The sequence below is a fragment of the Macaca thibetana genome, chromosome 4, assembly GCF_024542745.1.
Source record: "Macaca thibetana thibetana isolate TM-01 chromosome 4, ASM2454274v1, whole genome shotgun sequence".
In the NCBI taxonomy this organism is placed as follows: domain Eukaryota; kingdom Metazoa; phylum Chordata; class Mammalia; order Primates; family Cercopithecidae; genus Macaca; species Macaca thibetana.
The window spans coordinates 111,320,336-111,446,777 of NC_065581.1; the positions used below are offsets into that span (position 1 = coordinate 111,320,336).

Here is a 126,442-nt window from a genome sequence, read left to right on the forward strand (position 1 = left end):
TCATATACAGATTATTTCATCATCCAGGTATTCAGCATGGTACCCAACAGGTAGATTTTTCAAAACTCACCCTCCTGCAACCCTCCACCCTCAAGTAGGCCCCAGTGTCTCTTGTTCCCTTCTTTAATATCCATGTGTTCTCAATGTTTAGCTCTCACTTATAAATGAGAACATGCAGTACTTAGTTTTCTGTTCCTGCATTAGTTCACTTAGGATAACAGCCTTCGACTCCATTGATGTTGCTGCAAAGGACATAATCTCATTCCTTTTTATAGCTGTATAGTATTCCATGGTGTATATGTATCACATTTGCTTTATCCAGTCTACCATTGCTGGGCAATTAGGTTGGTCCTATGTCTTTGCTATTGTGAATACTACTGTGATGAACATATGCGTGCGTCTGTCTTTATGGCAGAATAATTTATATTCCTTTCTGTATACACCTAATAATGGGATTGATGGATCAGAAAGTAGTTCTATATCATGTTGTTTGAGAAATCACCAAACTGCTTTCCACAGTAGGTGAATTAATTTACCTTCCCACAAGTAGTGTATAAACATTCCCTTTTCTCTGCAACCTCACTGACATCTCTTCTTTTTTTGACCTTTTAGTTATAATCATTCTGACTGGTGTGAGATGATATCTCATTGTGGTTTTGATTCGCCTTTCTCTAATGATTAGTGATGTTGAGCATTTTTTTCATAGGCTTGTTGGATACGTGTATGTCTTCTTTTGAAAAATGACTATTCATGTCCTTTGCCCACTTTTAAATGCTATTGTTTGTTTTTTGCTTATTAATTTGTTCAAGTTCCTTGTAGATTCTGCATATTAGACCTTTGTCAGATGCATAGTTTGCAAATATTTTTTCTCATTCTGTAAGTTGTCTGTCTACCCTACTGATGGTATCTATTGCTGTGCAGAATCTTGTTAGTTTAATTAGGTTCCACTTGTCAATTTTTGTTTTGTTGTGATTCCTTTTGGTGTCTTCCTCATGAAATGTTTGCTAGAGCCTATGTCCACAATGGTATTGCCTAGGTTTCCTTCAAGGATTTTTATAGTTTTAGGTTTTACATTTAAGTCTTAATCCATCTTGAATTGATTTTTTGGGCATGGTGTAAGGAAGGGGTCCAGTTTTAACCCTCTGTCTATGGCTAACCAAGTTATTCCAGCACCATTTATTGAATAGAGAGTCCTTTCCTCATTGCTTGTTTTTGTTGATTTTGTTGAAGATCAGATGGTTGTAGGTGTATGGCTTTATTTCTGGGCTCTCTATTCTGTTTCACTGGTCTGTGTGTCTGTTTTTGTACCAGTACAATGCTGTTTGGGTTAGCGTAGCTTTGTAGTATAGTTTGAAGTCAGGTAATGTGATGCCTCCAGCTTTGTTCTTTTTGTTTAGGATTGCTTTGGCTATTTGGGCTCTTTTTTATTTCCATATGAATTTTAGAAGTTTTTTTTTTTTTTTCTGATTCTCTGAAGAATGTCATTGGTAGTTTGATAGAAATAACATTGAATATGCAAATTGCTTTGGGCAGTATGGCCATTTTAATATTGATTCTTCCTGTCCATGAGCATGGAATGTTTTTCTGTTGGTTTGTGTCATCTCTGATTTCTCCTCCTTAATTCATTCCATGAGATGAACATCATTCTGATACCAAAATCTGGCCAAGACACAACCAAAAAAGAAAACTTCAGTCCAATATCGTTGATGAACATAGATGCAAAAATCCTCCAGAAAATACTAGCAAACTGAATCCAGCAGCATATCAAAAAACCTAATTAACCACAATCAAGTAGGCATTATCCCTGGGTTGCAAGATTGGTTCAACATATGCAAATCAATAAATGTGATTTATAACATAAACAGAACTAAAAACAAAAACCACATGATCATCTCAATTGATGAAGAAAAGGCTTTTGATAAAATTTAACATCCCTTCATGTATTAAAACCTTCAACAAACTAGGCATTTAAGGAACATACTTCAAAATAATAAGAGCCATCTGTAACAAACCCACAGCCAACATTATACTGAACAGGCAAAAGCTGGAAGCATTCCTTTTGAAACTGGAATAAGACAAGGATGCCTATTCTCACCACTCTTATTCAATGTAGTATTGGAAGGCCTAGTCAGAGCAATTTGACAAAAGAAAGAAATAAAAAGCATCCAAATAGAAAGAGAGGAAGTCAAACTATCTCTGCAGACAGCATGATTTTATACCTAGAAAACCCCTAATGAGTCTCTGCACATAAACTCTTACATCTAATAAATAACTTCAGCAAAGTTTCGGGATACAAAAAGCCAAAGTACAGAAAACAGTAGCATTTCCATGCACCAACAACATTCAGGATGAGTGCCAAATCAAGAATGCAATCTTATTAACAATAGCCACACATTCAAAATAATTTACATAGGAATACAGCTAACTAGGCAGGTTAAAGATCTCTATTTTGATTTTTTTAAAATATTGATCACCTACTATATCCAGGTCCTACACTATTACGTTTGAAGTGGTAAGAACTTTCACCCTCAAGGATTTAGGATTTTCAGTGTTTTAGGATATTGACATATTTTCCAAATTTACCCATTCTACAAACTAAATGCAATCAAATTGATTGAGATGCATCCCAGAGGCTCAGGAGAGAAAGCCCCCTGAAAATGCCGAGGATGTTTTGAAATTGCAAAGCTTCACAGGGATGAATGATTAACTGTTTTTTGTTTGTTTGTTCGTTTGTTTGTTTTTGAGATAGAGGTTTGCTCTTGTTGCCCAGGCTAGAGTATAGTGACATGATCTCTGCTCACTGCAACCTGCACCTCTTGGGTTCAAGAGATTCTCCTGCTTCAGCCTCCCAAGTAGCTGGGACTACAGGCATGCACCACCATGCCTGGCTAATTTTTTTGTATTTTTAGTAGAGAAGGGGTTTCACCATGTTGACTAAGCTGGTCTTGAACTCATGACCTCAGGTAATCCGCCTGCCTTGGACTCCCAAAGTGCTGGGATCACAGGTGTGAGTCACTGTGCCGGGCCAACAGAAATGAATTTGAGATGGTTCTTGGGAGATGCACTTTCTTTTCACTATGAAAATGCTTTTAATGGTGGTGTCTGTACAGTGTGTGATATAAAGTCAGGAAGAACTCCAAGTGCACACACAGAGAGACCTGGTTATCAGAGAAAAGATTGTGAGTAAATAGAGTTCCCACTGCTTCCCCACTTTACCCAGTGTCCATGTCTGAAGGCTCTAGGCCACCTTCCTCTTGGCCTCTTTCTCAACCTTTCTCTCCTCCATGGCTGAGATGTCCTGGTATTACTGATATTGGGACACCAAGTTGTTCATGTTGCTCTCGGCCTTGGTGAACTTCATCTAGTCCATGCTCTTGCCCATGTGCCAGTGCAGAAAGGCTTTGCACTGAAACATGGCCGTGAACTACTCAGAGATGTGCTTGAACAGCTCCTGGATGGCCTTGCTGTTGCTGATGAAGGTGGCAGACATTTATAGCCCCAAAAGTGGGATGTCACAGACAAATGTTTTTACATGGTTGGGGATTCACTCAACAAAGTAGCTGCCGTTCTTGTTTTGGGCATTAAGCATTTGCTCATCCAACTTCTTCATGGACATGTAGTCCGTGAACACCGTGGCCACCTTTAGGCAGGGGTCTCAGGGAGCCATCATGTTCTTGGCATCAAACATCTGCTGGGTAAGCTCAGGCACTGTCAGGGCCTGGTACTGCTGGCTGCCGTGGATGGTCAGCAGGGTGAAGCCAGGCATAAAGAAGTGCAGGTAGGGAATGGGACCATGTACTTAGCTGGTTTCTGCAGGTCAGCATTGAGCTGAGTGGGGAAGCTTAGGCAGGTAGTGACCCCACTTATGGTGGCAGACATCAGGTAGTTCGGGTCACCATAGGTGAGTGTGGTTAGCTTTAGGGTTCAGAAGCAGATGTTATGGAGAGTTTCATTATCAATGCAATAGGTCATAGCTGTGTTTTCTACCAGTTGGTGGACTAAGAAGGTGATGTTTTAGGGCTCCACCCCCATATCTGACACCTTGCGCAAGGGCGCCACACTGAACATGTTCAAGATCCTGTCTGGATACTTCTCTGGGATCTTGCTGATGAGAAGGGTACCCCTCTCAGGCCCAGTCCCTGCTCCCAGGGAGTGGGTCAGCTGGAAACCCTGCAGGCAGTCACAGCTCTCAGCCTCCCTCCTCACAATGTCCAGCACCGAATCCACCAGCTCCGCACCTTCTGTGTAGTGACCATTGGCCCAGTTGTTTCCGGCACCACTGTGATGGAAGATGAAGTTGTCCAGCCGTAAGATCTGCCTGAAGGAGCCTGAGCACACGAGAGTCCACGGTGCTGGGCTCCAGATCCGTGAGCTCAGCGTGGGGCACATACTTGCCACTGGTGGTCTCATTGTAGTAAACACTGATGCACTCCAGCTGCAGGTTGCTATCCCCACGCTAAGTGCCAGTAGGATTGATGGCATGATCATCACTGATCACCCCGTAGAACTAGTTGCCAAACTGACCGGTTTGCAGGTGCACGATCTCTCTCAAGGTGGCAGCAGTGGGGATAGAGGCGGTAGGATAGTCACAGGAGCAGAGGCTCAGGCGTGCAGAGTGCTGGAATCCACTTTGTATCCGGAGAGAACTATATACGATTTATAAACTGACCCTTTAAATTCAGATCTGATATCCTATATCTGTTGATGTGTTAATATTAGGTTGGTGCAAAAAGTAATTGCAGTTTTACCATCAACTGCAATTACTTTTTGCACCAACCTATAACTTGGGAAAACCTTTAGATCACTCCTTTTTGTTTATGAACAAATAATATTATTTTGCTATTTTATATGGGGATAAAATATACCTTAGTAATAAGAGACTTTTTTCCCCAAAATATATCATCTTCATCTCCCTAAAGCCAAACTGTTTTACCAACTTCATTATGATTTGCATTGAGCAGTTTATTTTTCTTGCAAGGTCAGGCAATTCCTGTCTTCACTTGCTGATGGACAGATGCATATAGGAAAAAGCATTATGGTTATTAATGAAGTGAAAGTAGTAATTACAGAAAGATTATCCTGAAGTAGTCTTCTGTAAGGGAGTCCAATATGTCACACGAGTCTTCACTTAGAGTGACAAAATTATAATAGATTTTGGAAACTTTAATTTTCTTGTGCAGGCAATTTCGAATTAGCTGTTCTCTTTGTCTTTATTAGCTACATAGAGTTTCAAAAAACATCATGTATTTACTATAACTTTTGAATCACAGGAAAGTTTTACTTGACCTGAAAAATGACATGGATCTATATATACCTTCACTGCTTATGTATGAAACAAAATGAACTTAATTCTCTGCGAAATGAACTTCCCAGTGGCTTTGGCTCAATTTTCCTTTAATGATGATTCATGTAGTTTCAGAACTGCAAAGGTCACTAAAGGTTGTGTCTGTGCACATTTGAGAAGTCTGCCAGCTCAGAAGATAACTTGAGGCAGTTCTGTCATCCTCTTGTGTTACCAAAGGATCTGCAAATCTGTAAACATGAAGCTTCATATTCCCCAAAATAATTTCTTCAAGGAGCAACAAGAAAACCGTAGTTGGAAAGATAAAATACAAAATAATGTTGACAATTACAAAAAAGATATATAGATGATTTCAGTAAATTAAAACAAAAGGGGAGTAAGCTCTTCATTAAACTTTTGGTATTTTTTTCTGATATAGAGTATTAACATTCAACTTATTTTTACTTTGATGAAATAGGACCTCTACGTCTGTGTGTGTGCATATGCATGCGTGTGTGCACACTTGCTCACGTGTGTGTCCCTGTGTGGTGTGGTTTTGTAAAATCACCCAGATGATTCTAAGGCATTTCTCTCTTTCCACCACCTCCCCATAATCATTGATATAATGTCTCATTTTCCTTTAAAGACAAGGTTGGAATATTGCAGAGGGTAAAAACATAAGCCCACAATATAGGCATGCTAGAATGAAAAAGCTCCTTTAGTTTATTATATTTGTAAGTAACAATTTAACCCTATTATCAGGGTTAAACTATAGGCAGTTTCTAACTAAAAATAACCAAACTCAAATAAAAAATAGTAACATTTATTTGTAATAAATAATACCTAGTTCAATTATAAAATTTCTAGTTGTAGAACTCTACTATAAAGTAATATACATACTACTTTCTACAGCAATAAAGAAAACAGATTGCATATTTTAGTGTCTCATAAGTACATGATATTAAAAGTTTACCTTATAACTCTGTTCTATCTTTTTTTCCTGATTGTGTGTTTTGTTGAATTAAAAAAATGTATCATTTCTATAATTTGGGGGCTGTTTTTACCCTTCACAAAATAATCATACTGGATTTGTTTTGGAGGGTTGTTTGTGCTTTCCTTTTAAATTGGCTCTAGATGATTTTCAGTGAGGCGAGTACCAGGGTACCCTACTCTTCCGTTGGTGGTAGTTGATTCTCTTGCTTTAACTGTTATTGTTAATGTATTTCACAAGGCATCTCCTTTTGCCTTAGTTCTTCTGCTACTTGCACTCTGATTTTTTAAACAACTCTATCATCTCCAGCACATCTGAGGGATAAGACATATTCCCCCAATGATAGTTGTTCATCATGGCCCTGGTTCTGAATCATGAGATCATGCCACTGTTGTAAGCACATTAGATCCTACAGGGATGTGTGTGTGTGTGTGTGTGTTTATGCACGTGTGTAATGTATGGTGTGGTTTTATAAAACCCTCCAGATAATTCTGAGGCATTTCTCTCTTTCCCCCATCTCCTCATAATCATTGACGTAATGTCTCATTTTTCTTTAAAGGTGAGAATTTCCTTGGCTTATCCTTAAGTCTTCTTTTAACATTTGAGGACATGACTCTCCTCTTTTACAATTCTTTATGGTGCTGCCTTTTTAGGGACTCTCTTTTTTCCCCAGTTTTGGAAATCCTTTCTCTAATCTACAGTACTTCTATACAAGTAAGAGGAATTAGAAGCATGTATCTCAATTAATGTCCTTTGTTGGGAAGAGGCCCCCCAAAATCTAGCCATAAACTGGCCCCAAAACTGGCCATAAGCAAAATGTCTGCAGCACTGTGACATGTTCATGATGGCCATAATGCCCACCCTGGAAGGTTGTGAGTTTATCAGAATGAGAGCAAGGAACACCTGGCCGGCGCGGGCGGGGAAAACTCGCTTAAAGGCATTCTTAAGCCACAAACAAGCATGAGCGATTTGTGCCCTAAGGACATGCTCCTGCTGCACTTAACTAGCCCAACCTAATCCTTTATTTCAACTGTCTGTTCATTTCCCATTGGGATACTTTAGTTAATCCCGTTTCCCATAAGGGACACTTTTAATTAATCAAGTATCTATAGAAACAATGCTAATGACTGGCTTGCTGTTAATAAATACGTGGGTAAATCTCTGTTCAGGTCTCTCAGCTCTGAAGGCTGTGAGACCCCTGATTTCCCACTTCACACCTCTATATTTCTGTGTGTGTGTCATTAATTCCTCTAGCGCCGCTGGGTTAGGGTCTCCCTGACTGAGCTGGTCTCGGCAGTCCTTAGCATTAATATTGACAAACAGACAAAACACAGGAAACCATAAAATAACTCTGTAATTACCCCATTGGCACTGAGTTTGCTATTCTAGAGGGTCATAGGAAAGGTTTTCCTCACTGGAAACAGAGTTCTCATTGGCATGTTGTGGTAACAACACAGAGCTACTAAACAGAAATTTGGTTACAGGAACAGCTTTATCGCCTTTGCCTTACATTTAAAAAGAGATGTTTAAATCATTTATTTTCTCCTTTTTGTTTTTGGGCTTTTTAAACTTTTTGAAATATCCTTCTAGAATTCTCATTGGTCTAATGTTCTACTTTACATGTTCATTTACAATCTCTTGGAAGTATTTCTGTTTTTGTTGTTGTTGTTTGTTTGTTTGTTTGTTTGAGACAGAGTCTCCCTCTGTCGCTCAGGCTAGAGTGCAGTGGTGCAATCTCGGATCACTGCAATCTCTGCCTCCCAGATTCAAGTGATTCTTGAACTCTAGCTGGGACTACAGGCATGGGCCATTACACCTGGTTAATTTTTGTATTTTTAGTAGAGACGGGGTTTCACCATGTTAGCCAGGCTGGTCTTGAACTCTTTGCCTCAAGTAATCTGCCTGCCTCGGCCTCCCAAAGTTCTGGGATTACAGGCGTGAACCACTGCACCCACCCTGTAAGTCTTTTCTAATTCTTCCACTAGTGTGAGGCATTGCTTAACACATTTTTATCTTCTCTACTAAACTGTAAGCATATATAGAAGTCAACAAAATGTTACACATTCTTAACCTCTAACACTTAGCACTGTCTGGCATATTAATAAATGACTGAAGAAACTATATTCCCATTTTTCTTAGATTATTTGTTCTCTTGACTTGTATTCTAACTTTTGTATTAGTTTTTTTTTTTTTTTTTTTTTTACATATTTTAAAAGCCTCTACCCTTGTTCTTGGCAGTATGTTATTATATGTCATATGAGATACAGATATATAGATATATATACACGCATGTCAATAAATGGATCTATACATAGCTATGTATGTCACATGCCATATGCTTGGGTTTAGACTGTATTGCAAAGTATCTTTGTCATTGTCACTCATCATGTCTCATATATTTGATGTTCTTAAGATTAGAACCATGGTGGGAAAATAACATAAGGGGTATGTAGTCAGCCTTGGTTTACTTATATTTATTTCTTTAGTAGCACATTAAGCGTGAGGATGCCGCTTCCATGTTTCACATCAACATCTTTAGTTATCTTTGCAGTGTTTCTGGTAGCCACTAACTTTCTATGGTCTTAAAGAGAAAATGATGGCCTTAGCAAAAGCTTTTTTTTAAAAAAAGATCTAAACATAATGAACATTCTTTCCATTTTTTTCTTTTAGTGTGTTTTACAATTTCTCTTAAGTTTATCAAACATGCATTGTGTGCCTAGTCGGACTCCATCTGGTGTCTCATGTCATCTGCTATTATTTCTATGTGGTTTAAGCCTCTATATTTCTTAACAATTAATTTTAAGAAATGTTATTGCTACTTCAGCTTCCTTGTATTAGTCATTTCACCTTTCTCTAGAGTCATAAAAAACTCCATCAGGGTTGGTTCAAGAAAAATAAATCACAATCAAAGTCGAAGTTCCCAAGTACGACCAAAAATAATGGAAAACAAAAATGTATGAGACGGTGGAGGCCATCAAATTCAGGTGGGGAGTCAGAGAACCCATGTCTGAATCTTGGCCCTAGGATGTATCAACGTGTGCAAGTTACTGAACTGATGAACCTCCCTTTTCTCATCTTCTTTTAATAATGGGGACGTCTTTTTCCATTATGCAATAACCTTGTAAAGCTGCTTCCACTGGCTTGGCACTTACAAAATGCTTCAGTACAACTCAACACACAATTGTGTCATCACCGGGCCTGACCCTGGCAAGATAAAGGGGAAAAGGAATGCCCCTGGCCTCGGAGTTCAGTCTCATCTGGCTCCCACCCCACCTTTGACCCTTTCCTTCAAATCATGGTGCCTTCCCAATACATCCCAAAGAATGCTGATGAGTGATGTTCTTCGGGTCTCATGTTGGAGAAAGTCTTGATGTGAGGTTGCAGATGAAGGTCTATGATTTGGAGAACATTCTATTAATAGAACTGTAAGCACAGATGGCCCAGAGTTCTTTTCAGGGACAGCTTTCTGAACCACATCCATGGCAGCTGGTTCACATGAGATGGTCTTTACCAGTGGAAGAAGGAATCAGGTGGCCTGGCACAATTTCAATTGGGTGGCACTCTGTGAAATTAGACACTATTTAGCATATATTTGCTGGTTTGTGATACAGATTGTCTTGTGATTCTACAGCTCTTTCCTTACAAAAAAGCTTCACTTGCTTGCAGCTTAGCTAGATTACTGTCCCGCTAGCGCCTACTTTCCTTCTATTTGATTAATGGCATTTATGTTTCAGAGAAAGGTAAATTAAAACTAAAGATTAAAAGCAGAATTTGATTTAAAAACAGCGTGATGTGACATGAGACTATGGAATGAGCAAATACTCTACATGCTACCAATGTTGTTTGGTTGAAATTAACATCATATTCAACACTGCTCTTTGCCAATAGTCACTAGGTGAAAAAAACATTCAGACAGGGAGAAGGGTCAGTGATGTCTTTAAATGAGATTCTTTTGTTGAGCTGGAGTAAGACAATGGGACTGCTTTGGTCTGTATGTGTCCCCTCAAAGTTCTGATGCTCAAATCCTAACCTCCAGGGTGATGGTATTAGGAGATGGGCCTTTGTTAGCTGATTAGGTTTTCCCAATGTGGGTTGGGTGTCTGGAGACACCAAATCTACTGGCACTTTGATCTTGGACTTCTTAGCTTCCAGAACTGTTAAAAATACCTTTCTGTTCTTTATAAACCACTCAGTTTATGATATCTTGTTGAAGCAACTGGAACACACTAAGACAGGGCCAATAGGATTTTTACTATTTTAAGTGGTGATATGATGAAGAACTATTTTAAATACTGTAATAAAACAAAACCACAGCAACAACAAACTTTACTGATGTTCTGTACTGGAAATGTCTTGTTTGCTGCAAGACTCACAGAACTTGCAAACTGACATTTCTTCTTGCTGTGAAATTTTTATGTTAACTGCTTGGTCCACAGGCTTGTTTTCTTCCAGTATCTGTCACAGGATTCCTATTGCAGGCTCCGTTTGTGACCTGTGATTGGTGGGGGCTGTGGTGATTGTGGATGGAGAAAAGGAGTCCTTGTTTATTGCTTTTTAAACCTGAATAATTTCCAGAATTACCTAGACCTTATAAAAATTCACATTTCTCGCTTCACAATTCTGGTTTTCTAAGTCCAGTGGGAAGCTTAGGAGTACATATTTTTATAAACCTTCTTAGGTGAATCTATTTAGGTTGGTGCAAAAGTAATTGCGGTTTTTACCTTTACTTTCTATAGCAAAGCCTACAATTACTTTTGCACCAAACTAATAATAAAGAACCAGAATTAAAACCAGAAGAAGATGTGCTTCTGGTCTTGCTTCTAGTAACTAGATTCTGGCATTTTTATCTTGTCCCCCATTCCTAGGAACTAAATCATGGGTAAGTTAGTTTAGTGCCCATGTCCTTTTTTTGACACACTGCCTAGAAAACTTTAAAACTGTGCTATTGCTGGGCATAGTGGCACATGCCTGTAATCCCAGCACTCTGAGAGGCCAAGGTGGGCAGATCGCTTGAGGCCAGGAATTTGAGACCAGCCTGGCCAACATGGCAAAATCTTGTCATGTTGTATCTACTAAAAATACAAAAATTAGCCAGGCATGGCAGTGCACACCTGTAATCCTAGCTATTCGGGAGGCTGAGGTAGGAGAATCGGGAGAGTCGCTTGAACGGAGGAAATGGAGTTTGCAGTGAGCTGAGAGTGCGCCACTGCACTCCAGCCTGGGTGACAGAGTGAGACTCTGTCTCAAACACACACACACACACACACACACACTCTCTCACCACAAAACTGTGTGATTTACTTTGTTATCTCCAGTTGGCTTTCTTTCCAGTTATTTTCACCTGGAACAAAGTCTTAAACTTGAACTCCCAATACCCAGGGCCATATGGAGGGGACAGGATGCCTTGCTGTAGATCTCTTTGGATATGCAATCTTGCCTCCTCCTGGGTTCGCTGACACTGTCCTTGCTCTGCCTCCACCTGTCAGAACATCTACTTTTGTTATATTGGATGTCCCTTACTTGAGCTTTCTGCACTACCACCAGTTGCCTTACAAATCCTTGCAAATTTAGACAGGATAGTGATCACCTGCAGCATGAGTTAAATAGATTTTTTGCATTCACTCACTCCAGTCAATAAATCAGAAATCCTGGGAACTGGTCATAGGAATCTACATTTTTAACAAGTAGCCAAGTCTTTCTGATACAATTACTCCTGGACCACACTCTAAGAAAGGGAACCTAGAACTAGATTCATTTCCCTAAGTTCAGTTTCTATCTCGTGGGTAGATCTTATTTTAAGTCTTAACTTAGGTAAGTCTCATCCATCCTGTTACAGTTAACACACCACCCATGTGTCTGTGTGATGAAATACACTAGCATTAAGTTAATCCAAATGTCACCTCTTCCAATTCTGATCTTCCCCACTTGAGATGTATCTTGCCCTCTCCTGGACTTTCATAACTATTTGTTCATCTCTTTAGGTAGTCTTCATATCTCATTGTCTTTTATAGCCTTTTATCCAACTTAACAGGCTTTGAGCTTCTTGAGGCAGGTCTAGGTCTGGGTTTTCTCTGTTTTCAGCACTTGGCGCAGTGACACAGGCCTGGTACATAGCAGGTGACCAAAAATGCTTATTGAATAAAAGAGATATAGTGCTGGATGCTGCATTTGGAACTGGAGGTATAAGAAAGTCCTGTGATTTTCAGAGGTTTATTCTTTTCTTAGAAAGTAGTGATTTGAAAGCATTTTAAGACTTTCCTTGAAAACGTTAGTTACAGAAAATTTTTCTAAAAAGAAGAATAATTGGTTGTAATGGTGAAAAGAGGGAATATTCCAAGAAGGACCATAAAAATGATAATGCTTAGTCTTTCTGTCTAGTCACAACTTTGGTAGATTGTTTATAGATGGCACTTGGCAGACTGTTTATAGATAGGAATTATTTGGCCAACATGAGTTAGGCCACAACAAAACTGTGTTTTTGAAAACAGTGTGTGCAATACCTTACTCCCCATAGTATTTGCCTGTTTTTAGGTCAAAACAAACTAAATCAGCTAGCTTCAGAAATTGACCCCTCAGAAACATTTTTTCAGAATGTTTGAAACACTTTCTTTCAAGAGAGACCTCGATGTTGGACACTATTTTTCCATTTCAATGCACAGAGAACTGAGTTTTTTCCGAAGCGCTCCATAAAACTCCCTAAGAAGCAAAAGACCAATTCACCTGACCATTTCTTCTACAATGCAGCTGATAACCAGGTTTGGACTCTTGGTTTTATGTATTTCTTTTCCTTTTCATCAAGGAAAGGGACTAAAGGAAATAAGTTTGTGTTAGTTTCTTCACGTATTTCTCTTTCTCCTCTTGGCCATAAGAACAAAAAAGCTTTACAGTGTTACTCACAAAATGAGGTGGTAAAACTAAAGCTGCAGGCATCTGTTTTCAAAAAAATTAGCCAGTATCAGCAAATGTATAATAATTACTAGAAGCCCTAAAGTGTTCACCAGTTGAAGAAGTGGGATATGCGAGTTGATGTAACTCAATAGCAAGTTTCCAGTGGAAAAGTCTATTAAAAAAAATCATACAAGTTAGTTTAACAGACTTTAATATGAAGAATTACCAATCACTTTTTAGGGAACTGAACATTTAAATACGTAAAAGTAGTGATTCAAAGAGTGTTTTAGTGCTGTTATAACAAAATACATGAGACTGGATAATTTATGAAAAACAGAAATGTATTCCTCACACTTCTGACGGCTAGGAAATCTAAGATCAAGGCATTGTCAGGTTGGGGTTTCTGGTGAGGGCTGCTCTCTGCTTCCAAGATGGAGCCTTGCTCAGCATCCTCAGGAGAAGAGGAACATAGTGTCCTCACATGGAGGAAGGTAGAAGGGCAAATGAACCGGAACAATGCATGAAGTCCTTTTATAAGGGTCTTAATACCACTCATGAGGGAGGAGCCCTCAAGATCTAATCACCTCTTCAATGTTCCACCTCTTACTGTCATCACATTGGGCATTAAGTTTCAATACCTGAATTTTGGAGAGGACACATTCAAACCATAGGGCAAAGGTGGTAACTGCAGGAAGTAGGTTTGCCCCTAGGGCTTGGCGAAAAGAAAAAAGACTGGGATTATTAAATTTAGAAGTCAATAGAAGAGCTTGTAAAATTGGGATCTGGACTTTGAGGAGGAATGTTTTGGGTTACCAAGTAGCACCTCAGGAACTTGCAAGAGGGTACCCATGGAACCCGAGAAGCTTAAGGCTATAATATAGATGAACAGAAATCTCTGTTCCTAAGATGCTCACAGTGTAGTGAGGAAGGTAATAACATATGCAAAGGTAATTTGCAAATTGCAAGATATTGTATAAAAATAAATTTATACTACAATTATTTATAATAAATTTCAAATGTATGTATCATGAACATTCAAATGAGACATTCTGGGAGCAATCTAGATGTGATATCTTCTGCCCATTGTCAAACTGGTGTTAGACTATGGGACCTAAATTTTGCTTTGTAATATACAATAATCAGTTATAAACCTATACACCACAATCGGTTTCTAAATTTATTTAATTAGGACCTAGACTTATTAAAAGTAACATAAATTTCACAGTATGTGCCTCATTGATATTCATAATTTGTTTCTTATAGCCTAGTTTTCCTGGGTCAACTTCAGAAGGTTCTAGTGACTATTGAGCTTCTTGAGGGGGTTGGATAGGGTGGAGCCAAGAGAGGTGGGAAAGTGTTGCTGTTGTCATATTTTTTGAGAAATTGTTAAACACACAGAAACAGAGATTGAGTCATTAAATACAGGGAAGATAATGTAAACTAAGTGTTTTCCTCATTTAGTGATTCTAATTTACTGTCTCAGGGGCAAAAAATTATTTATCACAAACTTCAAGAGTTAGAAAATAGTTCCTTAACAGTCCACAGATTACACATACTTTCAGGTGAAAAATGATTTCAGATAAGTCTTTCTCAGCCGTACTTAAAAACACAGGTGGCAAAATCAATGTTTATATTTTGGTTGATTACAAGAGAACATGAAATTTAATTATGAAATAATAGGCACAGAGAATACTTCCTTTTGGTTAGGATAACAATCTTTCCCTGTACAATTTCATCCCAGAAATCAACTGATTTATGTAAATGCCACAGATATTCTGCATTTTGTCAAAAAGAAAATATGCTACAAATATCTGCATAGAGGATCTCTCCCTGTAATTAGCTTCTCATTATGCAGCTCATCCCTCAATCCACTCAAATAGTCCTCTATGCTAATTGCACAATATTTCATTGTTAGCAGAAAGTGCAAATAGCATCCTCATCATTTAACAGAAGTTGGTTCCTTAATACAGACCTTTTGTAAAATGAAGCACATTTTCTGGCACATCTATGTTAAAGAAAAATAGTATTCATGACACTTGAAAAAGATAGTAGAGAAGACTTCTCTACTACAAAGGGGTTTTGTGGTAGGAGTGAGAAATCTGTCTCAACTCCAAATACAATAAGGACAAGTGGAGATTTTTAGCCAAGGAGTAGGGTTAAGGGGTGAGGTGGTCAAGTGGATAGAAAATTACTAAGAGGAAACATCAGGGATGAGGATAATTCTTGCTAAGTCTACTTGCCAGGATGATTGCTGAAGGCAGGCCAGAGTGATAAGATATTGAGGGTGGGAGAAGTGGGAAATTGATATTAAGGGTGGTAGATTTTTGCTAACCTGATACAGCAGGATTCTTTCTAGAAGTGGACTAAACCAGATGAACCCAAAAGCCCAAAAGTCAGACCTCAGTTTAGAAGACTTCAGAAAAGACTGACTTAGAGTTAGGTCAAGGAAGAGTCTTTGTCAATAGCACTTAAAATAGTTATTGACTGATTTATTAAATTTCTTATAATTAAAACATAGGTAGGTATATTTTAAGTCACACTTTATATTAGTGTGATCTGTTACGCAACAGTTTGTCTTCTGAATACCTCAGTATTTCTTTGGCTTTCTCATTTTTACCTTTAAAACTTTAAACGAATGGCATTAAAATTACTTGTGGCATTTAATGACATGACTTTTTAGGAATTATGAATTATAAAGATAGTCTATACTTAGAATATTTAGGGTCTTTTTGCAATTATTCTCATCTGCCCAAGAGCAATTCTTATTAATAAACTAATAACAGTAATTCTTAGAGTAAACCTTTGAGTCTTTCCTATGTGACAGATAATGGGTTAAAATCTTTACATTATTATTATTATTATCATCATTATTATTATATAACAGTTTATTTCAGCCATCACCCATCAGACAAGTATGCTATTGTAGAGGACTACGTGCTTGCAAACAGGGTGTTCCTGATAAATCCTGCTCTCGCAAACGAAGCAGGGTGTTCCCGATAAGTCCTGCTCTCGCAAACGAAGCAGGGCGTTCCAGATAAGTCCTGCTCTTGCAAACGAAGCAGGGCGTTCCTTCCCTGTTTACAGGGAGGACAAAGGAGCCAGCTGCCAACAGCAGACACTGGGGGCTTGTTTATGTGTAAACATCTTGAAAATCCAGAAAGTCAGGGAAAGGTCAGAAAAACAACAATGTGTCTTGTGACTTGGCAACATTCCACAAACGACTGTATAAAATAAAGCAGAGTGCGCCATTCGAGGCGGCCGCCATGTTTGTCTTGTCTTGTGTTGTCTTGTGTGTTCATTCCTTTGTTTAGGAAACACGCAGACCCCAACATGCTATTGCCATTTTTCTCCATTACACATAGTACTGTGAGTAAGAGCAGTCGTGGCAGAATTGCTAGGAGAGAAGGCATGAACTTTTTTTTTTTTTTTTTTTTTTTTGAGTCTCGCTCTGTCTCTGGGCTGGAGTGCAGTGGTTAGGCTCACTACAACCTCAGCCTCCTGGGTGGTATGAGCTTTTTCTTTCTTTCTTTTTTTTTTTTTTAATTATACTTTAAGTTCTGGGATACATGTGCACAACGTGCAGGTTTGTTACATAGGTATACATGTGCCATGTTGGTTTGCTGCACCCATTAACTCATCATTTACATTAGGTATTTCTCCTAATGCTATCCCTCCCCCTGCCCCCCACCCCAAGACAGGCCCCCATGTGTGATGTTCCACCCTGCCGTGTCCAAGTGTTCTCATCATTCAATTCCCACCTATGAGTGAGAACATGTGGTGTTTGGTTTTCTGTCCTTGTGATAGTTTGCTGAGAATGATGGTTTCCAGCTTCATCCATGTCCCTGCGAAGGACATGAACTCATCTTTTTTTATGGCTGCATAGTATTCCATGGTGTATACATGCCACATTTTCTTAATCCATTCTATCATTGATGGGCATTTGGGTTGGTTCCAAGTCTTTGCTATTGTGAATAGTGCCACAATAAACATATGTGTGCATATGACTGTGAATCGATTTGGTCCTGGAATTTTTTTAGATGGAAGGCTGTTAATTATTGCCTCAATTTTAGAGTCTGTTATTGGTCTATTCAGAGATTCAACTTCCTCCTGATTTAGTCTTGGGAGGGTGTTTGTGTCCAGGGATTTATCCATTACTTCTAGATTTTCTAGTTTATTTGCATAGAGGTGTTTATAGTATTCTCTGATGGTAGTTTGTATTTCTGGGGTATTGGTGGTGATATCCCCTTTATCATTTTTTATTGCGTCTATTTGATTCTTCTCTCTTTTCTTCTTTATTAGTCTTGCTAGTGGTCTATCAAATCTGTTGATCTTTTCAAAAAACCAGCTCCTGAATTCATTGATTTTTTGAAGGGTTTTTTATGTCTCTATCTCCTTCAGTTCTGCTCTGATCTTAGTTATTTCTTGCCTTCTTCTTGCCTACTTTTGAATTTGTTTGCTCTCGTTTCTCTCGTTCTTTTAGTTGTCATGTTAGGGTGTCAATTTTAGGTCTTCCTGCTTTCTCTTGTGGGCATTTAGTGCTATAAATTTCCCTCTACATGTGCTGCTTTAAATGTGCCTGAGATTCTGGTACGTTGTGTCTTTGTTCTCATTGGTTTCAAAGAACATCTTTATTTCTGCCTTCATTTTGTTATTTACTCACTAGTCATTCAGGAGCAGGTTGTTCAGTTCCCATGTAGTTGTGTGGTTTTGAGTGAGTTTCTTATTCCTGAGTTCTAATTTTATTGCACTGTGGTGTGAGAGACAGTTTGTTGTGATTTCTGTTCTTTTACATTTGCTGAGGAGTGCTTTACGTCCAACTGTGTGGTCAATTTTGGAATGAGTGTGATGTGGTGCTGAGAAGAATGTATATTCTGTTGATTTGGGGTGGAGAGTTCCATAGATGTCTATTAGGTCCACTTGGTGCAGACCTGAGTTCAAGTCCTGGATATCCTCATTAACCTTCTGTCTTGTTGATCTGTCTAATATTGACAGTGGGGTGTTAAAGTCTCCCATTATTATTGTGTGTGAGTCTAAGTCTCTTTGTAGGTCTCTAAGGATTTGCTTTATGAATCTGGGTGCTCCTGTATTGGGTGCATATATATTTAGGATAGTTAGTCTTCTTGTTGAATTGATCCCTTTACCATTATGTAATGGCCTTGACTCTTTTGGTTTAAAGTCTGTTTTATCAGAGACTCTTTATTGGTTTAAATTCTGTTTTATCAGAGACTAGGATTTCATTCCTTGCTTTTTTTTTTTTTTTTTTTTTTTGCTTTCCATTTGCTTGGTAGATCTTCCTCCACCCCTTTATTTTGAGCCTATGTGTGCCTCTGCACGTGAGATGGGTCTCCTGGATACAGCACACTGATGGGTCTTGACTCTTTATCCCATTTGCCAGTCTGTGTCTTTTAATTGGGACCTTTAGCCCATTTACACTTACAGTTAATATTGTTATGTGTGAATTTGATCCTGTCAGTATGATGTTAGCTGGTTATTTTGCCCATTAGTTGATGCAGTTTCTTCCTAGCATCGATGGTCTTTACAATTTGGCATGTGTTTGCAGTGGCTGGTGCTGGTTGTTCCTTTCCATGTTTAGTGCTTCCTTCAAGAACTCTTTTAAGGCAGGCCTGGTGGTGACAAAATCTCTCAGCATTTGCTTCTCTGTAAAGGATTTTTATTTCTCCTTCACTTATGAAGCTTAGTTTGGCTGGATATGAAATTCTGGGTTGAAAATTCTTTCCTTTAAGAATGTTGAATATTGGCCCCCACTCTCTTCTGGCTTGTAGAGTTTCTGCCGAGAGATCCGCTGTTAGTCTGATGGGCTTCCCTTTGTGGGTAACCCGACCTTTCTCTCTGGCTGCCCTTAACATTTTTTTCCTTCATTTCAACCTTGGTGAATCTGACACTTACGTGTTTTGGGATTGTTCTTCTGAAGGAGTATCTTTGTGGTGTTCTCTGTATTTCCTGAATTTGAATGTTGGCCTGCCTTGCTAAGTTGTGGAAGTTCTCCTGGATAATATCCTGATGAGTATTTTCCATCTTGGTTCCATTCTCCCCATCACTTTCCAGTACACCAATCAAACGTATATTTGGTCTTTTCACATAGTCCCATATTTCTTGGAGGCTGTGTTCATTTCTTTTTACTCTTTTTTCTCTAAACTTCTCTCATTTTATTTCATTAATTTGATCTTCAATCACTGATACTCTTTCTTCCACTTGATCGAATCGGCTACTGAAGCTTTTGTATGCATCACATAGTTCTCATGCCACGGTTTTCAGCTCCATCAGGTCATTTAAGGTCTTCTCTACACCGTTTATTCTAGTTAGCCATTTGTCTAATCTTTTTTCGAGGTTTTTAGCTTCCTTGCGATGAGTTCAAACATCCTTCTTTAGCTCAGAGAAGTTTGTTATTACTGGCCTTCTGAAGCCTACTTCTGTCAGCTTGTCAAAGTCATTCTCTGTCCAGCTTTGTTCCTTTGCTGGCGAGGAGCTGTGATCCTTTGGAGGAGAAGAGGTGCTCTAGTTTTTAGGATTTTCAGCTTTTCTGCTCTGGTTTCTCCCGATCTTTGTGGTTTTATCTACCTTTGGTCTTTGATGTTGGTGACCTACAGATGGGGTTTTGGTGTGGACGTCCTTTTTGTTGATGTTGATGCTACTCCTTTCTGTTTGTTAGTTTTCCTTCTAAAAATCAGGTCCCTCAGCTGCAGGTCTTTCGGAGTTTGCTGGAGGTCCACTCCAGACCCTGTTTTCCTGGGTATCACCAGCGGAGGCTGCAGAACAGCAAATATTGCTGCCTGATCCTTCCTCAGGAAGCTTTCTCCCAGAGAGGCATCTGCCTGTATGAGGTGTCAGTTGGCCCCTACTGGGAGGTGTCTCCCAGTTAGGCTACACGGGGGTCATGGACCCACTTGAGGAGGCAGTCTATCTGTTCTCAGAGTTCAAACACCATGCTGGGAGAACCACTGCTCTCTTCAGAGCTGTCAGACAGGGACATTTAAGTCTGCAAAACTTTCTGCTGTCTTTTGTTCAACTGTGCCCTGCCCTAGAGGTGGGGTCCACAGAGACAGTAGGCCTTGCAGAGCTGTGGTGGGCTTCACCCAGTTCGAGTTTCCCCAGTCACTTTGTTTGCCTACTCAAGCCTCAGCCATGGTGGACGCTCCTCCCCCTGCCAGGCTGCTGCCTCGCAGGTTGATCTCAGACTGCTGTGCTAGCAGTGAGCAAGGCTCCGAGGGTGTGGGACCCACTGAGCTGGGTGCAGGATATAATCTCCTGGTGTGCGGTTTGCTATGACCGTTGGAAAAGCACAGTATTTGGGTGGGAGTGTCCTGATTTTCCAGGTACAGTCTGTCATGGCTTCACTTGGCTAGGAAAGGGAAATCCCCTGACCCCTTGTGCTTCCCAGGTGAGGCAATGCCCTGCCCTGCTTCAGCCTACCCTCCATGGGCTGCACCCACATCCAACCAGTCCCAATGAGATGAACCAGGTACCTCAGTTGGAAATGCAGAAATCACCATATAAAAGAGTTCCTATTTCTCCACAGCCTCACCAGCATCTGTTGTTTCTTGACTTTTTAATAATTGCCATTCTGACTGGCGTGAGATGGTATCTCATTGTGGTTTTGATTTGCATTTCTCTGATAATCAAAGATGTTGAGCTTTTCTTCACGTTTGTTGTCCACATAAATGTCTTCTTTTGAGAAGTGTCTGTTCATGTCCTTTGCTCACTTTGTAACTTTTTTTTTCTTGTAAATGTGTTTAAGTTCCTTGTAGATTCTGGATATTAGACCTTTGTCAGATGGGTAGATTGCAAAAATTTTCTCCCATTCTGTAGGCTATCTGTTCACTCTGATGATAGTTTCTTTTGGTGGGCAGAAGATCTTTAGTTTAATTATATCCCATTTGTCAATTTTTGCTTTGGTTGCAATTGCTTTTGACCTTTTCTTCATGAAATCTTTACCTGTGCCTATGTCCTGAATGGTATTGCCTAGATTGTCTTCTAGGGTTTTTATAATTTTAGGTTTTACATTTAAGTCTTTAATCCATCTTGAGTTAATTTTTGTATAAGGTGTAAGGAAGGGATCCAGTTTCAATTTTCTGCATATGGCTGTCCAGTTCTTCCAGCACTGAATAGGGAATCCTTTTGTCATTGCTTGTTTTTGTCAGGTTTGTTGAAGATCAGATGGTATAGCTGTGTCATCTTATTTCTGAGATCTCTATTCTGTTCCATTGGTCCATGTATCTCTTTTTGTACCAATAACATGCTGTTTTGGTTACTGTAGACTTGTCGTATAATTTGAAGTCAGGTAGTGTGATGCCTCCAGCTTTGTTCTTTTTGCTTAGGATTATCTTGGCTATATGGGCTCTTTTTTGGTTCCATGTAAAATTTAAGGTATTTTTTTTTTTCTAATTCTGTAGAGAATGTCAATGGTAATTTAATGGGAATAGCATTGAATCTATAAATTGCCTTGGGCAGTATGGCCATATTCACAATATTGATTCTTCCTATCCATGGGCATGGAATATTTTTCCATTCATTTGTGTCCTCTCTGATTTCCTTGAGCAGAGGTTTGTAGCTCTCTGTGAAGAGGTCCTTCACTTCCCTTGTTAGCTGTATTCCTAGGTATTTTATTCTCTTTGTGGCAATTGTGAATGGGAGTTAATTTATGATTTGGCTCTTTGCTTGTCTATTGTTGGTGTATAGGAATGCTTGTGATTTTTGCACATTAATTTTGTATCCTGAGACTGTTGAAGTTGCTTATCACCTTAAGAAGCTTTTGGGCTGAGATGATGAGATTTTCTAGATATAGGATTGTGTCATTTACAAACAGTGACAGTTTGACTTCCTCTCTTCCTATTTGAATATGCTTTATTTCTTCCTCCTGTCTGATTGCCCTTGCCAGTACTCCTATTATTATGTTAAATAGGAGTGGTGAGAGAGTTCATCCTTGTCTTATGCCAGTTTTCAAGGAGAATGCTTCCAGCTTTTGCCCATGCAGTATATTAACTGTGGGTTTGCCATAAATGGCTCTTATTATTTTGAGGCATGTTCCATCAATACTTAGTTTATTGACAGTTTTTAACATGAAGGGATGTTTAATTTTATTGAAAGTGTTTTCTGTATCTATTGCAATAATTATGTGGTTTTTGTCTTTAGTTCTCTTTATGTGATGAATTGCATTTATTGATTTGCATATGTTGAACCAGCCTTGCATCCTGGGGATGAAGCCGACTTGATTGTGGTGGATAAAGTTTTGATATGCTGTTTCTGGATTCAGTTTGCCAGTATATTATTGACGACTTTTGCACCAATGTTCATCAGGTATATTGGCCTGAACTTTTCTTTTTTTGCTCTCTCTCTGCCAGGTTTTGGTATCAAGATGATGCTGGCCTCATAAAGTGAGTTAGGGATGAGTCCCTCCTTTTCAATTGTTTGGAAAAGTTTCAAAAGAAATGGTATCAACTCCTCTTTGTACCTCTGGTAGAATTCAGCTGTAAATCCCATCTGATTCTGGGCTTTTTTATGGTTGGTAGGTTACTCATTACTACCTCAATTTCAGACCTTGTTATTGGCCTATTCAGAGATTCAACTTCTTCCTGGTTCAGTCTTGGAAGGGTGTATGTGTCCAGGAATTTATCCATTTCTTCTTGATTTTTTAGTTTATTTACATAGAGATGTTTATACTGTTCTCTGATGGTTGGTTGTATTTCTGTGGAGTCAGTGGTGATATTCCCTTTATCATTTTTTGTTGTATCTACTTGATTTTTCTCTCTTTTCTTCTTTATTAGTCTAGCTAGTGGTTTATTTTATTCTATTTTTTCAAAAAACCAGCTCCTGGATTTGCTGATTTTTTGAAGAGGTTTTCATGTCCCTATCTCCTTCAGTTCCTCTCTGCCTTTGATTATTTCTTGGCCTCTGCTATCTTTGGGGTATGTTTGCTCGTGGCTCTCTAGTTCTTTCAGTTGTGATGTTAGGGTATCACTTTGAGATTTTTCTAGCTTTTTGATGTGGACATTTAGTGCTATCCATTTCCCTTTTAACACTGCTTTAGCTGTATCCCAGAGATGCTGGTATATTGTCTCTTTGTTCTCACTGGTTTCAGACAACTTCTTGATTTCTGCCTTAATTTCATTGTTTACCCAGGAGTCATTCAGAAGTATGCTGTTCAATTTCCATGTGGTTGTGTGGATTTGAGTGCGTTTCTTAATCTTGAGTTCTAACTTGTTTGAGCTGTGGCCTAAGAGACTGTTTGCTACGATTGCAGTTCTTTTGCATTTGCTACTTCCTCATACTTCTGGTTCAACCAGCCCTCATTTCTTCCAGCCACCATGACCCTCTATAACCCTTAGACAGGTCAATCATGCTTCCCTTTAGGGTATTTTTGTTATGTTTTCCACTCCTTTGGATTATCTTGCCTCAGATAACTGCTTGGCTCCCTCTCTACCTCAAGTCTTTGCTTAAATTTCACCTTTGCAAAGTGGCCTCTTCTGACTGTATTAATACTAAACCTTTACCATTTCCCCTTCCACCATCTTGCTGTCCTCTACTTTCAACCTTCCTTTCCATGGTAGGTCATGCTTTACTTCTTCTTTATTACCAGCACTAATTACCTTCTACAACATATAATTTACTTATTATTGTGTTGTTTGTTGAATCTCAGCCTGCTCCCTCCACAACGCAATCTCCTGGGGTCTAGGATTTACATTTATTTTGTTCCTTGATATATCCCAAGTATCTAGAATAAAGCCTAGACAATCATACACGCTCAGTAAATATTTGTGGAATGCATTAAAATTCATCATCAAATTGAATTTTTAAGGGACTTATTGTTAGGAAATGCCAAAGTCTAAAAAGAGAGCCTTGAGTGCTTATGATCAAAGGCAATTATCAGCTCTTCCAAGTATGCCAAAAGGAAGAAAGGTACTAAAGCCATGCAGCCCCAGGAAGGGAATCATCTCCCATCCCCTGCCCCTGACTTCCCCCTCCCCTACCCCCAGGCTCCCTTCAGGTGTGTCAAGAAAGTCTTCAGAACAAGAACAACTGTAACCACCCAGATTGCCTCTGGGGGCCTCATTCTACTGTAGCGCAAGGAATCGTTACCCTTCCTCCCGACAGGGATTAGTAGCACAGACCACTCACAACTCTGTGGCTCTTCCTTTTCTCTATTTTTTCAAAGAAAGCTCTTATTATTATGAGGATATTGCTATCTTTGACGGTGGTACTTTGAGTGTGTTGGGATGATAAGATTTCTCATTAATTGGGACCACTGACTACTTGTTGGGCCACGAGGAACCACAATTGGAACTTACCAAGAAGAATTTGCAGCCCTTAGAGCTCTGAAACTCAGCACAGTACCCAGAAACTGGACATGACTGTTGGTGTTTCCTTGAAAAGAGGATGGTGTATTATTTATTTTCAATTGAGCATAGAATATTTGTGTGGGACTATATGCGTCATGTTTGGAATTGGATGTATGCAGAAAAAGAGAAAGTGTGTGGTCCTGGCCATTGATGAGGATGGTTTGTAAGGAACAATAATTATTAGTTTGAATTTTTAAAATGGAAACAAAACACAATCAGAAACATGTACAAATTATAATAGATTGATGGCATATTACAAAGTAAATAAACTCAAGTAACCAACACTTAGATCAGGAATGAATATGGGCAGCATTTCAGAAGCCCCTCTGCCTTAGGCCAATTACGTGCCCTTCCTTCTCCCCAGAGGTGACCACTCTAACATTGGCCTCTAACATCATAGATTACTTCTGCTTGTGTTTGGCTTCAATAAACGGAATCATGCAGTTTGTATTGTTTGTGTATCTTGTTATTTTGAATAATATGTTTGTAAGATTATTATGCTTTTTTTTTTTTTCAAATACCAGGGCTTTTTTTTCTTCCTTTTCATGCTGTGTAGTTTTCAATTACCATGCATACCACAATTTAACCATTCTACTGCTTATGGGCATTTGTTCTTTTATATACATTTTTAAATACGTGTATACATTTCTACTGGTTATCTAGGAGTGGGCTGTGGATTTGCTGGGTCATAGGGTAAATATTCTTGTATATATTCAGATTTGGTAGATGCTGATAAACATTTCTTAAAGGTGATTGTACCAACTTGCAGTCCCACCAGCAGTCTTTGAGAATGTCATCTATTCTGCAATTATCATCAGTTGTTTTAATTTTAGCTACTCTAGTGAAGGTGTAATGGCATTTACTGTGATTCTATTTGCATTTTTCTGCTGACAAATGAGAAGTGAGCACATTTTCATCATTTGCTTTATTTTGTTTTTGTTTTTTGACCATCTGACTGTTCTCTTTTACTATTAAATTTTCTTTCTTATTGATTTACAAGAGTTCTTATATATTACAGCTACAGATCAACCTTTTGATAATATATGAATTGAAGATATATATATATATACACACACACACACACACACACACACCCCCAACCTATGGATCAATTTTTCACTTCCTTAATATTATCATTTGGTAAACAGAATTATTAAATTTTAATGAAGCTTAATTTCTGTATTTTATTTTATGACTTTTGCATTATTGTGTTTTCATTATGAAGTGTTTGCTAACTACAAGGTCATAGAGATAGTCCTCTACAGTGTCTTCCAGAAGCTTTATTATATACCCTTTTACATTTAGCTCTATAGCAAATGTGGAATTGATTTTTATAAAAAGTACAATGTTAGGAGTCAAGTTTCTATTTTTTTCTATTTTAATGTAAATTTAAATAGCACTATCTATTGAAAAAATACCATTTCCCTATAGCTTTGCAGTGTTACTTTTCACAAAAATCAAATGTTCATATATGTGCAGGTCTATTTTCAGACTCTCTGTTTTGTTTCATAGTCTATTTTTGTAGCTTTGCACCAATCTTATGCTATTTTAGTATTGCCAGTTAATATTGCCAGTCAACTATTGATTTATCATAACACAACTCTTCTAACTTTATTCTTTTTCCACAAGACAATTTTGGTTGTTTCCTGGACTTTTGCATTTTCATACATATTTAAGATCATTTTGACATATTCCATAAAAAATTCTTGCTAGGATTTTGATTGACAGTTTACTGAATCTATAGATAAATTTGCAGAGAATAAATATGGTAACATTATTGAGTTTTCCAATTCACATACATAGTACATTCTTTAATTTTGATGTTTTAAATTTCCCTGTCAATGTTTTATAGTTTTTTTGTAGTGATCTTACATGACTTTTGTTAGATTTATGCCAACTATTTGTAATTGTTTGATGCTATTGTAAGTGATGCGTTTTAAATTTTACATTTCTATTTTGTGTTACATAGAAATTCATTTTTTTAATTAAAAATGATTAATCAATTTAAAACTTGACTTTTAAAATTATTTTTAATTTTTTTTTATTTCTATAGGTTTTTGAGGAACACGTGGGATTTGGTTACATGAGTAAGTTCTTTAGTGGTGATTTGTGAGATTTTGGTGCACCTATCACCTGAGTAGTATACGCTGAACCCAGTTTGTAGTCTTTTATCCCTCTCCCCATAATTGATTTTTATGTAATAAATTTGTAAATAGAAACATTACTTATTCATTTACTTATTAACTGTACTTATTAATTATAATCCTTATAGATTCTTTTGGATTTTCTATGTTAATACTTATATCATTCACAAATAAGGACTGTTTCATTCTTTTCTTTTAACTCTTACACATTTCATTGTCATTATTCATGGTAGTTCTATTCTATAAGGTGCTATAAGTTATATTCTATAAGGTAGTGACAAACATTGGATTAGTGAATGCTGCATCATTGCTCCAAGGAGAAATACAGGGTTAAGTTGCTGTGCACCTCTGATCACAACTTTTTAAATCAATATATCCACATAACCTTAATATATATTGTTGATTCATTAACACTGAACTCATGGCATTCAATACTGTAATGATGCCTGAATAAAGTTTACGTAGCACATATTTTTCTGCATAAGGCATGTCACAGCCTTCTGACTAAGGAACAGTAGATAGCACTTCAGCACTATGCTTGGGGGCTGTTTTAAACAGTATAATCGCCAGTAAAAATACAATAATGTGGAACTAAATAGACCAAGGAAAGGACACTTGTTTAAGGTATGAGCGCTGAAACAAAAAGGCGAAGCAAGACCTGTTCACCCTTAGCTGGAAACGTGAGGATTGGTGAGTCAAACTTTGCACTGCTCTATAGGTGCCTGTCAGTGTCTGCAAAAGTGCGGAACTGATTTTGAGTGACAAATTTCTGCCAGTAGGTAAATTTGCAAAAACTGAATTCTTGTAGAATTCAGAACTCTTTCGCAGTTAACTTTTTATCAAATTAAGGAACTTTTCCTTTATTAGCAGTTACCACAGTTTTTAAAACTATTAATATGTATTTTATTTAGTTATAATTAAGTGAAAACCTCTGCCATTTTCCTGAATGAGAAGACAATTTTCTTAAGTCAATTAATTTATGAATTTAATTTAGTTCCAATTCCAAATCTAAGAGGGGTGTGTGTGTGTGTGTGTGTGTATTGTGGATGTGTGTTTGTGTGTGTATAAGGGGTGATGGGGAAGGAAACTAAAAAATCATCTTTACAAAAAATTTTTAAAAATCTTAAGAGTGCCCTATACTTTGGGTGGAAAATACAGAGAGTTACATTTTAGATTAAAATATTGGCTTTTACTTTTATTGTCACACTTCTTAGGAATGTATAGTGGACTTTGTTATGTGTACCTAGCTCCCCCTTCAGGCGTGGAGGACTGTCACTCCAGCTGCTGGCTGTGCTGCCATCTGATAGCTCTCAGCTGTCAGCTCTCTTCAGCATTGTCTCTGTTCACAAGAGTCTCTCCTTGTCCAAGAGCCCACCCTATTCCCAGAGCAGCCCACAACCAATAACTGATGTGGGGGTATCGTGGCCCAATACTCTGTCCATACTGGAAGGCTCCTCACTTCAGAGTGTCCCATGGGATCATCTGAGGACTTCATGGAGACTAAATTCCCTCTCTGCCCAAGCTTACTTTCTTTCCTTCCCTTCCCCTGGTGTTGAAACCAAGAGCACTTTTTAATAAAGTCCTGCATGTTAATCTCCACCTCAGAGTTGGCTCCAACCTACCTTCGGGTACTTTTGGTATATAGTGCGTAGGGGCCAGGTATGCCCAACATCCTGCAATGAGGACTGTCTTGCCCAGCAAAGAATAGTCTTGATTTTGTACAGTTTTTAAAAATACACCACCAGACACTTATGTACTTAGAAAACTTTATAATTTTCAGAGCCTAGAACTGAGTTATTTTAAATACACAAATGCAGAGTATATTTTGCAAGATTTTATGTTTTACTGATTTTTATCAGCAATGCAACTACAATGTAAAAAGAAAGAAGTTTGTGTTGTGTTTTGTTTGGAATTTTCCCAATCATTATTCACTGTTGCGAAAACTAAAGGCAGTAACATTAGTGTTATTCATGGCGTTTGTTTTAACACAGCACACTAATAGTAAACTCTACATATAGCCGTCTCACCCATGATGAGTCTACATTCAGGTACAAACATCTGTCTTATCATGTATTCAAATTCAAATATATTTGTATGTTCATGATAAAATATTGACTTATATGTTATTTTATATTAAATTACTTTTATTTTCTCTCCCTTATAATTAAGACTGTATATTGATTCTTTTGCAATCACAAGTGTTTCAATTCAATAATTTTGTTAAAGCTCCTATTCCAATTTCCCACAAAATGTCCTTTTCAGTTTATTTTTTTAAATTGTGGATCTAGAAGTCAATCAAATACTCGGTTTTGTTCCAATGTCTCTTTAGACTCCTTTATTCTAGAATGGCTCTTCCACATATGCCCTTTGTGACACTGATTTTGTGCAGTGGTTTTGTGTATTGTCTCACAATTACATATGTCTATGATTAGGATTTCTCTGATTGTTTACTCATTATCAGATTCTTTTTGAATCATTTTTTGGCAAGGATACTCATAAATGAGGCCAGGTGTGGTGGCTCACGCCTGTGATCCCAGCACTTTGGGAAGCCCAGGCGGGCAGATCCACGAGGTCAGGAGCTCGAGACCATCTTGGCTAACACGGTGAAACCCCATCTCTACTAAAAATACAAAAAATTAGCCGGGCGTGGTGGCGGGCGCCTGTAGTCCCAGCTACTCGGGAGGCTGAGGCAGGAGAATGGCGTGAACTCGGGAGGCGGAGCTTGTAGTGAGCTGAGATGGCGCCACTGCACTCCAGCCTGGGCAACAGAGCAAGACTCCATCTCAAAATAAAATAAAATAAGATAAAGATTACTCATAGATGAAATGGTGTTCTTACCAATGCGTTACATTAAGAAGCAAATAATATCAGCTTGTCCTATTACTGTTACATTTGATCACTTGGTATTGGTATTCTTCTGGAAAAACAACTTTCTACACTGTGTAATTAGTTCAACGTTTTTGGGGTAACACTTTTAAACGATATGAATATCCTATTTTACAAGAAAATTTTACCCAATGGTTTTAGCATACATTGATGATTGTTGCCTGAATCAATGATTCCACTGGGAATTCCAAAACAGTAACTTTCTAATTCCAGAATTTCTTCTGGATGTATTAGCTGTCATTCTTTTGTCAAGAGGAGTGTGCTTTTCTTCATTTCCCTTTCTTTTTTGAATATCATTCAGAGCTTTATTTATTTATTTATTTGAGACGAAGTTTTGCTCTTGTTGCCCAGGCTGGAGTGCAATGCTGCGATCTCCGCTCACTGCAACAATCTCTGCTCACTGCAACCTCCGCCTCCCGGGTTCAAGCGATTCTCCTATCTCAGCCTCCTGAGTAGCTGGGATTATAGGCGTGCATCACCACATCCAGCTAATTTTGTATTTTTAGTCGAAACAGGGTTTCGTCATGTTGGTCAGGTTGGTCTTGAACTCCTGACCTCAAGTGATCCACGTGCCTCGGCCTCCCAAACTGCTGGAATTATAGGTGTGGGCCACTGCGCCCAGCTCAGAACTCTATTTATTTTAAAATTTTATGCCTTATAATATATTGTTTTGATTATTATTTTTACTCAAGTTCACCCACATTTTGCTAATGGTAACCCTTGGATCTTGTTTTGGGGCACTTTCTTACTTTGTGGCGAAACGAAATATTCTATTCTCTCATTGTACTTTTCTCCTTCTGACTGATGTGCTTATAGCTACTGCAGGTGTCACTGCTTCTAGACTATATATAAATCTATTTATAAATCTATAATATAAATCTACCTATCCATCTACTGAGAGTGAGTAGTTCAGACTGATATCTAGAATTTCAATATACAGAATTCTTCCTCTCCATTTCCATATCTTGTTCAACAATATCAACGTACATACTCATTGACTCTTTTCTACAATACAAAAAATATTTTCAGAATTTCTCCGCTGATACCACATCAACAGCAAACTGATCAAGTAAAGTTCACAATTTCTTGGCAGTCCTTTTTGTCTTTAGAATATATGCCCTTTTTGTGTTTAGAATATATCCCTCTTAGGGTATAATCAAGTTACTTGACTAAATATTTTTCTATATGATTATTTTATTAATTTGATATAGATATATAGGCTCATTTTTTTTTCTGACTGGTGTCCTATTTTAGATTTTTTCCTCCAATTCTTGTGAATGTTGTTTTATTTTTGGACTATGAAAGTAGTAACATGTTCAAAAGTAAAGTTTATATAAAAAGATGTGCTCAGAGAAATCTTATTCTCCTCTTGATTTCTTTTCTCATTTCCCCTACCCTTTTGTGGTAATCCATGACATTAATTTTGGATTTACCCTTCCTTCCTACCTTCCTAGGTTTTTTTCTGTACAAAGAAGCAAATACACATATATCTCTCCTCTTTTTAAAATAAAAGTTGCATACTTTTTTGCTTTCATCATTTAAGAAGTATGTTAAAAATCACGCCATATCAAAAATTACGGACTTAACTATTCTTTCCAGTTGTAGAGTATTTTGTTGTGTGGATGTAATGTAGTTTATTCAACTCTTCTCCTATTTATGAGCAATGAGGTTTTTTCCAGTATTTTGCAGCTAAACACAGTGCCACAGTGAAACCGTAATTCATATGTTTTTGTATTGTTGGAGATATATGTTTAGCATTAATTTCTAGAAAAATGAGATTGCTGCAGCAAAAGGTCAATGCATATGTTGTTTTGTGAGTTATTGCTAAATTCTGTTCCATGTAGATTTCACCATTTTGCATGTGTGTATGCAATTACGTAAGACAGAACCAGTAATGTACCATAGAACCTGTTTCCCACAGTCTTGTTGACAGTGTGTAATGATATTTGAGAATGTGATAGATGCCATACATGATGTCTGTTTATTTTTGTTTCTCTTGTGTTGAACATCTTTCCATGTGTTTAAGTGAGTTTGAACACCTTTTCCTAAGTTTGAGTATCATTTATTTACATGTCTTTGTGAAAGAAAGAGAGACAGTGTGAGAGAGAGAAGAGAAAGAGAGAGAGAGTTGGAGAGTGAGGAGGTTGGGGAGTTATTTGTGCCCTTTGCCTAATTTCTTTATCTGGTTTTTATATTTTTATATTTGCCCTCATATTTTAAGAGTTATTTATATATTATTTTTTTGCCATGTACTTTTTAGTTTCAATTTTGGTCCTCAGAATCTTCCAAGCCTTATTTCATAAGAAAAATACATAACATGACAAAAAGAGACACGGCATCAAGGCATGTCATGTAGTTTATTTTTCCTTGCATGTTACTTGTATGGAGTCTTCATCTGTAGATTTCAGCTGGTTTAGCAGTCGTTGTCCAATGTGTCTGGAATGCTGTCCACACCTTAGAGGAGCATTTGAGAAATCTGCACAGAGGATACACCATATGGGTAAACAGCTGTGGAGAACTAAAGCAATTTCCATCGACTACTTAGTTAATTCACTCAAGTAGATAAATACTTTATGAAGATTATTAAATTGTTTTATTGAATTTTTGTAGCAAACATAGCTGTGTTCTACTATTACCTAATTTACCTCTATTAAGGAAGTACTTAAAAGAATATGATTGGGTCCTTTAAAACTATACGATGCATTGGACAGTCTTAATGCAAAGTATTAAGATAGAAATACAACGTTCATTGCCATTAGAACAAGGGGTTTTTCACTGTATGTTTTAGATGTTGGTTTAATGAACCTGGTTTATTTTCCTCTGTCATTCCTTTGACAATTTTTATGTATGTCATTTCTTCATCTAATTAATTTAATGCATTCTTTCCGGTGCATTTTTCATTGCCAACTAGTTATCGAAATACAAATAAATGCCATAAAAACTCAATTAATTTATTAGATGTATACACTTGCATTTGTGGATTTCTTCTTAAACTCTTTAATCTGTGAGAGCATCAGCATGTGCAGGCCAGTTGCTTTGAACAGATTGCAGAAGATTCAGGAGCAAGGTGAACCTAGAAAGATTATTTAGAGCTTTGTTTTCAAATGTATACATTCAAATTTGTTTATAGAAGGTTACCCTCAATATAGACATTTTGGTAAAACAGGAAAAGATGAAAAACCCTACCTAGTTCCAACATACTTAAACATACAGTGTGTGGTTATTTCAGCATGGTTTCCTATCTATTAGTCCATACATAATTTTTTAAAATATGTATCTGGCTTTGTGTGTCTCAATTTATAATACTCTATAATATTTTATTTCATCAGATATAAAATAATTTATATGACATTTCAATAGTATTGTATTTTTTTCCATATTTTAAAATGAATTTACTGTTTAATTGAATGTATTCTTTTCATTTGACTCTTTAAATACTTGTAGCAATAGCTATAGAAGAGAAGAAAGTACAATTAAAACCTTGAATACCAGGTGAATTGATTTTAAAAACTGCTGTATTTATTGGCTTAGTCTCATGTGATACAGCTAAGAATAAAAAAAATGATGTAGACCTGAACAGTTGATAGAATTACACATTCTTCTTCAGAAGTCAATGGTAACGTCTTTCAGGATGCATATATTTATATATTGGTACTCATGTATGAATCATTTTTGTTTAGTTCAAATACTAACTACTTTCTAATTGCATGGGATATTTAAGGATGTGTGGAGAATAAAATAAGTACTTTCTGATTCTAAGGTATTTTAATCCCAGTAGATGGTAAAAATTCATAATTTTTTCATGAAGTACATAACATGTATAAATTTTTGATATAACTTAAAAGTTTAAGATTGGAGTTGGAGAGATTTACCTTTTATTCACTAAGAGAGAGAACAATGTACATTTACAAATTGATAAGTACTTAGAATTACTTTTCAAAAAAAATTAGCCGGGACAGAAAAATAACAGCAAATATTGCTAAAAGACCACAAACTGAAAAACTGTAGTCTAAAGAAACAAAGTTGTAAGCCCCTTACTGGTATACCAATGCTTTTTTAAACTATTGACAGTTTTTGCCTTTTTGAGACAGGGTCTCTCGCTGTCTCACCCAGGCTTGAGTGCAGTGGCGTGATCATGGCTGACTTCAGCCTCGATCTCCCGGGCTCAAGTGATCCTCCCACCTCAGCCTCCCAAGTAGCTGGGACCACACTTGCAGGAGCCACCACAGCCGGCTAATTTTTGATAGTTTTTGTAGTGGCAAGGTCTCACTACGTTGCCCAGGCTGGTCATAAACTCTCAGCCTCAAACAATCCTTCCACCTTGGCCTCCCAAAGTACTGGGATTATAGGCATGAGCCACTGTGCTCAGCCTTCCCCTCCCATCCCCTCCGTTCCTTCTTTTCTCCCAGGCTGGAGTGCAATGGCATGATCTCAGCTCACGCCAATCTCTGACTCCCAGGTTCAGGGGATTATCCTGCCTCAGCCACCCAGAGTAGCTGGGATTGCAGTTGCCTGCCACCATACTCGGCTAATTTTTGTATTTTTAGTAGAGACAGGGTTTCACCATGTTGGCCAGGCTGGTCTTGAACTCCTGACCTCGGATAATTCACCCGCCTAGGCCTCACAAAGTGCTGGGATTACAGGCATGAGCCATCGCGCCTGGCTCATTTTTTTCTTTTTTACAACACTTTTTTTTTTCCTGGTTGGACTGCCACAGCACAACATTTTTCTGGGTCTCTTACTTTTCTTATTTCCCTTCCTCTTTTAGTTCCTGAAGTGTGTGCATTCTTCCTCTTTTACTTCCTGAACTGTGTGCATTTTTGAAGACTACTTCCTGAGTCATTTTTCTTGACCCCTTCCTTATTCCTCATATAACTCATGGGCTCATAAAACTTCAACGCTTCAGCTCCCTGTGCACTATTGTACAGAAATCTCCTCCACAGACCAGCCACGGTGGTTCATGTCTGAAATCCCAGCACTTTGGGAGGCCGAGGTGGGTGGATCACCTGAGGTCAGGAGTTCAAGACCAGCCTGGCCAACATAACGAAATCCCATCTCTACTAAAAATACAAAATTAGCCAGGCGTGGTAGTGCATGCCTGTAATTTCAGCTGCTCAGGAGGCTGAGGCAGGAGAATCACTTCTACCCAGAAGGCGGAGGTTGCAGTGAGCCAAGAACGGGCCTTTGCACTCGAGCTTGAGCGACAGAGAGAGACTCCTTCACATTCGTGATTAGCCATGGTTTTTCTTCAAATTTGATTTCTTAATTTGGTAGGAAGGGAAATAAAGATAAATAATTATAATATTTCGTTAGCGAGGATACAAGGACAATTGGGATCATTGTAAACCAATCCCTTCTTACCACATGAAAAACAGAACACATTTTAATTCCTCCCTCTCTTTATATTCAGCCAAGCCCCGATGAGACTTCCTTTGTGGTGCTCACATTCATTTCATTCACTTCAGTTCCAGCTGTCATAATGCAGACCCTTATCACCTGACCCTGATTTAGGGTAACATTCTTCTAACTTTTTCTTCACTATCTGCTGAGTCACCAGATGAATCTTCCTTTAAAAAAAAATTAGAAGAATATCACTCTAATATGAAAATTCCTAAAATATGTCTTTCATAATAACTTTCCTGTTTTCGAGTCTTAGAAGTTCTGCACTACCAACTGGCTAATGTCCACTTCCAGCTTTCTGCTCCTGACCTCAATCGAACTTTCCAGATTTTACTTTCCTCATTCTTCTCATATCTGTGCTCTGTTTTGGTTTGTTACATAGCTGCTTGAAGTGTCCTTTCTCTGTTGCTTTCTGCCTTTAAATGTTTAATACCAGTTAAAGTCTCAATTCTCCTGCGAAGTCTTCTTTATGAACTTGAAGCATTTGCAAACACATATTTGTTCCAACTTTAATCATGTATGGCAATGGGATAGCAAATTCAATCCATAATTGTTTATGTGCTGGGTATGGTGGACAACAAAAATGTTACGTTCAACCCATAATCTTGGGGAATGCACAGCCTACACCTGCACTGTTCAAATTCAATCCATAATTGCACACAACAAAAATGTTACACCCATAATCTTGCACAGCCTACACCTGCACTGTTCAAATTCAATCCATAATTGTTTATGTGCTGGGTATGGTGGACAACAAAAATGTTACGTTCAACCCATAATCTTGGGGAATGCACAGCCTACACCTGCACTGTTCAAATTCAATCCATAATTGTTTATGTGCTGGGTATGGTGGACACAGTGCAGCCTACACCTGCACTGTGCAGTTGGGAAGCTGCTTACCACCTGAGGCTACTGAGCACTTAAAATATGGTTCCTGTGACGGATACATGGAGTTTGTTATTTTATTTAGTTTTAATTAATTTATATTCGAATTTAGAATCTGAAGCAATGCAAATAACATTTTTTATTAAACAGCAACTCTTTCTTTTGGTAGGACAATATTTTATTTTTTTGTTGTACCACATAAAACAGTATTGTATTGCAATATATGTGAATAATATAAATTTGAGGCTCCAATAGAAAGAAAAAGCATATTTGTGATTAGGTAGACATGCATGAGAACTTCTGTTGAAATTAAACCTTTTTATACTTCTAAACAATAATAAATATTTTACAAATATTTATAAATCAGTATTCAGAAGATTGTAATTGTAATTGACAGTTTTATATAAATTGGCTGCACAAACTACATGAATGGAGTGGATGGGGGTATGGACTTCATTTCTAGATAAATGCATCATCCATCCAGTCAATATCACTGGACTGACTCAAGTCCAAATATGTTTTCTAAGCACTGATAAAACAATGTAATGTATTCGAGTTGTTAAGACAGACAGCCAAAGTCACAGTAACTAATTGTAAGGTAGGTATAATTATGGTACTATATTGGGGATTTCTATTATATCTTAATTGTAATATAATTAAATTATTTTTCTGTTAAAAATACAAGCATGGACATAAATTTTTAGATTCAAAATGAAGGCATGCTGCTGATTTAAAAATCAAGAGTTGCAGAAGCTAGCACTATGCCCAGAAGACTGGAAGAGAGAGAAAGAGTGAGAGACAGAAATTGGAAGAAGATATGTGCCAACGATGAATGGCAATTGCAATTTGCTGTGGCAGAGCAAAACCTAAAAAGCTTTTAAAACTGTTGTGAAAAAAGATTTTATGTTAATAAGGTGGATAATATTTAGATGCATTTTCAGGAAATACACAGTGAATTTAATAATAATGTTCCTCTCAGCAGTTACAAATTAAAAAGGAATCAACAAAATTAGTTGCCAAAAATAAGAACGAACAGTTCAATCACCACAATGAAAACATTATGTTTAAGTAAATCTGAACTTGTAACTAGGGCCAGCTATTAAATGGCTTATATATTTGTATAAAAAAGAAAGCCACTTTTAGATGGAGGAATGTAAAAGGAGTCACTATGTCAGCTATGGAACTTCTGTCTTCAAATATTGAAGAAAAGCCTTAAAAAGGTATTTTATGAAAAGTGAAATACGTACAATTAATTCACCAAACAGTTGTTTCATAATACAAGACCCTTATAACAGTATCAATGATCTAATGAATCCAAACTGGAAAAATTGAAAGCATTTTCTTTTCACTTTAGTTGAGTCTTGCAGTAGAAGAGACACTGTTCAATTAGCCACGTGGGTGCCTTTTGTATCAAAGGATTTACTTCCAAAGATATGAAGAAGTATAGTTTCACAACTGCACAGCATAGATATTTTTGAGTCTTTCATTTCTCCAAAGAAGAATTTAAGCTGATTACGAAAAAGTTAATTTCTATTGTGATGACACTGCTCTAGTATATTGGAGTTTTAAAACGAGAGTTTTTCTTTATTCTTTCATTCTGTGCTATGATACGTACAGTCTATATGCAGTTTTTTCAGACAGACTCTTCAAAATATTCAATGGGTATGCTTGTTCGGTATATATGGGTGTATGCTAGGAATCACTGCAGGTTTGGAGGACTGCTGAAAGAAACACAAGACTAGGACTCTAATGATCTTAAGTTCTTTGACCAAAGCTCATGCATTAAGTCATGGAAGACTTTTTACAAAATTTACTGTGTTGTTAATTCCAATTCAAGATTTTCTTGAAATTAATAAATGTTTATCATATATTAATAATTAAAGACAAAAGAAATGACAATGTGGTTTATATTCTGTCGCTGATACCACACTACATGTGAATAACAAAAATTTGAAGCTCCAATAGAAAGAAAAAGCATATTTGTGATTAGGTAGACATGCACGAGAACTTCTGTTGAAATTAAACCTTTTTATACTTCTAAACAATAATAAAAATTTTACAAATATTTATAAATCAGTATTCAGAAGATTTTAATTGTAATTGACAGTTTTATATAAATTGGCTGCACAAACTACATGAAAAACATGAAGAATGCTTTGTTGATGTTGATTAGGAGTTGATTTTTAATTTACACGATAGTCTTTGAATTCAATATTAACAATAACAGTTTGACTTAAGAGTTAGTGAGTTTACTTAACTTGGGGAGCTATTGTTTTAAAGGTATATGATTTTGCTTCAAAATCTAAACAGTTCTTTTTTAAAAATGAACCAGTTTTGTCAATGTGCATATGAATATTAAACAAAAATAATTTTTTGGTACTCAAACTATTGGAAATGTTTTAAATGTATTTGGAACAACTTGAGTATGTGAATCTACTTTTCAATTGTAAATTGTAAATTGTTAGTAATCTCAGTACAGATCAAGTGTTTCTGATGAAAATATTGTGTCTGAATTGAGTTGTCCTTTAAGTGTAAAATATACACTGTATTTCAGGCTGTGTGCAGTGGCTCATGCCTGTAATCCTAGCACTTTGGGAGGCCACGGAGGGCAGATCACTTGAGCTCAGGAGTCTGAGACCAGCCTGGCCAACATGGTGAAACCCTATCTCTACTGAAAATACAAAAATTAGCTGGGCATGGTGGCAGGCATCTGTATTCCCAGTTACTTGGGAGGCTGAGGTAGAAGAATTGTTTGAACCTGGAAGACGGAAGTTACAGTGAGTTGAGATCATGCCTCTGCACTCCAGCCTGGGTGACAGAGGAAGACTCCATCTCAAAACAAACAAACAAACAAACAAAAAACAAAAAAAAACCCTATCTATCCATCATCTATCTATCTATCTATCTATCTATCTATCTATCTATCTATCTACTTATCTATCTTTCTGTCTATCCAGATATACATACTGAATTTCAAAGACAAAAAATGTAAAATCTATCATAATAAATGTTTTATATCAGTCAAATGTTGAAATGATAATATTTTGGATATATTTGATTAAATAAATATACTACCAAAATTATTTTTACTTGTTATCTTTTACCTTTTTAATGTAGCTACTAGAAAACTTTCAGTTGCCAATGTGCCTCTCATGTTTCTGTTGGACAACACCACTGTAGACAGCTCATATTTTGACATTGTATTAACTTCTTTAATATTATTCAACTTTTCAAGGTGCCTGACTCACGTTTCCTATTAGACTAAATTCTACTTGAGATCAGGAATCATGTTCTTCTTTTCCCACTTAGGCAACTATTATTGAGAGCTTACACAGAAGACAGAAAGGTACATTTAAGGCCCATTTCTTGCACTCAAAGAACTCATAGTCTAGTGGGAAAAGATATGTAAGTAAATAATCAAAATATGGAGACATAAGAGCTTAAAGATCATAAAGACATAAAGAGCATAAAGACATAAGAGCTTAAAGCTTCAAAGCACCATGGCCTTAGAAAAGAAGGGAAGACTAAAGTATCCACCATAGCATTCTAGCAAGCAGACTGCTATGTCATTACTTAAATGGCTTTGAGACTAGTTTTACAAATGGAATTTAAATCCTTGATTGTACAATGGAGTCAGAGTAGCAGAAGAATGCTAGTGGGAAAGAAATAGTCATGAAACAATTGAAGGTGAAGTAAGAATTTTGAAAGAAAATGAATTAAATTATGTCCAATGTGTTTGGATGGAAGTCTTGGTTCCATGTGAAGTTCATGCTGAGAATAAAGGAATGTGTTTCCACGTGATAGCACAAACTCTTAGCTTTGTTGCACAATTTGGAAGTAACCAAAGGCAGGAATGACAAAATATTCATCTTATCATATCTGCCAGTTTTAAAGATACTCTTTACCTTGCAGTGGTGTTTGAGGCAAGACCATCTATAAACAGAAATGTAGAGCAAGCAAGCAGTTCTCTGAAGGGCTAAGAGGACTAAGGACTCTTATTGCTTCTGCTTTGGCGCCCTCAAGTGGCCATTTGAAATGAGTAATTCAAGGTATTGTATAATATTGTATTGAACTTATTTGCAGTTATGCACCATCCTTGCATTAATTGGTTTCTCCCAACTATGTCACTAATAGATGGCCCTATTGAAGATGAAGGCTTTGGTAAGTTGTTTCAGAGAATTTTCCTTTCCAAGTAAAGGAAGAAACCACCATTTTGTAAGTGGATGCTTATTTTAGGCAATACAAGGCCTAGACATAGTGATGAAGTACTGGCCCTGGGGTGTTTTGAGAGAAAGACAGAAACAAATCATCCGTCTTTCAAAACTTCTGTACAAATATTTCTATACTATCAGAGACGACTTGGAATCTTCCAATGTCCAGAGTGTCCCTTAGATGGTAAGGCTAACTGATGAGAGAAGGGGCCACCTTCTATATCTTTATTTAGTTCTTTAAATGTCCTCTGGGCTGTAGAGATGAGCATCATGAGTCGCTGATGAAGCCTGTCCAGTAGCCAAGCTAAAATATGCTCCATCTAGTCACTGCGCCAAGAATGGACCTATTATGACACATACTAGTATACTATGTGACCCAATAAAAAGTCTCTGTTATTAAAGGTCATAGTAAATGGATATACCTCAGTACAAGGAATGAAAGCAACAGTCATTCTTTTAGGAGCAATCAACTGATTTCAAGGAAAGTTTTTATGCCATATTTTTAATGTTTGACAAAGCATAAATGATGACACTTTCGTGTGATGAGTAAAACTTTGCATTTACTGTCATACCTTTCTTATGAAAGTCATGAACTATTAATGAACTTAATAGTTGATTATTTCATTAACTTTGACACAATTCCTGTAAGGTAAGGTTTTCAGATTCTTCAATTTAATAGGAAAGGAACTGTCAGGACTTAGAAATAAAAATAAAGACGTGGTAGTTGATATTTGGCAGGAGAAACAATTCTGAGTAATCCACTGGGAATTAACAGATGCAGAATCTTAGCACATTAAAAATAAAAATTCTAAAAGATTCACTGCAGAGCCAGATGATATTTTTATCTATTCTCTGATATATTTTCAATGTTCTAAAACATAACATTATGATATAAAAGGTCTTCTCGTTAAAGATGACGAAGGAGAAAGAAGAAACAACGACATGCCGGGATTCTGCTATCTGATAGTTCTGAAGAGCACTTTCCATAATATTAATGTACTTTTGTTACTGTGAGATGAATCTAATATTGATTTTTGAAATGACACATTTCTTTATTGTGGAATTTAAACTGCAGTTTAAAGATTTTTCCCCATGAAAAGAAACCCTTCATTGCACTTGATTTGAGGTTTTTAAAAATTATTATTATTATGGATGAAAAACCTTTCAAATAGGCAGACCTCATGTAAGCATATTGGATTTAAATTAAATTGTAGCACCAAGTATCAGAAATTTGTTATTAAGAATAATAATTTTTGTAATAATTATTATTAATAAAAATTCTTAATATTATTTATTGAACTTATATTTATTAAATGTCTTTAATGTATAACTGCCAACTCCCATATAATGTCTTGAAATAAAAAACCAACTGGGAATAAGCTGTCCTGGAGGCTTATATTGACACACTTCTTCAAACAATAATCTTGGCTTCTGTGGGCGGCTGGTGTCTTACTAGTAAGGTAGGTAGGAAAGGTCTGTTTTCTTCAATGTTTAGGATTTGTGATGCATAAATAAAATAATGTATGTAAAAGGCATTTTGAAATTCTAGAATTCTGACTTCTAGTTGTAGTTCATTTTTTAATTGTATGTAACTAGACTAGCCAAACCAGCAAATTCAGACAATGGTATCTGTTTGATTATAACATGTTTCCATGTAACAATAAACAACTAATCATTTGTTGGTCTATATCAGAGGGAAAAACGATGATCAAGTTGATAATCTCTGGTTAGCTCACACTGTTATTTAAGGAAAGACCTTTCATCCTAGTGTGTTGTATCCTCTCTGGGGTGAATTTTTGTGTCTTTTTTATTTGTACAAATTTATGGGGTACTTGTGAAATGTTGTTACATGTATATAAGACATAGTGATCAAGTCAAAGTACAATACATTTTTGTTAACTATAGTTACCCTACTCCGCAATCAAACACTGTATTTAATCCTTCTATTTAACTGTAGGTTTGCACTTTTAAACCACTTCTCTTCATCCTCCTCCCCATTTTTACCAGTCTCTGTTATGTTTTCACTCTCTACCTCCATGTAATCAAATTTATTAGCTCCCACATATAAGTGAGAGCATGTGATATTTGTCTTTCTGTGCATGGATTATTTCATTTAAGATAATAGCCTCCAGTTCCATCCATGTTGCTGCAAATGGCATGATTTCACTCTTTTTTATGCCCATATAATATTCTGTTGTGTTCTGTTGTGTATGTATACCACATTTTCTTTATCCATTCATCCATTGATGGATGCTTAGGTTGTTTTCATATCTCTGCTATTGTGAATAATACTGCAGTAAATATGCAAGTGCAGGTATCCCTTTCATATATTTACTTCTTTTTGCTTGGGTAGGTACCAAGTAGTGGGATTGCTGGATCACATGGTAATTCTATTTTTAGATTTTGAGAAATCTCCATACTGCTTTCCATAGGGGATGTACTGGTTTACATTCCTACCAACAGTGTATAGGGGTTTCCTTTTCTCCACATCCTCACCAGCAGCTATTATTTTGTCTTTTTATAAATAGCCATTTTGACTTGATAAAATGATTATTGCATTGTGGTTTTGATTTGCATTTCTCTTATGATTAGTAATGTTGACTATCTTTTCATACACCTGTGGACCATTTGTATGTCTTCTTTTGAGCAATGTCTATTCATGTCTTTGTTCACTTTTTAGTGGGATTATTTAGTTGTTGTTATTGAGTTGTTTGAGTTCTTTGTATATCCTGGATGTTAGTTCCTGTTGGATGAATAGTTTTCAAATACCTTCTCCTATTCAACAGGTTGTCTCTTCACTCTTGATTATTTCTTTTGTTGTGCAGAAGTTTTTTAGTTTAATTAAGTCCCATTGGCTATTTTTGTTTTTATTGCCTGTGCTTTTGATATCTTAGTCACAAATTCTTTGCCTAGACCAAGGTCCAGGAGAGTTTTCCCTAGGTTTTTTTGTTTGTTTGTTTGTTTGTTTTTTGTTGTTTTGTTTTTTTTTTTTTAGCATTTTGTATAGTTTTGGGTCTTACATTTAAGTCTGTAATGTATTTTGAGTTGATTTTTGTGCATGATAAGAGACATGGGTCCAGTTTCATTCTACTTCATGTGGCTATCCAATTTTCCCAGCACAATTTATTGAAGAGGGTGTTTTTCCCCAGCAAAAGTTCTTGTTGGCTTTGTTGAGAATCACTTGGCTGTAAATGTGTGCCTTTAATTCTGGGTTTTCTATTCTGTTCATTGGTGTAAGTGTCTATTTTTATATTAATACCACGCTGTTTTAGTTATGATAGCTTTGTAATATCTTTTGAAGTCAGGTTATATGATGCCTCTGGCTTTATTCTGACTTGGTTTTGAATTCCCCTGGGTCTAGCCAAATATCTGGTACAAGTAGGTGCTCAATAAATCACTTTAAGTTTGTTAGTATATTAACAAATTCTTATCAGGTGAAATACATTCTTAACAATAAACCAAAGTTCTAGTAAAGGCTAAATTGACTATAATAGTAGTTACAGCAGAACACTTAATTGGTATTATATGGAAGTTACTAGAGAGACAAAGAAAGCCCAATAGTAAAATTACTGACAATGCATACGCCTGAAAAATGATAGCCCATCATTGATAATGCAATGCAGAGCTCCACTGAGATGAGACTATGTAGTAGAAACCAAGATAAAGGCACTCTGAAAATGAATTTATATATAAACCTATAAAGTGAAAAACAGTCTTCGATGAATAAACAAATGATACATTGAAAAGGCAGAATTTTACATAACTCCATATGAATTTTACATAAAATTCCAATAAAATGAAATTCTGAGGTATTCAGCAGCTTTGGCAACTGAAGCTCTGAATATTCTAGGCTACCCACAGTTTATTTGTGAACTCTGTGATAAAGAAGAAGAGCTGCACATAGAGAAATAAGTTAGTAAACTATGTTTTGTGATAGATAAATATTTTGGAAATCAGAAGTTTTGTGTTATTGTTATGTCTTAAAAATGTATTCTGAGATTTAATTTTCCTAAATAGTGTATTTGTTTGATTCCAATTTCTCCGAGGAAAATGATGGCATTTCAAAGAAAAATACACTTTTGTATGTGAAAATAAGAATTACCATGAAACATTTTATATAACCACTGACTTATATTTTTATTACATAATTTATACTGAAATAAGTTCAATTCTCTAACATGCTAGTCAATATCAGCTACAGCCCACCCTAAACGGGTATTTCCAGCTCATTTTTGAACATTTATTCCTGCTTTATCATATTTTTCTGTCACTGTCATTGAGAAGTAGCTTACAATCAAACAGCTTTCACCAAAGTTCCCTCTTCTTCCCCCAGACTAAGAAAAAAAAAAAATCAAACAACGACAATAAAGAAGTCAGACACACAGCACATGCTATGTGAGTTCCTTGACATTGACACTTGACATTTTGACTTGCGGTTGCACTTGTTTTGGCTCCATTTACATCTGGTTTCAATTTGAGTTATAACCAGCCACGTTCAGGAGAAGTAACAGAGTTGGAGTTGACAAGACATTAAGAACTTTCCTTTAAGGTAATTGTCTGTGAAATGAAAATTAAAGTTGACATCCAGGAATCGATTCCTTGGTAGCAGAGGTCCAGTGAAATAAGATGTCTCATGATGAGAGAGTTACATACAGGAATTTGATTCAGATGATGTGGAGAACTTGTGGTGGTAGAAATGATAGGAATTGAACATTTACTAGACATGGCTATCAAATTTCCATGTCTGAGTGACAGGATAGATTTTTGACAGGGTAGATTTTTGTTGCCATTAATAGATACAAGAAAACGAGGAAGAGGAGACTGGTGGAAAAGATTTGATTTGTCACGACACACAGGGGAAAATGTATAATAGAATTCTAGAAGTATGGAGCTGAAGTTTGGGAAAGATGACCCAATGATGTATTCCTAAATCAAAAAGGCTAACCTCCTAAAGGAGGGGGAGTTAGTCAAGATCTAAAATCTGGAACAGTGCTTTGGGTAAAAGCAACAGCAAGCAAACAAGAATGACCTGAGGAGGATCCATATTATAAAATGCTTCCATTTGTGTTTTTAATTGAGAATAGAAGAAAACAAAAAAAAAATAATCAACTTATTTCTACCAGATTATTAAGAGCACAGTTTATTACTTCCCTATGTAAGACAACTGAAATGCATTTGACAAATGTTTACTGATTACCTACTAAGTGCCTTTTGTTTTTCTAGGCACTAGAGCTCTGAGATGAGGTGATTTGAAAGTAGTCCGTTGTAGAGGTTAACAGTGTAAGCTTCAGCGTTGGAATTATGCTGGGGTTTGATCAGAGGCTCTGCTTTGCCATCTCCTGCTATTGGGGAGCAGGCTAAGCCTCCTTGAGTCTCTGGTTTCTCATTTGTAAAGTGGAGATATTTAATGTCTCTAGAGTTATGAGTTAGTAAGGAACAAATGTTGAAAACTGTTTATTTAACACAGTGCCTGATGCATAGTAAGAATTAAATAAACGTTTCCATTTTTGGACCAAGGGTTTAGGCCATCTGTTCATTTGGGAAGGTTTCAAAATATCATTTCAGCTTTCCAAAGGGAAGTGACCTAAACTGCAGTCTCTTTTTTTTCACATTTTGGTTCATATATATCTCAGGAGTTCTTTTCTTCATTCCATTCCTAGTCATTCACATTTGCAGCATGAGATTTTTCTTCTGCACAAAGAGTATCTCATGCTTAAGGAAAACTTTCAAACTGTCTCAAGCATAATTTGTCTCTACCATTAGGCTCTAATGTTTTGGCAACAACAAAAATTTTAACCACAATAGTAAACTTGTAGTGAAAACATTTGGATATACTTTTAAAAACAGATTTATTGAGGTCTAGTCTACATAAAACAAAATTCACCCTTTGTAAGTGTATAGTTCAATGATTTTCCTAAACTTATAGTTGTACAACCATCACTACACCCATTTTTAAACATTTCCATCACCTCAAATGTCCACTAGTGCTCTTCTGCAGTTATTCCTGGCCTCTACCACCAGTCCTCAGCAACTGTGAATCTGTTTCCTGACTCTGTAAATTTGCTTTTCCAGCTATTTCATATAAGGGGAATTATACACTGTGTGGACTGTTGCATCTGGATGCTGCTTCAACTTAACACACTGTTTTTGAGTTTCATCCATGTTGTCACAGTAGAGGTGTATCTTTTATTTTTATTGCTATATAGACTTCACTGTGTGACTATGATTCATGCACTGGTCATTTATTCAGGAACCATTTGGATAATTTCATATTTTGGCTATTATAAATAATGTTGCTATGAAAGTTAGTGTTCATGTTTTTCTGTGAGTGTATGGTTTTATTTCTCTTAGATAGATTCCTAGAAGTAGAATTGCCGGGTCAGATGGTAATTTATGTTTAATTTTGTGAGAAACTGCCAAACTGTTTTCCAAAGCGGCTATGCCATTTTAATTCCTAATGGCTGTGCAATAGAATTCCAGTTCTCCGATCTTTGCCAATGCATGATATTGTCTGTCTCTTTTAATTATAATCATTCTAATAAATGAAAATTTATTGGTAATTTCTAGGCATGTTATTGTGATTTTATTTTGCATTTTCCTAACAATTAATAATGTTCAACATTTTCTTCTGTGTTTATTAGCCATTTACATTTCTTTTCCTTCTCCTCTTCGTCCTTTTTCTTCTCCTTAGTGAAATGTGTATTCAAATCTTTAGGTTCAAATATTTTATTTGGATACTTTGTCTTATAATTGAGTTTTAACTGAATATATTTTAAAATAATAAACTTTATAAAAATTATTTTCTGTTTAGCCACCACTCAAAGAAAATAGTGACACATAGCCATGTGGAGGATTTGAGAAGAATTACATTAAAACAGGTTTACATTGCTCATATAAGGGGATGGATGGGAGCACTCTGTGATGGCTAGTTCAAGGACAGACATCATCAAGGATCAGGCCTCACTGTCCTCATGGTTTGGCTTCCTTCCTCAAGCTTGCACACTGGCCAATGCACCTCTGGGAATCAGGTCCACGTTCTAGACAGAAAGAAGGATGTTGCAGAACAAAAGGCATGGGACACCCCGATTTAGATTATTTTAATCCGGAAGTTATATTGGGTTGGTGCAAAAGTAATTGCGGTTTTTAAAAGTAATGACCGAAAACCACAATTGCTTTTGCACCAACCTAATAGCTAGTACACTTCTGCTTATATTTCATTAGCCAGCACTGGGCCAAATGACCCTTCCAAGCTGCTACAGAGCATGGGGTTGGGGCTGGGATATTGTCAATGTTCAGGGTGCTGCTCCGGGTTCTTTCATTAAGGAAGAAGGGGATAGTGGATATTGGACAGGCAACCAATAGTTTGACAGTGCTACATTTATGCGGACATATATTTATAAGATGTCCACCACAGAGTAATTTGTACTTAAAAAAAATAAGAAAAATTAATTAGAAAATGGAACTAGCTAATAATGGGATACCTGTCACAGCGGGGACTTTATGATTTTATTAAAACTAGACTTAAAAGGCTATCTAGTGATGAGAGAAAATATTCTTCTTATATTAGGTGAAAAAGCATTATAAAAAACATTATATAAAATAATCACATTATTGGCCAGGTATGGTGGCTCATGCCTGTAATCCTAGCACTTTAGGAGACCGAGGTGGGTGGATTGCTTGAGGCCAGAAGTTCAAGACCAGCTTGGCCAACACAGCAAAATCCTATCTCTACTAAAAATACAAAAATTTAGCCAGGCGTGGTGGTGTGCTCCTGTCATCCCAGCTACTTGGGAGGCTGAGGCAGGAGAATCGCTTGAACCTGGGAGGCGGAGATTGCAGTGACCCGAGATCGTGGCACTCCACTCCAGCCTGGGTGACAGAGCAAGACTCTGTCTTGAAGAACAATAAACAAAAGACTAAGATGCACAAAGGGTCTGTTTTGTAAGAGAAAGTAACGCCACTGCACTCCAGCTTGGGTGACAGAGCAAGACTCTTTCTCAAAGAAAGAAAACAAAATACTATTTAGGATACAGGAAGGGCCTGTTTTGTAAGAGAAAGAGTGAAAGATTTGGGAAAGGAATCACCTAGCTGTGGCACAGTAGGTCTGATGGCAGGAGATTGTCAAAAAAGGTAAGGTCATCCAAGATGTTTGGGTCATTTTTTTTCCCCTTCCATTGGTGCTAGTAGATGCCTGTTCATCTTTCTATTATAACAAACAGCCTAGTGTCTGACACATATTAAGCACTGTCAGTGTCAGTGTTGACTGAATGAGTCAATAAATGAATTAATGAATGGGAGAGGTCCCCTTTAGTAAATGAGACAGGAGCCCCAGGCACACGCTTAAGTATAGGCATACCAAACTGTGGGATTGTCTATGGAATCCAAGGTCAGGTGGGAACTAGCAGTTACTGTGCTGGGATGTTACCCATCCTGACATGCAGCTCCTGAAGCCTGCCCACCCCCATCCTCACTGCTCTCCCTCACCCTCCCCCACTTTAGGGTCCATCTTGGTTTTGGAAACAGGAGTAGGAGGAGGGTTGAGCCTTTATGTACCTCAGGTGTTAGATAGTAAACATGTAAAAGACCAGAACTGAGCAGATTCTGGTGTTGGCCTTTAGACTTGCTTTGAAGTAAATAAATATTTAAGATAAATGTAACGATATGTCAACTCCTGAAGCATGTTTGGTTTTTTAAAATGTTCTTTCAGTAAAGTTAATTTCTGTGTAGGTTGTACTATATATTATTCCTGAGGTAGATTATAGTCTTGAACATCTAAAGATATAGGTGGATCTTTTCAGGCACTTTTTTTTTTTTTTTTTTTTTTGAACAGAGTCTCACTCCATCGCCCAGGCTAGAATGCAGTGGTGCGATCTCGACTCACTGTAACCTCCGCCTCCCAGGTTCAAGCCATTCTCCTGTCTCAGCCTCCCAAGTAGCGGAGATCGTAGGCACGCACCAAGATGCCAGGCTAATTTTCATATTTTCAGTAGAGTCAGGTTTTACCATGTTGGCCAGACTTTTCTCAGACTCCTGACCTCAGTTGATCTGCTCACATCAGCATCCCAAAGTGCTGGGATTATAGGCATGTGCCACTGCACCTGGCCACTTTTTAAGAAATCAGAATGGCAAAGAACTATCAGATGTTTGTAAATCTGTTTTTCAAACAAGTTTGTTAAAAGGCCAAAGGAAACAGAGACCAGATGCCCTGAGAGCAAGGAGGATGGACCTTCCTTGAGGGCCAGATTCTAAACTTGTGAGAGCCTTTTTATGATCCTCTTTTCTAAGACAGTCTTCAGCATAAGTACTCATACTTTCACTTACAAGTCAGGGACATCTGGACAAAAGCCTCTCAGCTACAGACTTTAGTTTATAACCACAAGATTTCATGTGCAGGCAGAGGTTACATTTACAAGTATCGTAGGATGGGCTGGTACTGTAGGACACAAACATCATGATGTTTTTATTTCCAGAGACCTTCACAGGGAGAGTCTTATTATGGAGAGTGATCTATTTTTCAAAGATCGATATCTCTGGACTTGATAAACTAAGGAGATATAATAAAACATGCATAACCTAACTAAGGAGAGAGAAAGAGAAGACCACATTGTTCTTACGACAGACGGGGCCAAAGGGTCCCTTTATAGGATGCAGGGAGACTTTGGTATAACAGTGATGTTAACCTTTGCTTCAAAGGCAACTGTGTAATGTGAGAACAACCAACTCTGCCTCGGGATAGTGAGACCGACTTTTCCTATGATCTAGTGGCTATATACTCTACTTACTCACTAATACAGATTCAACGAGGTTTTGAAATAAAGCTTATTTTGCCTGTAGGAGCAAGCTTAAAAGAGATCTGGTTTATCTTATCAATTTTGCTTGACTCCAAACCACTTATTATATCTTAAATCAAATTTCTCTCTTACTTTTTCTTTAGGTTAATTTTCACACATCTATAAATTAAGAAGAGGCCCACTAATTATTTTATTTGCATATTAGCAAAAACAAATTTAGCTTGGAATCTATTTACTACAAGCTTTTTCTTATGGTAATTCTTATTAAATCCTTTCTTTTCCCATGGATTTAAATTTTTGTGTTGAGTAATCCTTTCGCTTCTCAGCAATTTTCATTTTTTTAGTTATATTCACTAGCCTTAAGGCACTCAGTTTATCTCTGTGTACACACACACACACACACACACACACACACTCACTCACACACAGACATTAGAACAGTGTATAATTCAGTTTAATGAAATTTTAAAATATTTGATTTTAGATATGCACAATCAACTCATACAGATACTCGCTTCTCATACTAACCATTACTGGGGACAGATAGAAGGTATTATTAGTAAACCCAGCTGGGAAGATTCGAATTCAAGTTCCAAAATTTGTATGATACTTTACTTGGTTGCCAGAAACAAACAAGCACAACATTAACGAACTAAGCATAAACAGAATGAAATAGAAGTTAAAATGGGAGCTGGTAGAGAAGACATAAATAAGGACAGTGAGGGAGGGGTCAGAGAGCCTGGAAGATGAACTGACAGGGCAAATGTCATGGTATGTTGAAGAATGTTGAGGAAAAGAAAGACAGATTAAAGACCACTAGGTAAGTTTAGGCTCCTGGGCCTACTAGGAGGTTTCTGGTAGCCTTGAGTGCAGTTTAAGTTGAAAGGAGACAAGAGAAATTTAACTAAAGAAGTTAAAGAGCAGTTGGGGTGATAAGACAATGAGATAAATCAGTGTATGTGTTAAGAAAAACACTTAGAACAATGCTTGGAGAGCATAGCAAAGTCAACAAAGGGTTTTGGGTTGGTTACTTGTGGATGGGAAGACCTGAGATGGTTAGGCGAAGAGTCAGATTTCAGAAATTGAAAGATCCAAGAGCAGAAAGAAAAGGAGCATTGAGGACAAACAATAGAGGCTGTGGAATCAAGAGTGCGTGTTTATACTTGAAAAGAAAGAGGGAAGCAGCATCACTCGCAGACAGAGTCAGGAAGAAGCATCGTGGAGCAGGCGTACATGGATTTACAGCAGGAGGGAAAGGAGTGAGTGAAATTTATGAATTGAGGAAAGTTTAAATGGTGAAGTATCAGCCACTAAAGCAATATTGCAATATTCTCACAGAAGAGCCAATGATACTGGAAAATGCTTTGACAGAAAAGGTAAGGTACAAAATGTGTGTACAATGTGATCTTAATATGATAGAAAAATGGAGAGAAAAGGAGGAAGAAAGGGAGGGAGGGAGAAGGGAAGGAGGGAGGGAAGAGAACTTAGGCTTCTGCACAAACAGAAAGCTGGAATGGGAAATGATGCCTGAGTGACAGAGCATTGCAGGCAGCCTGGGCAGCAAGAGCAACAGAGATGAGAGAGAAGTGAGCTATTTTAGGAAACTGAATCAAAGAAGCTCCACTTCTCAGCTACCAGGGCCATTTTGAACACACTGAGTTTAAAATGGCCATAGCTATAGGGACTCTTCACTTCTGTCACTGACATTTACAAGGACTGTGAGTTCTAATTCTGCTAGCACAGGTGAAGCTTGGTAGTATTCCCTTTAGAATCGGGCCAAGTCCCATTGGAAAGTTAGCATCCTGGCAAGGTGATGGGCGCTAAGGATTGAGCAAGGTGACGGCCAATAAGGATTAATAGTTTGACTTAAGACTGACAAAACAAAGGCTACTAAACAAAGATCTAGAAAGGAGTTGGCGAAAGATGTGTTTCCTTGTAAGAGACTGTCACTTAAAACGATCACCACTCTAGTATCCAGCAACAAGTGTATAAACTAGAAAGAAGTCAATAGGAATGTTTCACAGAGGTAGGATTCAGAGATAAATAAATTTTCAAAGGAGTTGAATTTTTTTTTTGTTTTTGTTTTTTGATATGGAGTCTCACTCTGTCACCCAGGCTGGACTGCAGTGGTGCGACGTTGGCTCACTGCAACCTCTGCCTCCCAGGTTCAAGCAATCTTCCTGCCTAGCTTCCCCAGTAGCTGGGATTACAGGCATGTGCCACCATGCCTGCTTAATTTTTATGTATTTAGTAGAGATGGGGTTTCATCATGTTGGCCAGGCTGATATTGAACTCCAGACCTCAAGTGATCTGCCCGCCTTGGTCTCCCAAAGTGCTGGGATTACAGGCGTGTGCCACCACGCCTGGCTAATTTTTGTATGTTTAGTAGAGATGGGGTTTCACCATGTTGACCGGGCTGGTCTTGAACTCCTGATCTCAAGCGATCTGCCCGCCTTGGCCTCCCAAAGTGCTGAGATTACAGGTGTGAGCCACTGTGCCTGGCCAGGAGTTGAAAAATCTTAACATGAAAGTAGAAGTCATTTATAAACCTTGCATTCAACAGGAATCTAAAGTTCACTTAAAAACATGCTTTTATTTCCACATAGATACAGTAAAATTTGAACTCTAGGAAGATCCTTCGTCCTCAAATTCCTCCCTTTGTTGTCAAGCTGCTCAGAATTTATGCATTTAAAACAGATTTCTTTGTTCAAATGTTTTCTGGTAAGAGTTAGCAGAATGTCTAGCTAACGTTGGTAGATTGAAGGGACATATATTTATAAGGGCTTTAATCCACAAGAACAAAGAGAACACAGGAGAAGATGACAGCAACAAAATTCTGGAAACTGGAAAGAAGAGGAACGTGTAATAATCAACTTCTCAGGCTGAAGGAAGCTCAAAGCTAAGCTGGAAGTGAGTCTTAGAAGTAAGCTGATTTGCACTGCAAAACCTCAGAAATCTCAGAAGCTAGATACATCTATTATCTTGAATAGTGAGATTCATGGGAGGCTGGAACAGAAGGATTGGTTGGTTGTCTACATAAAAATAATTCAGACTTCTATAGCTGAGAATACACTGAGATCCCATGCATGCACACAGAAAGATTTAGGAATAAAGGAAAGTCATCTAAGATAGTTTCTAAGTTCCTGCATGCTGGATTTCCAAAGAAGTTTTGACTTTTGACTATATTAAAAAAAAAAAAAAAAAAGCTGTTCCTTCAGATTTTTGGAAGATTGCATGTGTATCCATTACACATTCAAATCCAGCACTATCTTATTTCCCAAATGAAGGTTTATATATCGGCAATCTTTCATTATAAAATAGGAGCTAGAATTTTTAGCTTGAGTCATCCTTCTTAATGGGCAGCTGGTCTCTTTTACCAACTGATATTTCATATTAAATTGTCCCCCAGATATTTCATCAAAAGGGCTTGCAGCACACACCCTACATTTACCTCATGTCTCTTTTGTGGTTCATTGTAAATCTGCACAATGAGGGCGTCTGTGCGGCAGCTGCAAATTTTCTGGTTTTCAATACACATAGCATATTTGTCAGCAATTACGTCTCAGCTTCTCTTTCTGCACTTGTATTCTCCGTACCGAGCAGTGATGCAAATTAATTATTACAAAGATCTGGATTGGGCACTCCCGTCCCTACAATGCAAACTGAAGTCCTTCCAATTTATGGATCATTCTAACCACTCAGGAGCAGAGATCAAGAAAATACAATCTCCATATGTTTTAGAATTATTTGAGTGTCTCAAAGTTTTCTTCCTAAAGGTAGCGTTATGTTATCTTTAATTCCTAGATAAATGTGCCACATCTTCTTACTGCCCTTGAACAATGATTTTCAAAAACTTTCCTAGTACACGTTTAAAGGTAGAAGAAAGTGAGTACCAAGAAGGGTAGTTACATAGTCTAAGATCATGGAAAAGTGAACATTAAGTCCCAGGTTTTAGTTTAAAAAGTGTACTAGCTTTATATTCCAATTAAAAAGATAATTTTTGTGTATTATCATAATACTCAAATTACTGGCCTAAGGGAAAATTATGTGTAAAACCTTTTGTGTAGTTTATACCATTTATTTGAGTATACCTTGCCACACCCTCTCATATGCCTGGGATTTGTGCTTTCCAAATCTGAAGTACAAGGGAAGATTCCTTGTAAAAAATTATGACTTAAGTTGCCTCAAATTTCATTTATTTAGGGCAGGGCACAGTGGGCAGTGGCTCATACCTGTAATCCCAGCACTTTGGGAGGCCGAGGCGGGTGGATCATTTGAGGTCAGGAGTTGGAGACCAGCCTGGCCAACATGGTGAAATCCCGTATCTACTAAAAATTACAAAAATTAGCTGGGCATGGTGATGTGCACTGGTAGTCCCAGTTACACGGGAGGCTGAGGCAGGAGAATAACTTAAGCACAGGAGGGAGAGGTTGCAGTGAGCTGAGATCATGCCACTGTACTCCAGCCTGGGCAACAGAGTGAGACTCTATCTCGAAAAAGAAAAAAATTTTTTTAAAGCTTTTTTTTTTCTTTTTTTCTCTTGAAAAGTTACTCTTTTCTGAATTTGGCAGATATTGAAAACTTTCTTATAAGTTCTTCCTGATGACCATCTATAGTTTTGTTCTCTAATAGTCTTAAAATTCAAAATTCCAAATTAATTAAAGTATATAACTATAAATATATTTAGCACAGTTCCTAGGCCTACAGGCCCATCTCTCTTTGCATTCTAGGTTCAAAACCCAGCTCCTTCATTTTCTTGATGTGAAATGGAGCTACTTTATTCCTCAGTTTTCTCATCTAAACAATGGACTTGAATATAGTGCCTATGTTTTAGGACTATTATAAAAATTAAATGAAATCAAGTATGTAAAATGGTTTAGTGCTGGGCAATAGTCCAATGATCAATATTCTTACCTCTCATACTTAGACAAGAAAATTGAGCCCAGAAAGAGAGAAGTTCTAAACGCAATAAATCTTTTAGTAATTTTCAAAAATTGTAACCACCATACCTGTTTCCAGAATTCTCTCATTAAGAAATAGTGACTATTTCTCCTCAGATGGTCACAGATTTTGCAAAATGTTGGCACATCTTTCTACATAGCTATTCTCAACAAAAAGTCAAATGATAGACTGTAGTAGACACCTGGATAATGAACACTGAGAGGGAAGGAAATGTCCATACATTTATTCATTCGTTCTTCACCGATGCAACACACGTGCACCAAGTCCCTACAGTGGGTGTTCACATGTGTTGAAGACCGCTGAAAGCTCATGTCTTTGTCCATTCTATTGTAAGCATCAAATTAGTCCCTAACCTAGCATTAGAGTCTCTGTTTATGCTTTAGATGTATTTATAAGTGCTGATGGTTCAAATCACAACAGCAGAGTAAGTGATTCAAGTCATTCTTTGCAAGCTCAGCTGTACCTTTACTATTGCTAGATTTTTTTTTTTACAGTAGCATGTCTGTTCCACCACCTAGAGTAGCTTTTCTAAATCTTCCTTTTGTTCACACCCCTCTACTCCACCACTATCCCTCTGGTCTTTGCCCGTGACCTATAGACATTTTATGAAGTTTGAGATTATTTACTGCAAATTGCCTCAACTGGCTCCCCTCCTTCTCCAAAGGAGTGGATGTGAACCCATCTTCCCTTTCTTCTTCTCAGAGAAGTAGACATCTCTCTTTGCAAAGGCTAATTCCTTGGCGAAGTTCCTGATCCTGTTCAAGTTCTTTGTTTTATCAGCTAATGTTTCTCATCCCCTCACCTGACTCCTTTCCTAATCAGAATCAAAGCAGCACCTCCTTCCCACATCACACTGCTCACTAAACTTCATTGTTAGTATGTCAGTGGGAGCTGCCTGTTAAAACATAACCATGTGTTTCCACCAAGAGATCTAACAGCTGCAAGTAAAAGAAATTAGTATGATTTTCAAAACATATTTGACTAATAACTTAGTCACATATTATGAGTAAAATAACATGTTCTGACTATAAAAATATTTTTTAAAAATCACACAATCTTCAAGAGAGGTGTTCTACATAGAAAATAAAGCTATAAAGTTTCGTGATAATATGTTCACTATGTGACCTTCTAAAATTTGCACATGCTAGAAATATTAAGTAGACCATTTATATTCTTTAAGTGTATGTGTGTGTGTGTGTATATATATTTTTTTTGTTTGTTTGTTTTTTGAGACAGAGTTTTGCTCTGTCACCCAGGTTGGGGTGCAGTGGCGCAATCTCAGCTCACTGCAACTTCTGATTCCCGGGCTCAAGCAATTCTCCTGCCTCAGCCTCCCAAGTAACTAGGATCATAGGCAGGTGCCACCACACCCGGCTAATTTTTGTATTTTTTGTAGAGACAAGGTTTCACCATCTTGGCCAGGCTTGTCTTGAACTCCTGACCTCAAGTGATCTGCCTGCCTTGGCCTCCCAAAGTGCTGAGATTACAGGCCCTACATGTTCATATTCTAGAGGAAATTTTAGTTCCTCAACAGGCTAATGAACTATTACAAAAGTTTTACAGGAAATTAGATTGTATCATAGACTTATGCTACAATCTTTCAATACTTTAGGCAGAAAAAGAACAAGTTAAATTCTTTCAATACTTTGGGCTGGAACAAAACTGTTGTAGAGTTGCTTAAGTCACCTGCTTTTAAATATTTATATACTGAAATCTTGAGGGGACGTTGAAGGACTCATTAAGATGTATTTCTTTCACTTCAGTTGTGATGATTAGATTTCTGAGTCTCTGAACACCAACTACAGATCCATATTTCTCTCTATTTCATTACTCACTGATAATTTTATTTTATGCTGCTTTGGAATTCATCTTATAAAATGCTATGTATTCTCACATCATGTTATGCTCCTGTTTCTTGATTCTCAATGACATAGCATACACTTAAAACAATAGTCTGCTTTTTCTTTAGGAACATTTTAAAATCAACTAATATTTGAGAATGAGACAAAGGGAAAAATTATCATATTTTAATCAAGCTACATGTTGAAAAATTTATTCTTAAATTACAAAATCCTTTATAACAAAAAGGTATAGAAAATAACTTTTCACTGCCTAAAATATTTACAACGAACAAATTCGAAATTCAAGTAAAAGCAAGTTTTGTATTCAAAACCTTTTAAATATATAAAACCAAGAAACAAATGGCTTTTTTTTTTTCCTGTATGCAAACATGAGAAGGTTCCCAAACCTGGCGTGGGTCTGTTTTTGGGTAGCAGGAAGCACTCTGCTGTAAGGGAAATGGCTGTGCTTTAGTCAAGAGTAGGCCGAGGTGGCCTTCCCGTGCAGCATGACTCAGAGGGTTTGGAGCGCAGGCGCACAACCCTGCACACTATGTAACCATGCCACGTGAGGTGCATTAGGTGAACACTCACGTGAGCTCATGCTTGGCTCGGAACCACTGTTATCTGTAAAAGGTATAACTGCCCTGCTGATGCTGTACATATGGCTTGCACCCAGAAAGAGAATAAAGCCATGTCATAGTTGCCTATGATTTCTCAAGTGTTTTTCCAGCTACCCACCACTCACCCACCCACTCCCCTCAGACCTCAGCTTGGGCTAAAACCTGACACTTGGCGTGACATCTGCCTACCATTGTAAACCTCTTCTGTTAGTTAAATCACTGGGAACAGTAGCCTACAGTAAAAGTGCCCTCTGTAATATACCCCATACTCACCTTAATCCATTGCAATTTGCCTTCTACCCAAAAATGTCTGTATAAGCTTTTTCTAAGGTCAAGAATGACTTCCATGTTGCTCATTTCAGTGAACACTGTCATGATTTTATTTGATTCTGAGCATCATTGACCCCACTCTCCACTTTTGTCTTTTGTGGTTCATACACAGACTGATTTAAAATAGTAAAATTGGGGCAGTAGAGAACTAGCTAAAGATAGTATGGCACAGCTATAAAATAGACCACATCATCTTTTTAATTTTTTTGATTTGCTTCAGACTTATTATATTTTATTTTTTGACACATTTTAACCACGTATAATTATATGTCACACAGTGACGTTATGATACATGCATATAGCATGGGACGATTGAATCAAGCTAATTAACATATCCATCCCCTTAAATACCTATCATTTACTCCTCCCGTCTAACCACAGCTTTCTAGTCTTGGATCACCTCCCCATGCCTCCCACTTCCAGCCTCTGCAACCACCATTCTACTGGCTGCTACTATGAGTTTGTTTCAAATTCCACATATAAGTGAAAACATGGCTTTTTTCTTTCTGTGCTTCGCTAATTTCACTTATCAAAATGTCCTCCAGGTTCAGCCATTCAGTCATGTTGTCAAAAATGGCAGGATTTTCTTCTTTTTTTTTCAGGTTTTATTTTAGAATTAGGGGTACATATACAGGCTTGTTACAAAGGTATATTGCATAGAGCTGGGGCTTGGAGTATGAATTCTGTTTTCAGGCTAAATAGCGTTCCATTGTGTCCTTCAGTTCCATGATGCAACTGACAGGATTTCACTCTTTCTTATGGCTGAATAGTATTTCATTATGTATATAGACCATATTTCCTTCATTCATTCGTCTATGGATAGACACTTAGGTTGATTCGACATCTGGGTTATTGTGAATAATGCTGCAATGAATATGGCAGTGCAGATGCTTCTTCCCCACGTACTGATTTCAAGTATTTAGGATATCTACCCAGATGCCCTTCTGTTCTTTGAAGCTCACTCTCTCTCAGCTTTTGAGGTTCTGGGCACTCCTGCTTTTCTTCATTCCTTTCTTGCTGATTCTTCTTAGTCACCTTGGCTCCTTTTCTTCCATTTGGTTCTTAGAATACCTGGACTCCAGAATGAACATACTTAGAGATGGCTTGGGATTACAGCTGTGAATTAAGAAGTGAACAAATAAATAAACTATCCACTAATTCTTTTGATTTCAGAGTACTAAGACCCTCTACACCTATACAATGACTCCTCCTCACCAACCTGCTGATACATGAAATACCCTAAGTAGGAAACTCTCAAAAGTCTTACTATCGAACACCATCACCTTGGGAATTAGGATTTTGTGGGGACACCGGCATATAGACTGTAACAAGAATGTAAAATTTAGAAAAGCTGGGTGATATGTCCCTAGCACCTAAACAATGCATCACAGATACTCAATGAATAATTGGTGACTGAATAAATGAACACATACATACAACTGAACTATGTAGCAGGGAGCAAGTGAACTAGAGCTACATGCTTTTATATGCATGAATATCTCCAACATAGGGTAGAATAATAGTTGCCAAAAATATGTATGATATAAAATATTTATATCCATTTAAAAACATGAAAACAACTTAAATATTAAAGACGTAGGAATGAAAAACAATGAATTCAGGATAGTTGTTGCCTTTGGTGACAGAATGATTCATAGTAGGAATAGGTGCATAGCAGGCTTCATAGCAGGAGTGTTAATAAAAGGCTTTATTTTTTAAGTTGAGGGAATCATGGGTATATATTTTATTGTCATTTATGCATCTTTCTGAATGCCTCAGATGCTGAGTAACGTTTTTTAAAAACTTGAATTGTCCTAATTCAAGAAAAATCACTTACTTACTCACTCTCTTTGCCCCATCATGGTATTCAGGCTACATTTTCTTAGTACATGTAAGCATTGATTTTAGGTAAATATCCTCTAAATGATAAAGTTTATATGAGGTTTAATCCTTTATTAAAATTATACTCTAGTAGGGTGCAGTGGTTCATTTGTGTAATCCCAGCATTTAGAGAGGCTGAGGCAGGAGGACTGCTTGAAGTCAGGAGTTTAAGACCAGCCTGGGCAACATAGTGAGACCCCTTTTCTATCAAAAAATACAAAAATCAGCCCAGGTATGGTGGCATGCGTCTATAGTCCCAGCAACTTGGAGGCTGAGGCAGGAGGCCCTCTTGAGCTGGGAGGTCAAGGCTGTAGTAAGCCAAGGTTGCACCATTGCATTCCAGCCTGGGCAACAGAGTGGGAATCCATCTCAAAAAAAATTATAATGTAATCTTATGGTAGTTATTTACTTATAGATATCTTTTACACTTGCGTTGAGTGCCCTGAGGGGCATTCTCATTTTTGGTGAGGACAGAATCATAACTATGTATTTAGTAAAAAATTATTGAAATGTTTTATGAAAATTTTAAGCTCCCAAATTAGGTACTCAAATTTCTATCTTTATAATAAAAAATATTTGATAACAGCCATCTGAAAGAGCCACTATTTGCTTTAATTCCCCTAAAAGGATTTAGTACAGAGATATGCATACTAGTGAGATAGATTAAAGAGTCTTTGGAGTAGAATTGATTTTAGCTTAATTCTAAAGCAGGCAAAGTTTGTCTTCATTGTCTCATCTTTTTTTTTTTTTTTAATGTGGTAGGAAACTACACCTTCTTAAAATTTTAAGTGTATAATACGTAATTGTTGACTATAGGTACAATGTTGTTCAGTAGATCTCTAGAGTTTATTTATTTGGCTTGACTGAAATTTTAACTCACCATTTCCTCTCCCCCACCCCCAGCTCCCAATAACCACCATTGCACTCTGATACTATGAATTTCACTATTTTAGATACTTCATATAAATGGAATCAAGCAGCATTTGTCTTTCTGTGACTGGCTTATTTAACTTAGCATCATATTCTCAGGATTCATCCGTGTTGTGCATATTGAAGAATTTCCATTTTTTTTAAGGTTGACTAGTATTCCATTGTGTATATTGTCCCACATTTTTTTTATCCAGTCATGTGTTGATGGGCATAATAGGTTGTTTCCACATCTTGGTTTCCACATCTTGGCTATTGTGAATAGAACCACAATAAACATGAGTACTAACATCTCTTCAAGACTTAAATTTCAATCTTTTAGATAAGTATGCAGAAATGGGATTGCTGGATTATATAATCATTCTGTTTTTGATGTTTTGAGGAATATCCGTACTGTGTTTTTCATAGCAACTGGACTATTTTGCATTCCCACCAACAGTGTGCAAGGGTTCCAGTTTCTCCACATTTTCACCAACACTTGTCTTTTGACTGTTCCATCTCTTTCTGTTCTGCATACTTTCTTCCCACCTGGAAAATCCCCTTCTAAACTTTCTGCTGATCCTGAACTTCAGGATCCATTAGAATCTTTATTAATCTCTTAAACTTCAAGAGAGAGTAACAGGGCTTCTCCTTGGTAGAAAACAGAAATGAAGAATCAAAATGTAAAATTTCATCTGACTCAGAACCTTGTCTTTTTTCATATTTCAGCAACATCATCACTCATCTTTTTACTTTCTCTGTTTTTAGTTAGTTCTACTATTCTGGCATGCGTGCATATTACTTGAGCCTCTAATTAATTCCAATTGTTTGAAGTCATTGCCCTATTTTTTCCAGTTTTACCCTATCAGAGTTAAGGCAAATGGATGGGGGGGAAAAAGTTCAAAGTGATTTCTGAACTGAAGACTCAAGGACGAGGCAAAGAATCCTCACCAAGATGATGGCAGTTGTGGAACTCAGAGAAATATAAGCTAATGGCAGCCTACCTTTCTCCCTTCCTGCGCTTTGCGCTTTGATTATGTAATCTCACTGCCTTCTGGCCTCCATGTTTTCTGCTGGGAAATCAGCTACTGATCTTATGGATCCCTTGTACCTGATGGATTGCTTCTCTCTCACAGCTTTCACGGTCTCATTTAGATTATGATGTATAGATCTCTGCGAGTTTATCCTATGTGGAATTTATGAAGCTTTTTACACATATAAATGAATCTTTTCATAAATCTTGGGCAGCTTTTGGCCATTATTTCTTCAAATACGTTATTTGTTCTTTCTCTCTTTCCTCTCTCTCTGGGACCTCCATTATTTGTATATTGATACATTTGATGATGTCCCACAGGTCTCTGAGGCTATATTCATTTCCCTTTCTTGAGTTTTTCTTTCTGTTTCTAAGATTAGATAATTTGAACTGACCTATATTTGAATTTACCAATGGTTTATTCTGCCAGTTCAAATAGGCTGTTGAGACTACCTGGTGAAATTTTCATTTTAGTTATTTTACTTTTTAACTCCAAAATTTTTATTTGGTTCTTTTTTATAGTTTCTGACTCTGTACTGGTGTTCTCTATTTGGTGAGATATCACTCTCATGCTTTCTTTAGTTATTACGACATGGTTTACTTTACTTTTTTGAACATGTCTGCAATCGCTGATTCAAAGACTTCATCTAGGAAATCATTGTCTGGACTTCCTTAGAGACAGTTTCTAATGGCCACTTTTTTTTTCCTGTGTATGAACCATAGTTTCTAGTTTCTTTACATACTGAGGAGAGCCAAGATCACTTAGTGGCCATCAAGCAGACCATCCAGAGGCAAAACTCCTTATCTGAGAAATTTAGAAGTAATTAGACTTCCAGGATCTGCTACTGGGCTTCTTTCCTAAAATGTATAAATAACTAGAATGTCTATACATCTCTGGAATGCATTCATATTGAAACTCATTCTGCAACCCTTGTTAATATTAAGGCACCAAAATGTCTATAAATGTAATAATTTATCATGACCTACATGGCCAATATGGTTCAGATTATCCTTAAGCTCCTGCTTTAAGGTCCGTAAATACCCATAAAGGAAAATCCACCATGGCATGCTCAGTCAGTCCTCTCTTGCTGAGGCTTCCCAGTGCACTCTTCTGCAGCATTCTTTCTATCTAATAATAGACTTCAATCCTATCTAATAAAAGGATTTCAAACCTACACTATTGTCGGTAAATTCTTCTTATTACCTGTAAGCTGATCACTTCACATTGCTGCGACTCTGACTCCTCATCCAGCACATGCCTCATACATTGTTTGGTATAATTGGATATTTAAAATAATACATGATAACTTTGAAAATCAGATTCCCCCCTTTCGAGACTGACATAAAAAAATCTGCTAAATCCCAAAACCCTTAGGTTCCTGAGGCCAGAATGGAAGGGTTGGTCTTCAGAGCCATAAGAGCTGAGAGAGTGAAGATTTCTGCAGGAAGGGCTAAGTACTCTTAGAGCTGATCTGCTCTCTGGATGTATTCTCTCTGCTTTTAAAAAACTGGACGAGAAAAATATTTCCTATGTATAGCAGAAAGGCATTCTTATAATAGTCTTCTTTTTATTTTTCTACTCTCAGAAGTTCTTTTGTTTGCTAAACATTTAGTTTACTCTGCCCTCTTAAACTGACTTTGGCATTACATGGTGAACATGTTCCTTTATGCAATTCTTTGAAGCAAAATCAAAACCAAACTAAACTAAACTAAAATAAAATGAGTTGACATTTCCATAGTTATCTATTTACTTTCTTTATATTTTCAGGTTCTATGTGATCTACACCAATTTTATTTTTGGAGAAAAGATCACACTTGTTAGGCATATATTATCATTACAGGTAAAATATTCCTTTAAGTCTTTAGTTCTAAGGAAGAAAAATAGTGAGAACTGTCCCTCCTCATAGTGATTCTATAAGTTATCAGAACAAGGTGAAAAAATTAGTTATAAATTTTCAGCTTTGCTTTTTTTATACGTCCTACAAATAAACTAGAAGTGATTTTAATTTTTTTAAAACATAAAGTTGCATACATGTCTCCAAATGTTTTGTAACTCAGAAGGCAGCTGGAGCCCTCTTTAATCTCTGAGACTTAGATATCTCCAGATCTCCCTTGGAAGTTCAACACCTTTCTATCATATCTGCTTATATCTTGGTGTTCTCCCACTCTTTTGTGCCAGGTTCCTTAACTCATATATGTGAGTCTTCAAAGATTCATGGAAAATGTTTATTAAGAAAAAAACTATGCATGGATTTCAAAACTTTTTTTGCATCAATATAAACTCATACTAACTTGTTATAACATATCTGAACAGGATATAGTTTGAGATACTAAGAAGAATAAGACATTAGTTTACAAAAGTCTGTATCAGAGCAACATGAGTTCTGCTAAAATGAAGAACAAATATCTATTGACAGTAAAGCTTGGGTGGAAGAAGAGTGAAATCATTGATGCTTTTTGAAAAGTTTATGGGGACAAAGCCCCAAAGAAACCAGCAGTTTACAAATAGATAGCTTGTTTTAAGAAGGGAATAGACGATGTTGAAGATGCAGCCTGCAGCAGCAGACCACCCACGACAATTTGCAAGGAAAAAAAATTTGTGCCCTAATTGAAGAGGACCAATTGTTAACAATAGAGACAATAGCCAACACTCTAGACATCTTAATTGGTTCAGCTTATGCAATTCTGGCTGAAAAATTAAAAGTGAGCACATTTTTCAGTCAGTGAGTATCAAAACCATTGTGCCCAGATCAGCTGCAGACAAAAGCAGAGCTTTCACTGGAATTTTGAAACAAGCAGATCAGGATCTTGAAGCATTTCTTTGAATTTTAACAGGAGATGAAACATGGCCTTACCAGTATGATCCTAAATACAAAGCACAATCAAAGCAATGGCTACTGAGAGGTGGAAAGGGCCCAATCAAAGCAAAAGTGGACTGGTCAAGAGCAAAGGTCATGGTGTTTTGGGATACTCAAGGCATTTTGCTTGTGAATATTCTGGAGGGCCAAAGAACAGTAATGTATGTTCATTATGAGAGTGTTTTGAGAAAGCCAAAGCTTTAGCAGAAAAATGCCTGGGAAACTTCATGAGAGAGTCCTCTACAACAACAATGCTCCTGCTCCATGCTCTCATCAAACAAGGGCAATTTTGAGAGTTTTGATGTTAAATAGGCATCCACCTTATAGTCGTGAGTTGGCTGTGACTCTTTTTTTCCCCCTGATTTGAAAAATCTTTAAAGGGCATCCATTTTTCTTCAGTTAATAGTATAAAAAAGACTGAATTGACATGGTTAAATTCTCAGGATCCTCAGTTCTTTAGGGATGGATGAAATGTCGGTGTCATTGCTTACAAAAGTGTCTTGAACATGATGGAGCTTAGATTGAAAAATAAAGTTGATATTTCTTACTTTTTGTTTAATTTCATTTTTCCATGAACTTTTTGAAGATCCCTCATACCTTGGTTTGTTTTGTTCATGTCAGATCAGACTCAGACAACTTTGTCTCTACCTTTTGTTTTTCTTGTAAAAAATCAATATATACTTTTGTGAGATTAATAATCCTTGTTGAAGGTTTAGAAAAAGATTCTCATTTGAGTGTGTGGACTTTTACTGTCTCACCAAGTCTTCCTCCTCCTTCGCCTTTTGATATCTGCACTTCTTCTGCTCAGACCTGTCAATTCTCCTTTGGTAGCTATTTACATGTCTCTAATTTCTACACCTAAAATTTGCATAATCAAATTCTTCAATGATTTTCATTTGGCAGAACCCACCCCAGCTAAAAGATAGTTGGGTTACTGATAATGAAAGCATTTCATACCCTCAGACACAAAACATATCCATTGGAATTCTGAAAATATGAGAACAAGCAAATTTGGAAGTTAGTCTCAGTATTATTTGTCTCAAAATGTCAGCAGTTCTTTAATTAGGTCATACAAAGAATGATGTTAGGAATATTTACAAGATTATCCATGCCATTAAAGCTACTATAGTCCAATATATTTTGGAGTAATTAACCAGCCTTTGTAATTTTTTCTGAGAATTTTATACTCTCCTCCCATAAGCTGAAGATATAAAAGACACAAGATGAAGATGTAAAAGACATTTGGAATAAACCCTGAGCCAAAACCAGATTTACATTTCTTACTATTTGTCTGCTAACACCAGGTGTAATTCTAAAACTGAACATCCACTATTTTATATAGGAGCTAAAAAGCAGCTTAATTTTTTATGAAAAAAATAAAGGGTATGAATGAGCTTTCTGAAACATTAATTTTATAGTTTAGAGCACAGGAGCATCTTAGTTCTTGAACTAGGATTCTGGTTTTCTCTGCTTGTCTTTTATATTCTTTATGTTTGTAAATGTATGTCAGAATTCATATATGACTTATTTCCCTTGAAATAAGTATACTTATGTTAAAACAAACAGATGTTACCTGCCTAAAATTAGAAAAAAATACTTGCTTTATAATTGAGTGATCAAAGTCATGTTTGTGTCTGTCATTTAAAGTTGGAACAATTCTGTGTCCATGAGCTCGCTTGAGATTTATCATGCCTAATTCAGTAATGTTGACTCAAATCTTTCCAGAATTTTTGATAATTCTGTCTTCACTCAACAGTTATAGGCCATTTTTGCCTCTGAAATATAGGATGTGAAGAACTTTTATCTATTACGGTGTCTCTTTTATAGATCTGTTCATTTTTATAACCAAGTTCTTTTATTTCAACTTATTCTTTAATCTTTCTTCCTAATCTTTATGATTAAACTTTCAACCTCCCCTAGTAGAATAGATTCTAGATGCTGAGGTATATAACTCAATTGTGCAATTCAGAATTGACCTCAGAGTTTTGTATGTCTCCAGTACAACCGTTTAAACTACTTGACATTAAAATGTTAAGCCATTCTGTCATTTTTGAGCAATTTCCTGAATAATTTCCAATTTCCAAGCTATTTGTACACAGGAAACTGCTGTTTAACAAAGGTTGCACCCAATGAAGTCAGGGGCCTTTCATCTAATTATAAACATCCCTTATTATCTTCAATTAAGTCTGCTGTGACCCTGAAATAACTTTTCATAGTTGAAACCAAACTATAAAAAGAATCTATTGGGTATCAAAAGTACCACTTACCTCCCCAAAGAACGAATATTTAAGGCCTCTATCAAAATCTCTACTTCAGGGATCTCTGGAGATGCATGTTTGGCAATGGTATCTATTTACTAAGAATTCATTTTCCGTGAGACTTCTAGAAATATCTTCCACTCAATTAGGAGTTGACGTTCTTCCTTAATTAGACTGAAGTCCCGTAGTATTAGAGTACAAAGCAGAGACCTGTGGGAAGAGGCATTCCTTACAGGAATGAGTCTTTATGTTTAAGGAATACCCCCTGGGAAGGGCTAAAAAGAATAGCCTTGTCAAGCCAAGGGGTGTGAATTGCTGCTGTGAAGATTTACAATTCTAGAGTCCTCTGTATTTTAGTAACATTAGGAGAGGTACCATATGGAAGGGGTATGAGCAGATGGTACTGAGTAAGTGTAAAATGTAGATGATATGGTTTGGCCCTGTGTCCCCACCCAAATCTCATCTCGAATTGTAATGCCCACCTGTCAAGGAAGGAACCTGTAATCCCCACCTGTCGAGGGAGGGAGGTGATTGGATCATCAGGGTGGATTCCCCCACGTTGTTCTCACGATAGTGAGGGAGTTCTCATGAGATCTAATGGTTTTGAAAGTGTGGCACTGGCTGGACGTGGTGGTTCACGCCTGTAATCCCAGCATTTTGGGAGGCCAAGGCGGCCAGATTACCTGAGATCAGGAGTTGGAGACCAGCCTGGCCAACATGGTAAAACCCTGTCTCTACTAAATATACAAAAAATTAGCTGGGTGTGGTGGCCGGTGCCTGTAATCTCAGCTACTTGGGAGGCTGAGGCAGGAAAATCACTTGAACCCAGGAGGCAGAGGTTGCAGTGAGTTGAGATCGCGCCATTGCGCTCCAGCCTGGGCAACAAGAGCGAAACTCTGTCTCAAAAAAAATTTTAAAATGTGTGGTGCTTTCTTGTTAGCTCACTTTTTCTCTCTCCTGCTGCCTGTGAAGAAGGTGCTTGCTTCCCCTTCACCTTCTGCCAGGATTGTAAGTTTCCTGAGGCCTCCCCAGCCATGTGAAACTGTGAGACAGCTAAATCTCTTTCCTTTATAAATTACCCAGTCTCAGGTAGTATCTTTATAGCAGTGTGAAAACAGACTAATACAGTAGACAAATATGCTAACCACCCTGATTTAATCATTATAAACTGTATACATGTCTCAAAACATCACACTGTACCCCATAAATACATACAATCATCGTCAAGTGAAAATAAAATAAAACAACATAATAGAGAAAGCTATGTCTCTTTCTATATATATATTTTCACACACACACAAACACACACACACACACACACCCACACACACACAATTTGCCAGATTACTATTATTTGAGCTTTTAATAAAATGTTATTTAAAATTTAATCTGGATCAACATTTTACATCTTGATTTTTAGAATACTTGGGTTTTTGTTTTGGTTTTCTTAAGCCAGGGTCTCTCTCTGTCACTCAGGCTGGAGTGCAATGGCACAGTCTCAGCCCACTGCAACCTCTGTCTCTCAGGCTCAAGTGATCCTCCCACCACAGCCTCCCAAGTAGCTGAACTACAGGTACACAGGCCACCATAACCAGCTAATTTTTGTATTTTTTTCTGGACATGTGGTTTCACTGTGTTGCTCAGGCTGGTCTCAAACTCCTGAGCTCAAGCAATCTGCCTGCCTCGGCATCCCAAAGTGCTGGGATTAGAGGTGTGAGCCACCACGCCCAGGTTAAAAATACTTGTATTATGAAATAAATGTAACTCTAGAAAACATAGACACTAGCTGCTTGAGAAAATTGGTCTGAGGTAATCTCAACTTCAAACAAGTAATAGTATTTTCAAAATCAGCCCATATCAGTTAGCCCTGGCTCTCCGTGTTTCCCCTACTCTCTTGCTATACTCAGGCTACAGGACTCAAGAACCAATGATACATCAAGTCATAAAAATAAGGAGGTGACTCAAGTAAAATGAGTCTTCATAAATATTAGAGCCTTTTTAGCTTGATAAAGTTTAACAAAGCAACTATTTTATTTCATAGCTGTAGTCTTTAAAACTTAGTTTTACAAATGTCCAAATTGCTATTTAAAATTTTTAATGTCCCTAAGGAAAAAAGCCTAAAAAATGGTTTTTAAAAACATTTTTTATCGCAAAAAATTTCAAACATAAAAATGTAGTTTCATTCATATTTCTGCCTAATCACCACCATTGGAATAGTTTAATCGAATTCCTAGATATGATATCATTTTATCTATAAATACCTAACAGTGTATCTTTAAAGGGCAGGGACTTTAAAAAAAAATATGATGAGAATATCATGATCACACCTAAAGACAACGATTCCAGAGCATCAAATTGTATCTAAATACTGTTCCAGTTTTGCTGGTTCTATTGTAAATGTATTGTTTCCGTTGGCTTATTCAAATAATGATACAAAGTCTACACATTGTCTTTGTGTAATATGCCTCTTAAGCCTCTTGATATATTACAGTTTTTCTCCTTCATTTTTTCCTGCCATTGGTTTGTTGGAATTTCCCACAATCTGAATAGCAGCATACTGGTATTGTTTTAAAGATGCTCATTTACTCTATGAATGTCCTGTGAACTGGAAGTCAGATCTAGATGCTTAACTAAATTCCTCTTGACAAGAACATTTCATAGGTGGTTGTGTGTGCTTTCTGTTGCTCTGCATCAGATGGTACATGGTATCTTGTTTCAATCTCTTTTACTTGATATTAAGATTGATCTGTGAATTCATGTGTGATCAACCTGATCCATCCATCATAAGGTTTCCTACTGACCTTCACCTAAGGATTTTAAAACTGATGAATGCTACCTAGATCTATGATTTGATTAGGAAAAATATTACATGTATTTTAAATTCTTTCTGAATTTGTTTAGAATTATTTCAGAAAGAAGGTTCTTTCATCAACTATTTGATTACTCACAAATGCATTTTGTACAAGAAAGGTAGAATAGATGCTTAATTCCCAAATTTATTCCTAATAAACTAGGACGATTTGTATATCCTTATCAAGAGCTTTCCAACACAGCAGGCATTAGAAAACAGTTATAATTTGATTTGATTTCCTTATTTTCAAGTAGGACAAAATTGTTTGAGGTTGATTTCTTTCATTTTCACTTGGTTATGAATAGAGTATAATCTTTTGTAAAAATATGATTGGTTGTCTAGAAAGTAATTTTTTATCCAAAAATTATGTGATTCAGAATATTGACAATGAAAAGCTGGTGAACTGGAGAAGAAGAAATAAAAATGAGAAACTTGTCTTTCACCAGGGTGGTTTGAAATGAGATAGATATTATGGGGAGAAGGGATAGGGATAGGATAAAAATGGAGTGACACTTTTCCTAGTATACGTTCAGTATGGATTTGATTTTTAGAACATGCTATTTAATTAATTAATTTTAACTTTCATTTTAGGTTCAGGAGTACATGTGCAGGTTTGTCATAGAGGCAAATTATGTCTCACAGGGTTTTGGTGTATGAATTATTTCCTCACCCAGATAATCAACATCATACTTGATAAGTATTTTTCCTGATCCTCTCCCTTATCTCACCATTCACCCTCAGATAGGCCCCTGTGTCTGTTAGAAAATGCTATCTTTTTTTTTTCCATTTTCAGGGAAAGAATATGTTATTTTTTTAATCTTCAAAAACAAATAAAATAAATAAAAAGGGAAGGGCAACATAGAATACAAACAGAAAGAAATGAATAACATAATACCCTCAACTGAGAAATAAAGAGCTAACCCAATTACTTGTTGAATCTGATATTTTGACTATAAACTTTCTGGCTAAAAAAAAAAAAAAGGCAAAAAAGTTAGTAGTTTGTAGATTAGTGTTTCAGAGGTATAGTTTAGAAATTCTGAAACTTCTTAGTACATATTGTAGGACTGAGCAGATACATAAATGAATTAAGCATAGTAGAAGTCAGGTTTGTTATTATCAGAAAAGAGTATCACAAAATGGGAAGGGTCAGCGTTTGGAGCAGCAATCCATGAAGGGCTCTGGGCATCCCTGTGCATCATTGCTGGGGGTGCCAGGAATGCAACACCCTCATTACTTTTCATCTAGGCCATTTTTCAGCGTTGGATGTGCTAGCAGTTTTGAGAGATGAAGTCGTGACTCCCTAGAAGACAAAAAACAGGTTTACTTATTTTACTACCAAACAATAAGTTCTTCAGCCGTGCCGCAAATCCACTGTGCATCCAGTTTCCACCTGCAGCTCATGCATCATCCCCACAGGACTTGAGAGCAAGAGGATCCCACGCAAATCATGTTGCTTGCTGTGCTGCGCATAAAATGTCCTTTGTCTCTGACTCAGAAGTCTTGTATCTTCTATCAGCATGCATGAAACAGTGGCAGGCTAACTCATTAAAATAAGGTAAAATCAAATTCCAAGTCTGAATGATGCTAGAATGACATACGGTATTTTATTAGAATTGGAGGGATGGGGATGAGCTCATAGTTATAAAGATAAATGATAGATGATAAATGTATAGACAGCTAGATATTCGTGTGTATGTATAAATAAATGTTTTTACAAAGATAAATATTTTTATGAAGTAGATTGCTACAGGCTTCACATAGCCCTTAGCTCTTTGTTTATAAATACCTTTCCTCTCTAAAAAGATCCAGGGCTCCCTGGAGAACTGGCTAATTCTCAGGCATGGAATGAAAAAATACAAGATGAACCTGGAGAAGCTTTCTGTGTCAGAAAGTAAGAATGTGCTCAAAGAATGATGGGAACATGCGAAAAGGACATAGGAGTCTATTTGAAAGGCATCCCACTGGCCAAACATAGGATAACTCTGAGGATAAAAATAATGGCAGTAAAGAATTATAACCCACTGAAATAAAAAATGATAAATGGATAAATGAAGGCATTATTTATAGTAGAATGACAGCTAACACATTTTAAAAGAAAAATAGAGATACAAGATCAACATTTGGCAACCACCATAATAGTTGTTCCAGGAAAGAAACATCCATGAAACCTAAAAACTAATAGATGCAAATTGATGAGAAAGATAATGTTTACATAACCTCAAAGTATCTCTTTCATAAAATACTTATTAGTGACAGAGTGAAAATGGTGAGTATAAATGGAGAAACCTGGCAGACAGCATCTTAACCAAGGGATCAAGATGGAACAATTGTGTACTATAATGTACATTCTTATATCAGGCACTAAGTACGCAACATCACTTTTGTGCTGCTCTGCACAAAACACATAACTGAAATCTAACTCTGAGGAAACATCAGATAAAAACAAAATGAACAATATTCTTTGTAATAAGTGATCTGTGCTCTTCAAAATGTGAAAGTCATAAAAGACAATTCCAGGTCAAACGAGACCAAAGATACACAACAACTAAATAAAAAAGGAACCTTATATTATATTTTGCACAATAAACTATTTTTTGCCCTCTCTTTAGAGAATATTAATGGGAAGTTGGTGAAATTTGAATAAAGTCTCTGTACATGAGATTATAACATTATATCAAAGTTAATTTCTTAATTTTAATCACTGTTAGGTGGTTATATAAGTGAATTTGTTTTCTGGGGAATACAAACTAAATAATTTAGGAATAAAAGGATATATATCTATGATTTACTCCTAAATGACTCAGAATATATATATATGTATATACACACACATATACACATATGTATATGTATATATAAATTTGTTATATATAACATATGTATGTGTTAATATAATAAATTTATATATACACATATATGTATATAAATACAATATACATATTATATATATAATTTATATCTCTATCTATGGAGACAGCGAGTAAAGAAAATGTGAAATGTTACCATTTGGGGCCTTTAGCAAATGGTTGACAGAGATTCTTTGTATTATTTATTTATTTATTTATTTATTTATTTGAGATGGAGTCTCGCTGTGTCACCCAGGCTGGAGTGCAGTGGCATGATCTCGGCTCACTACAACCTCCACCTCCCATGCTCAAGCAATTCTCCTGCTTCAGCCCCCCAAATAGCTGGCATTGCAAGCCCGAGCCATCCTGCCTATCTAATTGTTGTATTTTTAGTAGAGATGGGGTTTCACCGTGTTGGTCAGGCTGATCTCGAACTCCTGGGCTCAGGTGAACCGCCTGCCTTGGCCTCCCAAAGTTCTCTGTATAATTTTTGCAACTTTTTAGTACATGTGAAATTGTGTTTTCTAGAAACATTTATAAAATTTCATTTCTTGCAAAATTCAGTACTTTTTTTTTACTTTTAGATTTAGTCAAGAGGTTTTAGTAAAATTTAAAGTAATTGGAATTAAAAAGAATTATTTCTAATCCTGGCTGAGCACAGGCTTGATAACTTAATCTCTCTGAGCTCCAAAGACATATAATTGCAATATTAATATATATATACACTTACTTTTCTCATACACTTAATACTTTTATATAGCAAACATAGATTGAATCCTGACTTGCTTTTTAATGAAAAGTTTATGGCAGGAAATTGAATAGAGAGATCTGATTATAACCTCAAACTGTAATTCTTAATCTCATGACATACTAATCCAAAGTACTACAAGTGACTTATTTCCACAAATATTTAAAGTAAAACTTTAACTCATAACATTTTTTTGCAGAGTAGAACATGGTTATTGTCATACTAATGTTATTGGTGTTTTGGTAAATTTTCCTGAGTTGGGGATATAGGGTTGGATTATGGTTAGGATACTGTGCCTTGTACCAGCAGTTGATGGTCCCATCTGGGACCCACCTGTCATTAATAAAAGCAGTATGCACGAATTACTGCAGTGCTTTATGTCTCTATAAATATTGGGTTTCATCAAAATATAATTGTAGGCATGGGAAGGAGCGCATCCATATTTGAACATCATCTGTCATGAATTGTTTGAGGACATAACATTTAAAAATTATTGCTCCAAAAATGCAAATGATTTGAAGACACCATAACTTACGATTCATAAATGTGTTCATAACTGAACAAGGTTTATGTGGGACATTTCAGTATTTGTAACTTATAGAAGTAAAAAGTGATAAATCTTGCTGTTTTATCATTTATAGATAAAATAATTTTGAGAAAGAAAACATTTTGGAGATAAATATACTACCTTTCCTAGAAGTAGTTCTAGATCATTGCAGATAATGTTTCTAGAATAACTAAACAACCACATTGGATTTGATGAGCATACCACTGCTGCAAAGCACTGTGCAAAGGAGCACTCAGCTCCTTTAAATTCATTGCATTTGTATAAATGGAACTGGTTTGGTCAAAGGCTGTCTTTTAATGAGCAAGATTTTACATTCAAGAGTGAACATAATCCCTTGGTTCAAGAGTCAATGAAATGAAAAAGTGATTAATTCGCCAAATTAGGGCTGAATTTACTTTTGTATTCTTTATAGACTAGGCGCTACTGGATACATTTGACTCATTTGAAAAGTCCACTCCATCACAATTAACTTTTATCATTACCACCTACTTCAGGGCCTGCTTTCCCAGTTGTTTTCAAATATAAATTTCCTCAGGAATATAAATAGGTTTACTTAGTGATGATTCAATTTGAAGTGGAAACTCACTTAGATCTACTGGGGAATACAGAAAATCTATTATATTAGTCTTGGTTATAAGGAATTATAGTAGTTAGTAAAACAAATTATATTCACATGAAATAGAGCATATCATAGATAAATAGCAAAAAATATTTGCTAAATCCTAACAGATGCCCAGATTTTTGGTTCTTTACTGTTCCCTCTATTTTTGTGTGGAGATTTAGAGAGATTGAAAAACTAAGCCATCACCTCACCATATTCTCAGAATCGATCAATTGAATTAATAATTTTGAATATTTGGGAACAGTTAATATAATAGAAGACAAGGAATTTTAAAATGTGCTCTAAGGCATGGATAGAATTTACGTATTTGAAGGTTATTCTAATTACCATGTTAGAGATTGTTCAGCATGCTGTAAATCACACATATCTCATTTTAACATCGCGGAGGCCAAGTGCAGTGATTCGTGCCTGGGAGGCCAAGGCAGGAGGATCGCTTGAGCCCAGGAGTTTGAGATCAGCTTGAGCAACATGTGAGACCCTGTCTCCACAAAAATAATTTTAAAAATTAGCCAGGCATCGTGGCCTGTAGTTCCAGCTACTTGGGAGGCTGAGGTGGAAGGTTTGCTTGAGCCCTGGAGGTCCAGGTGGCAGTGACCCATGAATGAACCACTGTACCCCAGCCTGGGCAACAGAGTGAGATCCTGTCTCCAAAAAAATTATAATAAAATAAAACAAAATCATGGCATATCTGGGCCCTTTTTATTATGGTTATTTTTTTTTTTTTTCCAAATTACTATTTGCTGATACAATACTGAAGTAACAGGGACTGGATTGAGGTAGAAGGAACCATGCATAGTTTCAGTTGTGTAGAGCAAAGGGACAAGTAAAGTAACTAGTCCTCTGTCACCGCAGCAGGCCTACACACCACTTTTGTCTTCTGCAGCTAGAGCTCAGGTCAGGTGGCTTTCTGTTCCTTCTGGTCTGCAACCTCCAGTTACCTTCCAAATACTAGGAATCATGGGCATGGCAGTAGAACCCCAAAGCCCCCTAAAAGCCATTAAGAAAATATCCAGACTCAGATATGTGGCAAAAAATTAGGAGCAGGTCCAGATTTTGTGACCCAGAAACTTTTACAACTGGGAGAAACTTTTTTAAAAATGCAAAATAGGAAATCCAGAATTGGGAATAAAAGTAAATATTTGTTTAGAATGAGTAAAAAAACCTTCCTCGGTTACTAATTATAAAGGCTGATAAACACCACAAACATTAAAAATGCAAATAACTCAATATTTTTATTAATTAACTCCCTGACATACCTTTATCAGCTTTATTGGGATATAACTGCATAAAAAATGCACATGCTTAATGTGTACAACTTGAAGCCTTTGGATGTAGGCACGCAACTGTGATACCATCACCAAAATCAAGATAATAAACACGTGAATCACCTGCAGAAGTTTCCCTATGCCCCTTTATGTGTGTGTCTCTGTGTATACGTATGTGTGTATGTCACACATTCTATTAGTGCTTACTCTGAAGGCTATACCTGCATTCTTGATTCGTTTATTGTAGTTATGAATTTTAATAATATATATTTTAAATTCAATGAAAGATTACATCATTGTTTGGAGACTTATCATAAGTCTACAGTCTTAAATTTTCAGGTGTACAATACCAGTGTTATTTACAGGCACTATGTTGTACAGCAAATCTTCTATTTCTCCTTCTTTTCTTATTCATAAAGATTTAAAAATATAAAAACCATAGCTAGCTTCAAGAAACTGACTGTGAGCAAGATTTGCTCTTGAGCCATAGTTTGCCAGTTCCTCTTTTGGTATAAAAAATTTATTTTATCATGCTTCACTTCATTGTGCTTCAGAGATACAGCATTTTTCACAAATTAAAGGTTTGCAACAATCCTACTTCAAGCAAATCTATTGGTGCCATTTTTCCAACAGTATATGCTCACTTTGTGTCTTTGTGTCCCATTTTTGCAATTTCTGCAATATTTCAAACTTTTAAAATTATCATTACGTCTGATGTGGTGATCTGTGGTCAGTGATCCTTGATGTTGCTATGGTAATTGTTTTGGAGCACCATGAACTTGTGCCCATATAAGATGGTGAACTTAATAAATGTTATGTGTGTTCTGACTGCTCCACCAACCAGCCATTCCCCTATCTCTCTCCCTCTCCTTGGGCTTCCCTATTCCCTGAGATACAACAGTACTGAATTTAGGCAAATGAGTGCAATGCCCTCTAAGTGAAAGGAAGAGTCACACGTCTTTCACTTTAAATCAAAAGCTAGAAATGGGTAGTGAAGAAGGCATGTTGAAAGCCAACATAAGCCAAAAGCTAAACCCCTTGCAAAAAAAAACAGTTGGCCAACTTCTGAATGTGAAGGCAAAGGAAACGTTCTTGAAGGAAATTCAAAGTACTACTCCAGTGAACATATTAATGATAAGAAAGCAAAACAGTCTTATTGCTGATATGGAAAAAGTTTTAGTGGTCTGGTTAGAAGGTCAAACCCACCACAACATTCCCTTAAGCTGAAGCCTAATCCAGAGCAAGAACTTCTATGGAAGCTGAGAGAGGTGAGGAAGCCATAGAAAAAAGTTGGAAGCTAGCAGAGGTGGGTACATGAGGTTTAAGGAAAGAAGGCATCTCCATAACGTAATTGTGCAATGTGAAGCAGCAAATACTGATGAATCTTTCTCTTTTTGCTTTTAATATGTACATTTAAAATTATAAAAAATTTCAGCTTGTTAAGGAATAACTGAAAAATAAAATTCACATATTTAAAGTATATATTTAGCTATGTTGTCCAGGTTGGTCTCGAACTCCTGACCAGGCCTGGGCGAAAGAGCAAGATTCTGTCACAAAAAATAAACAAATAAATAAAGTATATATTTAAAGTGTACAACATGAAGATTCAATATAGGTATGTATTGTAAAGTGATTACCACAGTCAAGTTAATTAGCATATTCATCCCTCAACTCACATAGTTCCCCTTTTTAATTTTTGTTTTCTTGATGAGAACTCTGAAGATAAACTCTCTTAGCTAATTCCACGTATACAATACAATATTATTGACTATTGTCACCATGCTGTACATAGATCCCCAGATCTTATTTTTATAACAGAAAGTTGGTACCCTTGGATCAACATAAGATCACAGAATTTTATTTAAGCACCTCTTTTGCTGTATCTCATGAGATTTTTATATGCTATATCTTTATTATCATTTAGTTAAATATATTTTCTAATGTCTGTTTTGATTTCTTTTTTGGTCTATGTATTAAATAGACATTTATTGCTTAATTTCTAAGTAGGCGGGGATTTTTGTAGCTTTCTTCTCATTATTTTGTCTTAATTCTGCTGTAATCAGAGAATATAGTCTGAATTAGTAAATTCTTTGATAAGACATAATTTGTGGACAGCATATGGTTAATATTGGTATCCATTGCACTTAAAAAATCATTCATTTCCTTGTTGTTCAGTGCACTATTCCATATATGCTAACTAGGTCAAATTAATGATGATATTCAAATCTTTTCAAACCTTACTAAAATTTTTTGTCCCATTATTCTATCAGCTTTAAGAACTCTATTTCACTTTTATTCCCTTCCATTTCTGCCATATATTTTGAAACCTGGTCTATGAGTACATGCAGACCCAGGAGTATGTCACTGCGTTGTTTCATGACCCCATTATCATTCTGAAATGCCCTTCTTTAACTTTTATAATGCCTGTTTCCTTAAAGCATACTTTTCTGATCTTAGCATAGCTAGATGATCTTTTTTTGTTAATGTTTTTCATAGTAATTTTTTTCTGTTCTCTTACTTTTAATTTTATACGTTCTTGTATTTAAAATGTGTTTTTTCTATGCTGCATATTGCTGGGCTTTCTTTTCTATTCAATGTATTTTATTTCTTATTTGGTTTATTTAGTTTAACTTATACTTATTGTAATATCTGATATATTACACATATATATGTGTGTGTGTATATACATATATATATATAAAAAGTTGTGTTTATGTCCATTTGACCCCCTGAATTTATGGTTCTCTTTATCTGCATTCGTATTTCTTTAATTTATCAAAACTTCTATTTGTCCACTAATTTCTTATTAATTTGTTAGTCACACATTCTATTAGTGCTTACTCTGAAGGCTACACCTGCAATCTTGGTTTTTTATCATAGTCATGAATTTTAATTGCATATATATTTTAAATTCCACAAAATATTACGTTTTTGTTTTGTACAGTGAATGTCCATTTATGTTTGGGTTTAACACAAAAAAATTGAGAATAATGACTCAAATAGTTTAGTTTTAAATTCTTGATTATTTTATCTAAATTTTATTTACATACCACTTGGCTTTCCTTTTCTCATTCAGAAACCAAGGTCAAAAGCAAAGATCCCAACATTTAAAATGTCAGTGCAAGATCCCTTCTCTGTTTATGAAGGCCGTTTTAAACCAAATGAAATTACACAAACATACAAATAAATGTTTTAGTGAAATAATTTTAACTTTCACCTTTTAGTTTTAGGCAGTGAACATTAATATACAAAATTTTTCATCTTAAAATACTATCCATTTGTTTATAACAAGACATCTAATAACATGTAAGCAGAATATGCTTCAACTTAGGTTAAGTAAATGATACACATAATTGTAAATAAGCAGTAAATGTTTAGAAGGAATCTATGAAAACTTTTGACTCAAAACCATTGAAAATGCAAAATCCCAGTTCTTGAAGATAACAAGTTAATGGATACATTTTCTTTTATAACAGAGAACTGTCTAACCTCAGTGATACTGAGTCTGAATGAAGCATGAATTTATTATTGATAATCTTAGCGAGGCTGGTCCTCCCTAAACGTTCGTTTACTTCATTTTAAAATTCTAATCTGTATTACTGCCTAAGCAAAAGCATCACTGCATGAGCTGTGTAGAATTTGTCATTTAATTCATTTGTGGCCTCTTTTCGAGCCCACCTGTGTCAAACAGTCATGTGTCTATGCTTGGATATGTTAATTAATGTGTTATTTTCTAGGGAACGACTTTTACTCAATAACTTCTGCTGCATGGCCTCTTTGAAGACCACTTCTTGGTTTCTCTGAAATCAGCTACTTTGTTAGTATTTACTGCAAACAAAATTATCTTGTAAAATGGAGAGATCAAGTCAAATCGGTTTCATCTAGTTCTAAATTCCCCCTTACCCGTATGTTCACTCCATCAATACAATTCTCTAATGCAATTTAGGGAATGGTCCCTGTACCCAGTTTCTTATTTTTTAAATTAACATCTTCAAGTATTTAGCCTGCTTGGCTTCCCTTTTTAACTTTGCCTCCCCTTTTTAACTTTGCCTCATCAAATACATGCTTTCAGAAGCAGTCCCATATTAGAGCCTAAAGTATAAGGAAAAATAAGAACCCCATATATATTTATCACAGTATCTTCTCATAGTGTGAGCCAAGTGGAGAAGTCAATAACAGCTCTATATTTTTTTAAAATATGACTACATATGAATCTGTGTTGCCCAATCCGTTTTCACACCATCGTCAACATTCAGATGCCCTGGCCATGGGCTGAGACAATTGCTATTGTACAATAATGCCACATGGTAAAACAGCCTGAATTTATTAAAATTTCTGGTATTTTGTGCATCCCAGATTTTTTGTATTAATTTTAGTTTTTAAAAATATTGCACTAAAATATTATTTATCTTGATTACTGGAATTTCTAGCACCCTTTAAACAGTTGTGCCCCAGGAGAGTCCCTCCTAGGCCACACCCTAAACCCCATCCTGAGCTGGAATCCTTTCCTTGAAAATTAATGTCTGAGCACTCAGCATGGTGAATTTCTTTGATCTTTCTCTTTGAGGAGAGAGGAGCATGTACTTCTGTCTCAGCTCCTTGATCATCATCATCTGTCTCTGGAGAGGCTGCAGATGGGAAAAGAAGATTTTTCCACTTCCGAGTCTTCGGAATCATTTGGCAGGTCAACCAAACTGCCCTCCAGTGGTGTCTGCATTTTCCTCTCATTTCCTCTACTTCTGACTCCTCCTCCTGGACCTCCTTAGCAGGTTCATTTTCTTCTACCCGGCTCATTCCGTGATTTCAACCCAGACCTCTTCTCTCTCCCTCCCCCTTGCTACACTTTCCCAGCTCTCTTGTGTCTGTCTCAGCTTCCTGCACCTCTTTTCTCTTGGGAACATCATGCAGCTACCTGCTGCCCTCACTCTGCCCCCATGTCAGACTGTGTTCCCAGGCCTAGGGACTATGAGAATGATGATGCTTAATGTCAGAATGTTTAATACACATTTAATCCAAATATTATACTAATGTGCTTTAAAAGTGGCCCAGATCATTACTTTCCTGCTTTTTCAAAAAAACCAGGGGGTTAGGGAAAAGATCCAGTTTATAGCCTAGAGGAAGAGGATGGTTCCTTAGTAGAAATAGAGAACAATTTTGACTATTTCTAAACACCATTTTATCTCCTTAATCAAATGAGTTTGTACAAATTACAGAATCTCAAAACTAGAATTTCCTGTAACTCTGTAAAGAGAAAGATTTAGTACTCATTAAACATACTAATCATATAGATTCTAAATGTTATTTATTGTAAATATATTTACTCTCCTTTTAACATTTTAAAATGCATATTATATGTTGTTTTACATTTTTAGCTTTACATCATTTAAGAGCATTCTATTTTACAATACAATTACTGTAGTAAATTATCATCATCAATTTTTAGAGTACATTATACAATTTTAAAAATATTTGCAGCTCAGAATCACAGGTAAAATATTTTCCACTAAGGTTGTTGTTTCCAATATACTGTCTGTGTTACTCACAATCTAGGCAAACCTGAGTAAGCGGCTAAAATTCCTGTTTATCAGTTTTGTCACTACAATAATGAGGAAACATGATTGATACCTACCTCTTAGGACTGCTCTAGGGATAGAGCGAATTCAGTGTGTACAAAATGCCCAACGCTACAAGTATTAACCATTATGTTTATCATTATTAATAGGGCTAATATTAATATGAGTTCCTTAGTGTGAAAGTGAATTTACCTTCTTTTTTTCTAAATTCTTTCTCACATTGAATAAGTTGGATCATTCTGAATTCAAAACACAGCTCAATTATTGTATTAATGCCTTTAATCGGTATACCAATTAGTAAAAAGGAGTATCACAACATAACCCCAAAAGAAGTTATTATTTATTTTTACTCTTCATTAAAGACCAGGATTTTCAGGGACAGGTAGGGTTTCAAATATGGTAACAGCTTTGCCTTATTATGAAATAAAAATAAGTGATACAAAGTTTAGAATATTCTTTTTGTTATAATGTATTTTTTTTAGATTGGAATAGATAGGAAATACTAATTAGGTAATACTGACAGGGACACAAAATTCTAAAGTTTTGGGTAGGGATTTTCTGACTGGGAAAAAAGCATCTTATAATCCTTGAAGTTTAGACAAAGTGATCTTTGCTTTAGGAAAAGTACAGACAAAAACAAAACTTAAAAATAGAACAACTGCATTCAGCAGGATTCCACTCACTTGATTGTGGAAAGCTAGAACCGAAGGGACGTTGGAAATGGCACAGTTTGACATCTGCATTATGTTATGTGATGCAATGTGATCACATACATGCACACACTAGTTAGGGTAGAACATGGGCTTCAAACTATAAGCCTCAGCATTTCTAAAACTCGTCTTCCATATTAATTCCTTTCGGGTCAAAATGTTTTCAAACTCATCATCTATGGAATGTATTTCTCATTTCCCACCTAAAAGATGATATCTTACATTATACAATGCAAATGACTTAGTGAAACACACCATCTCAGTGAAATATTGATGTTCTGTACATTTATTCTGATATATCCTTGGATAAAGTCTTAAGATAACTGAATACTTATGTTTGAAGCAGAAGGATAACTGGCATTCTTTTCCAAAATGAAATTAATTTGTTTAAAAGAATTATTAGAAGAATTTTTCTCTCTCGGTTTTAGTCTGCCTTTCCACAAATCAAGTATAGAGGATAATTGTGTCTTTCCACAAATCAAATACATAGGATAATATAGGATTATATTTTGTCAAAATAATAAAGATAATTACTACTTATTTTAATTTTTAACGAACAATTTATATATATTTATGGAGTACAAGGTGATGTTCACTATTTATTAAGGGTTTTTTGCATGTCTACATGCCTTGTCTATTTCAATTCCTACAATAATTCTGTGAGCTAGGAATCACTAGGCCCATTTTATTGATAAGGAAACCGAAGCTCAGGAGGTTGCATAATGCGCTCAAAGCCACAGTTCATAACCTGAACCCAGATTCTTCTCACTCAGGGTTCCATATTTTTAACTACAATGCCACAGTGCAGAATGTTCTTTACCCAGAATGTTCTTTACTTGTTAAAATTATCTATTAATGTACACAGCTGTTTTAACTATTCTCCTTATTTCCACGTATAATGAATGTTAACGACTTTTAGTGAGAAGATTATAGAGTTTCATGCAGGAATTCACTCTGACATTTAAGACTAACAATTCTTTGTTATAATGATTTTTTTTTTCTGAATCCCAAGTAGATTATTTTCGCCTTTTTATCATAACTTAATTATTTTTAAACATAAATTAATAGTGAAAGTATGTGATGATAGGCAAGGTATCTATTTATTTCTAAGAATGGTGTCTATGAAGTAAAAAAAAAAATCAGCATGATGGGTGTTTTTTAGGACTTTTCATGATTATTTATGGGGCTTGCATGTGCGAGAGTCCCAGGGACAGTCATGCTGGCAGTAGTACCTGCAGGCACAAGAGTGTCACCCTCAGAAGAGAATGAAATGCTTGCCCAAGGGAAGGGAGGAGAAAGAGCTTACCATCTGCTCTCTGGAGCTTGCAGGTATAGATGAAGGAGAGGCTGGTGTTAGCTTTTCACCTGAAGATTTCTGAGAATCATGCTTGCCTGAAGCATTCGTAAGAGCATGGCAAGAGGGACAGTTGCGCCAGGAAGAAAATGGAGGTAACCCCATCCTTTCATTCCAGTTATCAAAACTCTCAAAGCCATAGAAGAGACCTTCAAGGTTCTGTTTTTTTATTATTATTATTATACTTTAAGTTCTCAGATACATGTGCAGAACGTGCAGGTTTGTTACATAGGGATACATGTGCCATGGTGGTTTGCTGCACCCATCAACCCATCATCTACATTAGGTGTTTCTCCTGATGCTATCCCTTCCCTTGCCCTCCACTCCCTGACAGGCCCCGGTGTGTGATGCCACCCCCACCCTTGTGTCCATGTGTTCTCATTGTTCAACTCCCACTTATGAGTGAGGACATGCGGTGTTTGGTTTTCTGTACCTGTGTTAGTTTGCTGAGAATGATGGTTTCTAGTGTCATCCATGTCCCTGCAAAGGTCATAAACTCATTCTTTTTTATGGCTGCATAGTATTCCATGGTATATTTGTGCCACATTTTCTTAATTTAGTCTATCATTCATGGGCATTTGGGTTGACTCCAAGTCTTTGCTATTGTGAACAGTGCTGCAATAAACATACGTATGCATGTGTCTTTACAGTAGAATGATTTATAATCCTTTGGGTATATACCCAGTAATGGTATTGCTGGGTCTAATGTTATTTTTGGTTCTAGATCCTTGAGGAATCGCCACACTGTCTTCCACAATGGTTGAACTAATTTACACTCCCACCAACAGTATAAAAGAGTTGCTATTTCTGTGTTTTTATGTGAAGAAACCTGAGTTTAGGGGAGAGGGCAGGAGACAAGGTCCCCACCCAGGAGATAAGTAGACAAAGTAAGATAGAGGCCCATGAGCGAGCCTAAGGCATAGGTGGGTTATAGGGAGACGTGTCTGTGTCTCACTAAGACTGTTCTAAAGATCACCCAAAGGAAGCCATCCACATTAGTGGCAGGGAAACATCTAAGGCAATGACACCACTAGCAGCAGAAAAGAAGAGTTTGTGCCGGAGTAAGACTGGGGTCTCTAGATGAAGCCCACATGGTGCCTCCCTACCACCAATACATGGCCAGGTCTGCTAAACATGAAGATTCTTCAGTTTACCTTTTCTCCTCTCTGCCATACCCCAAGAAAAGCTAGACCCAGAAAAGAAAGAGAAGAAGGTGTGTAAATAAGAGAAGTCCACATACTTTTACCTTCCCCGCCATCTTCTCCAAGACCCTGATGTGAGAGGAGAAGAGGAACTTCAGTCATTGGCTCTTTCTCATGTAGGTTCCTCCTTGATAGGAAAAGAAGATAGTGTTAGATAAAATTTGAGATCACAGCTTCAAAGATGCCATTATGTGATGGGAAAAAAAATACTAGACAGAGTCTTGTTAAGGGCAGTGATTGGAGAAAAATCAAAATGTTCAGTTTTGGCCCCATTGAGTTATCTTCTCTGTAAGCCAGGTGCACTTACATGAGACAAAATTTAACACAACGTGAATTTTGCGTTTTTTCATCCCCTAAGGCTTTCATACTGCACTTAGTACGTTATTATGATTTTAGTTTATAGTATACACACTAAATATTAAATTTATTACGTCTTGGTTGGGCAGGTGCCCTGTAATTCACACAGTGCCGGGTAACATAGACACTGTGTAACAAAGGCATATACGGTAAGGCTTCCTTTCCAAGCATTTACAATTGGCTGGGGGTAACATACAAGCACTTAAGTTATCCAAAAAGACAGAAGTCAATTAACAATATAAATTCTGCCAACATTTACGTGAAAGACATTTTAAAGAAAATATTGCATTTGTGTAATGTTAGAAAAAATTAAATACCATATGTTAAACCTTCTCATATATTCTTCAGCCAGCTCCTCCTAAATGTTTTCTTTGAGTCGATATTTTAAGTGTAGGTCCCATCATTTGCTTCTAACTGTTGCCATTAATTTTAAGTGCACAGAACATCAATGAAAAGAATGAGTGTTTGACAGCCTCTACAAATGGAAAATGTCTTTATTAAGAGCCAAACTGAAGAGGCCAAAGCCCTCTAGTTTGCTGTTTCTGGCATCTGAAGTTCAGACACAAACGACTCTGACCGGTACTTGCTGATGTGACATCTGTCTTTGTCTGCATTTGCTCTAGGAGATGCCCTGTTAGCCCTTTCCTGGACCGCCTTGATTCTGATACCTTGCCTGGACAATCTTATTATTTGTCATCTGGCTGTCTGGCTACTGTGTCCTCTTCCTGTCATCCTAAACTTCCTTTCCTTATCTGAAGCCGGAACTACGCTCATTCGGAAACAGGCACACAAACACACCGAAATAAAAATCTTGAAATTATAGTGACCAATATATCCTTTTACATTCACCTGATTTAAGCAGCACTGTAAATGAGGGAATCATATCTAACATGAAGTCAAGGTATTCTTATATCCAGAAATAACAAGCTTTTGATTCACTTGAGAATATTTTGAGCTGACGTCAAGGCTTTTAATATAATTTTGCTGATGCGGGAGCATAATATGACGAACAAAACGCTTGAGAATGTTGAGGTATGCTCTCAAATATGTTAACATGATCAGATAAAATTTAGTCCTCAAACTGGAACAGAGCAGTTAAGGTAGCATGCACTGGCAGATAATCAAACTCAGGCTCGCCAATTAAATTGTACTGCAGCTGATAACAATGCAGTTGATGATGCCCAGCATATTCCATGCTTGTCACAAATTGCTGTTACTTATGAAACAGAGCAGTAGCTTTCCACTTGAATATTTTCCAGAGCAAAGGGAACTGCGGATATATGCACATATGCTCACAAGTGCTTGGTGGCTCTTTCTAAATATTTTTAAATGGATGTTTTAATATACAGAGAAGGCTTTGGATTTGTTTTCTGTGATTCAGCATTGTCAAGTACCCCATCATTTGCAACGTTAAAGTCAGAAACTTGTCATAGCCTGTCTCCACCAGGAATATATGTGTGCATATATATCTTACACCACTTTTCACTTGTCACATATCTCAGTGGCTGGACGAGAATACAGTGCTAATTGTTCTAACTGTTGGAAAGTAGCTACACTTTAACGCATTATATCAAACAAACATTTTTACAACTCTAAAAGATCTATCTGAGTATGGAATGTGCTGCCCTAAGAGAGTTCTTCTCAATGCCAGAGAAGTACAAGTATACACCAGGTAGTCATGTAGCTGTTATGCTGAATTCAAATTTCAAATACTAGGTGATGGTTAAACATGTTTTGATTGGAGCTTAGTCAGAGAACATGGAAGCTATAGGTCTGATTGGTTGGCCTACGTCATGCTGGCAAAATTCAATGTAAATAACAACTCCTATATATTTTTCTCAGAACTGGTTCCTAAGAGAGCAGAAAATCAGCTATATGAAACCATGGCTAAAGAGATAAATGGCCTCAGTACTCAAATTTGTATACCACGCTTATCTTCAACTGTAGATCACCTGAACAATAGTGAATCAACTGATTGGGAAGAATTTATCTAATGTAAACTATGTGGTCAACGATCTAAGGGATTATTCTGTGAAGAAGAAAATCTGGTTCTAATTTATACTCTGTTCTAGCTGATCGTAGAACCTAAGGAATGGTCCATTTCCCCTAGTATATTCTCTTGTGTCACTATAGATGCTTTCCCAAAATGCTGATCACAATTTTAAATTTTACCTTTTAAGTGTCTATTTGATTAGTGGCTGAATCCCTCTGTCAGACTGAAGTCCATGAGAACAGAAACTCTGTTATTTTTTGGTCTGCATTGTATACACGACATTCAACACAGTACCAGCCACAATGTGAATGCTCAAACATTTACCGAATATATGACTGAATGAATTTAAATCTTCTGGGGCTCAGTTTCTCCATATTGAAAATAAAGAGATCCTTGCATCGTGTTTAAATATTGCTCAAATTTCTTACATCTTTAAGGGTTGTGGACCACCATTTTATGATCCTTATTCTTCAGAAGCATAACAATGTTTAGAAACAGAGGCATGTATGAAATTACTAGAGAAAACAGATATAGCCAACAATCAAGCATTCCCTTGTAGGTTACTGAGTTCAGAAAATGAATGAATAAATTATTATTTTGCATTATGGATGCATTTGAATAATGGAAAGAATGTAAGAAGACATTTTCAGGTTAGCAGTAGAATAATAACAGAGAAAGAAGACAGTGGCAACAATGAGGATGAGCTATGCAAGGGAATGTGAAGATTTTCTCCATATCTGCATGTGTGCTTGATTAAAATTTCCAATTTATTCTATTAATGCTTGTTTCTCTACCTAATTAAATGATGAAGTAAATGTCGTGGCCCGGATATTTGGGACTGGCTTCATCAGAATCATTTAATTATATTTACGGGTTCCTGGAAGTTCAGATGACAAATATCACATCCCAAATCTTGAACAGCCCAAGTGACAATGCAATACTCCTAGGGAGAAAAACATGGCCATACCCATCATGCTGTGTGGAGGCTGATTTTGACAATAGAGATGCTTGCCTCCTTTCAAAGATAAAAGGAAAAACTCCAAGTTCTTTAAGTCTGAAAAGCCGGTAAATAGTAACAGCTTATAATAGTCTCTAAAATGACCATAAAGAAAATCTCAATTGATTTAATGATTAGAAGTGAAACTTAAAGTCAAGAAATTCAAAGCCTCCTTACAAAGCCATGCCCTTCACATTTATTTAAGAATATATGTGATCACAGGCACATATTGTACAAGTCCAGCATCCTTTTGCTTATCCAAGAGAATATACAGCCACATGGCACAATGCTTTTGATTAATACCACTGACATTAAAAATGAGAAATTGAAGTGGAAATAATAGCCTGCTAAATGCACACACAATAATAAAGCGTTCCATTTGTTTAAGTGAAGAATAAGAACTTTTACTTATTTTAGGTAATTTTTTGAAAAGAAAGGCAACAAATATTTTTCAACAAGTAAAAGATCATATGTATGTTCTATAGTTTTGACTGAGGGTACAAAATAAAAATGTCCTGGATATTAAAGGGTCATAAAGGAATTTTATGAACAACTGTTTGCCCACAGATTTAATTATTGGTTGATTGTAGTGAATCCATTTTATGAAAGATACCATCTGCCAGTATTTGTAAAAGGAGAAATAGACAATCTGAATAGATCTATATCTATTATAGAAATTGAATAAATAATAACCTTACAAAACATAAAGTCCTGGGTCCTCATGGGTTCCCTGGGATGAATTCTACTAAACATTTAAGGAAGGAATTAGAGGAATCATCTAAGATCTCTTTTAGAGATAAAAGCAGAGGGCATACTTCCAAACTCATTCTATGAGGCCAGCTTACCCTAATACTGAAACTAGACAAAAACATGGCAAAAAAGGAAAACTGCAGACCAACATCTGTCATGAACATTGATGCAAAAAATCTCAACAAAATGTTAGCAATTCAAATGCAACAATGTATAAAAAGAATTATACACCATGACCAACTGACATTTATCACAGATATGCAAGGCTAGCTCAACAAGAAAAACCAATTAATGTAATCCATCACATCAATAGGCTAAAGAACAGTCATGAATTTAGACATAGACCTTACATCCTTCCTGAAAACCAACTCAAAATGAATCATATACCTAACTGTAAAATGCAAAACTAGAAACTTTTAGAAGATACTATAGGAGAAAATCTAGATGACTTTGGATATGGTGGTAATTTATTAGATACAACTCCAAAGTCATGATTTATGAAAAAAAATGATAAGCTGGACTTCATTAAAATTAAAAACTTCCACACAGTGAGAGACAATATCAAGAGAATGAGCAGAAAACCCACAGACTGGGATAGAATATTTACAAAAGACACATCTTGTAAAGGTCTGTTATCCAAGTTTACAAAGAACTCTTAAAACTCAACAGTAAGAATACAAGTCTGGGTGTGGTAGCTCATGTCTGCATTCCCAACACTTTGGGAGGCTGAGATGGGTGGATGACTTGAGCCCAGGAGTTCGAGACCAGCTGGGGCAACATGATGAAACCCCATCTCTACAAAAAATTAGTTGGCCGTGGTGGTGCACCTGTAGCCCCAGCTATTCTGGAGGCTGAGGTGGGAGAATCATCTAAGCCCAGGAGTTTAAGTCCACAGTGACTGCCATGGCACTTCATCCTGGGTAACAAGCGAGATCCTATCAGGAAAGAAGGAAGGAAGGAAGGAAGGAAGGAAGGAAGGAAGGAAGGAAGGAAGGAAGGAAGGAAGGAAGGAAGGAGAAAGAAAAGGAGGAGGAAGGAAGAAAAGAAGGAAGGAAGGAAAGAAGGCAGGAAGGAAGAAAGGAGGGAGGGACAGAGGGAGGGAGTGAGGAAGAAAGGAAGGAAGGAAAGAAGGAAAGAAAGAAAAAAAGAAAGAAAGAAAGAAGCGGAAGGAAGGAAAGAAAGGAAGGATTGAAGGAAGGAAGGAAGAAAGAAAGAAAGAAAGGAAGAAAGAAAGAAAGGAAGAAAGGAAGGAAGGGAGAAGAGGAAGGAAGGAAGGAAAAAGAAAGAAAGAAAGAAAGGAGGAAGGAAGGAAGGAAGGAAGGAAGGAAGGAAGGAAGGAAGGAAGGAAGGAAGGAAGGAAGGAAGGCAGGCAGGCAACCTGATTAAAAAATGAGCCAAAGAAGTTAACAGACACTTCATGAAACAAGTTGTACAAATGACAAACAAGCATGTGAAGAGATGCTTCATATTACATCATTAGGAAAATGAAAACTAAAACAATAATGAGATACCTGTTTGTGTGGCCGAAATCCACTACACTGACAGCACCTAATGCTGGGGAAGATGTGAAGCAGCAAGAACTCCCACTCATTGCTGGTAGGAAGGCAAAGTGGCACAGCAACTTTAAAAGACAGTTTGATGTTCTCTCACAAAATGAAACATACTCTTACCGCAGGATCTAGCCAACACATTCTTTGATATTTACCCCAAAATGTTGACAACTTATGCCCACACAAAAATCTTCATATGGATCCTTATAGCAGCCTTATTTATAATTGCCCACATCTGGAAGTAACCAAGATGTTCCTCAGTAGGTGAATGGATGAATAAACTGTGGTACATCCAGGCAAAGACATGTTCAGTGACAAAAAAAAAAAAAAAAGAGCTATGAAAAGACATCGAGGAAATATAAATGTATATTACTAAGTGAAATAAGTCAACATCAAAAGCCTATATGACATTCTGGAAAAGGCAAAACTATGAAGACAGTAAAAAGACCAATGGTAGTCAGGGATTGGAGGGGAGAGAGAGATGAGGGGACAGAACACGGGATTTTTAGGGCAGTGTATATACTGTGTGTGCACTATAATGGTGGGGACATGTCATTATATATTTGTACAAACCCATAGATCCTATAAAACCAAGAGTAACCGTGATGTAAACTATGAAGCTTCGATGACCGTGGTATGTCAATGTAGATTCATCAGTTGTAACAATGTACCACTCTGTAGGGGATACTGATAACTGGGGAGGCTGTACACGTGTCAGGGCAGAAGGAATATGGGAAATCTCTGTACCTTCCTCTCAGTTCGCTGTAAACCTAAAAGTGCTCTTTAAAACAGTGAAAAATTAAAACAAGGGCAATCTGGTTGATATGGAGGATGTACAGGAAAGGTAGAGGGGGAAGCAAGATTAATTTTTGAAATTAGGATCATGAATAAAATGAAAGAGTAATATGATTATAAAGTCTCCTTCAATATCCACAGATACTTTTCTTTTTCCTAAGTGTTAAATTTCTCCATGATCCCTAACATTGTATGAACCAAACATTTACAATCTTGGACTATCTGACAGTTCAGTAATATATCTGATTTTGGAGAATGCATACTAGACAGGCTTGCCTAGAAAGTTCAGAAGGAAATTCTGAAAGCAGTGTTCTTATCTTAGTGGCAAGCCCTCATTCTCCAATGGGAAAATCATGTTTGTATTTAAGCATCATTTTTAGTATCTGCAAATGTCACACACAGACCTTCTGTTTTTACTTCAATAACCTGCACATGGTGTATATTTAGTTAGAGGCCCTGCCAGCTTTGAGGAAACTATTTACCCAAGAGCAAAAATATCTTTACTTAATACATAGATTGTATAGGTTCACTGAATAGCTTGTCTTCTAAAGTAATGATAAGACAGTGATTGTAATTCTTTACTTTTTTTATAATAAGAAAGAAACGAAAGTCTTTCTCTGCAGTTAAATTATCATCTGTTAAAAGTAGCAGTATATGCTGTGTCTTAAAATTGAATTTGGCATGTTTTTAAAATGTTGAATCTTGCCTTAATGTAATTTAACAATGAAATTAAGAGAGTTGTTTTTATTTATTTATTTATTTATTTATTTTTATTTATTTATTTTTTTTTTTTGAGGCGGAGTCTCGCTCTGTCGCCCAGGCTGGAGTGCAGTGGCGCGATCTCGGCTCACCGCAAGCTCCGCCTCCCGGGTTCACGCCATTCTCCTGCCTCAGCCTCCCGAGTTGCTGGGACTACAGGCACCCGCCACCTCGCCCGGCTAGTTTTCCTGTATTTTTTTTTTAGTAGAGACGGGGTTTCACCGTGTTAGCCAGGATGGTCTCGATCTCCTGACCTCGTGATCCGCCCGTCTCGGCCTCCCAAAGTGCTGGGATTACAGGCTTGAGCCACCGCGCCCGGCGTTTTTATTTATTTTTAAAATTTTTTAAAGCTTTATGAGTAAACAAAGCCATTACCCATAATGTTACGTTATAGTACGCCTATTTCTATTTTTGTAATGGTTTGTCCACAGACATGTATGTACACTTTACTAATTTGTCCTTTTTGCTTAATATTGTATTAACATAGTATTGCAAACATTTTTCCTTATTTCCATAGTTTTAAAAAGAAATATATTAGTGTCAATAATTACATTTATTTTGTGCTTCTTTTAATCTCCCTAATTTTGAAACATTAATTAAGCTGTTTTTATTGTTTTGCTTTCATAATGATTATCTCAAACTCCTTTAGCTTTTCTAATGTAGCTTTTATTTATTTATTTTTGTTGTTACTCTAAATTATCTTCTAAGGAAAGCAGGGTATAACCTCAAAGCCATGTGGCTTCTCCTAGCTCATTATCTAAATTTTAGAATCTGAAATCCCATTTTTTAACCTTTAAATAAACTTTTGTTTTATTATTCAAAATGTTTATTGTACTTTTTTTTTTTTTCAAAAATTTACTCCAGTTATTTAGACTTACAGCACCTCTTCCCTTGTTAGACCCCTCACTGACTATTATAAACAATAACCATACACTTTAGTGACTGCTCTGTAATGGGAACACGGTTTTAATGGCCATCAAATGCTTTTGTTTTTTTTGTTTTTTCCGGTCCATAATCCAATTGGAGAGCTTACATATAATTCAACGTTTTGAAGTTCTGTTTTATATCCTGCTGGGTATTTTGGAGAAAGAATTTCTAGGTGGGAAAGTGAGAGTCCGTAGTTCGAAGAATGTCTTCCTATTGTTTTCACACACAAATAACACATTTCCTGAGTGCCTTGGTTAAGACCTTTTTCCTTTCAGATACCAGGCCATTGGTTGATACTCTATTTGTGATGAGGTTGAAAGGAGTCCCGATTTTAATTCCCTGAAAGTAAGTTTTCTTTATATAAAAGCTTGAAGACTTTTTTTGTAACCTTTAAAGAATTGCACCAAACTATGAAGTGCTGACTTCTTATGATTAATTTTGCTCGGATATCAAAAGCACTTTGAATATCCAATGATACCGGTTTTTTAGTTTGCCTCATGACTTTTACTATAAAACTTTTTCCTACTTCGTTTTGTTCGTCAGTAATTTCTATTATTTGAATGTTTTCTTTCTTTTTTTATTCCACACCTGTCATTTTTGTCTCATTCTCTTCATTGTTATTTTTTTCCTTATTTATTATCAGCTCCACCTTCCATCATTTACCTTCACTTTGAAAGAATTGATTTTTATATCTGCTTTCCATAGAAATCTTACTTGTTTATTTTCAAAATTAATTCTCATGCTTTGTTTTATCTCCCTGAAAATAGATAAAATTTTTGCCTTAAAATACTGCCTTTCATATATTGGACATTTCTTTTTTTCTCTCTTTTTTTTTTTTTTTTTTTTTTTTTTGAGACGGGGTCTTTCTCTGTCACCCAGGCTGGAGAGCAGCGGCCGGATCTCAGCTCACTGCAAGCTCCGCCTCTCGGGTTCACGCCATTCTCCTGCCTCAGCCTCCCGAGTAGCTGCGACTACAGGCGCCTGCCACCTCACCCGGCTAGTTTTTTGTATTTTTTAGTAGAGACGGGGTTTCGGGTTAGCCAGGATGGTCTCCATTTCCTGACCTCATGATCCACCCGTCTCGGCCTCCCAAAGTGCTGGGATTACAGGCTTGAGCCACCGCGCCCGGCCCATATATTGGACATTTCTAGGGGAGTATTAGCTCCAGGATTTTTCTTCTTTCTTTCGTTTTTTTTATCCCCAGATTTTTTTCGTGAATCTCAATTGTTTGTTTCTGTTTTGTTCATGTTTCATGGAAAACTAGTACTAATTTTAAGAGAAAAAGGAAACATGGACCCTTGCTTACAAACGTTCTTCCTTCAGTCCATTAACGACCGAATGCACTCCTTTCCAACCCACTAGATTTGTCAGGGTCAGTCAGACTCTTCGCGGTATGTTTGAAGTGTAAATTAATAAAATGATTCTGATAGAGAAAGAAGTTGGCAAATATATCCCTTGAATTTAGAACTGAGGAGCACACTTACTTACCTCCTATCACTACTTCTCACCAAGGATTTCTCCATGTTTTAAATTGGAACTGAAAATGGAGGGAGGAGTTGCTGTTTACCAGCTAAACCGCGTAAGACTTCCAAATCGGGGACTGGAGATACTTTGGGGTTAGAGAGCTGTTTCTGATTAATTTTTAAATTTTTACTACAGACACATGCATCTAACTTTAGATAAAAGTGCTTACAAACATTTGTAGAAATTAATGTAAGCGTCTGTTTCTTGTCTCCTTTTTTTTTTTTTTGAGACGGAGTCTCGCTCTGTCGCCCAGGCTGGAGTGCAGTGGCAGGATCTCAGCTCACTGCAAGCTCCGCCTCCCGGGTTTACGCCATTCTCCTGCCTCAGCCTCCCAAGTAGCTGGGACTATAGGCTTGGCTTCTCCCTCTTCTTTCCGGAGCCACCCTCTTCACACTCCCCTCCACTGGTAACTCATGTGACAGCCTAGTATATATCAGTCTATACTTTCTCTGTGTTTTCTTTTCTAAAACAAAATGAGATTTTACATACCCATCTCCATCTTTCATATTCAACAACTCTTTGTGGAAAGCTATCCAAGTGAAATGATTTATTCTTATTAATGAATACATGGTATAATGTATGAATGATGTTTCACTGCATGCTTGTACCATAATCTGTTCAGTCATTCCCTTGTTGAAGTGTTTTATCCCTGTGAGAAATGTTGTATCCTGGTACTTTGACTCCTATGGGATATATTTCTAGAAGTGGGGTTTTCAGATCAAAAGACACATGATTTTTAATTTAATAGGTTATATATTTCTGCACCCAAAGCTGCTACATATCCTGTAATGGCAATGTACTGTAATAACCTTTACCTGATCTCTGTCAGCAACACAATTTTTAAAAGTTTTTTAAATAGTCTGATTGGTAGAAAGCATATCTTGCTAATTTAATTGGCATTTCTCCAACGTTTGGTTGCTTTTTCGTAATCTGAGCTTTTTATTTCTTAAAACGTATACTTTAAATATTAATCCTTTGTTTTCTGAATTGTGGTTTTTTTAAACCAATCTATGGTTTATCTAGTGCTTTCTTCCCTGGTATTTTTCGAGGTCTTGATCTTAATGCTATTCTATGATAATAGAATATTATTGAAAACTCTGCAAAATACGTGAATGGCTGTTATTATTTGCAATTGTAGCTCATATTTCATTTTCTGTTTGCATATTACCACCAGTATTCCAATGGAGTTTATTAACAAGATGGTCTCAAAACTTTCACTCAGTTTATTCTTTTTCCTGCATACCCTGATTTTTATTCGCTCTCATAATAGAGTCTTATTACTTTACTCAGAGTGGGGAATAGATAAAAAACAACTTTTTGATATTATAAGAAATACTCCTTCCTGAAGTCTGAATTGTACTTTCAAGAGTTCCTTTTTAATGTAATACATTTTAATTTTTTTTAGCAAAGATAAAATAGGTTTTCTTTCTATTAATACAAAGAAAAAGGAATAATTTTTACACCATTCAGTTCTATTTTGAAAGTCATCTTAGATTCCATATGACAGTGACAAATTAATATCTGTTAAACATTTTTACCATGCAGTAGGCATGGTGCTTTCCACACCATGTATTGTTTGATCCTTAAAACAATACCACGAAGAAGGAATTATCATAATTTTACAGTAGAGGAAATTGGACTCAAAATAACTTGCCAACATCACATAATTAATAAAGATTAGATAGGATTTTAAGCAAATGCTATCCTTACTCCTGTAGCCCCCTCTGTGTGAGTTTAACAGAACAAACAGTTGAATCGCGCAATCAAGTTGCAAAATCAAAAGAGCTACCTGCAAACAGTTCTGAGAACTGCCCACCCACCTGGCCTGAGGATTTACAATATAAAAAAGAAAATTGATGTGCGTGGCTCCCTTGTTATTTTGTTAAAGCCTTCAAACGAATAACTGAAGAACTATATGGTCACAGAAAATGAAGTTCACTTTCCATCTAGTCATTCAGGAAGGTGAAGCTCCCAGTTTGGGTGTGTAGATTGTCATGAATTTATCAAAGCTTTCCACTGAATATGATTTTCAAGTGAATGTTTTAAAGTACTTCACATCAGAGAGAAGTCCTGGAAAAGGGACCCAGCCTCTGCCAGGCGTTCCTACACTTCCCTTTCCACGTTATGTAGGGTGGGGCTTCTCAGTTGTGCTCTGTGCAGCACATCGCTCTTGGGCCTCTTTGCTGGAAAGACATAATTCATAGTTCAATATTTGATTTTCCTGAGAGCACAGATTGGTTTTCAAAGTGGCTATATCGGCTCACTCTTGACAAAAGTGCCCAAATGTTGTCAGTTCCCAGTGTCCTCGGTAGCATTTGACAGGTGTGAAATGTAACTGGTTGCTGTTTAAATTTTTTGCTATGCATTTTTCAATGGGATTTCCTGAAATATTCTTCTTGACTCTTTGGAGACTCTTTTTATTTCTATTATTATTTTCTTCTTGATTTACACATTACAAACATTTCCTCTCTCCTTATCTTTCTATCTCTAGTATCTGTCTATACAAGACTTTTTTCCCTTAGTCATGACTTCTACTGTCCTATGGTATCAGAGTTTGTCCTTCTCTCTGTGTCTTGAACTAAAAACTCCCAATATATACTTGGTCTAGTGTGATGGTTCATATTGAGTGTCAACTTGATTGGAATGAAGGATCAAAGTATTGTTCCTGGGCATGTCTGTGAGAGTGTTGCTAAAGGAGATTAACATTTGGGTCAGTGAACTGAGAGAGGAAGACCCACCCTCAATCTGGGTGGGCACCATCTAATCAGCTGCCAGTGTGACCAGGATAAAAGCAGGCAGAGGAACGTGGAAGGACTGTACTGGCTAAGTCTTCTTGCCTCCATCTTTCTCCTGTGCTGGATGCTTCCTGACCTCCAACATTGGACTCCAGGTTCTTCAGCTTTTGGACCACAGACTGAAGGCTGCACTGTCAGCTTCCCTACTTTTGAGGTTTTGGGACTCAGATTGACTTCCTTGCTCCTCAACTTGCAGATGGCCTATTGTGGGACTTCACCTTGTGATCATGGAGTCAATACTCTTTAATAAAATCCTTTTCATATAGACATCTATCCTATTAGTCCTCTAGAGAAAACTCATACTAGTACAACTAGTTCATCATTGTCCTTCCTATTTAGCAAAGTTCTCATGTTACTTCACCTTAAGACCATTTTCTAGCTTTAGTTGGAAACTGGATTATATAGTTTTTCATGAAAAATCAAGTCTGGGGTTATGGTGGCAGGACCGGCTAATTCCTACAAGGAATTTTATGCAGAAGACAGATGGAGGTGCAAATCTTTTAGAAGGGGATGGCGAACAGGACAGATATTGTGAAGCTTCAACTTTTCAGGAGGAAGCCCCATGCATCTAATACAAACTGTTAGTAAAACTGGTAATAAAGTTTGGTTTGTGTTTCCTTTGGTGTGGTAATAAAGTTTGGTTTGTGATTTAAAGGTTGAATGAATAATATCTCATTTTTTAAAAAATTTTACATTCATGTTTTATTTCTTCTGGAAGTTGTTTTTCTGTATGATATGAGATAGAGATCTAAAAGCAATTGTTCCCACATATTTATTAAATACTGCACCTACTTACTTGAATTATATTGATATTAACATATTTGATTTGTATCTATTTTGCTTATTTTAGGAACTTTATTAAACTAATCCTTGTATTCTGGCATCAGTACTTTTCAAGTAGTACCACTTGGTAATACATTACTATTCTCTTGAAAAATGCTGGATTGTGTAAGAATTTGTACAAAAATATTAGCTTTATTGTGTGTTCAGGAGAACATTAATTTTATTTGAGAATACATTTGCAAAATTATTGTGCAATTCACCTTGTAAACAAAAGTTAAGTATGGATATTTGTTTTTAAAGCAAGTCTAATATAAAAGTCAAGTTTCAGTTTGAAAGACCTTTATGGGATGGTATGGAACTTGTTTTCATGAAACGTTAATTCACAAGTAATATACAATTAAATAGCAACAAAGAGATAATAAATCTAGACATGATTTGAGTGAACTACTGGTAGTGGTATCATGAAAAGGCTGATCATCATGCATCTCTTTGCTGAGAAGTCTGGCTAGCATGCAGCCCTTACCAATTAATGGCAATGTTTTTTATCTGAGCTCATTTAAATGCATTTTTAAGAGTCCAGACAATAAGGAATAGATGGCTGTAGTTGCTATCTCTGTGGTACATAGGCATGATCACACTGGATGATTTCACCTAGAAAATACAAGGACATCAGAGTATAACTTGACCTAAAACCCCAAATATTCAGCATTTTGATTTATTCATACTAATGCATATACTCTTCATCTTTTGTCTGGATAATTAAAAAATATCAGTATAGAGTACACTATTGAGATTTAAATGAGTGTAGAATATCCAAGTGGAATATTCTTGAAATGGAGGATTAGTGGAAGAGAACTGAAAGCACAGAAAGTTTGCAGTAAGATAAAGGAATATTGGAATTTAAATTTTTAGAAGGTAAAACAGACAAGTAAAAACATGACATAGTCATAGAAGAAACTATCTGAATTTACTATCTTTAAAAATGTTTATAGTTAAGGAGACCAAGAATCTTAAATCATGTGTCTATTTCTAGCAGCTTTGTACAGTACACGTTTCACTAACTCTTTCCCTGAAATAAATAAAGAAAAAAACTAAAATGATTGGATAAAATATTTTTAAAATTTTTGAATACATTAATGGGCTGATAAAAAAGTGAGAAATCCACAAAGACCCAAAACTAAATAAAAAATGAAAGTCAGAAAGCTAAATGGAACAATGAAGTAAGTTTTTGCCTTGCGGACATTTATTAACCCGGGGTAGCACAAACTTTGGATTCCATGGGTTATGAGACACAGAGATCAGGAGACAAAGCCCAAAGACAACCAGAATTTGTGGAACTCTAAGAATAATCAGCAAAAATATTAAAAATAAGCAATCAAACACAGTAATTCAAAACAAATAGCTAAATAAAGACTGAATCTTTTGTTCATCAAGGGTGAGCAAGAAGTAGACCCACGGTACAGAAGAGATCTGAAAGATGGTAAGTACTTTTTGAAACCTTCATGTGATAGGAAAGGAAGTGAACCCTTGTGGAGGCTTGCAGCCTGAACGCACACTACATGGCAGATACAAATATATAAAGTGGTTCCAGTGCCTGATATGATTTGCATCTGTGTCCCTCCTCAATTTCATGTCGAATTGTAATTCCCAGTGTTGGAGGTTGGGTCTGGTGGGAGGTGATTGGATCATGAGGGTGGTTTCTCATAAATTATTTAGCACCATCCCCTTTGGTGCTATTCTGGTGATAGTGAGTGAGTTCTCATGAGATCTGGTTGTTCAGAAGTGTGCAGCACCTCCTACTTTCTTGGTTGCTCCTGCTCCAGCCATGTAAAAAGAGGAGCCTGCTTCCCCTTTGCCTTCCACTGTTACTGTAAGTTTCCTGAAGCCTTCCCAGAAGCCAAGCAGTTGGCAGCATCATGTTTCCTGTACAGCTTGCGGAACCATGAACCCATTAAACCTCCCTTCTTTATAAATTACCCAGGTATTTCTTTACAGGAGTGCGGGAACAGACTAATAGAGTGTCTCAGTGAGTTGGCTCAAAGCAAATGCAAATCTTCTGAGAATGAACCTCACTTAATCACAAGCCTATAATAGTTTTCATGTGTAAATCCTCAGGAAATAAAATCTCTTAGTGGAGAAAAACAAAACAAAACAACACCAACCAAGATCACAAGGCAGTATGAGTAGGAATCTACTGGAATAAAAAAAATTGAAAAAAAAAAACAGCCTTCAAATATTGGTTTATCTAATAAAAACCATCAAATAAAGAAGTTTAATATATTTTTAAAATAGAAAAAGAAATATGAAGTAGAAAAACAAACAATGATCTGATAAAGAGAAGGAATAGATTACTTTCAAAGGAATAACAACTAGGTTGATGGGTGATTTCTTAACAGAAACTATAAAAGCCAGATGACAGTGAAAGAAATGCCAAATTTTAAAAATTTGATTATTCTATGGGTACTTCCAGGTTTCAAATGAAATAATCAAAGCCTTGAAGCTTTTTAAATGCTTGCAAAAAACCTAGGGAAATGTATTATGTGTTGATTCAGTATTCATGGTTGTGACTTAAGCTTTTTATTCATAAAACAGTTAAAAATGAAAGAAAAGATCTTTATTGTCAATTTCATAGATCGAATTCACTGACAGCAGCTCTAAGATCAATCAGAAACTGTTTTCTCTTGGTTATAATGAAATTTTGAATTTGCATGACAAATCGAATAATAATGTTTTCCTCTAACAAATTAAAATCTGATTTTTAGTAGTGCTGTGTGCAAGGGCAAAGTTAGCCTCTGATTGAGGCTCTTATTTTTTTTTTTAACACACATGATTGATAAACCAATTCAAGGATGACACTAATTGCTTTTTTTTTTTTTTAGAAACACAAAATGTGGTCTTCTCTGATATAGTTTTACTAAGTATTCCTTCACTCTTCCGTTTAGAAAGAGCTGAATTACTCAAAGAAATAAACAACAAAGCATTCTGTACTTCATCAGGTAGAACTTTTAGTTTTATGTCCTTACTGTTCAGACTCACCGCAAACATTTCTGCTGTAGTGAAGTGCCTGGATTTCAGAGATCTTAGTGTCACTTGTAACTGTTTCTCCAATTCCCACACCTTGCACGTAGGTTCAAAAGTTCAAATGTTGGAAAGGAACCAGAATTGTTATTGTCCCCTGTGACTTAACCAGGATGTACACAGTCAAAAGAAGCTGCTCACTAGAAGTTCATCTACATTAAATAATTCACATAATTTTTGTATTAGTCCATTTTCACACTGCTGATAAAGACATACCTGAGACTGGGTAATTTACAAAAAAAAAAAAAAAAAAAGAGGTTCAATTGGACTTAAGTTCCACATGGCTGGGAAAGCCTCGCAATCATGGTGGAAGGCAAGGAGGAGCAAGTCACATCTCGTATGGAGGGCAGCAGGCAAAGAGAGGAACCTTGTGCAGGGAAACTCCCCTTTTTTAAATACAGCAGATCTCATGAGACTTATTCACTATCATGAGAACAGCATGGGAAAGACCTGCCCCCATTATTCAGTCGCCTCCCACTGGGTGTCTCCCACAACGTGCAGGAATTCAAGATGAGATTTTGGTGGGGACACAGACAAACCATATCAATTCTCATCCAGGAAATTATGCAACATAAGCACGAAAAAGGATTTAGACAATGGTAAATGCACTCAATCAGAAGAGAATCTTGAGATTCTACTAGCAAATGAAGATATAGTATTTTATACACAAAAACTTTAGAGTACTTTCATTTGTAAATATGTTCAATTTAACCTAAAGAAGTTAGAAAATAGTAAAGTAAAATTCTTTTTTAAATAAAACTCTACTAAAGCTTAAAAAATAATTTCAAATGTTATTGAGAAATCCTAACCAGAGCAGTCAGGCAAGATAATGAAATAAAAGACATCCAAATAGGAAAAAATGAAGTTACACCATCTCTCTTTGCTGACAATATAATTCTATTACCTAGAAGACCCTAAAGACTCTGCCTAAGGGACCTTGGAACTGACAAATGACTTCAGTAAAGTTTCAGGATATAAAATCAACATAAAAAATCAGTAGCATTTCTGTACACTAATAATGTTCTAGCTAAAAGACAAATCAAGAACATAATACCATTTACAATAGCCATACACACACCCCCCAAACCTCCCATCCCCCCCAACTCCACACACATACATAGAAATACATCTAACCAAGGAGGTTAAAGGTCTCCATAAGGATAACTACACAACACTGCTGAAATAAATCAGAGATGACACAAACAAATGGAAAAAATTCCATACTCATGGATTTAAAGAATCAATATCGTAAAATGGCTATATTGCCCAAAGCAATCTACAGATTAAATTACCAACCCCAATGTTTACAGAATTAAACAAAATCTATTCTAAAAATTAATATGAAACCCCAAAAAGCCTGAATAGACAAAGCAATCCTAAGAAAGAAGAACAAAGCTAGAGGCATCACATTACCCAACTTTAGACTATAAAGCTACAATAATCAAAACAGCATGACACTGGTTCAAAAACAGACACATAGACCAATGGAACAGAATAAGACTAAGAAATAAACCCACACATGTGAAATCATCTGATCTTCAACAAAATCGACAAAAATAAGCAATAGAGAAAGGACTCGCTTTCAATAAATAGTGCTGGGATAACTGGGTAGCCATATGCAGAATGAACCTGACCCCTACCCCTTACCATATACAAATCTTAAGATGGATTAAGGATTTAAATGTAAAACCTCAACCTATAAAAATTCTGGGAGACAACCTAGGAAATATCCTTCTTGTCATGGGCTTTGGCAAAAAATGTATGACTAAGTCCCCAAAAGCAAGTGCAACAAAAACAAAAATTGACAAGTGGGACCTAATTAGACTAAAGAGTTCTGCATAGCAAAAAAAAAAAAAAAAAAAAAACCAACAGTATGAACAGACAGCCTACAGAATGGGAGAAAATATTTGCAAACTATACATTTGAAAAAGATCTAATATCCAGAATCTACAAGAAACTTAAACAAACCAACAAGCAAAAAATAAATAATCCAATTTAAAAATGGGCAAAGGACATGAACAGATACTTCTCAAGACATACAAGCAATCAATAAACATATGAAAAAATGCTCAACATAGCTAATTATCAGAGAAATGTAAATCAGAATAACAAAGAGATACTATCTCACACCAGTCAGAATGGCTATTACTAAAAAGTCAAAAAAGTAACAGATGCTGACAAGGCTGCATAGAAAAGAAATGCTTTTGATGGAAATGCAAACTAGTTCAGCCACTGTATAAAGCAGTTTGGAGATTTCTCAAAGAACTTAAAACAGAACTACCATTCAACCCAGCAATGCCACTAGTGGGTATATATACCCAAAGGAAAATAATTCATTCTATCAATAAGACACAAGCAATCATATATTCATTACAACACTGTTCACAATAACAAAGATATGGAATCAACCTAGATGCCCAACAATAGTGAATTGGATGAAGAAGTTGTACACCACAGAATACTATGCAGCCATAAAAAGAAGAAAATCATGTCCTTTACAGCAACACGGATGTAGCTGGAGGCCATTATCCTAAGCAAATTAACACAAGAACAGAAAACCACATACCACATGTTCTCATTTATTAGTGGGAGCTAAACGTTGAATACACATAAAGATAAGGATGAGAACAGTAGGCACCGGGGACTACTAGACAGGGGTACATGGGCTGAAAAACTACCTAATGGGTACTATGCTCACCACCTGGTTGATGGGACCATCTGTATCCCAAACCTCAGCATCACATAATATACCCATGTAACAACCCTGCACTTGTACCCACTGAATCCCCCAAAAAAAGTTATTAAAAGGAAAAGTAAAAAAAAATCCTCAGATGAGTGGGCAATAATAGCTTTATTTATAAGTAAATTGTAGAGAAAATATTCTTTGTCTTACCTCATTAGAATCAAACTTATATGGTATTGAATTTTGTAGTCTATAATTCACTAAATATTGCTCTCATTATTGAAACTGGATCTTGATTTTCTGTTCCTCAAAAAGAATTGGCTTCTTCAAATCTTTTCACTATAAATCTTCATGGAAATAGATCCCACAATAGGCAAGTTTTTGTTTTGTTTATTTTATTTTTTGTTTTTCCATTTCATGTAATATGATGTTATAATAATACTAAATGGATTTAAATGAAAATATTAATATAATTCTATCAATGTGAGCCTGCTGGTCTCCTTCCTAGATTTTTTCTTTCAACCAGTAATTAGCATAAATAGAGTCAGGTGGGGTTTTACATAGTTGAAATCAGTGCATTGCTTGTGTGTGTATGTTGATATTACCATGACGTATCAACACTTTTAAAAATGTTGTCAAATTATAGCTTAAATAAATTAGTGTTATTTTTTTCTAACTAATTTGACAAAAACAATAAATTTATAAGCCAATGTAAACATCAGAGTTAGCATAGTAGTATGATTAAAAGAATGAATTCTGGTGATAGACTACCTGGAATAAATTCTAAGTCAGCTCCTTGGACAAGTTACTTCTTTGTGCCTAATCTTCTTTGAATTCATCTGTAAAATGGACATATTTTGTCACTTTCATTAGAGAATTGTTATGAAGATTAAATGAGATGTAAAAATTAAATGCATGGAAAGGCCTTAGACAACTTCCTGACTCATAATAGATGAAAGGATTAGGCATCAATAGATAATCAACAGAGAAATGAACATGAAAAAAAGGGCAAACTATTTGGGTACAACCTTATTAAGGTGCTTACACTAGCATTAATATTTTTTCTACAAAACCAAATTGTTCTAATAATATGCAATATAATTTTACTTTATATATTTTCCATAATATTATTTCACACAGTTTTTTTGTGACTGCAAAGCCTTTAATCTTGTAAAAGCCACATATCATTCCATCTGGCTGATATATATTACAATATTTAGATTGTTTCAGTTTAGCATTGTAAATATTATAAATTTCTTTGTCATAATATCTTTTTACTTCTCATGATTTGTTTCTTTAGAGTAAATTCCCAGAAGTGGTATTACTGAGCCAAAGGGCATGGACTTTTTCAAACCCCTTTTATGTCCAAATTTTACTCAAGAAAGATACAGGAAATAAAAACAAGTGGAACTATGGAAAGACAAGTCTCTGTCTGGAGGGAGGAGGTGGAAAAATGCTTATGGAATTAAGGTAAACTGGAACAAGAACAACAAAGCGAGGACAGGCACACACAGGAGATGGAAAGAGAGACAGAAGACTTCGCAAATTTGCTTTGGGCCATCTGTGAGCTTTCTTTCTCATTCATTCGTAACTGGAATTCATATCAGAAGTAAGACTGGAATCACACAACTTTTGATATAAATAAACTTTTTGTTGGAAGATATGGTGGATAATGATCAAGAAATTCACAAAGCTTTGGAGCACTGAGATAGCAAAGTAGATGCATGACACCTAAGCATTGACTGGTAAGTATGACCATGAGATCATTTAATTGAAATCCCAAGTTCTGGGCAAATATCTTAGAAGAGCCACACTCTCGTAAAGGTTGACTGGGGTTATGTGTGCGTGTGTGTGTGTGTGTGTGTGTGTGTGTGTGTGTATACACATATATATGTATATATATGTATGTATATGTATATATGTGTATGTATATGTACATATACATTCTTATATATGCTCCTATGTTTTCCAAGGGGGGCCAGGCTTGACAGTGACTTTCGGCAGGAAGAACCAAGGAAAGGGAAGTCATCTAATAGATTTAAAATCAGAACTTGAGGTCCTCTACAGAATCAGAGACCTAAAAATCTGGCAGCCATGGACATTTCCATGTGAAATTTTCTTTTTTTTTTTTTTTTTTTTTTTTTTTTTTTGAGACGGAGTCTCGCTTTGTCGCCCAGGCTGGAGTGCAGTGGCCGGATCTCAGCTCACTGCAAGCTCCGCCTCCCGGGTTTACGCCATTCTCCTGACTCAGCCTCCCGAGTAGCTGGGGCGCCCACCACCTCGCCCGGCTAGTTTTTTGTATTTTTAGTAGAGACGGGGTTTCACCATATTAGCCAGGATGGTCTCGATCTCCTGACCTCGTGATCCGCCCGTCTCGGCCTCCCAAAGTGCTGGGATTACAGGCTTGAGCCACCGCGCCCGGCCACTCCATGTGAAATTTTCAAGGGGGAACATGAGGGAATTTGTCTGAGTCGAGGCCTAGGACATATGAAGTATTGGTACGGATACCTTCCTATGCACCCCCCCCAGCAAATGCTTAATTTGTCTTTGTGTCTGAGATGATGACCATTTAATGTAAAGTATACATGGAAGTTGCGAAACCTTAGAGTGGAGAACATAAAAGCTTACAAAAGTGCCTTTGTGCTCAAGCTCCATGGAGAGAGGGAAAAATCTCTAAGAAAAGAAATGAACTTGAAAGAAGTTAGAGAATCAAAACCAGCATCAAGAAATTGTCAGCAAGGGAACATGATGGGAAGAGAGAATTCTCAAATAATTGTTTACTATACAATGATAATTACTATTTATTGAAGCTTTGCTACTATACAGCATGATCATAACTTCTCCTATTTTAGTTCTGTGATTAAGCATCTCTGTTTTAGAAATGAGGAATACTAAGATTTAGAGGTATTAGTTAATTTGCCCAAGATTGCATAGCTATTGAGTGGCAAAGAAAGGATTTGAACTCAGACTGTTTTGCCCTGAAAAAGCAACTAATCACTCCTATGAAATATTGAACCTTTTTTTTTTTTTTTTTTTGAGACAGAGTCTCGCTCGTTGTCCAGTCTGGAGAAGCACCAGCTTGCACTGAGAGAAATGAGAAGAACTGCAGCAGAGCTTCAGAACTGTGATCTGTTACAAAGTAAATGGTCATCGACGAATTACCACTTCAGATACATTTTGAGGTAGATGACCTTGTTAGTCCCTTTCAATGAGAAGATTCTATGATTCTAATATTTCTTAAGATGATCCTCTGAAGTGACTCAATGGCTTAAGAGACAAACATTACTCTCTGATTCATTGTAGCCCTTCCACTGTTTGGCAAACTAGCTAAGTGATTTGGGCTTATTTCTAAAATAAAAGCAGTAAGATTAGTAAAGTGTAGTTTCATTTCAGAAAAAAAGCCAAGGAAATAAGGAAAAAATATATTTGGAGGAGTAATTAAAAAGACTTAGTACATAGTGGCATTATGAACTAGGCATCTTAGATGTATATTTTTATTACACGTATTTGTATGAATAAATGATTTAGATGACATGGCAGCTTTGGATTTTTTCAATTTCTAGTCTCCTATGGGATTTCAGATAAAATACACATAACTTTAACTCTAAGGAGGCTTACTCGGGAAAAAATAGTTGCATTTATTTTGTGGTGGTTTAAAAAGAGAATGTAGAATTTGCACAGAGACCTCAGCTCCTGCTCCATTTCTGTTGGTAATTGGCTCTGTGACCATGGACTCATCACTGAATTTCCATCAATCTCAATTTCTATACCTCAGAAATTCTTTCCTTTCATTTCTGATATTAATTCATTTTTTAAAATCCATTCATTTAAATAAAAACATCTATTTTATTTGACAATGTATTGTAACTAGTAGGTTATGTTGTGATTGAGAAGATATCGTTTCTACTTTAGTTCACTTAAACTGAAGAAGAAGGGTTCCCCAAAAAGGAAAAAAACCAATCATCTGAGAAGTATGAAGAGATACAAGTGAATGAAGTTCTAGATGCTGAGCAAGGGGCAAGCTTGACAAAGTAAGAGATTCACTAAAGAGTGGTCAAGTAGGATGAAGATGGATTTTCACTTGGATTTGGATTGGATTTCACTTTTGGACTGTCACTAGTAAATTAGAGCAATTTTTTTTAGCTTTTGTTTTCAATTTTTGTGGGTACATAGTAGGTGTATATATTTATGGGGTACATGAGATGTTTTGCTGCAGACATGCAATGCATAATGATCACATCATGAAGAATAGGGTATCCATCCCCTCAAGCACTTATCTTTTGTGTTACAACCAATCCAATTATACTTTTTTAGTTATTTTTAAATGTACAATTAAATTGTTATTGAGTGTAGTCACCCTGTTGGTCTATCAAAAAGTAGGTCTTATTCACTCCTTCTAATTATTTTTTGTATTGATTAACCATCCTGATCTCCCCTCAACCTCACTCCCATTTCCCTTCCCAGCCTCTGGCAACCAAAGAACATTTTAGGTGGTACAAAAGGGCAAGATCAGTATTTAAACGAGCTGAAGGATAAATGCACGTAAGAGGAGAGAAAGTAAAGATGATTATTCACAGAAATTTTGCCATGAAGGGAGAAAGGAAGGTAGGTAAGTTTGCTTAAGCAAGAGTTTGTGTTGCTTGAATTATTTTATTATTTTACTTAATACTTCCAGTTTTCAGTGATCACATCCCTCTTTGACATTTTTACTAAAGGATTAAATGAAAGCATTTTTGCTTTTACATGGAGCAGTAATGACACAGAATTGTGACATCATTACAGTGAGAATTGTAACAATTTCCAAAATGACTCTAATGAAAACACTCTAATTAAGGGGATATTTGGGGAATGGAGCTCTACATCAGTTCATAAGCCTGACCTACCCCCCAATTATCCACCCCTTTATTTCTTTATTTGCATCATCGCATTTTAAATTGTTTCCCACATCACACATCAATAGTTAAGTGCTTTATATTGAGAATCTCTTGTGTGCTAAGGATTATTCCAGCACTCAAATGAGAAGCAAGCAAGTCAGAGGAATTACAGAAGTTCTAGATGCTATTATCTACCTCAGAGAACACACCAAAAAAAAAGTCTACATGCTTAGGAATTTAACATGTGTAAAACCACAGTGTCCAAATAGAACACATTACTAAACCATAAACAGGTTTAATTAGCTACAAGTTTTCAGAAAGGAAGATGAGATTTTAGGGCTCACACAACTAAGAGGGTAAACACTGCAGCCCTTAGAAAGAGAATCTTATCGCAGAAATAACGTCAGAGAAATCAAAGAGAAAGGTAGAATACGGAATATTGAACTTTTCTTGAAGCCCAGGTCTGGCATGATTTAGGGCCTTTAAGTGAAAAGAGACATATTTTGCATGGGAATGCATATGCTTTGATATATAATGTAATATGCAATATGTTGTTAATTTTCTAAGATCATTGGATAAGATTTGCTCCTTGACTGGCGTAAATTCTCCAAATGGGAAGGAACAAAGTCTGCAAATATAGTAGAAGGAGGGAGGGTCAATAAATAGGTTTTCTCTGAGAATTATACAGATGTGGATTCAACAAATAGCAATTCAAGAAGAGCATCCTTCATGTGCAAAGGACAATGGCATCTTTTGGCACAGGGTATGTGGTGTGAACTTGCCACATCTCTCTCATTAAATTTAAACTTCATGGGCAGCACCTTCTGGGGAAAGTGCACCTCTTGGCTGAGATTAGAGAATCTATTTCTTTTCTCCCAGGGAGCAAGGGGCAGGACAGATAAGGTATGCCTCTCCTATGCAGTGGGGACCATGTTCCTGGCCAAGGAGACAAAGGTAAGCTCCTTCATAAAGATTGTCACAGATACGGTTTGGCTGTGTGTCCCCACTCAAATCTTATCGTGAACTGTAATCCCCACATGTTGCCACATGTTGGGAAAGTGGACTGGTGTGAGCTGATTAAGTCGTGAGGACGGACCTCCCCCTTGTTGGTTGTTTGATAAATATCTGGCACTTTTACCCTCTCACTCTCTCTCTCTCATGCCACCATGTAAGATGTGCCTTGCTTCCTCTTCCCCTTCCACCACAATTGTAAGTTTCCTGAGGCCTCCCCAGCCATGTGGAACTGTGAGTCAATTAAACCTCTTTTCTTTATAAATCACCCAGTCTTAGGTAGTTCTTCATAGCAGTGTGAAAATGGACTAATATAGTCACATTTTTTCCTGAGAAAATAGTCACATTTTCCCTAATTTATTTCACATTTCCTATCCTTGGATTCTTGAGAAAGAGGAAAAAAATACCATGTATTATTTTTAGGTTTTTTTAAAAATCACATTTCTTAATGTCATTTGCCAAGTCCACCAGCAAACAAGTGACACACACTATAGTTTGCTTGTGTCCTGTTCCAGTTTTTGACTTAGATATACAGATCGAAGCCTGCGGTCTTAGGTGGTGGCATAGGTAGGACAACAGGTTAGTTTTGTGTCGGACTTGAAGAAGGCCACATAGGAAGGAAAGCTCCCTAAGACCCTATAAGCCCACAGTGAATGATAAATCGAGGTGCTTATTCTTTTTGACTCCTCCAGAAAATTGAAGGAATAACACACAAGATTTGTCATCATTTCTGAATCATTTAATCCTGAAATGAAATCATGCCTTTTATCTTGGGAATTACTTTGAATACAGACCCATTTGGCATCTAAAAAGTTAGTCTCTTTGACTCATGCATCACACTTCTCAGACAAAGGAACACATTCTTCATTTGGGAAAATAACTTTAAAAAATTCTTGCTACTTGAAACAAGTCCTTGTTAGAGCAGGCTAAAGCTTTGGTTTAGAAATCATATATGAATTCCCTTTTGATCAAACAGACACTAACCTCAAACAGGACCCAGGTTTGAAACTGAGAAAATCTCAGAGGTGAGATTCTCTGGGCCAGGGGATGGCCAATGGATTAAGAATTCAGGATTATCCACAGGGCAGTCTGTTTCTCACAATAAAACTGAAAGGCATATTAAGGAGTAACAAGGTCACCGTGCTATCAAAATGCAATGCGTAATCTCAGAAAGTTCTCAAGAATTAGTGTGTTTCTCTGAAATTGTCTAATTCAGAATGGAAATCTGAAATATTTTGCTGCTTTCAAGGCTAGTTGCTGATGAAACAGGCTGAAAGCCTGCACCAAGTACTTGCTTTTCCTTCTCCTGTTCAATAGCCATCTTTAAAATAAAAATGGAAAACTAAGACAAAGACTTAAAAACAATCCTTAAACTCCACATTCACCTCCAGCTACCATCCTATGTTTTGAGTCTGTCACTCACATGCAAGTATTTTGAAAGTGCGATTGACCCTCACGGTGTTCAGTGAACCTGTTAGCAACTCTGGATATGAAGGGATGGCTTACTACTCTTATCAACTGGCTTTACAATAGATCTTTAAATCTAATATGAATCCTTAAAAATATTTCTTCCAGCAGAAAATGGCATGTGCCAAATTGTATTAGTAGAGAATAGTTATAATAGGGCAAGAAGAACTTTTTGCATCTTTAAGGTCAAAGACCAAGAGATGATATGAGTCAAAATCTTGTTTCCTAAGACAACAGAAATTCCTCTATTTTGAGGTTATTGATTGTCTTACACTTATTTTTCACTATAAACAAGAGAGGAAGAGCTAACAAAGAATCATGCAATGGCCCTGCATTTGTAACTAAGCTGGAGCCAGGAAATGGCATTCATCTGTGAAAGAAGTCACTCACTGCCAAATGAGTTCACTGACATTTGGGACAGCAGTGGAGAATTTGAAATGGTTAACCTAACACATTAGAAGCAGGATTCTTGGAATGAGCCTTAAATAACAGAAATCTCATTATTGCAGGTCAGAAAAGCTGAATTTTGAGAAGATAAAATTTTGAAGTAGGAAGATACGGAATGATTTTTCATTATTCATTTCAAACTTTCAAATGTAATTGTCTCTCAAGTTCCTTACACTTAACCTGAGGCACATTTTCTGTATTTTTTATAATTGATTATGAGACTCGCTACTTGAATCTTTCTTTCTGATTTGTTTATTCTAGGATACTTTCACAAGAAAAATTAATCTTCAATGTTTTAAAATAAAATATCTCTAAACGTTTACAATGTTAATGAGTAGCTTACACAAATTCAATTATACTTCTCTCTTTTTAGTGATTAAAATATTATAGACTATATTAACGTATGTGCTATATGTTATGGTATATATTATACATTGATAAGTCCATATTTAAGTATAGGTTTAAATATATATATAAATATATAAAAGCAATTAACAACATATAATGCAAGTAAAAAGTAGTTTAAGGACTTTTTTAGAGTAATTTAAAATTAATTCTATTTTGACCTATTTGCTAGCTTTAAAAAACATCCTCAAATAAGGTATGCTGCCACAAATGTACCCATGCAATCAGTTTATACAGTTTATACGTTAGTGCTATGTTCACAGGAGAATTTTATTCAAATGAAAATAATCAATTTGGCAAACCCAATAAAATGCCTAATGTTTATCAGGTATTCACAAATATTAATTCCTGTCTTCTCTTAAGAAACAATATTCCATGCAGATGAGAAAGTAATTCATTACACAATAAGCAAGAAGTTGTTCCGAATAAGAAGACAGTAAAACATGGCATATACATTTTAGTCAAATGCAGAAGCTCAAGTAACAAGTGGAAAGATATTTCATAAACGGAAGAAATTTTTAAGAATCAAAGAAGAATATGTAATTATATTTTGGCTGATTTTCATTTATTTAAAATTTAATGTACCCTTTGAAAAGTCAGTATCATTGGAAAGAAAATGCTCTTCATTTTACAGCAGAAGAATATTAGTGTTGAGAATAGTGTGGGAGATATAAATCCTGTGGAATCTATTAAAAAGGATACAATGGTAGAATAATATCACCTTTCTTTATTATGTGCTTATTATAGTTAAGTGACTGAGAATGAACTAGTCATGTCCAGCACAATGACTAAATCATTTGCATTTATGGTTCTTTTTCAGGGTAGGCACTATTTTCTCTCATTTATCCATCCAGAGTATTCACTGAATGAGATATCAGTTGATGACTCCCTGATTTTTAGGGTATATGTAAGGATGCCTTGAATTTTCCCCCAGTCCAATGTATTTCTTTAATATTCCAAAGTTTCCCTAAATTTCTTTAAATCTCACTAGGGTGCTAGTTGACAACAAGTAAAATGCACATGCATCTTCAGACTCCTGCACTGGTCGAATTCACTCAAGTTATGAATCATCTCACCATCCCAGAAGCTCTCTCTGTGTTTGGGCAACACATAGAGTCACACGTGAAACTTATATAATGATGCTATCTATGGCTCCTCCCTCCAAATGATTCCCGGGGCCTTTAGAAATATTATAGATGTGATAATAATTTGGTAGAGGAGGATAGAGGAGTGGTCAACATTACAACACAGCTTCAACTTCAACGTTAGTCACTCCAGTTATTAAAAGTTCTTTAATTGTCCCAGCTTTCAGATTTGCTTTCTGCCTGTTGCTCTCGAGTGGTACCCAGGTTCATGCCTTCTTTCTCTCTTTTGTATTGCTCTTTCCCCCTCTTCTTTTCTCTAAGTATCAAAAAAGAAAACAAAACCCAAAAGAACAAAAACAAAATGAAACAAAAACCCAAATCATTCTTTTACAAAACAATTTGGCCATATCCTACAAGTCTGGCCAATTCTAAGGTTGCCTCAACTCCTAATATTACCTATGCCTTGGCGTTCTCTTCTTTTACCAAAGCTATTCAAGACATTTATCGCTACAAATAGTGTTATATCCCTCAAAATAATTCTCGTGCCCCATATTAAGGTTATAAAAATTTCACCAACAAACCCTCCTTTCCTTTTTCCTTCCCTCCACTCTTATGTAAAGATAAACTCTTTAGAATACACTAGAGTTTTCCAAAATAAGACACTGAAGATACAATTTTCCTGTATCTTTTAGTTCATGAGTGAATGGATTGTTAGTAAGAGCCAGTTTCAAACATTACCTTATGATTTGCATGGCTGCTCTCCTTTTCATTTGAACTTAACAATACATAGGGAACGATAATTATGTGGCTGCAAAGTTAAATGTCCCATTAAAAGTCCTTCACAAACTGTATAAACACAGAACTTATTCATTACTCAATGTAGATGGCCAATGTATACCAATCCTGTTTTTAATTGTGACTCTGCCTCATCGACAGAAACAATTCTTTATACTCAAATTATTTCTCCAGTATGTGACTGTTCTTTAAGCCTGGCTTCAACACATTGCTGCATGACAGTTCAAACTAGAGCATTCATACTGACAAATCTACAAGAAATTTTCTTACCTACGTACATAACAAATGGTATTTTAATGTGGCAGTTTTATCATCACTGACAAGTACTTAAGAAGTACCCACTGTTGTGTTTCTCTGTTCGAATTGCCAGAGAATCTTAGTGGATGGTTCCAGAATTATGAAAGAAAAATAATTTGGAACACAGAAAGAGCTAGCCAATAGCTATTATTTTTCTGGTACTAAAGAAAATGTAGCTAGGTTATATAATTAGGAGAGTAATGATGTATAGTTTTGTTTTGTTTTTATCAAGAAGAGTTCAGTTCACCACTGAGATATCCAGTGATTTCACATGGCTGACTCAGAGGCTATAAAATAGGCAGTATTGTTGTGCAAATTAGTTAACTTCTCATGGGAAATTTTTTAGGAGTGTGGAAAAACAGTAGAATCCACAGAGCATTACAACAGAATGGAACTTGTATACAACCTATGGCAGAGACATTAATTTCTCTGCCATATATCACTTCCCTCATGGGTTCATTTGCTTCATTCACAGCCATGGAAGAGAATTTCTCTATATAAGGAATGACTCCGTCCACCTTGGCCTCAGCTAATTGGGTCAGGACTCATAGGGAAGGCAGTTACTCCTGTGGTTGACTAAGAGCCAATCACATTGCCTGTCTCTTGAGAACTTCATCTGAGGGCAGATAACGGACTTGGGAGCTGTGTCTCCAGTGAGGCCAGTCAGCATCTGGTAGAGAAGGTACTGAATATTTCATTGTTCATTCCTACTGCAGCCTGCTCATTCCCATTTTTGGAGACTCCTGGAATCTCAAATTTAAGTTTCAGTTATTTGCAGTTGGGGATATTGGAAGAATACTTAGAGTAAGTCATTGTTGAACTCCCTCACAAAAAGAGAACGAATTCTTAAATGGAATGTGTTATCGTGGATTGGATCCTGGAATAGAAAAAGGCCATCAGACAAATGCAAATCAAAACCACAATGAGATACCATCTCACACCAGTTAGAATGGCAATCATTACAAAGTCAGGAAACAACAGGTGCTGGAGAGGATGTGGAGAAATAGGAACACTCTTGCACTGTTGGTGGGATTGTAAACTAGTTTAACCATTATGGAAAACAGTATGGTGATTCCTCAAGGATCTAGAACTAGAAGTACCATATGACCCAGCCATCCCATTACTGGGTATATACCCAAAGGATTATAAATCATGCTGCTATAAAGACACATGAACACGTATGTTCATTGTGGCACTATTCACAATAGCAAAGACTTGGAATCAACCCAAATGTCCATCAGTGACAGACTGGATTAAGAAAATATGTCACATACACACCATGGAATACTATGCAGCCATAAAAAAGGATGAGTTTGTGTCCTTTGTAGGGACATGGAGGCAGCTGGAAAACATCATTCTCAGCAAACTATCACAAGAACAGAAAACCAAACACTGCATGTTCTCACTCATAGGTGGGAACTGAACAATGAGATCACTTGGACTCTGGAAAGGGAACATCACACACCGAGGCCTATTATGGGGAGGGGGAAGCGGGGAGGGATTGCATTGGGAGTTATACCTGATGTAAATGACAAGTTGATGGGTGCTGACGAGTTGATGGATGCAGCACACCAACATGGCACAAGTATACATATATAACAAACCTGTACATTATGCACATGTACCCTAGAACTTAAAGTATAATAATAAAAATAAATAAATAAAATTTTTAAAAAAAAGGTCAATAGTGGGAAAACTGATGAAATCTTAAAGTCTGTACTTAGTAGTATTACATCAATGCTAGCTTCTTGTTTTGATAAATGTACCACAGTTATGTGCAGTATGAACACTGGTAGAAGGTGAATGTAGGCTGTACAGCAACACTCTTCTATCCTTCCAACTCTTCTGTAAATCTAACATTATTTCAAAATAAAAAGTTAGATAGATATCAAGACAGATGATGATAGACAGATAGACAGGCAGGCAGACAGAAAAAGATAAATAGATAAAAATACAGAAAGAAATTTGGAGCCAGAAAAGTGAAACCCATATTCTATGATAGTGAAAGGCAGAAATTGCCCTAAAATTTTATTCTCATTACTTAGAAGACATGTGTTTTTTTCTTTATCAGAATTTTCTGATGTGGAATCCTTTAAATATTGGTTCTTCAGAACATTAAGAGGTTGAAAACAAAAAAAAAAAAAGGTGAAAAGTAAGAGTTTTCCCATGATTAAACTAGGTTTAAGAAACACTGGGATAAACCAAGGTTTATTCCCTACAAATTTTTCTGAGCCTTCTTTGATGGGCTATTTCACGGGACCATTATTCTAAGGAAACCATACTGGGAAATGTCCCATCCCCATGAAGTCCACCTAGACTTTTTTCAATCACAAGTACATTTTGTATATTTCTCACAGAAAAATTCATGAGACAGTAAGTACATGATAACATACCTTGATAGCGGCTCTAACAGGCCCAGCACTTCCCAATAGTGTTGGTCATGCTGATATTTAACCTTAGTGTTAGTTATGGTGACCATGAGGAGAATTAAGAGTAGAACCTGAGGAGGACAATCACTGATTGCCTTGTGAAATGCCTCATTTGAGGTCTCTGCCTAGCATTCAAGACAGGGGTCATCTCCCTTACATCAAGGGCGTTGGAGCCACTTCTGAAAGCCAGTAGGACTCAGGGAAGTCCAGGGGGCCCAGGGTCTCCAGAGCAAAATCATCCTAAGTTTCAAATAGCCCTTCTTCCCTATCAAGGCCTTGACTTTGACTTGGAGGAATTGCCTAGGTTCAGAATTAATTCTTAGAAAACTTGTCACTTTTCTAATGAAGTTTGTGCCTGATCTTCAGCCCTGTTTGCCCCTTGGCTGCAGGAGATGAATATCTGTCAATGCAGCTAAGGAGGCTCTTGGACACTCACACTTTGCTATAAATTGTGGATTAGTCTGCCTGGGCCTGCCATTTGGAGGAGGCTTTGCAGAAGAAAGGGCATAAGGAATGCAGGACAGGCAGGAAGGCAAGCAAGCAAGAAAGTGGTCTTGGCTGGAAATGAGTCTCGTCTATCCCAGCCCCTGAGGGGCTCAGAAGTGGCAAGTATATACCCTAGAAGTTGTACCATCTTGAGACAAAGAAGCTGGTCTTTTCTCCTCCTGGATCAGTCAGTTATTAACCTCTAGCTGTCCTCTTGAAGTAAGAAGTAAGGTCCTGTTAGAAGAGGCAGCACCTGCTGAGCGCAGTGGCTCACTCTTGTAATCCCAACACTTTGGGAGACTGAAGCAGGCGGATCACCTGAGGTCAGGAATTCGAGACCAGCCTGGCCAACAAAAATTAACCAGGCATGGTGGTTTATGTCTGTAATCCCAGCTACTCAGGAGGCTGAGGCAGGAGAATTGCTTGAACCCAGGAGGCGGAGGTTGCAGTGAGCTGAGATCACACCAATGCACTCCAGCCTGGGAGACAGAGTGAGACTCCATCTCAAAAAAAAAAGGAAAAGAAGAAGAAGAGGCAGCAACTATTCAGCTGAGGGCGATTCTTAGGTGAAGCATGCCACTGTGAGGGAAGCAGAGTCACTCACAGTACCTGGAGGCTATATAGGTGGACTGGTAAAGGTGATCTGGGTGGGCCCCAATAGCATCTCTACAGATTCCCCAATGCCAACCTTGAGCTACTCTAACCTTCATTGATTCCCCAGCTCATAGCTCCTCTACACTAACAGCCCATGCCCACTGTGTTTAATCTGCTGCATTTTGCTATGCATATCAACAATTTTATAGATTATCTTTTTATCTGTCCAGCTCTATTTCTTGGCATCGAAAGATAAGAATTGGGTAGTACATTTGGTTTTTATACCGTTTAAGTCACAATGTTGAACTTTTGGCTGAGACATAAACACTCAGTGATTAGTAGAATAGACAAAGTGTCTATGATATATAACTATTAATACCATACTTCTTCTAAGCTTACAAGAAATACTTTATTGATTAGAGAACAGCAGAAATTGATTAAAACTAACAAAAAGTTAAAAAGATCAATGGGAAAGTATTTATGAATAATGAGAATTCTGTATTAGTAAGGATCAAACATTACATGCAGCAGCCAAAACATTTGAACAAATGACACAGTAAACTATCAAATACTCTCCATTAGGCAAACTGTGAGACATAAAAAATATAAGATGTTACATTAAAGAAAATCTAAAGACATTGTAGCTTGTATTTGCTTAACACAGCAGCCATAGAGTTGATTTTTTTTTCTTCTGGTGAATAAAAGATAGCAAAGTAATCAGAAGTGGTAGCTATATTTTTAAAGAAAGTAAGTAGAAGTGGATGATAACACAGATACATGAGGCCATTTGAGTAGAGAGAGGTGACGTTCCAGAGGACTCAGAAATTGCCACACCTGTACAATAGAAGGACATCCCATGCTCACGGATGGCAAAATCAATATTATGAAAATAACCATACTGCCAAAAGCAATCTACAAATTAAATGCAATTCCCATCAAAATACCACCACCATTCTTCACAGAACTAGAAAAAAAAAAAAATCCTAAAATTCATATGGAAGCAAAAAAGAGCCTGCATAGCCAAAGCAAGACTAAACAAAAAGAACAAATCTGGAGGCATCACATTACCTGACTTCAAACTATACTACAAGGTCATAATCACCAAAACAGCATGGTAGTGGTATAAAAATAGGCACATAGACCAATGGAACAGAATAAAGAACCTAGAAATAAACCCAAATACTTACAGCCAGCTGATCATTGACATAGCAAACAAAAACAAAGTGGGGAAAGGATACCCTATTCAACAAATGGTGCTGAGATAATTGGCAAGCCACATGTAGAAGAATGAAACCAGATCCTCACCTCTCACGTTATTAAAAAATCAACTCAAGATGGATCAAAGACTTAAATCTAAGACCTGAAACCATAAAGATTCTAACAGATAACATTGGAAAAACCCTTCTAGATATTGGCTTAAGCAAAGACTTTATGATCAAGAACCCAAAAGCAAATGCAATAAAAACAAAGATAAATAGATGAGACTTAATTAAACTAAAAAGCTTCTGCACAGCAAATAATAATAATAATAATCACAGAGTTAAAAGACAACCCACAGAGTGAGAAAAAAAATCTTCACAATCTGTACATTCAACAAAGGACTGATATTCAGAATCTACAAATAACTCAAACAAATCAGCAAGAAAAAAAAAAACAATCCCATCAAAAAGTGGGCTAAGGACGTGAATAGACCAAGCATGTGGAAAAATGCTCAACATCACTCATTATCAGGGATATGCAAATCAAAACCACAATGCAATACTACCTCACTCCTGCAAGAATGGCCATAATCAAAAGAAAAACAACAAAAAAATAGATATTGGCATGGACACAGTGAAACAGAAACACTTTAACACTGATGGTGGGAATGTAAACATAGTACCACTATGGAAAACAGTGTGAAGATTCCTTAAAGAACTGAAAGTAGATCTACCCTTTGATCCAGCAATCCCAATACTGGCTATCTACCCAGAGGAAAAAAGTCATTACATGAAAATGAATCTTGCACACACTTGTTTACAGCAGCACAATTTGCAATTGCAAAAATATGGTATCAGCCCAAATGCCCATCAAACAATGAGTGGACAAAGAAAATATTATACATATGTAACATTTATATTATTGAATTTATATGTATTGAATAAAGTCAATCATCTTCTGCCATAAATAAACATTTATAGGCTAGGTGCAGTGGCTCACACCTGTAATTCCAGCACTTTGGGAGGCCGAGGCAGGTGGATCACCTGAGGTCAGGAGTTCAAGACCAGCCTGGCCAACATGGTGAAAACCCACCTCAACTAAAAACACAAAAAAATGACCTGGTCATGGTGGTGGATACCTGTAATGCCAGCTACTTTGGGAGGCTGAGGCAGGAGAATTGCTTGAACCCAGATGGCAGAGGTTGCAGTGAGCCAAGATCGTGCCGTTGCACTCCAGCCCAGGCGACAAGAGTGAAACTCTGTCTAAAAAATAATAACAAATAAATAAACATTTATATTTATGGAAGAAAGTCAATTTCTTTATCCAATTAATGAGTGGATAAAGAAATGTTACATATACACACACACACATGCGCATTTATATATATAAATATATATATACAAAAAATATATATATAAATATATATATATATATATATATATATATATATATATAAAAAATGGAATACTACTCAGCCATAAAAAGGAATGAAATAATGGCATTTGCAGCAATCTGGATGGAATTGGAGATTATTATTCTAAGTGAAGTAACTTGGGAATAGAAAACCAAACATCACATGTTCTCACTCACTCATGTGAGAGCTAAGCTATGAGACACAAAGGCATAAGATTGAGACATTGGACTTTGAGGACATGGAGGAAATGGTGGGGTGGGGGTGGCAAGGGATAAAAGACTACACATTGAGTACAGCGAACACTGCTTGGGTGGTGGGTGTACCAAAATTTCAGAAATCACCTCTAAAGAATTTATTCATGTAACCAAACACCACCTCTTCCTCCCAAAACCTATTGAAATAAAAAAATTAAAAATTAAAAAAAAAATAGAAGGAATGGGCATTACTCAATATTACAGATGGAAAAATTCTAAATATAGTCATACTATTCATACATGGTTCCCACCTGACCTTTTAAAGAGCTAAATATTTTAGACATTGAGACAAATCTTCAATGAGACACAAATGCATTATTTAGGCGAGCAGGTGCTGGCTTCTGCAGTCATTTCAAAACCTCTCAGTAGAATCAAAGGAAATATGCTTAGCTCACAAAGAGCAGTTTTAATCTCCACTACCAGGGTTCAATCACGGAAACAAAATTTTGCTTAATTCTTGTCTTTTTCAAGGCCCAGCTCCCATGAATTTCTTTCTCAGTTCTCTAGACAAGAAATTTAAGTAAAAATAGAAAGTGTGATTCTATTTAACTATCTCTAAGACACTGGGAAGCAAGGGAGCACAAGTCTTTAACTCATGTAGTAGAACAGCACTACTGGTGATATGGTTTGGCTGTGTCCTCACTCAAATCTCATCTTGAATTGTAGCTCCCACAATTCCCACCTGTCATGCGAGGGACCTGGTGGGAAGTAATTGAATCATGTGGGCAAGTCTTTCCTGTGCTGTTCTCATGATAGTGACTAAGTCTCACAAGATCTGATGGTTTCATAAAGGGGAGTTTCCCTTCGCAAATTCTCTCTTTGCCAGCGGCCACATAAGACGTCCCTTTGCTCTTCTTTCATTTTCCGCCAAGACTGTGAGGCCTTCCCAGTCATGTGGAACTGTGAGTCCATTAAACCTCTTTCCTTTATAAATTACCCAGTGTCAGGTATGTCTTTATCAGCAGCATGAAAATGGACTAGTACGATTGGTAAAGAGATTCATGACATGTTGGCAAAGAACATGGCCTGGCTTCAGAATGTGAAGGTCAGGAAGTCAGAGCCAGCTTTGACACAGAGGGCTTGGCTGATCAGCAGAGGTCAGCTTCAGCAGGTGGTGGCTACACTTTGGTGGGAACATCGTGCCCAGAGGCACCACTTATAACTGAGAGGACTGACTGGTGAGTCCTCATGAAATATTTCTTATGGTCTCCATGAAAATGTTGGAGACACAAATCTGCAAATAATCCCTAGAGATCCAGAGATTTCACAATCAGGGAAATATCAATCAATTAGGGTTTTCTGGATGAAAACTTCAGACAGCAACACATGTGATCCAACAGGAAAGAAAATCATTAGAGTGATGGAGGGTAGCTCACAGATTCAAGGAGAAAGCAGAATAAGGCAGGAATCAGCATAGCTCTGGATGCCAATAGATATCCCCTTAGATCTGCTTCCTGTGTGAATTTTTGTTCTGTTTTCACTCTGTGCATGGCTTACATTCCAGAAAGATCAACTCTTTAGTCTAGCTTCAGTCGTGTGCTCATTCTTTGGCTACAGAAGAGCTAAGAGCCTTGATTGGCAGACTGTACTTAATTGGACACTAAATAGACTGTATTCTATGGAACAAAGATAATCCTCCCAAAGAGAAATCAGGATCTTGTTCCAAAATTAGGCACATTTTAGGAGGAAAAGGTGTACAGAACCACTGAAGTTTAGTTAATTGTTAGTATACTTAAATAAGTTGGTGTGGAACACCAATGAAGATAATTTCAATGAAAAGATACTCAGTTGTGCAAGACCAAAATGACCTACATTAAACAAAGTAAGGGAACTGAGACCAGCGGCATGAAAAGAAAAGGAAGGCAGCTCAAAGTAGATCGGAAATGAAGAGAAAAAGAATAGAACTAGAGACCAGTCTTTCAAGTTCCTAAATACAATGTGACATCCATCCTTGAGGGTAGAATGTCTTCATGGGTGTTTTACTCATATTTGATTTCAAAGCTTAGTCCCTCCTAAGTATACAGCAGATAGATGTTCTATAAAGTTTTGCTGAATTTTTGGTGAATAAATAAATAAATAGACTAGCAAATGAATGGATGGGTGGATAGATAAAAGGGAGGACAGCTAACAAAATAATGCTAACTTGGCCAATAGAAATAGACAAAATACACCATGGTAGCGTGCTTCTGTTAGAGCAGAGGTCCATTAAGTAAAGTCGGGTCATTAGGTTAACTACAAGGCAAGTTATGACTCATACTTAAATTTCGAAGGTGTCTTATAGAAATCAGAGGGATCTAATTGCTTTCAATTCTGCATACTCAAAGAACACAGTTGCACAGTTGTCGGCCTCAAACAACTTGTGTGAGTGAGGAGTCGACTTCAATGTCTCCTACAAAATTATTTGGTAATTTCTCCAAAGCTTTTGGAAATTACCCAAAATATACCAAAATCCTTTCATCTTGTAAAGTTATGTACAATCGATATCTAGCCATTTTGTTTGCTGTTCTCCTCTAAAGTTTTCTAGAATAGTAGCTAGACTAACCTCATAAAAGCATGTAAAGTAAACCTGAACTTTGACATGCAATGGGAAATAAGTTAATTCAAGTCCTTCACAGAAATCCTGGTGAAATTGCCACAACTCAGCCAGGATCATTGCTGTGTTTTAAGGGTTTTATTTCTTAGAACATTTCCTAGTTCAAAAAAGGAAAAAAGAGAGAGCTCAATAATATAGTCCTTTGTAATTAAAATCTTTGAGATGAGATTATCTGATTTCCTCTTTTATAGCAAAGTTTTGCTTGTGACAAGTTTTCTGAAAACCTATGAGCATTTCTGGCTTGACTTCAGCTTGCTGTTTTTAATGTGACTTTTTCCGACAGACCCAATTAGAAGTTTGATATGTTTTTTGTTGTACCGTTCAGTAATATACTAAATACCTTCACATTGTTGTGCAACCAGTCTCTAGAACTAGTCATCTCACAAAACTGAACCTCTATTACTCATTAAACAATAACTCTCCACTTTTTTCTCCTCCAAGCCCCTAGCAAACATCATTTTACTTTCTGTTTCAATTAGTGTGACTATGGTATATTTCACTTAACCTATAACCAGCTAACTATGTTGTAGCATGTGCCACAATTTTAAATCTCCTTTTTTTAAGACTGAATATATTCCATATATTCAAAATAGCTTGTTAAGTGGGGCAAACCCAATGATTGTCTCACCCTCAGTAGGTAACTGGGTGCTTAAAAAGTGCCTTTAAAAGCAGGAAGCCACATCCTCCAAGGGCGAGACAAGTGGCCTTAGAAAGTTGCAGCTTTAAAAGTCAGGAAGTTTGTACAGAGAATGGCAGCACTGGAGGTGAGCAACCAGATGGAGTCACAGGAGAGCCAAGCAGATGGTGGCTTGCCACAGGAACGCCTGCCCACCCAGGTATATCTCTCCTCTTTCTTCCTTTTCTTTCTTCTGTCATTCCTTCTGCCAATATTTACAGAACAACTTTGTGTTAACACTATTTTAGGCCCTCAGGATGTATTAGTGAACAAAGGAGATTTTTTAAAATTCTGCTCTCAAAATGTTGGGATTACAGGCTTGAAATACCGTGGGCCGAGGTGGGTGGATCACAAGATCAGAAGTTCGAGATCAACCTGGCCAACGTGGTGAAATCCCGCCTCTGCTAAAAATACAAAAATTAGCCCGGTGTGGTGGTGGGCATCTGTAATTCCAGCTACTCGGGAGGCTAAAGCAGGAGAAATGCTTGAACCTGGGAGGTGGAGGTTGTAGTGAGCCGAGATTGCACCACGCCATTCCAGTCTGGGTGACAGAGCAAGACTCTGTCTCAAAAAAAAAAAAAAAAAAAAAAAAAGAAAAGAAAAGAAAAGAAAAGAAAAATGCTCTGCTCTCATAGAGTTTACATTTTGGTGTAACATTTCTCATTTCTTCTTTCTTCTCTCTCCTGTTTTCTGGAATCAGCTTTTAGAAGTAGAACCAAAGTTTTTGCTGTGGCCAACAATTCAAAACCCCAGTCCCAGAGCAATTAAAAAACAAAAGGTGGCCGGGCGCGGTGGCTCATGCCTGTAATCCCAGCACTTTGGGAGGCCAAGGCGAGTGGATCACGAGGTCAGGAGATGGAGACCATCCTGGCTAACATGGTGAAACCCTGTCTGTACTAAAAATACAAAAAATTAGCCGGGCGCGGTGGCGGGCGCCTGTAGTCCCAGCTACTCGGGAGGCTGAGGCAGGAGAATGGCGTGAACCCGGGAGGTGGAGCTTGCGGTGGGCTGAGATCGTGCCACTGCACTCCAGCCTGGGCGACAGAGCACGACTCCATCTCAAAAAACACAAAACAAAACAAAACAAAACAAAACAAAAAGGCTTCTGTCAACCCAGTCAGTGCTGGGCCTCAAGGGTTCTACTAAATATCCCCAGATTTTTTTGTTAAGCATTCATCACCACTCATGAAAACATAAGTCTCTAACTCTCAGGGATGAACTAAGAGGCCACAGAAAGGAATAGGAAAATGGTTAAGACCATGGAGTTCGAAATTAAATTCAAAATGAGCTCTACTACAGTCTGCTTGTCGACCAAGAAATATAACTGATGGATAGGGTAATTCTAGGCAGGCTGTTGGCTCTGGGTGTAGAAACTAACAACAAATTATTTCCCAATTTAACTTGTGGTCTCAGTTTGATGTAAGCTGTTCACGGAAAATAAAGTGAACCATTCCAAGAGTAGGCTATTTTTCATATCTTCTTAGGCTTTGTACCATATCTGAATTGCACATAAATTGCATTAAGCCTTCCTACATACAAGTCAACTAAAATCAGCTAAGTTTTTGACAATGTTAAGTTGTCAGGTTGGCAGTGTAATAGTTCACTAGTGTAAACGATGAATTGGAAATTTTAGTGAGTGAATGCCTATCATGAATAGGATTAACAATTCCATGAGCCTTTAAGCGTGTAATTACTTATGATCTGCAATATTTATGTTCCCTTTGGGCATCATTATGTTTTTCTATGTGAGTAATCTTATAACCCATACATCTATAAAGGTCCAAAGATATTCACATATGCTTATATTTAATTTCATTTAAAATATCTATATTACACTCAAAAATTCACAGAAGGATAAATGAGAATAATGTGAAACTGATTACTGGAACAGAAAATAAATATAATTCTTCAAAAATGAGATTGGCTTCAAATGTTACATGATAATTTCACATACACTGTAAATATATATATAATTTTACATAAAGTATGAAAATATTAACTCTTCTATAAGTAATTATCACTGCTATTGATTTGCTAATTATTTTTAAATACTTAATGTATTGATTTAAGTTATAAGCGTTGTGGTATATGCATAAAAGAAAAAATCTCTCCCTCTCAGACAAGAAAAAGATACCACGGTCTATACATAACCAGAAAAGTTACATACAGATTAAACTATACAAGGGTCCTAGGGCAGTAAAGAATATCTAAATCTCATATTTCTCATTATTTGCTGTTTCCAGTTTGAAGATATTACAAACAGTATTGCTAGGAATATTCTTGTACATATCTGCTGGTGATTACATACAAGAGTTTACTTTTACTACCTTCTCTGACTAGGACCCATAGTACAAAATTGAATAGAAAAAACAACTGTATCTCTGACATACTCTTAATTTTTAAAGAGATGCTTCTAATGTTTTCCCATTCAGAATTATATTTGCTGTAATGTTTTGGTATAAACCTTTACCAAGTTATATATTTCTACTTTGTTAATTTTTTTTTTTACCATGAAGGGGTACTGAAATACATCAAATGTTTATGTACAGCTATTGTCATAGAGTTTTACGTGCTTTAATCTGCTCATATGAATACCACTTTTAAGTTTGCTAACATTAAAATACTTTTGAATTCCTGGGAAACTCAACTTAATCAATTCGTGTTATCTTATAAACACAGGTGAATTTGGTTTGCAAGTACCTCGTTTGGGGTATTCAGAGGAAGCTGGTAGAATAGGAGGTCCCAGGCTGCTCTCCCTGGCATAGAAAGCTCAACTACAACTATCCACTGATAAGAACACCTTGGTGAAAATCTCAAAACTTGGGAATAAGCTTGAGACACCTGAATGGACCATGAAAGCGAAGAAGAACAGCGTTAGACAGGTGTTGCCTCTCCACATCCTCCAAGTCGACGTAGCACCACACACAGAGGATCCCCTGGATCAACAGCAGGAAAAGAGAACAAAAAACTCACATCCAGGTCCCCTAGCATCCTGCGAAGCCGAAGCCCACTTTGTCTCATGGGGAACACAGGGAAGAAAGGCATGACTAGACCGCCTTGGGACAGATAGAAACAAAGCAAGGAGGCACTGCCCATAGTGACCTGCACCCAGATCTTGGTGGTAGCTCCATATTACTGCCAGCAGAGGTGCCGATCCGAGGTACC

The 126,442-nt window shown here is 36.7% G+C and overlaps 1 pseudogene; it reads right to left on the reverse strand.

Moving 5' to 3' along the window:
• Positions 1-3,544: 3,544 nt before the first annotated feature.
• LOC126953436 (tubulin beta chain-like) lies at positions 3,545-80,214 on the reverse strand (annotated as a pseudogene).
• Positions 80,215-126,442: the final 46,228 nt, after the last annotated feature.